Source organism: Pelobates fuscus, chromosome 9 (genome assembly GCF_036172605.1).
Source record: "Pelobates fuscus isolate aPelFus1 chromosome 9, aPelFus1.pri, whole genome shotgun sequence".
NCBI lineage: Eukaryota > Metazoa > Chordata > Amphibia > Anura > Pelobatidae > Pelobates > Pelobates fuscus.
Window position 1 is genome coordinate 134086696 of NC_086325.1, and position 136445 is coordinate 134223140.

General features: G+C 43.0%; 1 protein-coding gene across 1 annotated transcript; it reads left to right on the top strand.

Moving 5' to 3' along the window:
* Positions 1 to 33820: 33820 nt before the first annotated feature.
* Positions 33821 to 112656, top strand: AIF1L (allograft inflammatory factor 1 like). The gene is made up of 6 exons (XM_063432467.1): positions 33821 to 33934; positions 34212 to 34273; positions 61401 to 61467; positions 68278 to 68319; positions 70676 to 70838; positions 111999 to 112656. The coding sequence occupies exons 1-6, from the start codon at positions 33910 to 33912 to the stop codon at positions 112084 to 112086; spliced, it is 447 nt and encodes a 148-aa protein (XP_063288537.1). The 5' UTR covers positions 33821 to 33909; the 3' UTR covers positions 112087 to 112656.
* The last annotated feature ends 23789 nt before the right edge of the window (positions 112657 to 136445 follow it).

Sequence of the window (136445 nt, forward strand, 5' to 3'; positions counted from 1 at the left end):
GGATCTGCATTTGGATAATGGGCTGTGGCCCATGCTGCCGGGTTGGCCTGATTTTGAGTGCGGGACACTTCTTCAAGCGCTTTAATTGCCGCCTGATTTATCCGTGTTCTTTCCTCGTTATTGAACAATGTCATAAGCAATTGCTGGCAATCAGCCCAAGTGGGATTATGTGTCTGGATTATGGAGGTAATCAAATCTGTCATGGCTTGAGGTTTATCGGTGTAGGAGGAGTTATGGGTCTTCCAGTTGAATAAATCAGTTGTGGTAAAGGGAACGTAAACAAATACGGGATCAGTATGTTGTAACTGGCCATCACCGTTAATATGTGTCGGGCCCGGTGTCAGTCGGAGAGGCATTTGATAATGTCGGGGTTGGAGGGTACCGGTCAGTTGTCGGGTTAGTATGGGGCTTTGTTGAGGGATGTCAGTTATGGGTTCCGGTCGAGGGGTAGTAAGACGAGGGGAAGGGGACACTTTTTCTTTACTGAAGGGAAGATCAGTAAGTAGAATATTCCGGGCCGGGCTGGGAGGAGCCTGACCAGGAACTAGAAATTACCAGGAACTATCAAATCCGGATAGGTGGGGTTAATAGGGGTAGGTACCGGAAGGGGAGGATTTAAAACAAGTGGGCTAGACTCTGAGCTAGAGGAGGGGGTAGGTGGAGACAACGGGGCAAGGGGAGTAGTGTTACCAACAGCACCTCCTCTTCCTCTTTCTGTAGAGGAGGAGTAAGGGGGCGGCATGGGGATCTCTGACTTAGGGGGCGTGTCCAGAATGGGCGTGATCACGGCCTTAGTGGACAACCGAATTCTGGCCACCATGAGGCGACATTGCTCCTCGTGGCATACCCTGATCCATTTTGGCAAGTCATTTACGGCCCGCTTCCATCAATCAATATATGGAAACTGGCCGTAAAGTTCAGGCCTACCCGATACAGCCACGTGTACGCGCTGCACCAGATTAGGATCAAAGCTACCACGTGGTGGCCATGCAGCCACCAAAGTAGGCCACTCCCTACTACATAAAGTAGTCAGGCGTGTTGGAGACATCTTTACTCCAAAGTCATATACATTATATCCCTTCTTAAAGTTTTTTAACATACATTCTAAGGGATCAATAATCTTTGAATCCGACGCACCCATACTTAACAATGGAGCGTCGTCTCCAACAGAAGCAAACAAACACACTTCCAACAGTCACACTCGTTCCCCTTGGCAACAGCAACACGTGGTACAGTTACTAGGCCAAACGCACACAACAAAACATACAGGGAATTCCCGTACACACACAGCTGGTACACCAGTCACTAAATAACTAATACTGTACCTTTTGGCAAAACTATACAATCACCCACGTTATAATTCTCAATATTTAAATTTAATTCAATATTTAAATATAATTCTCAATATTTAAACCCATCTATAACACACCCTAGTAACATCGTCTTTACAAACAGTAGTTATAGTACGGTTAGCATTGGTTAGAGTACAATTTTAAAGTCACAGTTCAGTTAGTAGTGGTTATGGTGTTAACATACAACATAAACGACAGTTATTGGTAGTTATTTACAGTATCAGTAATTATAATACATGGTTATGGTACCGTGCGCTATGATACAGTTACACACTATTCACACTCTCGCTAGACGGCAGAGCTCACGCTATCTAGCAAGATATACACTCTACTACAATAATCTTTAACACATTTACAATTTCCCAACTAATCTATTGGCCAGTACCTCGATGGACTACCTAAAACTATTTACATCCGTTTTGGTTAGCCGTCGCTGCCCAAGCACCCCATATAGCGAACTAGAGTGCGGAATTTACAACAAAACCCTCTTAGTCTATCTACTCTATCAATAGTCTAGTGGGTTCCAAATTTACACACCTTCCCACTTAGCCAAGATAGGTTGAGATCTAGTGGACTGAATTTACACCAGGCGGCGCTTAGTCTCCCGGTCCCTCCGACCTAGCAAACAAAATATACACCCTAGATACGCTAGTCTAGACAAGACACCGGTGTCCGGCTTGGGCTATTTACACAGGACCCAGCCTGACTCCAAACCAAAATTAAACGGGCTGACTACAGGGCGTTTAATTACGAGCGGTGCACCTTCGCTCCTTCCCTCCACTGGAGGGGGCCAATTCCATACACAATACAAACCCCTTATGGGCCTACCGCACAATCGGTATCCAATACCCCTAGTGGGTCCACCGTCTAAAACAGTAGTCGTCTTACCTCCTCGTTCCTGAACCTGAGTTCACACTCATCGACGGGGACACCCCAGCACTTACTACGTAGAGGCCGATGATCTCCTGGACAACAGACCAGTGGCGCCGAGACGAAAGGAGGTCCACGCAAAAGTTCAGGGGTGCAGCCGTAGGGAGCATGGGCAAAGATAGACCGTCTCACGCCTCTGCTTCTCAGCTACCGTTGAACGATGAGCTTCCCGGCCAATGCACCAAATGATACCGGAGAAACTGACGGAAGCCGAGCACAGAGAGATGGACACAGGTTTCTTCAGGAAGGAAGAGATCTTTATTCGATTCACCGACCGGGACTCAGAGGGACTAATGTCACCAAAAAACAGCAAAGCCCTGATCATACAGTGTAGGTCCCTTATATAGGTATATAGCTCCTCCCATAATCAGCTCCACCCACACGTACTCTTACCCAATCAACAGAACAAAGACTAACTTCCTGTTTGACCACATGGCTTGCCCAGCACAATGGAGGAGGGGAAATACTCTATATCCTGTATTTCTGCACATGCTCCGTACACTACTGATTGTATCGTTGCCACGTGCAACCAACCGACCGATACATCAGTATATGCACGTGCACATACCACGTGGCAATCTCGGCCTACTAAATTTATTTTTACCGAGATTCCACCACAGTCTTATACACAGAATGTCACTGCAGGGGTTTAAAAAAAACAAAAACACATGCACGCAGGGCCTAAGCCAAGATGGGGCCTGCCACATTTCCGTGTGCCACATCCCCACACATACGTGGCCTCCCCCGGCCGATCTACTTCTGAATGCTGTAGCAAGAAGAAAGAGGTTCTTATATGCGAGGGAGCTGCAGCAGATATCAGCACTTACCACCAACTGAGCTCAAAAGACATGCCACTCCACAAAAAGGAGCAGCCATATTAAAGGAACACCATAGTCACCTAAATTACTTTAGCTAAATAAAGCAGTTTTAGTGTATAGATCATTCCCCTGCAGTTTCACTGCTCAATTCACTGTCATTTAGGAGTTAAATCACTTTGTTTCTGTTTATGCAGCCCTAGCCACACCTCCCCTGGCTATGATTGACAGAGCCTGCATGGAAAAAAAAAACTGGTTTCACTTTCAAACAGATGTAATTTACCTTAAATAATTGTATCTCAATCTCTAAATTGAACTTTAATCACATACAGGAGGATCTTGCAGAGTCTAGCAAGCTATTAACATAGCAGGGGATAAGAAAATCTTAATTAAAGAGAACTTGAAATAAAGAAAGCCTAAATAGGGCTCTCTTTACAGGAAGTGTTTATGGAAGGCTGTGCAAGTCACATGCAGGGAGGTGTGACTAGGGTTCATAAACAAAGGGATTTAACTCCTAAATGGCAGAGGATTGAGCAGTGAAGCTGCAGGGGCATGTTCTATACACCACAACTGCTTCATTAAGCTAAAGTTGTTCAGGTGACTATAGTGTCCCTTTAAGGTATTCTCCACCTCAGGTAAGTCTTGCTTTCTGATTTATATTTATTGGGGAGGAAATGGGGATCAGGGAGCAGAGGGAATACTACTGTGAGGTCCCAGCATGCCCTCACACCACCTGCTGTATTGTGGGAGCGGTAGTCTCCCAGCATGCACTGTAGAGCCATTAACTTTACAGAGTACCGTAGCACGGGGAGGTATGAGAATCTGAAGTGTGTTGTTCTCCTCAGAAGTCACCTCTAAAATATCAAAGCTGTTCTATTTGATGTTTAAAATATTAGTTTTTACATTTTGGGCTCAAAAAATAGGGATCGTCTTATACATGGGGGCGTCTTGTACATGGAAAAATACGGTATATTTTTTATCAATAGGGAGCTACTGATTGGCTTAGAGCATCAGCTGACTGTTCAAAGACAATCAGTGGCGTCCCTGCCCGGCGGCACTCCGCGCTTCCTGCAACAGAGGTCCAGAAGCTGAAAGTCGCCAGGGGGGCCTGAGGGGGGTAAGAGTGAATTTATTGTAGATTAGAGACACATTTCTGTTAGAATTATTGCTGTGGAGCTCGGTTAAACACTCAGACACACCAACAATATGGATCTCCTAGAAAAGAGGGACATTAGGATAAAAAAGAAACACAGAGGGATTTGAGCCCAAAATAGGGACTGTCCATCCTAAATAGGGACACGTGGGAGGTATGCTTGTGGTATTATATAGCATTCTAAAAACTGACAAATACTTTCAATATATATTTATTTATTTATTTTTCATTGTGTAGCATTTATAATATAGCATGCCTGTGCAGTGGTAAAAGGGTTAAATGTGTGTTTATTACATTAGGTCTATAGAGATTAATCTGTCTTGGCATCACTCTTCCCTAAGGATAATATGAGTAAAATGCAGACTATAGAACAGGTGGCAATGTTTATCCTCCCCCCTGCCATCTCGGAGGTGTCTGTATCAGCCACACAAGAGCTCATGAGAACTGACACTAAATCTTAAATCAGGTTAATGTCCACGCAGCCCAGCTCGCAATGCTGCTTTAATGGGTTTAGAGACCAAGGAATAGGCACACACTGTTTAGGAGCAGAGACATCAGTCAGTTATGCAAAATAAGTCCTAATGGTTGTTCTATACACTGTCATAATATGCAATAATATAATTATTGTATAAAGTATATAAGACATGAGAACAGCAACACGGTACGGTTTTCTTTTAGAATACTGGTATTTAAAGGAGGTATCATTTTAAAAAACTGTGCTGGAGTGTTTTTTTATGGGGCCATGAACATCCGGGCACCTGGAAGCCTCATCAGACTAAGCCCAGAGCAGGGCCTAACTCAGGAGAGCTAATGGAAGCTCCTACGCAGGAGCTTCCGGTTCTCTGTCGGAAGTAGTAGAGGTGGGGAGCAGTGCCTGGCAGACCCCAGGTAAGAAGTCAAATGATGTGACCTCTTAAAATGAAAGTGCAATCCTGACACTATAATCACTGCAAAATACTTTTTTTTTTAACCTTTTTATCCACACTATTTTTTCACTTTTACATTAATTGTGTGTAAGGTGGTCCCAGGTCCCCTATTAACTGTACATTTTAGTTTAGTTTAGTTTACTCTGGCACAGGGGTAGGCAACCTGTGGCACTCCAGATGTGATAGACTACATCTCTCATAATGAGTTTACAGACATAATGTTAGCAAAGCATCAGGGGAGATATAGCCCACAACATCTGCAGTGAGGAAGACTGAATGCCTTGGACTAACACAAACTCCAGGTGAGTAACGTATAAGATTTCAACATCAACTGTTATAGACTTTATTTATTAGTTAACTCAGTCATCAGAAACTACTTAGATCTTCCCATAATTTTAATATGGTGAATTTACTCAATAAACAAAAGTAATTTAGAGAACTCGGGTTACATCATAAAATAATTTTCAATAAAATTTATATAATCTATGACAGCTGATCTGGCCATGTTGACCTCTGTATCGCACATCTGAGACGCTGGGACCCTGAAGCAGGTTTACAAAGATCTGCAAGTAGCAGTTAATGCCTTAATGGAAAAAAAATAATAGTGTCTGGAAAAGAGAAAAATGGATGAAATCTTAGGTCATTTCTCAGTGACCTTCTTAGAAATCACTTTATCATCCAACCATCACAGGCATCAAAGAGAGATTGCAATCTCAATGTGACAGCCCGCGTTCTGAATCATTCAATGGTATAGAGCTAAGAGAAATGTTAAATATCTCATTTTTTTCCCTATAATTTAACATTCATTGAGATTTTAAGAAATATAACAATGCCAGGATGTGTAAATACTGGCCAGAACGGTGCATTAGCCGGATCAGCACATTTCATTAGAGTGCTCACCTAGGGATTTTTTTTTATATTTTTAAGATGTATTGAATGCATGTATTGAATTAGAAGATGTAGAGAACATTTATTTGAATTTAACATGCAAACGAAGCCTTCATTACCGACTTACAATGCATCAACGTTTGTTCTAGTGATATGTTCCATTTCTGCATGACCGGTGTATAGTCGCCATATGGGTAGTCTAGGACGAAACACCCCCCACATACCTACTCCCAATAACACTCTGACACTAAGGTATATGGGTTAAATTGTCCACAGCTTTATTAAACAATCTCAAATAATAACAATTAGAATAATTATAATAATATAATATAACCATAATAACTTAACATGTAAACATGGGTCATTGCCCCCCATGCTCTGCCCTCACATCCGTATCCTTCTTTTAATATACAAGGCAATGACCCCACATAAATAACACATATATATCTATATATATATATATATAACATTTTCAACTTTACTCCAACATAAATGACTTAAAGTGCCAAACATAATTAACCATGGCAGGGGTATACCCGGATACCCCTACCCCACCAGGTTCTGAGCCACCTCCAGGACTCGAAACCTACCAACCACCAATGACCACAATGTTTCCTGTCCATCACGTTCTTCCTGGGGAGCCTCTTTCCTCTTCTTAGGCTCCCTATCCCGCCACAAGCTCAGACCTTGACCCCTTAAGCTGTCTGAGCTCCGCCACCCCGAAGAAACAACGCCTTCTGCATCACCTCTTGCCAACCCAGGTTCAGTAGGTCCCAACCCACATCAGAGAGATGAACGCTATCCACATGGTAGTAACAAGACAATCCGCCTTCTAACTCCCCGTGCCGTACCACAACGCCCCCCAATTTTCTCACGAAGCTCGCCATCAAGCTGTTAACCTTTCCCCTGCACCTGTCAATGGCCACCGGGTCCCTTGCATGTCGCCAACGCCGTCTTGGCACCATCTCTGACCACACTATCATAACCCTGGGAAGCAGATCCATCAGTTTATTGAGGTCCTGCTTCATCCATTTTACCAATCTTCGCTGCGGTATGAGGCCCAGATCATTGCCACCCGCATGAAGGACCAGTAGGTTTGCCCCCCCCCCACCCGCTATCATTCCGAATATTGCCCTGCATACGTCCCCCCAACAAAATCCCCTATACCCGAACCATCTCACAGTCAACTGGTCCTTCGGAAAGCCCAGCTGCTGGCCCCGAGCTCGAGCTGCAGCCCTCCTTGCGGCCCAGAAGACAAAGGAATGGCCCACGATCCATGCGACTTGGCCTGGGGAAGAAGGAGACAAAAGTGTCAATACCCAGTCTCCCCACCGCAGTCCCCCCGGCCTGCCTTATAAATCCAATAAACCCAAACGAACATAGGATCTGAACCGCGTTGATTCCCACCTACCGATCCGTTTCACCAGATCGTCCCCTAGCCCCAGGTGCGTCGCCTCCGTGGTCGTCCCGATGCGGAAGGAGTGTGTCCCGAAGCTAGTAGCCCGCAGCCCCAACCTGCCCAGGCCCAAGCGGAAGACCTTAGTGAACTGAAAACGAGAGAGGGAGGAGCCGTCCGCGTGCACCAACAACGGCCCCCCAATTGTCGGTCTCAGAGCCAAATACCGCGTCACCACGGCCACCGGGCACAATGCCGAGCCCGGTAGGGCACCCAAAGGCACGTCGCGGCCCACACCCTTAACGTCTGTCTTTGACTTGGCCAGGTGTACCACCAGCCTCCCCTCCAGTACGCAAACTCCCGACACCTGTAGGCCACCCGGATCCGTCAGCGTAGCACTCACCAGTTCCCCTATGCGGAAAGCCCCAAAGAACGCCAACAGGAACGCTGTCTGAAACAAGGCCACCTCGTAAACATCAAAACAGATGTCGGGCAGCACCGTTATTAGGTCGCCCAACACCCGCACCGACACGGGGCGCCTGCCATCAGGCGTCCTACGACCCTTCCTAATGACAAAAGCCTTAGTAAAATCCTCTTTCCCGCGCAGCTTGAACCAAAAGGCCATCGCCGCCATGGTCCTGTCAACCACCGCCGGGGACGCACCACCCGCCAGAAGTTTAAAGGTGAACCATAGGAAAGCGTCCACGGGCGGTTCGCCCGACGACCCAAGGGTCAACCCTCCCCAAGAACGTTCCCATGCACTCCAGACCTTATTGTAGGCGGCCCAAGTGGCTGGTGCCAGCGAAGCCTTCACGAGTCCTCCAAGCAGGACGCTCCCAGTCGCCATATCTCTTCCGGGCACGCCTGGCCCACGTCCTGTGCCTCCGGAGCCACCATCCGAAATCGGGACCACTGAAAACGAGAGAGAGCGTCAGCCACTTCGTTCAAGTACCCGGGCACATGGCGCGCGCGAAATACAATATTACGAGACATGCACAGCAGGATGAAGCGCCGTAGGAGCCTCACCACCGATTTAGATGCCGCCGACTGATTTTGACGGCATGTACCACTGCCATATTGTCAGAGAAAAAGACCACCTTGCGGTCCCGGAGCCCTTCACCCCACAGGGCCAACGCTACCACCAACGGGAACAATTCCAGGAAGGCCAGGTTACGCATGAGGGGGCTCTGCCCCCACCCTTCCGGCCACCTTTCCACGCACCACCTCCCTCCGAAGTATGCCCCAAAACCCACGCTACCTGACGCGTCGGTGAACAGCTCCAGTTCCGATACCGACACGCCCCCTTGTCGGAAGAACACCGTCCCGTTGAAGTCCCGGAGAAAGGCATCCTATATCCCCAAATCAGCCCGCATGTTTGACGACACCCGTATGAAGTGGTGCGGGGCTGCCAGGCTGCGGCTGAACACCCTGCCCATAGGTATGACCCTGCAGGCAAAATTAAGCATCCCGATTAGCGACTGTAACTGCCGTAGCGTCACCTTGCGCGTCCGAGCCACCGTGGCCACTGCGCCCCTCAGCCCCTCCAACTGAGCCAGCGGAAGCCGACACTCCCCGAGCACCGAGTCTATTGCCAAACCCAGGAAGCTAAGACATTCGGTCATGGCCCTCGGTCTTGTCCGCTGCAAGCGGCACCCCAAAGTGGCCCGCCACCCATTCCATAGTCCGCAACAAGTGCGAGCACTCGGGGGAGTCCGCCGGTCCCACACAGAGGAAGTCCTCCAGGTAGTGCACTACTGCTTTGGACCCCGCCTCTAACCGGACCACCCATTCGAGAAACAAACAAAATTTCTCAAAGTAGGAGCACGAAATGGAACAGCCCATCGGGAGACACAGGTCCACGAAATACCGACCCTCAAAGTAACAACCCAGTAAATGGTGACACGCTGGGTGCACCGGTCGCAGCCGAAAGGCAGCCTCGATGTCCAACTTAGCCATCAGCGCCCCACGCCTCGCCCGTCTCACCAGTTCGACTGCCTGGTCGAAAGATGCATAGGAGACCGAGCACAAGTCTTTGTCGATGTCGTCATTCACCGATGTTCCCTTGGGGTAGGAGAGGTGGTGAATAAGCCGAAACTTCCCCGGTTCCTTCTTAGGTACTACCACGAGTGGCGAAACCCGAAGGTCCTCCAGCGGAGGTGGCTGTAATGGGCCCGCCATCCTGCCCAGCATCACTTCTTTAGCAAGCTTGTCCTGTACCACCCGGGGAATTCCGCCACCGATTTCAGATTGCGCAAGTCCCGTGTGCCGCCCCTGTCCCGAAAGGGGATGAAGAACCCTCACCCAAACCCATCCCGGAGTAACTCGGCATCCGCCCTGTTACCGTAGAGGCTTAGCCAAGGTTCCATCGCGTCTAATTTCACCGGGGTTAGACCCCCGGGGCAGGAGAAGCCCCCCCCACCCCCGCTCGCGGAAGGGGCCGTGGCTCCCCCCGACTTACCCTTTTTGAAACAGTGCTGCAGTCCATCTGCACCTCCGCAACCCGAGCACTCGTGCTTGAAGCGGCAGGACGCACCCCACTTGCACCCCAGCATAAGCCCTTTTGTAAGGCGGCCGACGAGGCGGACTGACCCTTTGCGCCAGCCGCGTGCTGAAAGGGCTGCGCCTTCTGGGCCATCATCAGCTTCATCCAGAGAGGCAGGTCCATTTGGTCCCACCTCATACCCGGATTGGCCGCTAGCCATTGCCTGAACTGCTCATCATACCGCCACCAGGCCAGCCCCCCGTAGGTGCGGTACGCTTCCCAAATCCCGTCTAAATAACAGAACAGGGAGGAGCAAGATCCAGGTGATTTTTCGCATATTACGCTGGCCAAAACGCAGAACGCCCTTGTAACGGATCACCTGGCACCCCGACTTGGTACCTCCGTTAATGGATGCTCCTAGTGCTTCCTGAGGACTCCAAGCACTCTGGCAGACACCATAATCACCGAATCCGAGAAACCTTTAAATTCTCCCAAGCGTATGAATGCTGTAGACCATTGAATAGGAACCATACGAATAGGCTTGTACTCCTAGCAGTCAACTGGAACAGCATGCAAGAAATCCTTCCCCCCAATAATGAGACGACACATCACTTTGAGGGTAAAACAGGAACTCTGGACTGGCTCATCCAGCCTGGCTTTTATTACACTAATCCACATACAGGCCACACCCAGGGGGAGGCATAAAATAACCAATCACATACATGGTTCAGCCCACACATCCCCTCCCCTCAGATAACATTAAACTCAATTATCCGGTACACTTTTTCAGCCAAGTTCTGGATGTACCCCAAAACCCGGGGGTACACCTTTAAATCCAGCATCGCTGGATAGCCCTTATTCAGGGGGACAACATATCCAAAATTCAAGTAATTCGGATGAATGGTTCGTGAGATATGGGGTTCCAAAGATTTGACCGACCGCATGGGTAAAGTATCCGAAAACAGTTCCATGCATTTTGGCCCTGCGGTCGGTCACAAACAAGGGAATGAAAACAGGCGAATTGCCTGTGTTATAGAGCCTGGAGAGGGTTTGAATGAATTCCCTTGTTTATGGGGCTCTTTCTACCGAACGGCGGGTCATTCGGTAGTTTCCATACGAATTTCTGGAAGTATGGAGGTCTCAGCGGTGTTTGCCTAGTCAAGTGTCCGATTTTAGTTCCAGACACTCGACGGCAAAACACCGCTGTTCGGTAGTTTAAGATGGCCGCCGCCACGTGTTTGTTTCCCGAATGGCGGCCACCCAGAGGACAAAGACCACACTGCACTGATTGCCAATTACCTGTTTGCAACATTGTTGCAAACGGTAATTGGAGGCACACTCATTCCTGGGTGGTCTGGTTGTTCGGTAGTTTCACTCAATATACTGAATGGAGTGATTCTACCGAACAATCAGATGAATGTTGCATACAAATCACCCAGGATACACTTAACACATCTATAAATACATATATAATATTACAGGCAGTACACTCGAATATGCTTCACAGTCTTAAAGGGACAGTAGTCCCAAAAGTCCCAATATGTCCATAGATGCTGTTAAAAGGGCCAGTAGCAGCAATATACAGTACAATATGCCCCAAATAACCCAGGGGCCATAGTCAGTAGGTAGGAGGCTAGCAAACAGGCTTCTCCAGGGCCCAGTGGCGAGGTTGGTTTCGCCACAGCCCTCTTTCAGTATCCGAAGGACTTCGGGATCTTGCGATAACGCTTCCGCTTTTCCTCCTCCTCCTTCTTTTTGTCCTTCTTATCCTCTTCCTTGAGGTCAATATAGTCCCCCAGCGGACCCGCGAACGACACGTAGGTATGCTGCCGTGCAGCATCTGGCACCCCACCAGTTAGCTCGGCCCGCTCGGACCCCGTGTCCACTGTGCTGGTCGAAACCCCGGGATCTCCGCTGACGCCCGACGCAGCTGAGACCCGTTTGCTCGCTCCCGCGACCGCCGCCCCCTGCGCCCAAACCTGACCCACGCTGTCCCCCGTGGCACCCCCCGCTCCCAATGAGTGGAGTAGTGATTGCAGTGCGTGTACTAAAGCGTTGGGATGCATAGATCCGTTGGACTCACCGACCAAGCCCCTCGATCCAGAGGTACCCGGGGCTGCAATGCCATCCTTCGGGTGTCCTGGATACGTGACATCTGCCCGCTTCCCGCCAACCGGGGAGCCTGCCCGGTGCCTCGAAAATACTGATGAGGAGCGGCTCCGAGACCTGAAACGAGGAGAAGAAGTCCTGGGCAAGGTGTACCGTTCCCGTGTCACCCGCCCGTCCCGCCCCAGGGAGCGCCTGCCCGCCATCAAGGCCTCCCGCCGCGTCCTGCCCTGCCGCTGTGCACCCAAGGCCTGGACCTTCCCCGCTCGGGGACTGCGACTCCTGGATTCCCTCCTCGATGTCCGCCCCCGTGAGCCATTCCTGGGGGTCCCGACCCCCTCCCCTGCCAAGCTCCCTGACAGGGACCTGCACCGCGGCCCCCCACGCTCACCCTCACTCCTGACTGACATGGGGCTAACACTGCTGGACCCCGAACAAGACCTAACTCTCGACCTACGCCCCCCGCCCCCACCCCTATCATCACGGGACCTAACCCTACCCTCCCTGGACCGGGCCCCTGGGCTACCAGGGCCCCCCCGACGATCACCCTTCCCCAGGATGGAACCCCCTTGCCCCCCAGGTATAGGTCTCCCCGCCGCTCCGCCGTCCCTCCCCACCCCGGCCTTACCCCTGACTACACCATCCAGCTCCCTACCCCTTCCTGCTGATACCAAGGACCCTACAGCCGCCCCTCGCATGCTTATCCCGGCATCCTGGCCTACAGAAGTGGCACTATTCCCCTCCCCTGCCCCCCTAGGGCTGCCCGGGCCCACCCTCGACCCCTTGTTCCTCACTACTCGTGACCCAGGGGAACACCGCTTACCCCCCACCCCCCGAGCCCGCTCTCTTGACCCTGGCTGCCCCACACTCCCATGCTGCTCACCAAGGGGGGCCTGGGAAGGACCCCCTGCACTTGCTTGATGACCTCGGGGTCTGCTCCGTGCAGGCCTGCCGACATCCTCGCTGGGCATGGCCTCCGACGCCGGGGGCGCCCTCCTGGGCCACAACCCCTTCCCGCCCGGCCCTCCAGGGGGCCGTCCTGCCACGTCCGCGACCTCCGAACCCGGCGGGGCCCTGTCAGATCCGGGGGCCATGCCACTGTCGTCCTGGGCAACCGCCTGTCGTCCTGCACCCCGCCGAGGTCTCGGCTGCACACGGGGAGGTGGAGCATCAACCACGCGGTCACCGGGCCTGCCGCGGCTACCACCAGCCGCCTCACATCCGCCAAACAGGCCGTCTCCGGGTCCTGCACCTGGGTTTAGACGCCTCGGTGGACTCCTGGCTCGCGCCGGGCGCCCTCCGCTGCCGTCTTTATCCGCTGCTGCCGCCAGGACTGGCCTGAGCTGGGCCCTCACCCAGTCCGCACCCTGCTGCCGCGCTGTTGACCGGATCCCCTCCAGGAGTCTTCCCACATCCTCCATGACCCTGCAAAACAGAAAAGAGAGCCCTACCCAGCCAAATCTGCAAGCACAGGAGTGCACACAAACTTAACCAGGTAGGAGATTAAAAGTGATACTTACAAAATGGCTACCTATTTAAATAGCCAAACCCCACCAGTCCTGGCCGCTTCCTCCTAAGCCCACCTCCTAACCCCTGTCAAGGCCCTTTTCCACTAAGCTGTGCTTTGGCTACATGGGGCTACATTAATACTATTTATTCCATTCAAATTTGGGTGGCATTGATTGGCTAAGAGTGGCAATCCAAGAACCTTACCGGTGTTTTGTACGTAAGTAAGGATTAATTAAGATGCCCCCTAATCTAAAATGGCCCCTATATATACCCCTCTAGCCAAAACTCCACCTCTAATTTCACTTAACCAATCACAAACAATACCCACATTCTATGCCTGTCTCCTAGCAATGTCAAGGCCCATTCCCCTTAGCTTTGCTGCTCCATGGGCTACATTTATCCTGAGTGATTTTTTACTAATTCTCCGTAGTTTTGTTTTTCTTCTCAATAATAGTTTTGTTCTGTAAGGAAAACATTTCTGCCCCTTCCTCTCAACTTTGAGTGTTTTGATTTTTGCTCTATATCCACTGCATGACTTCTGCCCCCCATTATCCTGCGCAATAACACACGTGACACCTATGTTTTGTTGGAATATAAATCTCTACTGGTAAATCAAAATCGCCCCCATCAAGGCTAGAAATAAATAGTGTGTGAAAAGGATACTAGATCCTGAACGTACCAGGAAGTAAATGATGAGACACCAGCTAAAAAAAAAACAATATAAATGTATACTTTTAAAGGGAATTACTGGAATGGTGTTGCCCAGATAGGGAAACTCACTAAACAGTGAACTTGATAAAGAATAAATGAAAACTATAAAAATCTGAAATTGAAATTAAATCAAAGTATAGACTAAAATCCACATATAAATGTTAATAATATTGGTACAATAGTTAAACTAAACTCCACATGCAATGCAAATATTATTGATGCAATAGTTGATATCCAGAAATAAATGTATAAATGAGTGATAAATGTCAGTCTGATAGAGACTTTATACCTATTCTGCATTGTGCTATATAGGTTATAGTGTATCAGCCTAAAATTACTCAGCTCCTGTTATCTAGTAGCAGGATTCTGTTTTTTAGAGATCTGACACATTTTTTGTTACAAGACTGTCATTTTCACTGCTACAAACTTTCACTATTCAGACTGACATTTATCACTCATAGCCCAGAGATCCCGACGCATCTGCGAAGAGATCCAGCTCCGCATTGCTCATGGTTGCCCACAGCCAACAAGAACAGTCATTGTACGTTCCCAAAAACAAACTCCACACCTGCAGATCACTGTGTAACTGACGCATAACCCAAATGTAGTGAAAGGGTTCACAAACTCCTACTGTCGACAACGAGAGACGCCTACAGAACGGGCCATATTAGCCCAGCAACACCAAGAGTCACGTGAACCTGGGAGGCACCGCCGGCACCAACGGCTGCGCCAGACGCTGCAGGAAAGCGTACTTAAACATATGATACATACTGAAAATGAAAAAGGGGGCGTGGGGGGGAAGCGCCGTCCATCTCCCAAATAATCTTTGTTTATCATCTTTCTGTTTCTTGTTTTCAATTTTTTTTTTTATTTGCTTCGAGTAGTCATCACCATGTACTCGACATAGTATTAAGGGTTTTTTTTTGTTCTTTGTAATTCATGCCATGTGGTAATTTACACAATAAATTACTGTTCTGTAATTTTTTTTTTTTTTTTTTTAATTGATTATATTTTCTGCGCTAAGAGGACTAGACTGAATAAGGAAGGAACAACGTAAGCACGTGAAGCGCTAAAAAAGAAGTGGAAAAGTACTCACCGTTCGCAGCATGGCGATCCAAGCCCGGCACTGCGCTCACAGAAGGCTGAGGAAACATCAGTACCAGCATCCACAGAAGACATCAGCTGTGATCCAGGCGCCACCTGCTGGACGGGTCCAGGAACTGCAGCAGAGTCCTGAGAAGAGAGCAGTGGAGAAGAGGAGAACCCACGCCCCAGAGGAGACGGCCGAGGTAAGTGACCTTGAGGGGGGGGCTTTGGGGGTCCTAGCTAGGTAGAGGGGGGAGGGGGGGACATAGGGGTTCAGACAGAAAGAGATGGAAACCCAGGGGGGGAAAGAAAAACAGGAGGGGGAAAGAGAAGGGGAGAGGGGGGGGCAGGCCCACAGAGGGGGAGGGGGGGGGGCAGAAACCAGGCAGGAGGAGGGGGGACCAGGGGGCCCAGGAAAGGGAAAGCTGGCCCCCCAGGAAAGAAAAGGAAGAACAAATAGGGGGTGGAGGGGGGACAGTAAGTATGGAGCCCTGGGAGCCTTCCTCACTGGCAGAGGAGGCTCCCGCCGGGCAAGGGACCCCCCCAGACACCCAATGGCGGTACCAAGGTACCCCACGCGGCCCGCGGGGTCCTACTCACCTCCCTACCTCCCCGCGGGGGGACCTGGACTGGATAGCAGCATCCGCCGCCCCCGGCCCGCAATCCACCGCTGGCGGCCGGGGCGGATGGTGATTCACGGGTAGGCCGCGCGGCAGCCGCACCTGGAGGCCGCGCGGCGGTACCAGGCCGCATCCCCGGCCTTGGAGTAACCTGCCGCGTGGTTGTGGAACCAGCAGGCTGCGCGGCGGTAGTAGGCTGCTGTCCTACCAGGCCGGGCGGCAAAGAAGTCGGCAGGCCGCGCGGCAGTGGCAGGCCTCATGGCAGAAGGCCGTGCCACGCGCGGCCGCAAACCACGTCCACTAGTGGCAGGCCATGTGTCTGGAGCCCCAGACACGCGGTCCTGAGGATGCCTCGGGCCCGGGCTCCCAGACCTCAACCGGGCCCGAGGAGTAGGAGCTGGGAAGAGCCTGGAGCGGCCCCCAGGGATAGGGGCCGCAGGGGAGGCAGCAGGGGAGACCGCAGGGGGTGCTCCAGGGGGAGGTAGGCCGTGGTGGGGGGCCCACACCGCTAGCCATACCTCCCTTAATGCTTGCAGATTGCTCCCACAGGTGCCGGCCACCATCCACGCTGCAGCAGCCCTGAGGGAAGCCAGAAAGCCTCAACCATCAAGCTGTGTAAACCTGCAGGCCCAGGCAAACAGGAGCAGGAGGACAGGAAGCTGTTTGCTGGCCTGAATCCCAAGTGGCACTGAGGTAAGACCTCCCCCACACTAATTTACACAGAACATAATCCCACCCACAGACTCTTTCCCACCCAATCCCATGCATCTATCCCCACACTCCTACATGTGCCCGTGTCCGCTTAGCTGCGCTATCTCCCCAGGGCCTTGACATGGCACAGCCCATAGGCAGGGACATGTCATAATAGAAAGAACCCTGAAATTGACATCCCAACAAATGAAAACAGTCTGGGTGCACCGGAAACAAGTGGTCCGATTTCGCCAACAGCGCCCCAGATCCGGTGCCTGGACTAATTCAAGGCCCTGTTGAACGATGCATACCGAACCCTACAGACCTCATTATTGATATCGTCCTTGACTGACCCACCCAAAGGGTAGGACAGATAGTGAATCAATCGATATGACCCTACCTCCCTTCTTGGGGACCAAACCCATTGGGAAAAGGGGAAAAATCAAACGGCGCCTCCCATATATCCCCGATGGACCTCCCCTTCCAATTTTTCTAGGAGGATGTGCTCCTTAGCCCTTACCGAGTGGAGATTGTCTGCAATCTGTGGCTCAACTGAAGCCACAAACGGAATCCAAAACCCCAAAGAAAAAACGTCAAACAGAGTTCTGGCATCTTCCTGCAGTGGCTCTCATTAAAGAGCCAACAACTTTTTTGTGACTCGGCAAGGTGCCGGCAGCCCCTGGAAAGGGAGATGGACAACTGGGGGTCATAAGTAGCAACCACAAGCTATCGTCCTGGACCCCAAAATCCATCCCCGGGCACACTGCCATCTTCTGGTGAAATTGCTGGTCGTATCAAAACCAGCATTGCCCACCGTATACCTTATAGGATGCCCACACTTCTTATGATGGACTGGTGAGTCCCCTCCCACCTTTTTATACCTTCTCCATAACTGCTACAATTGTATCCCCTTTGGTGGCAACCCCTTAGCCTGGCGTCAGTCAGGTCCTCCCTTCCTTGGCAGTCCAGGGATGTACAGTACGTGAGTCCAATGCTAGTTTTCTGCTTGAAAGTTACAGGAACACTCCAGGGACCATAACCACTGCTTCATGCTGTAGTTGTTATGGTACCAATAATGTCTTGGAGCCCCCCCCCCCCCGATGTGAGTAGTCAAGACACTATGATAAGGTTTTGACAACTTTGCTAGGGTCCACAGAGCGCTATTACCATTTCTGTGAGAGCAGGAAGCTCTATGATCTGAGCCAAGCCTGTTGGTGTTGCTCTCAGAGCTCTGTAGTGGTTATGGTGCTTGTAGTGTTCCTTTGAGTGATGTGAATCTGTTCCTGAGAGCAACAACAAATGCAGGTAATTCATATACAAGTATCTTTTTCTTTTTCTTTATTAATTAGAATATAGAAACCTAGAATGTGAAAGCAGGTAAGAACCATGTCCTCTTGTTGTGGTAGTTTTTTGTCTTTTAAATATAGTCTCCTCCTTTACTGTGTTGATTCCCTTTATGTATTTAAATGTTTCTATCATATCCCCCCCCCACCCCCGTCTCGTCTTTCCTCCAAGCTACAGTATTGCTTTCAGATTTGTCACATTGATTATCTATATCATGCTTTAAAAATGGATCCAGTGAAGCCTAGATTATCCGTTTATACTGGAAATGTCCACTTTTTTCGACATTCTATAGGGTAGTTTTATCAGAATAGAGCACCGCCTAAAAGGCAGCAAAGGCTCTAAGTGTTTCTTGAAGGAAATAACAGAGGAATATCTAGGTTTCTTGGCAGAAATATATGTTGGCACAAGCCCTCCCCCCCCCCCCCCCCCACACACACACACCATTTATTTAGGAAAGTTACACGAACGCAAGCACATACACACATTTCTACATAGATAAACACATATCCATATACACACACTCATTCATACACACTCTCACATTCATAAACACGCGCACATTCATGTGCACACGTATACTCATATTCACACACTCATACTTGGTTGTTATTCATTAGAAATTATTAACCATATATCATCATCCCTGATTGCACAGCTCCCCAGCACTGAGCTGATACCTGTCTGGGGTAGCTTGCCACTGCGTAATAATGAAGGTCTTTCTCTCAGAGCCCATTCATACTCCGCATGTTATCATACTGGCATCCCAGGATGCAGATATTTTGCGCTCAGCCCTGCAGTTTATATAAAGGGTAGCAGAGGATTAATGCACATATAACCACCCAAGGACCTTTCCTATGGGGAATATATCACTGCTCCTTGGTCTTAAAAAAATTAATGTCACATGGCCATCTACAGGAGTACATATGGCAGTCACAAAATACATTTACAGAGTTATTCGTTAAAGTGTAAAATATCAGGAATTTAAAGTGAATTTTAGGACAAAGTAGCCAAAGTTTAAAAAAAATAAAAAATTCTCCAAGTCAGTTTTGTTTTTAGTTTGGCTATTTTAGTCTAATAATTAAAATTCAATTAGAATTCCTGCCACTTCACACTTTAGTGAATAACCCAGATTGAATCCGTTAATTTTATGCAAATTTTATGAGTATGACATTGCGGTAACTTGTGTGTAATATGCCTCACCGCATAAAAAAAAATACAAAACCAAAACAACATGCAGACTATTTAAATGAGAAATAGTTTCAAGACGTCTAAATGAAATTGTGGAAATATGATTCAATATCCCAAAGGAGTATGTCATTCAGGACGAATCTAAAAGTCTGGTTTGATTGACATCCTAGTCCTATATTCTACCTGCAGGGAGTCCATGATTCAAGGATACTATGTGTTTACAGCCAGCATGAGATGTTTTCCCCAAAAACTATTGTATATGTTTGTTGTGCATTTCACACTTTTTCCCCCACATTTCTTTTCCTTTTCACATCACATCCTAATCCCCAATCTGAGATCATTTATTTTTCTTGCGCGAGAAGCCTTCAGGGGCCGAAATGAATAGCTGAAGGCAGTATTTCTGTTTGGGACGTGTTAGCTTGTTTTACACTAAAATCACGTTGCCATTTTAACATCTGTTGGGTGGGGAGACTGTGCATCAAGTCAGCCTCTTGAGTCATAGCCTCACTTTCTGGACCATTGCCTTATCCAAATTGCTGTCCCGCAGTCTTAAATCTGTTTACATATCAGACACAAAAAAAATGCGCAATGATATTCTGTTAACCTTTAGAGTGACAAAATAGTACCAAGCTAACTTCCGGTCTCTTTTTACAAAGAAAAGATTTTAACTTTCAACTACATATGCGGATTAATTGTAGTCATTGCTCAGTATTTTTTTTTTGTATTCAGTTTGCCACTTCTACTGGGCAGATTCATAAAACTACAATATTTTCTTTAAAGAACTGTAAATATATACTCAGCTAGACTGGATCCTTTCATTCCAAATAGCTCCTTAGGGGCCATGCCATGGACATATATCTTTATATCATCACAAGCCTGGCATGTCAATGGTAAAGTGTAGGCACACAGACCACTTCATCTCATTGAAGTGGTCTGGGTGCAGTGTTCCTGTCTCCCTTAGTCCTGCAATGTCGAACATTGCAGTTTTTAAGCACATTGCAGTACTAATATTGCCTCTAGTGGCTGTCTTTTATACAGACACTAGAGGCGCTTCCTGTAGTTTCACAGAGTTTGACTCCATGAAACGATGCTGGATGACCTTCTGCTCTGCATGAGGACATCCAGCTTCAGAGAAAACCCTACAGGAAAGCATTGAGTGAATAAAGGATTTTTTAATCCTTCATGTGCCGGTGTGGGGACACCGCGAGGGAGGGGGACCAGAAGGCATTATAATGTTAGGTCTGCAACTTTGTATTTCTAACACTATATAATTTTCCTTTAAATATTTAAGTAGAATCAACATTTTGGCTGACTTCCAAAAATAGTGACTCCCTAGTTCATAGTGTTTGGAAAGAATGGCTTAATAAATCATCCCCTAAAGTTATAGTTACCAGATAGATCATTTAGGAAATGCAACCTTACTTCCAGGGTTTAACAATCGGCGAACCTGGGAGCCATAACCGCTAACGAATGTTATTGGCGTCTCAAATGTCTTCTAATTAGAAAGGAACTCTATGGGTGTGCCTCAATTTTGGTTTCAAGAATATAAGTTTTGATCCAAAATATATCTTTCTTGCACTTGAATGATTTAAAAAGTATGTCATTTTTTTAAATCATTTTTTTTCTAAATGACCTAAGTCAATGCTATTGAACCCCTTAGTGACCAGTCCGTTTTTTAAATTTTATTACTGTTGAGAACCAGGGCTATTTTTACATTTCTGCGGTGTTTGTGTTTAGCTGTAATTTTCCTCTTAGTAATTTATTATACCCACACTTATTATATACCGTTTTCCTCGCCATTAAATGGTCTTTCTAAAGATACCATTACTTTCATCATATAATATAATTTACTATAATTTTTTTTTTTTTTTTTTAAACACACCTTTTCTTACTTTGACCCCCAAAATCTGTTACGCATGTACAACCGCCAAAAAACACCCGTGCTAAATAGTTTCAAAATGTTGTCCTGAGTTTAGAAATGCCCAATGTTAACATGCTCTTAGCTTTATTTGGAAAGTTATAGGGATAAAAGTACAAGTAGCACTTTGCTATTTCCAAACCATTTTCTTTCAAAATTAACCAAACTTACATTGTAACTGATATTTGTCAGGCAGTGGTGTATCCCGGTTTTGTGCTGCCCTAGGCAGGACAAATCTCAGACACCCCCCTCACTCCCCCACCCAACCCTTCCTCCACCCGCCTTCTAAATACACACACACACAGATTCATTGACAGATACGCATACATTAGCTAACAGAAACACACACACAGAGTCAGACACACACACACTAACAGACACACTCACACTCACTAACAGACACACTCACTCACTAGCAGACACACTCACACTCACTAACAGACACACTCACTCACTAACAGACACACACACTAACATACACACACACACACACACACTAACAGACACTCACTCACTAATAGACACTCACTAACAGACACACAGTCAGACACACACACTAACATGCACTCACACACAGTGAGACACACACACACACACTAACAGACACACTCACTAACAGACACACTCACACTCACTAACAGACACACAAACACACACTAACACACACACACACACACTAACAGACATGCACACAATAACAGACACACACAGTAACATACACTCACTCACTAACAGACACACACACTAACATACACACACACACACACTAACAGACACACACAGTCAGACACACAATCAGACACACACAGTAACAGACACACACACACTGTCAGACACACACACGCTGTCAGACACACACACACTAACAGACACACACACTAACAGACACACACTAACAGACACACACTCCCACACAGTCAGACACACACACACACACACACACTAACCGGCACACTCACTAACAGACACACTCACACTCACTAACAGACACACACACACTAACAGACACACACACACACTAACAGACACACACAGTAACATACACTCACTAACAGACACACACACTAACATACACACACACACACACACACACAGTCAGACACACACAGTCAGACACACACACTAACAGACACACACTCACACACAGTCAGACACACACACACACACACTAACAGACACACTCACACACAGACTAACAGACAAACACACACTAACAGACACACACACTAACATACACTCACACACTAACAGACACACACACACACACTAACAAACACACACAGTAACATACACTCACTAACAGACACACACTAAGATACACACACACACACACACACACACACTAACAGACACACACAGTCAGACACACACACAGTCAGACACACACACTAACAGACACACACTCACACACAGTCAGACACACACACACACACTAACAGACACACTCACACACAGACTAACAGACAAACACAGACTAACAGACACACACACTAACATACACTCACTCACTAACAGACACACACATTAAGATACACACACACACACTAACAGACACACACAGTCAGACACACACACAGTCAGACACACACACACACACACTAACAGACACACACCCACTCACTAGCAGACATACATACACACACACACTCACATGAACACTTTTTTATTTTTTTTATTTACCCCCCCCCCCCTCCCCCAGCCTCCTTACCTTTGGGAATACTGGGGGGGTTCCCTATCTCCCTGGGGTCTAGTGGGGCTGCCGGTCGGGCTGCTGGGCTGGTTGCTGGGCGGGCGGCTGGCGAGGGAGCACTTCCTCTGAGCTGTCTGCTCAGCTCCCTCGCGCGGCGCAGAGTGAGGCTGGGAGCCGGAACATGACGTCATATTCCAGCTCCCAGCCTCACTCTGTGGTGCGCGAGGGAGCTGAGCAGAGTGCTCAGAGGAAGTGCTCCCTCACCGGCCGCCAGCCCAGCATGTCAGTTAGCCGTAAGGCTAACAAGGCATTTGCCCTGGGCATCTGGGGGCTGCGTTTTTTGCCGCCCCCTGGAAAATGCCACCCAAGGCAAATGCCTTGTTTGCCTCGCGGCTAAAACATCCCTGCTGTCAGGAATCCCTGAATAACCCTTTACGTGTATCTATATTTTTTTAAAAGAAGACAACCTAAGGTATTAAACTTGGGGTATTTTGACTCTTTTCATGCAACCATTTTACCACCAATCTATGCCAAATTAAAAAAGAATGGGTGATTCATTTGACAAACATAGCAATTTAAGAATACATGTACTGAGAACTGAGGACTCCAAGCACTGCAGCAGACCCTCAACACTCAAGCATATGAATGCTGTAAACCGCTGAACAGGAAAAGCATACAATCAGCTTACACTCCTGGCAATCAGCATACAATCCAATTCCCCCAATAACGAGACGACACTTCGTTTTGAGGTCAAGCAGAACTGACTGTACTGGCACATACAGCCTCTTTTATTCACAATCCACAAACATAGTACTGCCCACAGGGTTTTGAAATACAACCAATCAATCGGCACAATACACACAGACACTCCCACACAAAATCCTCCCCTCTGCCTGTGATATGATTACTGAACACAATGGGTAATATAATTACCACATGCAGAGAAATACAGTTTTTACAAAATATTAATAACTTCCAAAATATACATGCCATTCACAGAAAACACACATTTTCAGAATCAGCATGCTTGAAATATACACATACTCAAAAATCAGGGCAATCGGTTCAGGGGTTAAAAAGTTAAGGGAAAGTCCTATTTGACCAAATGAAGCATGGCTTTTCTGCCCAAAACCATTTCCACAGAGTCTTCTATCCTGGAGATAATTGGGAAGTAATCCAATTATCTCCAAGGACAGAGGCAAAACTCCATTAGCCACACGGTAGCAAAATACAATAAAATACATAAAAATATATAACTGTGCAGCTATTGCATAAAACAGGTACACCCAACACATCCCTAGATAGCCCAGATCCGAGCGCACACCATGACCGAATGGCGCCCAGATCACACACATACAGTCCAATTGCAACGGAGCCAAAGTCTTTCACATAGTCCTCGTTATACGATGGGCTCCATGGCACAGCCATCTGGGGCAACACTGCCCACACAGGGAAAGTACAGAACGACCCGGCCTTCGGGTCTTTGCAGGGGAAAATCAAGCATTTTAACATGGGGCCATAGTCACAGGGCAGGAGGCTGGCAATCAGTCTTCTCCAATGCCCAGTGGTGAGGCTGGTTCCGCCACAGGTTGCTTTCAATTTGAAATCCAACCAATCAGAGTGCTCTGTCATTTTACACAGCGTGGGAAAATTCCAAAGAACTTTCCCATGCTGTGTAAAATGACACAAGCACTCTGATATATTGGATTTCCAGCCATTCTAAGGTCCGGTTATATGTTATCCTTAGTCCTAGGTGTGACACAGTACTGCGTGCTGGATCAACTGGTAATCCTGACACCAATCAGAGCGTTCTGAGCCTAATTACAGTTCCTGGGAAGGCTTTATAAGCCTTTCCCCGCCCTGCAGAGCTCAGTGTGCGCCGTGCCTTCCATGGGTGAAGATGGAATTTTTTTGGCCAGGCATAGGAAACTTCTATAAGACACATAGTTCCTACTTTGTCTTATGTTTTAAAGAAAACTAGAGCAGACAAAAGAGCTTATAATCAAACTTACCCTCCCTACCTCCTAATCAATATCTGCTGCATGCTGGTGGGAACAGAGACTACTGGACTCTGGGTAAACAACAAATGCGTAAGCGCTCAGTAACAACTAGGGCAGCAACCCTATAAGGGAATCCCTCAAAAAATCCTTAGAATACAACAAGAATAATAAAAGAAAGACAAGGGCTGCGCCTTGTAACATTCAATAATCAGTATTTGAGGGTAATCCAAATAAGAGTCTTAACTGGAATGATCTTACTCAGATCAGATAGTCTATAAAGTGCTTGGTCAGGAACAATGTCCTCGCTGTCCTTGTCCGGGCAGATCCATTCATATGAAAAGATAAAGCATATAGAGAACCAAATAGTGTAATATGTCCAGTCTAATATAAAAGAAGAAAAGATGGTAATAAACTCACATATATTGGAGCTATTGCTAACTCTAGTGTGAAGAGCGTACAGCTAAACAATCCCCGCTTATGGGATATGGAGTAGGGTTCCTCCGTCAAGTATATGTTCAACACTCAAAGAGAAGGGTAAAAGGAGACAACCAATAGTGCTCACTGGATAAAACAATGGAATTTAAAATATATAAAATGGTACTCACAAGAGAGGAGCAAGCAAACTGCTCCTTGATAATAGCGTTGGTGGTATGTTCACCACCTAGGATTACTCGGAGTCCAGGATGATAAAATGCCAGGTAAAAGGTAAAATCAATATAAAGTGTATAAAAAGATGATTGGCACAAGTAAAGTGACCAAAAAAATCTTTAATGGGCTAAAATACAGAATATAAAATATCCCCATGCGTTTCGCCTTACAGGACTTCTTTAAAATGGAATAGAACATAATACCTGGCAGTGTAGGTTTAAATAAGAATACAGGTGATTAAAAACTAAGGTCAGCCAATCAGAATGCATATAACAAACAGATAGCTTTGATAACTAACTCCCACTCAGACTGAACGCAATAATCTGTGCATGACCCCACCCCATCAGATTGAACACGGTGACATGTCCATGGCCCGGGTTAATGGGTTAATGAAGTGGTCTGGGTGCCTGGTCCAGCTAGGTTTAACCCTTTTTTCTATAAACATAGCAGTTTCAGAGAAACTGCTATGTTTACATTAGGGTTACTCCAGCCTCTAGTGGCTGTCTCATTAACAGCCGCTAGAGGCGCTTCCGCGCTTCTCACTGTGATTTTCACAGTGAGAAGATGCCAGCGTCCATAGGAAAGCATTGTGAATGATTTCCTATGGACTGGCTGAATGCGCGCGGCTCCTGCCGCGCATGCGCATTCAGCCGAGGAGGAGGAGAGGTCCCCGTCCGGCGCTGGAGAAAGAGGTAAGTTTAACCCCTTCCTCACCCTAGAGCCCGGCGAGAGGGGGACCCTTTGCAGCCACACCAGCGGTTATTCTGTCGCCAGTGCACATATATAGAGATAATCACTATATATATGTGTGCACATTGGGAATGAATCGCCCGGATGCCGGAACCCCCCAAGATCGCCGGGTCAGTGACAAACATCACGGTTGTCACCCTGCTACTCACAGATACTCACACTGTTACCCACACACACTGCTACACAAACACCACTGCACATACTGCTACTACTACTCACACTGTTACACATGCTGCTTCCCATACTATTGCATGCACACAAATACACATACTGCTACCCACACTGACACAGGCACCGATACACACATACTAACACACATGCTGTTACCAACACTGTTGCATGCACACACTGCTACACACACACACATTACACAAACACTGAATAAATACACAGAAATACATACACAAACATTCATTGACAAACACTGCTACACATGGGCACACACTACACAAACACACTATATGTGTGCGTATAATCAACTTGTTTTTATTATATTTAAATTGTCTTTTTTTATTAGTTTGGGTGGTTGTGAGAATTGTGTGCTGGCAGACACTCATGTTGTAAATTATGTGAAGTAGACTATGGGAATTAAGGAAGTGTGAAAAGCAATTATAATGAGATAAGAGGCTACAAGCAAGATGGTAGAGACGTACTGGATACCGCACTCACCAAGTAACCCAGGTGCTCTGAAACCAGGGCTGGCCTGACCTCCCTTCCAAGATATGCAGAATAAATATTGGTTCAGTCACTCCGGGATAACAGAAATAGCTGCTTTATTGGGGCAAACACAGCAACTTTTCGACCCTACCGGGTCTTTATTAAGATAGATAAAGACCCGGTAGGGTCAAAACATTGCTGTTTTTGCCAAAATAAAGCTGTTGTTTTTTGCTATCCCGGAGTGCCTGAACCGTTATTTCTTCTGCATAACAAGGAAGATGGTAGCTTTCCTAAAGAGCTGTATTTTCAGTGACTTTTAAATGTACTGGAGTCTTATCCCTAATTTTCTCATTAATGACTACCGAAATATTATGAGGGGTTTTAACAAGAGATGTTAATCCTGATTTTCAATCTATCATTGTGTTTTTTGGTCTTAATCACATGTATGTTCTGTTCTCATATTGTTCTGTGCTTAACACATTATAAAACCTTAAAGGAACACTATAGGCACCCAGACCACTTCAGCTCATTGAAGCGGTCTGGGTGCCTATAGTGTCCCTGTCCCACTTAGCCCTGCAATGTGTTTTTGTGAAACTGCAATAATTGTTTACCCTTTTTCTGCCTGAGGGGAAGGGGAAACCAGAGGGCTCTATAGTGTTAGGAATACATATGTGTTTTGCTAACAATATAGAATCCCTTTAAATAAGATTTTGAAAAAGAAGAAGAAAAATTAAACAATTTTTCTAACCCTCCTCTTCATTTGCAAGTTGAGCCTGGACTGTGCCAGGAGTTAACCAGGTTTTGCTAAATCTTTAATTTACATTTCAAAAGAAAATTGAGCATTGCATGAAAAAGGTTGGCACGGGTTATATGTGATTTCTGTTCCAGAATTCACTTTTATAAATAAGATCATCATTCTAAATAATAATAAGATGCTTGCGCCATAAAAGTTATTACACTGTGTCCTACTCTGTAATCTTGGATTACAAGACTATGGAGTGCTGCATTGTATTCTGTAATCGTCAAAGACACTGTAGCTGTTGTGGACTGTAACTTACATCCCTCTTAGCCAGGCTATAACTGACTGAAAAATATTAAGTTATAGGTCACAAAATCAGGACACCTACTAATCCTAAATTACCCTGTTATATAACCCCCAACATTAAGAGTTATGATATTGGGATAGGGCTTGGGAAAGTCAGTAAGGGGAGTGTCAGTGACGCCACAAGGGCTGGGACCACCATGACTAGCCATCCCAGGCCTCCCAACTGTCCTGATTTTGGTGGCATAGTCCTGATTTTGATGTTGTGCCTTACATCTCACATCACACTAGGACAATGCAGTTATGCAGAGAGCGCTTCAACTGCAGTCTCTTCATGGTCTGCCTGGCATAAGGCCAGCCGGTAGGTTGTCAGACAGCTTGGCATACACCTTCATTTAAACTTTAAAAAACAATTATTCACACACGGCATCAGTGCCACTCATATAGTCCTGTTAAAACGTGCTTTTTTGGCATCAGCATTTTTATGCTACACCACTGTATATAGCACTGGGGAGTCTGTGACTCACCCGGTATCCCCTCTGACCTCTGGTCTTCTCTATGGCAAATTCTTATGACCAGCTTGAAGCTTGTTATTGGGTGAGTATATTATGCAGAAGATTTTGAGATTCCTGCATTGTAATTACATTGTAATTATATGTGACTCTTGAACCCCCACAGTGCACAACATTATTCCATTTGCAAAATTAAGTACATCTAATTGTACTGTTTTTTTTTTCTCACTTTTTCGTACCAGTTCCCCCCTCCCCTTACAGTTTCTTTTATTTGATGTTCTGGAAATCTGAAGTTGCCTTAAATCAGAGGTCACATTCTATGCGCATCTACAGTAATGTCTTTGTTCTGGGTGCTGACGGAGAAGCGATTTTAACATCCATAATATATTGTCAATTAAAAAGAAAGCCAGCATGCAATATACAGTCTTCTGTAATCCATTCTCCAAAAAGGAGTTTTGGACTTCACCCAAATTTATGGAAACAGATGCTCTCTAATCCCAAATTTGTCCGATTAAACATGCTGTCATGACGCCTCTAGCTCATTGTCATGTTTAGTACAGATGAGAAGTCAGCTGTTAGGGAGTCTATGATGGAAATCTGACTCACACCTGATTCATAGATATCTTCCTTCCGGGTGCCAAGGGAATTTAGATGAGCAAGCTCGAAGACACTTTGTCTTTCAATTGTTTATTCACAACTTGGCAAAATTAAGTAAGTTTGGGCCTCTAGTCTGTTGTTTCTCCGCCACAAAGGAAAGGGAACCCAGAGAAAATTACCGGCTAAAATGTTACTGAAAAAAAATGCTTTTTAAAAAAAAAAAAAAAAATGAACTACAATATGCAAATCTTTGCTTTAGTGATAACTAAGCATTTACAGAGATAGTCGTGATTTTTCTTGAACAACATAATATGCTAAATAAAACTAGAAATTTAAACAAGGGACAGGAAGGAGAATTTTGCCCTGCAGTATGGCATGACTGCGTACACCTGGCACACCCCTTGCAAAAAGTCTGCCATTACAATGTGCATCACACATGCCAACTACCCCAGGTTTATCAGTGCAGTCACTAGTGGGTTTTTTTTTTCCACTGAATTGTGCAGTCCTGATATGTCTTGTGTTTTTAATCTGGTGTAGCGCATGGCTGGATTGCTGGTGATTAAATTATTATATTCCCGTTACTCTATTTTTGTCAAAATACATTTTTTTTTTGTATTCTAAGTGAGATCAAAATGTAGTACGCAATCCAGCAAAGAAATGAAAACCTATATACATATAAAGGCACTTAAAAAAAATAAATTAGGTATCCATTCTTCAAAACATTAGAATTGGTTAGAAAATCAGGAGGATAGGGGAGTATGACGTGGTGTCACTCACTGTCTGGGAAGTTGTTATTAGATTTGAATAGGGTACTGGGCCTCTAATCCACCAATTGTGCTGAAACTTTATAAGAACATTAAAGGGTATAGTGAGCCATGACTGATAACTTTATTTCCATACTATCGGAACCCAAAGCCATGACCATATATACATTAAGGCTCTACAGACCGCAAATGTTATTCTGTATATGAGATTCTTTTCTCTTTTATTGAACCATACATTTGCCCAACAGTCGACAAGGAGCGTTTTCGGAAAAATTCTTTACAAAAGGTTTCCAACCCTTTTCCAATAAGATTGGACCACCAGCCAAGCTACCACATATGGACATATGTGCCCGTTGCCTCTCAGTGCTCAAAGTAGTTTCAATTAGTATTGGTGGTACAGTTCTAATATTCACCCCCTGCCTATCCATGCTTGCTGTTTTCTTTTTCTTTTCTTTTTTTATTTATTCTTTTATTAAGTTTTACATGAGGATTAAAGTAGAAGTAGAAGAGACTCACAGGTCTAAAATATCCAAAAGTGGTGAACGGTCACGCATGACCAATTGCATTGGTATGGTATGTAAGGTAAAAAGAGAAACATAATGTAAAAGACAAGCATTTCACATGCGTGACTCGCAAGTCACTATATTGAATACTCTTTTAATACTCAAACATTTATGCATATCTTACCCTACCCACCAAGCACCTCGGACGCAGACTTCTGGAGGTTGTCACTATCTCTAGGCTGGAGAGATGTAAGTTAATTTAAAGTAGTTGGAGTTTAGTTAGACTATAATTTATGTAATTGTAGGAGTTGGGGACTCAGCACTTGTGGAGTAGCCACCTCTGAACTGTCAGGTAAGCTCAGCTCATCCAAAACCTGCTATAGAGCATCTAGCTAGGTATGTAAACTAACCTTACAGCCGAGAGCTTTGCATGCTACTTTACTGAAAAGATTGGACAGCTAATTAAAGAATTCTCCCCACCTTGCCTTTCTCTTTCTCAACCACACTTAGATCATGCCTTTCCTACCCTGATCCTCTTCTTTAGCTTTCCCTTTAAGTCAGTGGTGTCCACACAGTCCATCCTTGCAAGTGCGCTGTCTTGGTGTCATATTTGATTCTAGCCTCACCTTTGAGCATCCAGCATGTTACCAAATCCTGTAGATTCCACCTTAAAAAAATAGCCCGCATCCGCCCCTTTCTTACGCAAGATGGTACCAAAGAGCTTGTCCATGCTCTAGTAATTTCCCGCATGGATTGTAACCCTCTCTTAATTGGTCTTCCCAAAACCCCCGCTACAGTCTGTAATGAATGCTGCTGCCAGACTGATTTTCCTCTCTAGTCGGTCCTCTCACACCTCACCTCTTTGTCAGTCCTTACATTGGCTTCCTTTATCCTATAGGAGTCATTTTAAAATGCATGCCGCTCTGCCCATGACCATCTCCTGTCCGCTACTCGCACCCGTACAGCCAACTCACGCTTGCAGGACTTCTCGCGGGCGGCTCCCTTCCTATGGAACAGCCTGCCTACCGCCATCAGACTCTCCCCTAGTCTTCAATCGTTTAAGTGGTGCCTTCAGGGGCGGTCTGACCACTCGGGCAGATCGGTCATGGACCGAGGGCCCGAGGCAGTCAGGGGGCCCGGCTGCATTCACCTTTCTGAAGTGGAGATCAGAGATTGCAGGGGCCCAGGATGATACAAGGGGGCTCTGCAACATATCACTCAGCAAATTAATTCCCCCACTCAGTGTGAGACCTGGCAGCTTACCTGCTCTCACTGCCAGGTCTCCTCTCTCTCTCCCTGCAGCTAGTGCTCAGTGCTCAGTGTGAGGATGGGAGGGGGCAGGAAGTGACATCACACCCCCTGCTCCCCTCTCACACGGAGCACTCACAGCATAGATGGAGAGTGAGAACAGGTGCCTGGCACAGCAGATCCTCCCAAGCTGGTGCAGGTAAGCAAGCTATGGGTTAAAAGTGCAGAAACATATCATGTAGGGGTGAGACAGGGCAGAGGCACACAGGAGTTTATAGAGGTGTGGGTAAGATGCTGGTGAGACACTTCAGGGTTTATTTTGTTTGTTTATTTATTTTGTTGTTGTTTTTCTTGATGTTTTCGTATTTTTTGTGCTGTGTGTGTTTTTATCATAAATTTGCGCGTTTTCCACTTATAGGGGATTTTTTTTTTATTATTTAACTAAGGTGTCGTTACCCGATATTGATTGCTTGCCTGCTTACAGAATATTTTTTGTACAAGCCTTTATATAATGCGTATTTTGCTGTTTGTGTATTCCCTATGCTTATGAATTTTTAAATGTGTCATGTATAAAATTTAATCAAGATGAAATAAAAAAAATTAATGGGGTGGGTTAAAAATCTAAAGGGAAACTTTAGTGCCAGGTTTCCAACCCTGTAATTTCCTGATTCCAGCACCTATGTCACTCGACGCTAGTTCAGGCTCCGCCTCCACTCTTGAGACCTAAGGCACATGTGCAGCAATGGCTGCGCTCGCATTAGTACTTTCCCCATAGGAAAGCATGTATAATGCTTTTCTATAGGGTTTTACATGTTGCTGGATGTCCTCATGCATAGAGTAAGGACGTCCAGTGTCAGGCGACCAAAAGACTCCTAGCAACCCGGAAGTCCCTCTAGTGGCTGTCTAGTAGACAGACACTACAGGTGGAGTTAACCCTCAAAGGTTATTATTGCAGTTTCCTAAATACTGCAATAATTACCTTTACAGGTTTAAAGGGACACTGTAGGCACCAAGACCACTATAGCTCATTAAAGTGGTCTGGGTGCTGTCTCCCTATTGCACTTAGTGCTGCAATGTAAAACATTGCAGTTCCATAGAACTGTAATATTTACATTGCAGCTCTAAGTCTGCCCTCAGTGGCTGTCTACCAGCCACTAGAGGGCTTCCGGAATCCAAACTGACTTTTGGTCCATTATCTGACGCTGGACATCCTCACAGACCTCCAGTGTCAGATTTTCCCCATAGAAAAGCATTGAATGTTTTCCTGAGGGGAGGTTTAATGCGCTTGCGACCATGCACATTAAACCTCCCCTCAGGAAAACATTCAATGCTTTTCTATGGGGAAAATCTGACCTAACCTAATAATAATAATAATAATTAAAATAATAATAAAGTGTGTTCTTAATTATTTGAAGTAAAACGACAACTTCTCATCCAATCGGTAATAAATATATATATATATATATATATATAAATATAAATTAGGGGGGAGGGGAGGGGAGGTCTTAGAAGTGTCATCCTATGAGCCTGCAGCCTATTTAATGGTATTTTCTCTCTTTTTTTCTGGGGACATAAAATGTGCAGCAGAAGTGCATGTCTGAATGAACTTGCACTGAACATGGCAAGAATTCTAATGCTAGAGGATTGAGTCAAATTAGGTAGTTCGATATAGCTCTATCCTAGAACTGAGCGCTTCCTTCTTCACTTCCTGTCAATCATTCTTATAAGCTCCACCCTTTACACCTGTCAGTCAGTATAGAGATCGATGGATGTTTCAAATTCTCCCCTTCCAATGCAATATGGATTGCACTGGTCTATGATATAAATTGTCAGATCTTTACTGTAATTTTTTTTTTTTTTTTTTTAAATGTAGCTTCATACAAAACAATGTAACATAACTTAGGTAGGTAACATAGGTAATTTAAATGTTTTGTTCAATGATATAATTTAATGAGAAGTGATATTCTCCTTCCAGCAACTATATAAGCTGAAAAAAAAGTATTCTGCAATCTCTCTAGCAGTCTAACCATATAACTGTTTAATCTAAAAGTATTAAATCTGCATATGTATAATTATAAATATGGTTGAAAACAATAATTGGTCAGGCACTGTCACCACTTTGGAATATCATTTAATTGTCAATCACTTGCATTCTCTTGTGTGTCAGCAGGGGGCGGTGTGTTATAGCCAAGAGAGTAAAATGATGGTTATTAAGATTTAAAATGAGGGTTGTTCTTGCTGAGCTGGGCTGGGCTGCATAAGACAGCCAATGAGCTTTTTAACCATCTGCTCAGTAGTGAGAAGACTGCTAAAACTCGTCTGTATCTCACAGCTCAGGGGCTAATCTCTTGAAGCCACTCTCAGACACACACAGAGCTCTCAGCATGACTTCTAACAACAGAATCCAAGGTAAAACAAAAACAAATAGATTTGCAAAATTATCCCACTACTTCTAACCACTAAAACCTACAACTCAGATGGGTTTTAACAAGTTTGAGATTTATTGCACAGAATCACCATCCTGTTAGACCCTATGATGACTTTCCATGCATTGCTTGATCTGTCAGTGTTTAAAGTAGTACACAACCAAAAGAAACAGAATGCATTATTTATAGAGGAAATGTTTTATTTGCTACAAAGTATTTAAGCAACATTTTCACTGATTTTTTTTTTTTTTTTGCCCTAGGTGGAAAAGCATTTGGAATTCTAAAGGCACAACAGGAGATCAGATTGGAGGAAGTAAACCAGGTGAGTTGGTGGCATTCTAATGCCATGCTTTATGCCCAGTTATAGAATACCATTACACTGGCATACATCATAGCGCAGGTCTAAAGGCTCTAAATCTTTACTGAATCTCTTAAAAAAAAAAAGGTCTGTCATTTTCTTATAACTGTGTATAAAGCAAACTGCATCATAGCGTTTAATTCAAACTGATTTTATTTATTTTATGTTTCTTATTTTAATTTGTACAACAGAACACTACTTTATTTTTTTTTTTAATTCCATTTGTCGTTTAACAACATATCGCACCCCTGCACAATGTACCAATATCCCCCCTTTTGCAAATTAAGTTTTTTTTTTGTTTGTTATTTTGTAGAATTCGCTGGAATAATTTTTTTAGATTTCTAAATTGTCCTATAACTTTATAAACTTTATTAGTTGATTGCTGTGATAAGGTTTATAAACAGCCTGGAAGTTTAAACTTTTTAATTTTTTCTTTCATAAAAGGGAAATCACTGATATTATCTATTATAGAATCCTGCGGTAAAGATTAAAATCCTTTATCTAGCGGTGCTTCTAGATATTATGAGACATTGGTATGTTTGACTTTCATTTATGCTTGGTTTAACTAGTGTTATTATCTATGGGAACAAATGAAGAACAAGGAGCACTGCCTGTAGTGTATATATATGGATATATATCGTTATATAAAAAAAGAAATGAAAATAAAAAATATATTTATTAGTGAACAAGATACAAGGTGATTACTTCATACATCTACTCCTAAGCCTTCTGTATAGATGCATACAGGGGCCTACAGAGATACTATGCAGAAATAAAAGGTTTAAAAAGGACAGTTGACAGCACCTAAATCACAGCTGTTCTCAGATTTTACACTATCTTTGCGGAGATAGTGTAAAATCTGAGAACAGCTGTGATTTAGGTGCTGTCAACTGTCCTTTTTAAACCTTTTATTTCTGCATAGTATCTCTGTAGGCCCCTGTATGCATCTATACAGAAGGCTTAGGAGTAGATGTATGAAGTAATCACCTTGTATCTTGTTCACTAATAAATATATTTTTTATTTTCATTTCTTTTTTTATATAACGATATATATCCATATATATACACTACAGGCAGTGCTCCTTGTTCTTCATTTGTTCACTAACTTTCACGTAGGGTTAACCCCTTCACTGCCTCGATACCTTTACACCAGGCTTTCATTTCATGTTTATTATCTATGGGCTTAAATCTGTAAGTTCCACTCTTGTGGGTTACCTTTGGCTCACTGATATAACATATAATTAGAAGTGTTTGCCAACTGCAGTGTGTAACTTCCTCTTTCGCTATGTGATCATGGTGTAGAAACCCGAGGTTTTCTTTTCTGTTTGGGAAATAAGAATGAGGTCACAGGTTTGCTGAGTACATGAATACATTTGTGAACTTAAAAGTAAATTTTTGCTGTAGCACAGTTGATGGAGACGTAAAAGCGGAACGTTCACCTTCAGGATTTTTAATATTATGTTTATGTATCCCTAAATTTAAAAGAGCAAAAGGAATACAAACATATATTTCTATCGCTATAGTGCATTTCTAACTATTTGGATGTCTGGCCTCCCTGGTGTATTTAAAATAAATAAATAGATTAACTTACCTTGCCCCTTTAAAATGTTTACCTTTCTGCTACCACACCTCCCTGGCTGTGATCATCAATATTGATGATCTAAGCCAAGCCAATGTTTTCCCATAAGGAAGCATTAAGAGGCTTATGCGCATGCGCAGCATTTGCCACACTGTGCTAATCAAATGCTTGACCAGTGTATAGTCGCCATATGGGCAGTCGGAACCTTGGACAAACCCCCCACATACCTATCCCAATAAAACACGGACACTATGGTATATGGGTCAAATTGTCCACAGCTTTTATTAAATAGTAATAACTTAACATAGAAAAAACAGGTCATTGCCCCATACCCCACCTTAACATATCCTTCTGGTATATATAAATGGCAATGACCCCAATATAAATAACATATATATATATATATATATATATAACATTATTCCAACATGAACATAACTTAAAGTGCCAACATTTTATTATAAATTAACCATGGTACCCCATACCCCACCAGGTTCTGAGCCACGTTCTGGCTCAGAACCTGGTGGGGTTCTGAGCCAAGTGTCACTTTAACAAATATGTGATTGTGAGGTGTGAAAATTAAAATTAAATGTGGAAATCCACACCTCTTGGAAATGGTGCCTTCACCTGGGTCCCTGTCAATCATTGTTATAATCTCTGTTCATTAAACCTGGGAGTCAGCATAGTGGAAACATACAGAGAAGAAGAAATATCCCCCTCCTCATTTGAATTTTGTGCCATGGCTGTGCCTGGACTGAGCTGGATTGTGATGTCACTTGCTAAATCTTTGACATGGACCTGTCATAGTAAACACAAGTTAGATTAATTCTAAAAAGCATTAAATTCCATCTTTACATTGTGCTAATTACATTTTAATTTAAAGCTTTGTAAGGTTTTGGCAACCTGTCAATCAACCTGTCAATCAATCTGCAGCATTAGAACTGTGTGCCGGCAGCGCAGTGGGTGTGTTGCTGTGATTTGAGCGACAGAGAGAGCAAGATAATCCTCCCAAAGGTGCAATGCAGTCAACAGAAAGTTTCCCAGAGGGGAGCAAAGCCACAAATTGTACAGGCATTGTCAATGTAAGGCCTCATTTAAATCAGTGGAGAGTTAAATTCCTTGGGGGGCACTTGCCTCTTCTTGGCCTAAGCTGCAGACTCTGATGCCCAAATGGTTCTCCCTCTACAGGTGTTTCTCATGCTTGCTCTCTGTATGGAGTATGGGATGCACCAAGGTTGATGCAATGACACTTGCATATCAGCATCCGCAGTGGGCATTAATATGATTAGATAAGTGTCACCCAAGCAGGACCAATCACACGAGAGAGTGTCAGCAACACACACAGACACTTCAGGATGGCGATGCTGGAGCGAGGGGCAGTAGCATTCCAAAGCAATCAAATATGTAATTTATCAATTATCTATTTACTAACTTGTGATCTTTTATCCGTTAAAGTGGACCAGCCAGAACCAGTTCGGTTTAATACAATTTTATTTAAAAAAATGGAGCATCTGACAAAAAAGGGTTAACCTCTTAAGGACACAACTTTTGAAATAAAATGGAATCATGACGGAATATTTCCGTCATGTGTCCTTAAGGGGTTAAGAAAAGGTATAGGTGATTTTCAGTGTTCTCATTATTCATAATTCATGGTTCCACTTTAAAAAGAAAGATACATATTGCTGTAGTCTTCCTCTTTCCAATTGTTGGCTCTATGATGCAGACAGTGGCATACTGCAGACTAAATTGATATCTCTTTTTTTGTTCTGAGCATTAAATTGAGTGCTATTTCCTTTTTTGTAACTTCTCTTCCATATCCGTGTCATAGGACTTTGGAAAAAGAGGAAGCTGGTGTTGTTCTTAAAGGGGAACTGTTACTTGTCAGGATTTTTAGTATCATAATTATTTAACCCTATATGTGATTGCAAAGTCTGAGAAATACAACTAAATGTATCCAACCACTGTACGGAGCTCTATCCCTGACTTAGATGTCTCCATTGGCTTTCTGTCAGTTATTCAATCTCAGCGTTTTGCAGCTGTCAGTCAGCATAGAAAGAGCGAGGAGAGAGAAGGAGACCTCAAAACAATGTTTCTTCTCCTCCAATGCAACGTGTGCCCTGACTGTGCCAGGATTGAACTACACCATGATGTAATTTGCTGAATCGTATACCTTTAAAAGAAAACTGAGCAAATTGTGAAAACATTAGCACAAGTTGTAGGGGATTCTCAGTGCTATCAATGTGCACCCCATACTATAAATACTATGAGTCCCTTTAACATTGTGAACACTGGAAATTATCTTAATGGTAACCCCCATGTGATGAAGTCTGCAGCATCTTGTAGGCATGTCTCCACTAAAAGCTTATAAATTGTCATTGAACCCAGAAGTGATATTTAAAATGGCGCAACAGTGGTGCTAAAATGCAGCGTTATGAATGGTGTTCTAAATAGGCCCACTCTTTTGAACATGCTGTTGTTTTTTTTGTTTTTTTTAGCAGACGAGGCAAGCAAAAAACAAACAAACACACTTTATTTAAATTTGTTTATATGCTGCTGTTATTACCTCTAGAGACAGGTTTCTTATCTCCTGGTCGCACACAAATAGATTTGGGGTAAAGCTAAATTATACTCAACAATAGGTATTGTTAGTTGTAGGCTTTTGGGACTTAACCCCCGGGTTGTGGGACTGTTTGGCCCCAGTTCTTTACAAGTAGTGGTGGGGCAAGAAGATATTAGTGTTGGGGTTTTTATTTTATTCTTTTAGGTTTATGCCACGCATTGTTTCTCAAAGCAGCCACCTGATGTAAAAAGAAAGATCACTATTATAAAGCTACACAAAGCTACTAAAGGGCAGGCGATGGTTCCCCCAGGTGACTGTTGGGAAGAGGTTCTGGGAACAAAATGTTACTGTACACCCTTTTTTTAGTGTGGTAGTGTGGTGGCATTGGACTGAATACCTAGGTGTCCAGAATGTACTTCTTCCTGACTATACTTTGATTGAGACTCTAGATGGGATTGGAAGCACACAGCTCATGGGTATAAAGGAGTGGACATAGAGAGGTGAGGAAATGTCATGACATGAAAATACAGATCCAAGTTCCAGGATTCAAATAATTGCGTTAAAATACAACTTTTATTAAGAAAACATAAAATATCACCAGGGAAAAAAAAATTCACCTTAGGCGTTTCATGTGTAGCTACCATACTTAATCATAGGCATGGTGTTAATGTTATGATGTTACCCCCTTCTTTGTTAGTGTAGGGGTCAGCAAGATTTGCTTTGTGCCTAAAGGAAAACTATAGTGTTAGGCATACAAAACTGGTCATGAAAGAGTTAAAAACCCTTCCTTTCACTTACCTGATTCCAATGCCGGGCACCCTCGGCGCTGGCCCAGTGTCCTCCTCCTGCGCTATCATAGCGATGGTGCAACCTTCGAATCAATGCTTTCCTATGGAATTTTCAAGACTCTGGACGTCCTCACGCAAAGTGTTAGGACGTCCAGCATAGTTTCCCGGAGTTAAACTCCATGTGAATCAAGGAAGCGCCTCTAGTAGCTGTCTGGGAGAAACAAGAACTGACTAAGCATTGTGGTAGTTGTAGTTGTACACCATCTAGGGTTCTAGCTTCGCAACATACTTGCTTTATACGCTGCCTGAAACTAATGGGTATTATAGTCGGACCGCAGCTCAGGAGACACCATTTTCCTTTTTTCGTATCCCCTGTGGTTACATTCTAAACGAACAACAGAGCAAATCGACTTCACTGCAAAAATAGCAATAATATAAAAAATAGAGGTTTATGTTATCTTTTAAGCCTTTCCAGTGCCCAGCGGAGATAATGAGATTTAAACGGTGCCTTCCGTATCCCTCCTCAGGTTTATTTGGGTGAGAGAGGGCCAAGTCCCATTCTCACAGTGACAGAAATAGAAATCGATGCTTGATATCTCTACTGTCAGCTTAGTATAGAGATACAGGGGTAATAATCACACTGATTATAGCGTGCAGCAGTAATTATACCGTACCACTAATGAGCTGCTCACACTGTGGACTTCAACAGACAGCGACTCACACTTGTAATTGCAGTTTCCGTCATTGGCTTTTGAATATATTTTTTTTGAATATTGACATAGAAGGAGTAGGGGTCCTGAGATAAGTCACATCCAATTGTTTGTGCTACACTGAAAGAAAATGTCACATTTGTTACTGCTGTACAGACAGAAGAAGGGTCTCTTGTGTAACAGAGCATTTCAGCATGCATTAGTATCCTACCATTCAATAGGACTTCACATAAAAACCTGAAAGACTTTCTCCAGCATTCTCTGACGTACTTTTATGGCAGCACAAATTGCATTTGATATGCGAAAATTACATAGTATCGCTATATACATGAGAGCATTTGTATCTATACATTCTGCTAGTCAAATTGCTTTAGCCTTCATTGCGTCAACAAAAACAGCAAATATTGCAAATATGGCGGTTGAATGGCGGCACTCTGTAATCCAGAGTCCTGTAGTCTGCAGTTTTTTGTAGTATGTAGTCACATTGAGTATTGGCTTGGCCAATGTGATCAGTACTGCCCCATACATTGCCATCTTGGAGGAGGTAGAAATAACTACATTTGCACTACGCCATTTGTGGACGACTGTTTAGCATAAAAAGTCCACAGATTTTTGCCATTGCTCTGTGTTGAATTTATATACATAAATCCCACTGGTTTGTTTGTGTCAAACCATTTTTGAGTGTTTTGGCAAATAAAATGAAGCTCTCTTGCTGCCTACATCCCAGCACCTCGCCTGTCATTTGGCCAGTGTTTTGATGTAAACATCAGCATTAGCCCATCTAAATGTAGGCTGTGAGAGCTGGTAGGTTAGCTGGAGTGGGCTAGCCCAGCACACTCATTGCCTCGTTAGTTGGACAAGCTAAAGAGGTCATCCAATTTTACCTTAGAAATGCCGCATTGCAATGGTTAGGTTGTAGGAATTGGTAAGCCCAATTTTTTGTCAAGCCATTTGAAAATGGTTTGACGCATACCGGAGGAGGTGAAATCTACAGACTCTTTGTCCTATAACAACTAAAATGAGAGCTTTGGGTGCCTCTGCAGTATGGCTGTATGAAAGTCATTGTGGGAAATATATAATATTATATTTAGTATTTTTCCATCTTATATTCCTCTGACCAATGTGACATGCACTTGTCGGAAGGAAAATCACAGCAACTACAGTGTATGCATTGTAGTTGGTGTTCTGAACACCTGAAAAACCACCAGTAGGAGGGTTCTGCTGCTCTGTGCTGTCACTCAATTCTCAGCGTAGGGGTTTATGTTATCAGAATATCTGTATGCTGATAATTGATTGACAGGTGAGGGGAGGGACATGTCTTTAAATGGATTTGTTATAAAATCCAGAATCTTTTGGGGAAACATGATCCATCCATAATTATAATGTGTCTTTTGTGCTTGTCCACTGTCCTCACAAATTATAGATAAGGTATTGGGTTGCTTTTTACAGTCAGTTGCTTTTTATACGGTCATGGCACACACAAGTTATGCTCAAATTAAAGAGCATATAATGGAAGCTATTTATTGTGTTTGCAGAATTGCTAACAAGTATACTGATTACAAAGTTTATTTAAAACTTGGTCCTTACCTAACCTGTCAATCAGATGCTGTAGTTGCAGTGATTATAGGGAGTGCATCTTCCTGTTTGCCAGAGCCATATATTAACAAGGTGACTAGCTGATTCACTGCCAATAAAGCCAGAATGTTGGCATTGTAAAGGGGATCCCCCGTGATCGAGGACGTATTTCTGTGGCCACTCAGGGAGTGGGGTGGCAGAAGGTAGTTGGAAATTGAAGTAGCTGCTACACTCTGGAACACCTACACATCCAAAATGTTACTGAGCATGTGTAAGGCCTCATTACAGCTCAGTCGCTGATGCTCAATCGCTGTTATGCCATCTTTTACTATAGTAGTCCCTGAACATGCGTGGCTGTAATTTTGGGATAGCTACCAAACATCAGCCCATTTAATATGTTACTGTTACCACAGGGGGGAAAAGGGGGGGGGGAGGTTGCAGCCAGTTAATGTGTTGCCCGTTACCCTCACCTGACATTCTAACCATTGCCTACTACATGCTATGCTTTTCCCAGGTGTCTGGCATCAGGATTCTTAACTATGTTATACCGCTTTCTTATAGTGCAGGCATCCAGATCTTTAGCTATGTTGTACCTATTTTCATTTTTTTGTCCATCACTTTACTAGTTTTTGTCACGTATTCATCCGCTTATAGAAATGTGGTTAATGACATTTACTGTCCACACAGGAAAAGTTGTGCCGAGCAGCAACCTAATCCACAGAAGGGTTAATGCTGAGCAGCAATTATGCAAATGAAGCCTGGTAACTGACTTTGGGGTCAAAGGCCGGTTACAGCCTATCAGAACTAAAGGAGGGGTATTTAGGCCCAGTTCTCATCCTGCTCAGTGCCCTGTCGTGCTTTCTCTTGTGGTTGTCTGAGAGCGCGTTCCTGTTATTAGTTTTCTAGCTGGTTTTTGACTTTGGCTTTGTTTATTGACTTCTCTATATTCTGGTATCCTGACTCCTGGCTTTCCTCATCACTGCGTCCCTTTCTGTGTTCCCTGACCTCGGCTAGTATCTTGACTATTCTATGTATGTTAAATCCGGCCATTCTAAGGACCGGTAATACGTTACTTATTTGTCATCCGTGCTATACAGTTCTATGTGCTGGATCAAACAGTAATCTTGACAGTTTTTCATTTTGTCTTAGGATTTCACTATCCAGTATTCCACCTTTTGGAAGTCCTAAGCCCGTACCTCCGAAGTGTCCCTATTTAGTAGGGACAGTCCCTACTTTGGGCCCAAATCTCTCTGTCCCTCTTTTCTATCATAATATCTTACTATTCTAGGAGCTCCTTATTGTTGATGTGTCTGAGTGTATAACAGAGCTCCACAGCAATAATACTCCTAATAATGCTTTTTTTTTTTTTTTTATTCTTTATTTAGTTGTGCATTTAGGGTACAAGTAGGCAAGCAATGCCCCAACAGCGATTGCTAGCTTAGCAGTCAACAATAGTAAACATTTGATGGCATTTAAAGACATAGCACATTTTATATTTTTATTTTTTTATTTCAACACAGATAATATGCATCATGTTGAACAATATACAATAAGTCACATGTAAAATAAGGCGAAACAGTAGACAGGTCTGATAGATAATGTAAACATACAAAGCTATAATTAACAAGTACTGTCCTGGAACCAGCTTAGCTGAAAAGAGACTATAGATTGCCGTATCTAATGCAAACTCGCTGCACATGTTAGTTAACGTAGATGCTTCTTAGGGCTTTATCATGTCAAAACTATGTAAGATGCCCATGTTCTCAGTAGTATACAATGCATTTAACCCCTTAAGGACACATGACGTGTGTGACACGTCATTATTCCATTTTATTCCAGAAGTTTGGTCCTTAAGGGGTTAAGCTAGCTTTTCAGGTTACTCTAGTCTATCTTGTTGTCGGGTACAACACATATAACAGTTGTCTCAGTTGGTACAAAGTTAATCAAATAACATGCAGAAATGAAATAAAACACGAGAGGCAGGATAGTGTTCATTTTCTTGTGTATGTTGTGCCATATTCCCCAAATTTCAGTGGGTAGGGTGGGTGGCCGATAAGTCCTTGTGCTAAGGGCAGCTTACCCGACGCCTGTCCGAAGGCATACAGAGTCCCGTATCCAGGCTGGGTGTTGCAGGTTGTCCCGGTGTGCTGAGGGTCGGCAGGTAAGAACTGTCACTGGGGGGGGGGTCCCTTGAAACTTCCATTGAAGTGAGCTTTCCGGTCTGGACCTGCTGCTGTTGTGGCTTTCTATTATGGGGGTTCTCGTGCCTTGCTCTGCGTGGTTGAGTTGAGTCGGGAACCGGCTGGAGGTGTTGCTTTCTCCTGCGCCCTTTGCCAGCTCTTTTCGGCTTGGGGGTTGCTTGCTTGTGGCTGGGGTTGTGTGATGGCACTTCAGGTGATTTCACTGCTGCCTCCTGGGGCTGGGCTTGCTTCATCCTGTCGGCTAGCTGTATCCAGAAGGCCGCAAAGGTACGTTCTAGCCGTGCCAATATATCGGGCGCTTCTTCCCTCTTGTTTGCTCTACACGTGGCGTCCGCCATTTTGTCCTGCTCTGATGCTGCAGGCTTACTGTGTGGGTTCGTCGCTTGTCTCCTGGGTAGCCGGGCTTTCTCCCAGGGTTGGACCGGGATAACCCCCACCGGTCCGGGGGGGAGACCTTCTTGCCTCCCAGGCCGCTAGCGAGAGGACGGGGAAAGCGGCCGTCTCTCCCCAAGTCCGGCGCCCGCAGGCCGCAGTCATGCATCTCTGGGCTCTGTGCTCTTATTTTCTTCCGAGTGGTATCGGGAGGTTCGGTGGGGCACACTGAGCTCAGGCAGGGTAGTCTCGTATATGTAAGTGCTTGTATTGCCGTTTATTGCGCGCTTAATTGAGTTTAGCTGCAGGAGCTCTGGGACCATGCGTCTAGTCAGGAAGCTGGTAAGGCTCCACCCCCACATTTTATATTTTAAGTACATTATACAAGTCAAAGTTAGGTGAGATCGATTGTGAGACCCCTTGTGGGTGTGGTAAAAGTGGAAGTCATCTTGATGGTACCTACGGTGAATTTGTACCTCCTTCCACTAGACTATGTGTATGGCATTTAAGAGTTGGTTCCCCGGAAGGAGGGGTTAGTAGTAATTTGTGAGCGGCGGTGGTTACTCGGCCATGCGGTATGCAGGGCGCTAGTTAACAAGTGTCAGTGCGTCCTCTCTATGTGTGTGCTCATTTCTCGCTTATGGTACAGTTTGGCTGATCACCTATAAGGCTATTGGGCTTTGCTAATTTGGTACTGGATGCGCAATAGAAAGGAAAAGAAAAATAAAATAAAGAAAAGAAACACATATAAAGGAGAACAGCAATGCATATAAAACGAAAAACATTCTCTAACTGTGGTAGGCATGATGGTTAGTAATGGTGGAACACAAAAGTCCCCTTGGGTGATTTCAGCTTCTGCTCCCTCAGGTGAGTGAGCCATTTGGTGGGGCACCTCGTTGCCCTCTCGGGGTAAAGTCCCGAATAGTGGCTGGGTTCAGCTGGGACAATCCCGTTCCACTCGGCGGTGATGTCTGCCAGATGCCTGTTGATTGTAGGTGTGCTTCTAGCTCCTTATACCCCTGTGCTCTGTGGGTAGTCCCGTTTTGTGTAAACATGACAGCTTGTGGTGTACTCCATCTATAGGGGATATCTTTGGCGCGAAGGTGTTGCAGTAGAGGTTGTAACGATTTCCTCCACGTAAGTGTGCTCCTGGTGAGGTCTGGGAAAACTGTAATTGAGGAGCCCTCGAATGGAATGGGAGTTTTATTTCGCAAGGCCGTTAGGAGTGTAGCCTTGTCTGAGAGTGCTTGGAATCTGAGGATGAGGTCGGCCATCGCTGTCGCCGGCGCTCTGGCCGGTTTAGGCAGCCGGAACATACCATCAAACTTCAGGGATTTTGCTTGCTTAGGTGGGAGCAATCCTCCGATGAAGCGCCGCATGTAGTGGGGTAAGTCAGCAATGTCGACCGAGTCTGGTATCCCCCATGACTTTTAGATTGTACCGCCGCCTCTGATCCTCAATAGCTTCTAGCCTGTCTGATGTAGCTAGTTGTTGCCGTGCCAAGTCTGCTACTTGCTTTTCCACTTCAGTGATCCTGGTGTCTTGGGTGGCAGAGTGGGTCTCCAGCTGGGAGATTTTAGATGTGGCCCCTGCTATGGCCTCTTTATATCCAGCCATATCAGTTGCTAGGTCCTTGCGGAGATCCGCCAGCATCTTTTTAATTTGGTCTGCAGTGACCGGATCCCCGGTCCTCTGTGGTGCCGTTTTGCGGTCTGGCATGGTACCATAAGGTGGTCCATCCAGGAGGTCTGGTGTGAAGTCCTCCGAGGAATAGAAGGTGAGTTCGTCGGCCGGTGCCATTTTGGACCACGCGGCCTGCTGCGAGTTCCGCAGCATGTCTCCGATGTCTCTCCCTTGGGAGCTTTTGTACGCTTTTGCCCTTTTCGTTTTGCGGCCCATAACTCTTCAGCCGGTTGTAGGCAAGGTTTGAGGGGTCTTTGAGCTTTGGGTTCCACCATAAAAGCTTTGTTAGGGTGAGTTAGAGCTGGAGCTCCAAGAGTTGCGACCGCTCCTTTGCCTTGCTGGCTCCGCCCCCCCGAATAATGTGTCTTTTAACGACAATAAATGTGCTTAGAAATTAGTCTGTGTAAGTAAGATACATTGTTATTGTTATAAATCACCTTTAAGTTACATCATTTATTAGTAAATTACCTAGCATTTCTCATAATAACCCTACCCCTGGCCACCACCTAACTCACATGCTAAAAATAAAGTGTCCATCTTTGTCCATTTGAAATATTGGGAGGTATGTTACGCTGGACCATACTAAGGACAAACTCCTACATTTATTTATTTTTATTTTTTTACACTTCCTTAGACTTAATTTGTAGTCGTGATTGGTTTATTCTTGATCCTGACACCATGACGGCTCTAGAGAGGATTAAGTATTTTATTATTAACCTTTAAATGAGATCGGTGGAGGGGAAGGGGTTAATTGCAGCACGTTCCGTGGGATGTCTTTTCTATCAGTCACATAAAGGAAGAATAATGAATGTTTGGTTCAGTACGCCTTAAGAAAATATGTCATTTAATTTAATTATAGTGAGCAATGCTTAATTACAGCAATAAAGCCTCATTGACATATTCACATCAAAAGAAACAGATGCGGTTTTCTATACTGAATCCTGTGTCATTTATCTACAGTGTATGTTTAATTTATAAAAGAACAGTTAGGTGTTTAAGTAGATTCTGAGCCATTGTTTTCATTGGCCTACGTATGGCCATTTTATATTTGTTGGGAAGAGGGGACAGGGTATTAACTGGGGACATTAAAATGGCTCAGGAGGTCAACGTTAGTATTGGGAACATGGAATTATATGGAGGGACTGCTACGGCAGTGTGTTTTTCTCAAGGCAAATTGAGAGTTATATACATTTATTGCATACAATAAACAGATGCTGATGAAGTTTATTTTATACTAATGTTCACTGTTTATGTTAGTATATCACAGAGCTCCATAGCAATAAAACTCACAGCACTGTGATTGAATGTATCACAGAGCTCCATAGAGATACAATTAAAAGAGCGTGCATTGGGTAAGCGGGTATCACAGAGCTTCACAGTAGTAAAACTCAAATTAACAATCTGCATGTGGGCATCCAGCGTTATTGAGTCAATGCTTTCCTATGAGGAGGGCCTAATGCGGTTGTGGCAGTCGACTGCGCATGCAAATTAGGTCCCCTCATCGGATGAAGTTGGAGTAGGCAGAGTACCGACCCAGCGCCGAGGAACATCAGCACTGGAAACAGGTAAGTAAATAGAGTTTTGTTACACTTTGTGAGCTGCTAAGGGGGGACATGAGGGAGGGGAGGGCCAGATGACTCTATAGTGTTAGGAATACAACGCGATATTCCTAACACTATAGAATCCCTTTAACCACAATATTAGGCCATCACAAAGATTGCATGCTATAGTGGCAGGGGGTGTGTATCTCATAATGCAATCATCACATTACTAAGACATTTTGAAGATTATCTTTGGTAAAAGAGGGAGACAAAGAATCCTATAGTCTGCATATTTGGCATGCCGGCAGATCTGGAACTCAGGAGGGCAAACTACATTAAGAACCTTATATGGAAACTCCTGCGCTGGCTATCAACAGAGGAGGAGAAGAGAGCAGCCTCAACTTTATGTTATAACACCTGCGATGAGAGGGACCTGTCAGGAAGTCATCTGTCTCCTTCATCTCAGATCATAGCAGTCATCTTTTTCCCAGTAATTACAGTGCACAGATCTAATGGCTTATCACATAACACATAATATTCCCTTACAACAGGGTTGCCGAGATAGGATATTATTCTTATCTTGGGAGAGTTATTTTCCCCTGCAAACTGCCTAATAGTATGGAGTCTTCAATAAGTGTAGCTAATCTTAAAAAACACAAAACGGCTTCAATCTTCCACTTATAAGGAAAGATGGGCTAAATTCTATTAATAACGCAGTTAATGCAGGGCTCACTCATTCCAGTCCTGGCCGGCTAGCTGGAAGCTGGGTTATTTTTAGACATTTTGAGGTTTTTGTGGATTTCTAAAATTTTAACATCATTACACTTGCTGTTCCACAGCTATGTTTTAAATACAGCATTGCATAACATGTATAGGAACGGAGCTACAGGGCTTCAATCTTTCCTATCAATCCTTAAAGCTGTAGGTGGTACCCACACTGGCAGTCAGAATGTATGTAGACGTAACTGAATACCCCTTATTAATGGCTGTTAGAATTGCCTAAAGGCTTACTTTAAGCATCTTAACCACTACTGCCCGCTGTAATAGTTATGATGCTAGGAGTTTGTAGGCCCCTTTTTTCCTGGTAAAGGGATACATTTTGCAATGGTTTGCCTTCTTACCTGGTCCTGCCAGATACCAGGCTTCCTCTATGGATGGCATGGAGTAACCCTTTAATACAGTGATCCTCATTTTATCAGACCTACAAATATAAAAGACTGAATTCTCACTGCAGGGAATAGAACCTGTGACCATGAAATGTGAACATTTACTACAGCTGGTGCTTTAAAACAAACCTTTCACAAACCTTACACAAACACACTCTGCATCACACACACACACACACACACTGCATTCATACACACACTGCACTCATACACACACACTGCACTCATACACACACACTGCATTCATACACACACACTGCATTCATACACACACACTGCATTCATACACACACACTGCACTCATACACACACACTGCACTCATACACACACACTGCACTCATACACACACACACACTGCATTCATACACACACACACTGAATTCATGCACACACACACTGCACTCATGCGCACACACACTGCATTCATTATATACACACACTGTAAATAAATATTCAATTAATGTAATTTTTTGGGGGATCTAATTTTATTTAGAAATTTACCAGTAGCTGCTGCATTTCCCACCCTAGTCTTATACTCGAGTCAATAATATTTTCCCAGTTTTGGGGGGTAAAATTAGGGGTCTCGACTTATATTTGGGTCGACTTATACTCGAGTATATACGGGTAAATGTAAAAAATGTATTCTTAAGTACCCATCTTTAACAATACTTTCTGTAGCGCCATCGTCTTCCTGCTACCATTGTGTTCCTTGCGTGTGCCAGAATATAAAAAGATTGTTTACCGGAGATTTGCAAGGTATGGAAGTGTCACGGTACCTGTTAGGACTCCACTGGGTATGCATCACTCTGCTACATGTTCAGTGACATGCATTATTCTGACATCATTTTGGATGCTGGTTTCTGCAAACCTGCATCCCTACATGGTGCTCGAGCTCCATACGTCCTTTCTGACACACACCTGCGTCAATTCGGTGACATTGTTCTTGCACCATCTGACATCTTAAAAATTACGCCGGCCAATCACTGGTTTCTTAAGCCTACTGAAATACTCTCTGCACTCTTCGCTTTACCTTGTTTTTTCAGTGTCTCTTGTGGTGATCTCTAGAATATAACCTCGTTTGAGCAGGGCCCTCAACACCATGTGTTCCTGTGTGTCCAGCCTATTGTACAGAGCTACAAAATAGTAATATTAATAAATCCAAGAGTCCGTTTATATTTTTTAGCTTTTCCTGGTATTCTGATTTCAGTTTGTGTTTGACCGCTCTCTATTTTTGCTTCTTGACCCTGGCTTTCTTATTCGTATTTATACCTGCTGTTGCCTTGCACCTCGGTTTGTTGCTAGATTCTACTTTTACCTGTTCTTCAGGCTATCTATCTCAGCGCTAAACCCGTCCAACTCTAAGGACCTCTGTCACTCCCTGTATCCCTACCTTAGTTAGTGCGTGTTGGGCCTGGAAGTAAGACAGTTATACATTATTATCATTGCCTTTCATTTCTGTTTATTAAGCCCAAGAAGTGATGTCCGATGTCAAAGACTGAGGACTATTGATAATGTATGAGCTTGTTTCACAGGCTCTAAAAAAAGGAAAAAAGAAAAAAACTTAGTATGCTCTACTTAATAAGAAAACTGCTAAATAAACAGTGCATAGTAAAATACAATGTAGGTTCCGTATAATAAATCATTTTACTGTATGGCTATCCCACAGGTAGCGGGTACTCTCAGGTGACAATCCTAAGGCTTAGCCTGAATGGTAATTAGCCCTCAGTGCTTTATGACATCCAAATTTTCTTACAATTAGTAAACCTTTCGAATTTTAACACGTCTTGTGTCATGGGGTGTGACCAAGGGAGTCTTCAGGCAACTTCTTGATCTATTGATTTATGCATTTGAGTCATTTAGAACAAAGTGTTTTAATTGCACAAATTCCATAAGAGATTAGCTACAATTGAAACACCCATTCCTTAAAAAAAAATTATGTGACGTTCTGTGATGTAAACATATTTTTGTTGAACATTTGAGGTGCAGGTGGCTTTGGTTCGCAATGATAGCCTTGTCTTATTAAAAATAAAATGTTGACTTAGAGTATACAACAATGCGTAACTTGACTGCTGATTCATTTCAACCATCAAGGGAAAAAGAACTCGGTAAAAATTCTAGTAGTGCTACCATAATAACCAAATAATAACGTTAAAATGGGACACATTCTGTAAAGACAAAAAATACAAAATATAGCCAGATTTGGATAAAGAATGTTAAGATACTAAAACAAAAAATAAAACGACAGATTAGCTTTAAATTAATATCTTATGTGTCCAGTGACACTGAGTGCATACTAAAATGTGGATTACATTTATGAAAAGGTGGCTCGCTACAGTGGGTAGAATAGTTTGGAAGGTGACAAAAAATGCAGAAATTGAGATTAAATTAACCTATTCAGGGCCAATGCAGTGAACAAAGCTTTGAGCTACCCCATGACATTGATAAAACATTTTTAGGAAACTTCTGAAATGAGTCATCATGTTATGATCTATTTCAGTATAATCGCAAAATCACATGTTCATCTTATTATGCTAGCTCCAAAGCATTCAACTTAATAAATCTGTTTTTATTCTTAAATATTTTTCTATTCGTTGTTTATTGAAAAAAAATAAAAAAAAAAAAATATATATATATATATATATATATATATATATATATATATATAAAAAGGTAGAAATCAGGAGCACTCGCTTGGATTTTCCAAATGTAGATAAACTATTTAATCACACCTTCAACATCAACGTTTCGACCCTTCAGGGTCTTTATCAAGATCTTGATAAAGACCCTGAAGGGTCGAAACTTTGATGTTGAAGGTGTGATTAAATAGTTTATTTACATTTGGAAAATCCAAGCGAGTGCTCCTGATTTCTACCTTTTTATCCATTGGCCTGGAGGCACCCTGGTAATATACAGCTGATATACATTTTTTCGTTGAGGTTGAGTGCCAGAGTCTGGGACATTGATATATATATAATCAGACACAAGAAACGTATGGAAACACCCTAGAATTAGGTACAAAATATTCCAAAGATGTTTGCATATTTGTTTCCATTAATGTATACAAATCATCCATGACAAAGTTTTGTAAAGATTAAAAGAAATATTTGAAGGTCGTTTCCTCCACATACAGTGTGGTTTAAGTGTGCGCGGGTGCTCTCTAAGAGTTACGGCCGGGATGCCGTTACATCACCTGAGGGCAGTTCTAATAGACTTCGTTTTTATTGTCATTTATTGCTCTGTTGGGAATGCCAAGAGTATAGCAGCAAACCACAGGAACATCAAGCAGTATATATCATAGCTCCCAAGTGTCCCTATTTAGGAGGGAGACCGTTTCTATTTTGGGCCCAAATCCCTCTGTCCCGCTTTTCTATCCTAATGTCCCTCTTTCCTAGAAGTGCCATATTGTTGGTGTGACTGAGTTTATAACAGAGCTCCACAGCAATAATACGGACATTAATGTGTCATTAAACTACATTAAGTGTGGTTAGAAATAAGGCTGTGTAAATAAGATACATTGTCCTTCTTCTAAATGACATTACATTTTAGTTTGTATAAATTGTTATTCGTAAGTCACCTACAATTTATCTGAAATCGGCCCACCACCTACTCACACCGCTAAAATGAAAGAGTCCTTCTTATTTCACTTGAAATGTTGGTAGGATATATAAGTGTACATTTAACACCTTATTTACTCTATAACATGGCACCGAGTCATGTCACGTCAGTGCATTTTCAACATCTACCAATGTATTCATAAACGGATATTTATACATTAGGGACTCCTCTAGATCTTGGGGTGTATATTGTCAATTTAAATGCAAGCCTGACCCAGCATTCATTACATTGCTCCCCAGAATGCATTGCTCTTGGAGCACATTGTATCGGATGCTGTGTCAGGCATTTACACAGGGATTGTCCCAGAGTCTAACTGTGCAACCAGAGCAGGAAGTGACAGGAAAATGTTACTATTTAAACATTTAATTAACAGAACACTGTAGGCATCATAACTTCAACTGATTTAGTAGTGATGCAAGCCTGACCTCCATGGACTCCAGGTACCATAACCACTTCAATTCATTGAAGTGGTGATGGTGCCTACAGTGTTCCTTTAATCAAAACATTTTATAACCGTTTGGCAAGCATAATATAGAAATAAAATATGCGAAACAAAGTGATTGTGTATGATAGTACCTGTCCATTAACTTGCAAATATACTTATTCTATCCGCTATTGGAGGATGTTAATTAGAGTTGTTACAGGCGTTCCATCAGACATGTGCTTTATAGAACTTTAATACAAAAATAGGATTAAAGAAAGCATAATACAAATAATTTTTTATTTTTTTTTTATGGAGAAACCATATTGATTGAGACAGATCTGCATTAAATACTGCTGGCTTGCTGGTTTCACAGATCCTCTTTCTATCACTGTTTTGCAATAGTTAAAGTGCTAAGATGGCATAACATTCTCCTTCACATTAGACACACATTGATAAATTCTTTCCGGTAATCATTTCTTGTGGAATAATAATTGTGGTTTGAAGAGGAACTATCACCCTTGGTATATTGCACAACTAATATGTAAAATTATCTGTAAGTTGCACGGCTTATAGTTTTAATTTCCTGTTTCCGTTTTTTTTTTTTTTTTTAAGAAATAAAATGGTGTTGCTTAATTTACAAGGCTAGCAAGGCATAGTACGGCATTTAATGTGTAGGCAGCTTTAATAGGGTTACCACCTTTTTTGGCTAAAAATATGTGACACTGGACACACCATCAATTGATGTTACGTAACATCTCAGGGAATGACATAAGAGAAAAAAGGCTTTTGCAAAGGGAACATTTCCTAAATCACATGTGTACCATGTCTGACCTCGCATTAGCATTCTGTTTTTGTAGTAGTGTGTGTATGTAATCTGAATGAGTTTGTGTATAGTAGTGTGTCTATTGCAGTGTGTCAATGTCTAAGTGTGTGTATAACTGTGTGTGCATATAGTTGTCTGACTGTGTGTGTCATTGCGTGTTTACTATGTTTAAGTGTGTAATAGTGTTTGCATACTGTGTCTGAGTGTGTGTGTCAGTGTGTGTCTTTGTCATTGTGTATTTATTACAATGTGTGTATAAAAGAGGTGGATATTCTGGCTGCAGTTCACTCACCATTCTCCCATAGTCCCGTCAGAGAAAAATACCGACCTTAGCATTGCCAGCAGTTTTACAATAAGACACCGGCCACACATGTTAAAATACTGTCTATGCCGGTAAAATACTGGCCCGGTGGCAACCCCACTGCAGCAATTATGGACACACACTATGTTATTATGGGGGGAATATATTCAGGGTAAGTGAGAATTCACAGTGAACTTCACCATTAAGGTCAATATAGCCACACAGCAGAAATTCTCTAACTCAACAATATTTCAGTTCGGGTACTGTGGCCTTAAATTTGAAATCCGCTCTGAAGTCACACTTTATTAAATAAGCCCAACTGTGTGCTTGCACACGTGTAAATTTACATAAAGCAGGTATCTGTGAGCGCTTGCCTCCTCGTTCTCTGCATCAAGGACACCTAGACGTTTAAATACCTAGATGTGCAGTGGAGGTGAGTGTATTTCCTACTCACATCCAGTGCTTCTGGAGCATAAATTGGAGTGAGGAGAATAGAATTGTCACCAAGCCAAATGTCGCATTTTTTCCTTGTTATTCTTTTAGGAGTTTCTGGGTAGCGAGGCAAAGGAGAGTTCCTTCAATAGAGTTGGGGGCAATTTCACAGCAGTTTGCTCTCTGTGGTAACTGTAGATGATGTAAATGCAATGTATATGTCACCTTAAATTATACTTAGCTTGTTCATAACCACAAGGCCTCTGATAACAGAAGAGTTAATTTAAACTGACCAAGTATCACCTGGAACTCCAAGGTGCACAGACATACAACATGTGGATATTCAGTCTGTTTAACACCATACCACCCAAATTTGGCGTCCTGTGAAGAGGACCGTCAATGAGCGGGTTAAAAGGGGGTGGCGGGCAAGAGATGTGATTTTCTTCACTGGCTCGGCCCAGGTGTCTGCCCATAGAATTGACAGGTCAGCCTGGCAGGAATGTATGCCAGTCTGCCTGTCAAACAAATAAGCCGACCTACCAAAGGCAAACCATGCACTTTCTGTAGAGTCCTAAAGATGCTCTTGCGCTATGCTTTTTGGAGACAGTTCCCCCGTGTCCTTAAAAGTGGGACACCAGAGATTAGAGTTAGGACTGCAGGAGAGGGTCCATAAATTGGGACTGTCCAGCCACAAATTTTGAGAGGCCTGGAAGAGATATACAGAGACAAAACAGAGACAAAGTAGGTACTACTCTGTCTCTGTATGTCTCCACCGTCTGACTTTCTTTAACACAAGGCAGAGCCTAAGTGTCAATCCCTGCAGCAGTCATCAGTGACAGCTGCAGGAAATTAGCTGTGTCTGTGGAGGATCCTGCAGTCTCACGGGATCCCCATAGACCTCGATGCTGCACGAGAATACAGCAGTGACATCCGCGCAGAGAAGGACCACGTAACTTGGAGGCGCCCTCTAGGGACAGGTTCAGGTAAACTCACCTTTACCTGCCCCCCTCGGCCACCGGACCCTTGAGACTATGTCACCAGTATGAGACTGTGCAAATTCGTCAAAGTCACCAAACGGTCACAGTGCCACTTTAAGAATAAATAAAAAAAAAAATTTAATGTTAGGATGTTCCTTACTTGGCATATATACGCCCGCTCCCCCCTTTTTAAAGTAAAATAATCGCTGTTAATCCAGCATGGGCACACTTAACAGATAAATGTAAACGCTGCCATTTCTAATAACTCGCGCCTTTTACATTTGTCTGGCTACAGGAACTGGGTCTACACACCAAAATCACTACAATAATATATGGTGTGGTTTTGGTGTTTAGGGTATCCCTTTAAGTTATCTATTCTCGGTAGACTTACCAAAACTGAGTGTCACATAGTGGTGGGCATAGAATGATAGCCATATACGTTGATTGAATAGCTAAATTGTTACCTTTAATAGTTTGTGGATATTCTCTCTTTCTTTTTTAACAGCGTTTAAAAGATATCCATTGTTTTTGTAATGTGGAGGCACACTGATATGTTGCATAATGTAAGAACTATTTTCTGTCATCCTGGATCAATTATTTATAAGTGGCCACAGTCAATATACAGGTTCACTCACTGTCTTGTAACTAGCAATAAACTCATCGGCCTCATAGACTCATACAGCAATCGTTGTCTAAAGCTCCCATAATCCTTTTAATTCTTTAGAAATTCCATGTCTGTATACTAACGTCCTTTAAAACATTACAGTTAGATTCCTTGTATCTTTAATGCAATATCTCATCTTGCTTTTAATCTTAAGTCCTCATTGCCAGAAGAGCGAGCACGAAGTTGGAAGCAAAGAGCTGGTAGTGTATACCTTGGCAAAAGCTGTTGGCATGTCTCTAGGGAGAGGTTGGCATTCCCACAACCTCATTGTACCCCCTGCCAGGGTCGCTCTTTTGCTGAAGCAAGAAATCAAGACGTAGCTTGCTGTGAATGGCTGAAGGGTACAATGAACTCAGCAGTGTCAATGGGAGAGCACTGTGTGTGTAAATGTATGCAGGCAGAATAGAGACAATGTATAATCCCTTTCAGCGACATAGCTATGGATGACAAAATGCTTAACCACTTCACAACCAGGCATTGCAGCAAAATAGACCTGTATCCCTTGAAGCACTTACACTGCCTGGCCAAAAAAAAAGTCGCCACCTGGATTTAACTAAGCAAATGGGTAAGAGCCTCCTATTCAATAGTTACTGCAGGGGTGATTATCTTTCAACTGGCAACAAGTTATTTAACCCCTTAAGGACACATGACGTGTGACATGTCATGATTCCCTTTTATTCCAGAAGTTTGGTCCTTAAGGGGTTAACTCCAACTGATGCAATGAGCAGCTTCTTATTCCTTAAACAACCATGTTGAAAGACACATCCCGTGGTCGTGGAAAAGATGTTAGTCTGTTTGAGAAGGGTCAAATCATTGGCATGCATCAAGCAGAGAAAACCTCTAAGGAGTTTGCAGAAACGATTAAAATTGGGTTAAGAACTGTCCAACGCATTATTAAAAACTGGAAGGATAGTGGGGAACCACCAGTGATGGCCGCATCACGTTAAGAAGAGAGGCAGATAAAGTGATGCACCCATCATGCCTAGTGCCTACTGTGCAAGCCTGTGGGGGCAGTGCTATGATCTGGGGTTGCTGCAGTTGGTCAGGTCTAGGTTTCAGCAACATCGTGTCCAAAGACGGAATGACCAGGTTATTCCATCAATATATTTTTTTCTTCCCTGATGGCACGGGCATATTCCAAGTTGACAATGTCAGGATTCATTGGGCTCAAATAGTGAAAGAGTGGTTCAGGAAGCATGAGACATGATTTTCACACATGGATTGGCCACCACAAAGTCAAGACCTTAACCCCATTGAGAATCTTTGGGATGTGCTGGAGAAGGCTTTGCGCAGTGGTCCGAGTCTCCAATCATCAATACAAGATCTTGGTGAAAAATGAATGCAACACTGGACGGAAAGAAATCTTGTTACATTGCAGAAGCTTATTGAAACAATGCCACAGCAAATGTGTGCCTTAATCAAAGCTAAAGGCGGTCCAACTAAATATTAGAGTTTGTGACCTTTTTTTTTTTTTTGTGGTGCCTTTTTTTTTTGCCAGGCAGTGTATATCCGTATTGTAGCGATGTGAAAGGCCAGCAGACGTCGGTCTCATCAAGCTAACAGCAAATTCTTTATTTATTTATTTTTTTATTAGTTGAGTTACTCTGAGTGTCAAATTTCCTTTTTTTTGTTTTTCCTCTTTAATTAAAAGACAGTTTTGTTTTGTTTTCCTCAAATCTGATCTCAGCAAGTTCTTAAAACTTAGACAAATGTGACCATCTGTTGCAAGAGTTGATTTATGCTTTTTTTTTTATCATGATGTAACACATTCCTTTGCTTTTAATTTTCTAATTCTTTTTTTCTGTCTGTGAGGATCATTAACTGAAATTGGACATAAAAAACACCTGACATAAAGCTTCATTAGCTGGTTGTTATTTAGCAAAAAAAAAAAGCTAGCAAAGTGAAAAAAAGGTGATTAAAAAAAACCTGCCACAGAAATTGCCATAAATCCCACAGAAAATGGTATGCATTTCATTGGCCCAGGATGTTGCTCAAATAAACCTCCTTTAATTCCTGAATACTACAGGTCCCCAGGCCAAGCCAAGATATTGGGCAAAGCCTTCAATGCAAAACACTATAGTAAAAAAACAATGGAAAATAAGCCTTCTTATAATGTGTTTAGTTAATACACCATCCTTCCTCCTCCAAAATATATGCCTCTATTGGATTTTGTGTATTAAAAACCTTTCATTAGCTGCTTAACTGACTTTTGCAGCTAATGAAGATACAAACCCTTTATGGCTGGGCGGCATGAATGTCCTTGTCTGTGCTAGACATTGTCCAGTCAAATTCATAGAGAAATTATGAAGACAAATTACACACGTGATACTATCTGTGCAATTACCCAATACAGTGCTTTGAACAAAATCGGTACACTGAGCCAGGAAGAACAAATTGAGACTCTCTTATTGACAATCAGGAAGGTGGAGCTATATAAAAAAAAAAGTGAATATATCGGAAAATACTTTGAATTCAAAAGTAACACTGCAGGAACAAGTTTTTTGTAGAATAATCAGAATGTTAACGTGCTTAGACTGACACTTTAACAGTACGCAAACCATGCTATGTATGTGTCCTTGAGCAAACTGCCCGGTTTCATTAAATAACTAAGTGCCAGAATTCCTTAAATTGAATTGATCGGTTCTGTCTTTGTCACCAATCTGATGAACAATGCATGCGTTTTCTGTAGAAATTGAGCTATGACTACTAAATAATCAGAGGTGAAGGTCACAGACTCCCCCATTTATCTCAAACCTTGTGCTAGTTTCTATGAGTGGTGCATTATAAATAATAATTACTGGTGAATTTATTAGGATATAGGATATGGATATAAATAACGAAAAATGTTTGTGTTATACGTAAATAGAAATTTGACAGCTCTGCTCCCCGTAGTAGAGATTAATGGAGCATAGCACAGATTTTTAACTCGGCATCATTCTTCTCGGGGATTCTGGGACGATTAGAAATTAACATCTTAAACTGTGCATAATAGCAAATACATTATCACCTAAAATCAACGCGCTGAGTATGTGCATTGGGCAATGGCTGTCTGGCATGTATGGCTGTAATAGTTGCAACTCTGTGGTTGGGACTGCGAATGTTATGATGCACCTCATCCTGACTAATCAAGTGCAGCTTTCTGATCCCGCCCCTCCACTTCAGGCCACACATCTAGGATCCCCCTATTGCACAAAAGTCTATTTCAGCTCATCATTAGTATATTGCACATGCTATTTAGATAGTTTAACCAGTTCATTGAATTCCTTTGATACTCAGAGTCCACTTGTTTCTAAAATGTACCATTCTGCTTTCAACTTGCATAGATCTGTGCATATATATATATATATATATATATATATATATTTATGTATTTTTATTTTACCAGTGCTACAGCATTTGTTAACGCTTTATAAATAATAATAATTAAATAATAAGTATATATATATATATATATACAAGTATGTATGTATATATATATATATATATATATATACCAGTGTTCTAGAGGATTTGCCACCATTCTGGTTTAGAAATGTGTTTTTCCTATGTGCTATTCTGTTTTTATAGTCTAGAGGTGGGGGTCATTGTTTTGGGCTTACAGTTTTCTCTCTGTCAGTGATAATGCCACCGATCTCATGAGCTGATGCAGTGGAAGTGGTTTCACACCCACTCTTGGGGAGGGATAGGCATTGGACCTTGGGCACAGCACAGCTACTGTAATGTCTGTGGTTATCACTTAGATATTTAATGTTACTGTCTGTGAACAACTGTCATGCTCTGGTTTATCACACTGCTTTATATGTACTATTATAGTGTTAAATTATTATTATTATTTTTTTTATTGTTTTGTCGCCTTAGGGTACATTCAAATCTCAATTATACACTTTAGCCTTACTATTGCTTATGTGCTTTTTGTAACATTTTAGCACAATGCACTTTATATTTGTGTAATGGAGTCTCTTCTTAAAGGTGGAATATGTTCTATCTTCACCAAGATCTAATGCTGGCTTAGATTTATGCCATAAGTAATATGCGTCTGGCGATAGTCTTTGGGACCTCACTTTCCATGATATTTTTTTTTTTTCTTCCGTATTCCCTTATAGGAAGCCAAATATTTCAGACCTGGGTAATTTTCATTTACGTTCGCTTCTGTGCGGATCACGCAGATTACTGCTATGGCTAGTTAAGGGCATTGCAGCTCCTCTCTATAGAGATCCAATTTTTTGGCTATGTTTGGTTGCTAGTATGGTGTCCCTTAGACTATAGTGGTCATTACTCGTTCTATTGCCAGGTCCCAGCTTTTATATTTGCCATGAGGGACAAATTGTCAATAGTGGGCAGTTATTAGCCCACTTGTGTTTTTATTTTGATAACTGTCCCATTTACATGTAGCCAATAGGAGCGGTCATGTTTTTAGTGAGTACACGTCTGTGACTTTGGTTTGGTTTTCACGCTAAAGATGGCGTCCACGAGTTCTGTCTTGATTATGCCTTTGCTGATGAAACTGAAACATTGATATTTTTAACTGAGCAAATAAAAGCTACCGTATGTCTTATCCAATTAGTTAGAAATGTCCTGGGAGTGCTATCTGTATGCTGACGCTTTTTTGTTTTTTGCTGACAAGTACCAGACACTAAACAGCGTTTTTTGCAGGAGAACAGCATTATTTGGTTGTTTATATTTATATATATATATATGCTATATTGCAGTATGTAATGATCCTTTTTTATTATTATACACACACATATATGCACATATGTACATACATACACAAAACAGTTTGCTGTGTGTACCATGTGATATACTGATAATGTCATGTCCTTGAAAATGTCAGTGTGCGTCAATCATCGGAACCTCAAACAGAAAAATCCTGAAAATAGAGTAAAGGTGATCTCTTTATTAGCTTACTAAGTAGATTTAGACTATAGTGAAAGCAGTCAAGATCACTGCAGGAATAGATTGACATGAACTGAGTGGCCTTAAAAGCTCACACTCTAAATCGACTTAACTAATAAAGGGATCATGACTGCTCTTCTTGTTTCTGGTGTTTCTAGACGGTATCTATTTTTATAGAAAACCATAGTTTTGTTTTACTGCGGTGAAATATAACAATGAATAATGGGGATTGTTTGTCTGACTGGGAACTGTCAAGAAGTTTCAAGGGAATTGCAAATTGTGTGTCAAAATTATTTCTAACTGGCTATTTTTGTAAATTGGCAGATTTACCAAAAATTTGCAGAACATGGATTTGAAGGTTAAAAAAAAACAAAACTTTAAAAAAAAAATTAATTTTAATTTTACTCCAAGCCTGTAAACCCTTCCCAATTTACAAGCAGAAAACACCCCAACCTATTGTGTTGGGTAGCCCCATCCATTAACAACGTTGCATTATGATGCCACATAACATAGACCTTTTTTTTTTGGTATGGTTCAGTGTTCTAATTTAGAACACAGTGCAGCCAGTGAGAAACAAGCAGAACATTAAGCCTCCCACTGGCTGCATATACTTTTCCAAAATAAAGTTGCCACTCTCTTCTCCAGTCTGTCTGATGCATATCTAGTGCAACCACCTTGACAGTCTACGTTTTTTAACTTTGCTTCTATATCGTTTGTACTGTAAATACATAATAACTATATATTTTCCTAATGATAAATTTTTGAATGTCATTACTTCTGTAGGAATTCCTTACAGATGAAAAGTACAAGGATGATGAGGATCTGGAAGAAAAACTCATGTGTTTTAAAAGTAAGTTGGTTCCACATCCATAACTACCTCGGGTTAGTGTGAGACTCTCTCAATATAATAGTACCACGCTTTTTTTTTTTTTCCCTCTATGTTCCTTTGAAATAGCATACAGTATTGTAAGGGAGAGTTCCACCTTCAAAAGGCACTGAAGGTCAACCTATTTAATCAGTATATTAATATGTTTCACGTAACTCCTTTCCTACGTGTGAGGAGTTGGCGGGGAGTTTTAGTATTGATGTCGACTGTCAAAACTTCAGGGGATATCTCAGAATTTAGCTTATGAATTTAGCCCAAGGTCGTCATGCAAACGATAATGATCAGTGGATCTTGGGTCTTTTCTGGAAATCTTTAGATATGCTGGATAAACTCCAATATCTATAGAGCTACACCAGATTTAGTATTAACGAGACAGGATGTGGAACACATATGTTAAGTGTCTAGGAAAGGGATGTAACGGGAATTTAATGAGACCCAGGGTACCATGTTACTTTTTCCCCTTACCCTCCCTTTTATTCACATGCTAACATACTACGAGATTTTATTGCCAACATTATTGAGCGTTTTTGTGAATTTTGCTTATTTTCTAAACCACAGAGGCTTGATACAAAACCCATTTTATACGAGAAACTATTTAAGAAGGCCAAGTCTTTTGGATTATGGAATTGGGATTTTGAGGATATGGAACTCCAACAGCTAAAGGGCCAGTTTTAAATGCACCCTGGGAACTCTTTTAGCCGTATCTGTATGTAGCGCATTTATATGGCTGCAAGCCTTGTCAAAATTAAACTGAAAATGTATGTACCGAGCACTTGGAGAATTGACCAAGTCCCGTGACTGGATAGTGAATGAAGTTCTTCGTCCTAAACCATAAGCCTCCGCTGGTTTGGTTTGTGCATTCGTCTTTCAATTAACATTTTGACTGTAGGTGGAAAGATATGCACTGTTACACAGTAAAGTCCTTGAAAGTTATCCCCCTCATTTTTCTACCATCTAGCATTTGTCTAAATTGCGGCTTCCCTGGTGACGCCCCACAAGCCTCAATGCCTTCCAACAGAGTTCTCTTTGTGCAAAGTCCAAGATTCCTCTCCGCAACAGAAATACTCAGCTGTTCTATGTGATAAGGAAACATCTCAGTGTCAAGGCTCGTGGGTTAACGAAAGGAAGATTTTATTGGAACCCTAGAAAAAAAGAGGATGTGTCCGACCCAAGTGACTTTCTGGTGTCCCATGTTCAAACAGGATAAACAGGAGGAAACAGAATGTTGTATATTGCTGGGAAACGTCACCAGCAGAACGTTGTTGCAGCTGCAGGGTTCACATCTGTTTAATATGCTCGCCGTTTTTTGCCTTTAGTTATGGGATTTGTACGTAGTAGAGCAGATTATTTACAGATCACGATGAGTGTTTAGGCTGCGGAAGTGTACGCGCTGCAATCACACAGAGATTTGTACATCTGCTGGAAACAACCTAAATTATATTTTTTCAGTGAGGCAGAACTGCTACAGGTGTTTGTTTTTTAGTACGCGGTAGATTGGATAAGAAGTTGCCTCTTGGCCTGTCACTATTGGGGGAGGAGGAGAGTTATTGATTTACAGACCAGTGAAGTATGACCCAATTTACTGCAGAACCTCTTGGGAAGCTATGTCAGTTACGTTTAATACTTCTACTTAGAGTGTAGAAAAGCAAAATAAAGATCACCTATTGTGTTTCTAAAATAGGTGCTAACGTGGCTGGAATCTAGATCCTCAAATTTGTAGAACTGTGTCTCCCATGATGCTTTGCCACACTAGGAGTTGCCTAAGCACAATAACCACTACAGTGTAGTGGTAATATTGCTAATTGTCTTGGGTCACTGTCCAATGCTTTTTTTGCCAAACTGATTTTGAGTGGTTTGAATAAAACCCTTTCTCACAGCCAAAACCCTCTTAAGTCATTTTAAAAATGAAATATTTACACTTCCACCTGACCAGTATCAATTCTGTCCAAATTAAATGAAGTTGTTATGGTGCCAGAAAGATCCTGGAGTCACTCTTACCTGCAGGGGTTAAACCATTTTCAGATGGTTTAACCCCAAAGTTGACTGCCTATTCATTAAACTGTCTTGACAACGGTACGTTTCTTTCCAAGCCCGTTTAGCGAAAGGGGAGTCACTGATTGGATGAGAGTGTCAGCTGACCGCTCTCAGCCAATCAGTGGTGTCCCTGCCTGGCGGCACTCCGCGCTTCCTGTAAGTGAAAATTCAGAAGCCGGGGGACAGTAGAGCCCGGCGCTGGCGGCAACTTCGGAGTTAAACCGTTCAAAAACAGTTTATCCCCTAAAAGAAAGATTTCTCCAGGGGGACTCCTAGCAACATAAGACATCATAACAACTTAATTAAGAAGTTATGATGCCAATACTGTCCCTTTAACTGAGAGAGCCGGGGCAGGTGAGACTACTACTCTTAGCCTAAAACTGCTGCCCAGTGCAGTTTAGGTGATTATGGTGCCTGTCCCTCTAAAGTTGGCAAACCAGTTTGTAAATAAGTTTATAGTTTGCAGTTTATAGTTTGTAAATAAGAATACATGTAAAGTGCTTGCAGATCTGTACTATAAAAAAATTATAACTGTATGTAACATGTTGCAAAAGGAACATATTAAAGGGACATGCCTAACACTTAAAGCACTTTAGCTTGTTAAAATGCTGTAAAGAATGTGCGGATTTCAATAGAAATTGGTACTTTCATAATTTAAAGGGACACTATATAGTCACCTGAACAACTACAGCTTAATGTAGTTGTTCAGTGAGATCTATAGCTCCTTGCAGGCAATCTAATGTAAACACTGTATTTTCAGAGTGTCCCTTTAACCTTGTTCAATCAGACAACAGATCCTGTTACTTCCTGGTTGTTTAGCTCTGTGGAGCTAGACTCAAGAGGCAGCATCTGCTCAGAGCACCTGCCTTACAAAGACTTCTCATCGAGCTGCTTTGGGACAACCACAGAAAGTCTGGATGGGGTTAGAAGGAGAGAGATTGCAAAGTGTTAGACAAAAGATCTGCAGGTTTTGCAAGTTATTTTTAATTGTATACATATCCCTAATGAAAAAAAGGGATAAACTACCACAACAAGAGGACATAGCCTTAAATTAGAGGTGCAAAGGTTTCAAAATAATATCAAGAAGTATTGTTTTACTGAGAGGGTAGTGGATGCATGGAATAGCCTTCCAGCTGAAGTGGTAGAGGTTAACACAGTGAGAGAGTTTAAGCATGCGTGGGATAGGCATACGGCTGTCCTAGGCTTAAGATAATGTCAGGGACTAATGCAAGTATTTAGAAAATTGGGCAGACTAGATGGGCCGACTAGATGGGCCGATTGGCTCTAATCTGCTGACACATCCTATGTTTCTAAATTCACCGTCTATGTTTTGATATGAGAGACCTCTAAAAGCTAGATTCTTAGGACAGGGAGCCCACCTTTCTAATATGCTCATGTCTGCAGCTGTTAAAGTGGTCCGTCACTCCCCCACATTTTTTATATTATGTTTACTAATCCCATATTATGTGTTGGTAAGGTTTGAAAAGTAAAATTAATTTTAATAATCGAGAGAGCTGTATTTACCTCTATCCTGAAACCAGTTGCCTCCATCTTGGTTCCCTGTCAGTTATTAGTTATAAACTTTAATATTTCCTACTTAATTTAAACACACAGCCTTTACACTTGTCAGTCAGCATAGAGAGAAGGCTGCTTCTCCACCAATGTGTGCCTTAACTGGGCCAGGACCTAACTGACTTCTTAATACAAGAACGAAAATGAAGCGTCATACAAAAAAATAGTTCCTCACAAGTTGAAGGTCATTTTCAATGTTTTATTCAGTAGTATAATTTCTGTAAAATTAATGGCTTCCTTTAATCTCTCCCTGCACTGATTTGTAGCTCTTATTTTAATTTCTCCTACAATGAACTTCTTTACAAGATCACGCATTGTCTACCATAATCAAATTGTGTAGAGGGACTTTCTCCAGGGACTTCCACAATTTTTTTTATTGCCAAATCTCTTGTAGCTTTTCTCTGATTCCTGAAAAATTGTGTAACTTGCGGCCTGAGCCAACAACGGATAATACTAACGGCTTGCTCGCAAAATATATTGCCCAAAGGGGAAATCCCAGTGCTCCCTTCATATAGTGAAACCTATTTGTTGGCTTTTTAAATTTCTATTATTCAAGAGCAGGAAGAATTAATGTCAAATGAAATTACCTTGGCAGCTTTGTTAACTATCAAACCAATTGCCCAAAACCATCTGTCTGTTCTGTCCTTTATAAATAATGTGTGCGGCCGCAGATACATTTCACGCTGAGCCAGAAGACACCGAGTATTCTTAAAGAAGAAGGTGTTATCTTACAATACATTTTCCCAGGTGTGGTAGACCACAAGTATCAATTTAATGAACACTGGTACATTGAAAGTGCTTGTGCGATTCAGAAGATGTCCCAACAGGCTTTTCTCTATTTAACTATTTCATACCTCCCAAGTGTCCCTACTTAGGAGGGACAGTCCCTATTTTGGGTCCAAATCCCTTTGTCTATCTTTTCTATCCTAATGTTCCTCTTTTCTAGGAGCTCTACATTGTTGGTGTTGCTGAGTGTATCACAGAGCTCCACAGCAAAAGTAGACATTAGATGGAGATATTTTTTTTTGTAATTAGTACAGATGTTTTCACATATGAGCAAGCCGCCTTGGTAGTACATTATTCAGATGACTCATTTTTGTATTATTGGATTGGTACCCTTACATAGTTAGTCACTAAATTCTGAATTGTAGGGATTGGAATGTGAATGGCAAAAATGGCTAAATTTTGCTACAGTTTAGTGTTTTAGTTAATAAATTGTATAGATTTTTTTTTATTTATTGTGTTACTCCTAAAGTATAATTGATTGCAAGCTGAATCAAAATTTGCATCTATGAATTGAGTTAAAACATTATTGGCTTAACAGAATTCTGGAGTATGTTTCAGTAGATCCTCCATTTATCAAGTCTTTAAAGCATTTCTGAAAATCTCCTGAAAGTTTTTTGTTGTTGTTTTTTCTAACAAGTTATGTTAATCCAGTAAATTAAGTATCAAAAGATACATAAGAGTTTACCCCAGGGAATGAGAGGCTTTGGCTTAGCCAGGTATCGGGGCACTTCTGGAGATTAAAATTTGGGAAAGCTAATAACATAGTCATCTCATTATCCTTAATGTCTGGCTACAAATAGTAATATATTTAGTTATCGATACCTAAAGAGTATGAGATTTTAAATGTATCCAAATGCTGGCTGTTCGTAGTGGGAGTTGAAATTCAACAGTATCTTGCAGCACTAACCTTTTCTTGCCCTCTGCCCTATATATAGGAGAGATAGTTGGGAATCACTTGCAAGTCAATGGCTTTGCTTCTGCCAGGAATGTATCTAGAAGCTACAGGGTCCCCGGTGCAAGAAATAATGAAGGGCCCTTTCCTTGCCTCAAGTGTTTTGTGTGTGCGTGTGTGTGTGTGTAGGGGCAAGGGGGGCTTTGCAAAGTGTAATGTATGTGTATGGCTGGCTGAGTGAAGTATGTGTGAATAGAACTGGCTGAGTGAGATGTGTGTAAGATTGACTAAGTGTGATATGCATGAGTGGGGTTTGGCTGAGTGGGATGTGTATGGGGTTAAATATGTGTCTGTGGGAAGATGTATTGAAAGCTTTCCCATATTTTTATCCAATTATTAAATCCCCCCCCCCCCCCTTTTTTTTTTATCCTCCCCCTCTTGTTTACCTTTTTACAAGGTGGGAGGTATAATCCGTTAAACCCTGGTGATCTCACATGGTATCCCTGGTAGTCCAGTGGCAGGTGCAAACCACATTAAACGCACTTCCACTCGATACTCAGTGAATGAGTCAGAGTGCTAGAGTTTTGAGCTAGCTAATGTCAGTCCTGTACAAATTTGTCAGAGTCGTCAGCTAAATGGCAACTGCATTGGCTCCGACACATGTCACCAAACCACCAGGAGCATCTGAGCCCAGCAACGACCCAAACGAGAGGGCAAATTCCCTATTACCAGGAGACCTGGCCAGGGTACTCTTCACATCATAACCACTACAGCATGCATAGAGTAACCCTTTCATGTAACTTTTTTAGGGCTGAATAGAAAGCAAAGCTGACTTAGAGAAGATTTTTCAGTTTGGCTACTTTGACCTTAAATTTTAAATTCACTTTGCATTCACCTTAAATTCTCAGTTCAGTGAATAACCTGTATGTGAATCTCACATTTCAGGCCAAGGTAGCCAAACAGGAAAATGTATCCAAATCATCTACCTGGTTGGTTGTAGATTGGCTGCTTTGGCCTACAGTTTGAAATGTACTTTAAATTCCAAGCACTTTAGTAACAAAACCCGGTCAGCTTGCAAGAAAATCTGATATGAGAAATTAAAAAAAAAAATTACAATAGCAAGCAAGTCAGAATATTCAGTCTAATGCTGAAGGTAGGAATTGTGAGATTGTAAATTGCTAGATTCCATAGAAAAAAAAAATGAAATAAAGTGGGCATTTGTAGGTCAGGGACAGTTATATTGGTGATAAATATACGGGAAACACTGGCTGGTATTCAAGGAAGAGAAAAAACCCTGAAATATTATATAAAAAGTTCACACTTCGCCCTTGAAGCGTGTGACACGGATGGAAAGAGAGCTGTTTGAAGGACTAACTTTGAAATGTCAGAGCATGCATTCCAATCAGTATATATAGATAACTAATAGATTTAAAAAAAAAACTGCGGTGGAAATCATATTAATGGCATCTTTGTTTTCTATTGTTTTTCAGAAAAATACATGGATTTTGATCTAAATGATCAAGGAGAGATCGGTGAGTAAAACTTTGTGTAATTTGAAATAATAAATAAGATAAATTAGAAATATGCATAGTCAGTGTAAGTGTATAATTGAGAGCAATAGCTCGTCTCTACATTACAATTAAAAGTTTTCACTAAATGTACTTTGGCAGCAGAGGCATAGCTAGGTTACATGGCACCCCGGGCAGAAATGTATTTTAGGCAACCTACTAAAAACCATAGAATTTTTTTTTGTGTTTCATTATGCACCATCCACAGTCTCCTTTTTTTTTTTTTTTTAAGGAAAATTATACACACATACTCACATTCATATACACATTCTCATACACAGACATCCATATTCACACATACGTACATTCATGTACACACATACATTCATATAGAAATATGGACGGAGACACACACATTGATATATAAACACACAGACTGATACACATATACACACACACACACATAGACTCAATCAGTACACAGAGATCCCAGCAGGCCCCTTGCCAGCTGCTTCCCATTTCCAGGACAGAGCAGGTACCAGTAATGCGACGGTGCCTTCTCTGGTGAGAAAGGGTGCGCTATGCAGCCCGTTAAGGGTCACTTGTCTCTTTTTATAACTTTCTTCTATATGAAAGAGCAAACCAACACATTTTCAGATGTGTGTGTAAATGTTATGGCATTATACTGGTTACAGTTGGTAACTCCCTGCCGCAACTGGCAGTCGGTAAGGAACCGCTACTCGCTAAATGCATTTTACCAAATAGCAACAAGATTGTAAACTAGCCTTTACACTGCTGGCTTCCCATACATTTTGCATTACAGTGCTAGTGGTATCACAAGAAGCCATCCCTGTATATACAGTATCTACAGGCGTGAACAGAACATCTGATTAGGAGTTTTTTTTTTTTTATAAAAAAGAGAAAATGTTATCTAAACTATGATCTAGTGGTAAACATACAGTGTTATTTACCAAAAAATTAAAAGTGAATGTTTAGTTCAAAATAGCTGAATTGGAAAGATTGCCTGAATTCCTCGCAATTCACCCTTTAATGAATGACCTTAATAATTTACAAACATAAATTATAATCTTCAACCAGCAATAGAGCTAGTAAAATGTGCAGGTAGGACCTAAATGGGGGCAGTTTGGAAAATTGAGCCCTCTGTTTGGGTATTAGTGGGCACGCCTGGCACACTACTTGCACCTACCTATTACAGTAGATTTAGAATTCTGTAAAAATGCTTATTCACAAACATGCTTTCAAACCTAGAGGAGCACTAAAGTGTTATGAGTACACGCATGGATTCCTATTTAGGTGCCCCTATCAGCTGTGTGAGGATTTGAAAGGTGAATATTACTTACATTTCACACCTCACCGTGCTGCTCTCTTCGCTGCCGCTATGCCTCTTTTGCTGAGATCATTAGTGTTCCCCATAGTGAAGCATTGAGAAGCATGTGTGCATGCACTGCGGAACATGTTTTATTCAAACAGGGAGGTGTATTCCAGGGGAAAGAGGGTAAGTAAATCACGTTTTTAAATTTCAGTGTGGGCGATCATCTAACTAGTTACTAAAACATAATAGCAAATACAAGTTTGTATAACTAATGTATTCCTTTAACAATGAACCTGCCATGATATTCTAATTTCAGTTTACAATTTCAAGATCTATGTCTTTATATGTCATGTCAATATTTCGATTTTTATTGGTGGATATTTTAATGCTCATGTTAAAAAATAAGATCGTCTGTCCACTATTACCACTTCCTTTAGTGCAGTCACACTTGTTTTTGTTTTGGTTGTTTTTTTTTTTTTTAACACTTTAGCCACCAATAACATATTTTCTTCTACATTCTGGCCTCTAAAGACTATACACAAGCAAGGAACAGTTCTGCCTATAATACTCACAGTTCTGCTGAAAGTTAGTCATTTTAAATCCGTGGAATAGTGTAAGGTTTTTACCGATTTCTTAGAAAGGCTTAGACTATTAAAGAGTTAACATGTCTCTCAATTTCCATTTATTGAAGAAGAGGCTTTTAAAGGCTCTACCATGCAAAAAAAATGGATTTCAAAATTCTAAAATATTATGCAAACGGGTGTTTAGATGATACAGTAAATAACGCTGTATAATTCTGTGGATAAGCATAAATGTATAAGTACACTACATTTGTTTTGATAGATTTCCTTTATGTAGATGTTTTGGTCTAGATATGCAAACCCCGAGGTCTGTTTGCAATCATAGATTTTCTTATGAGCCATTTAAATGTCTGTAGAGGTAGCAGAATGTAACCATTCCATCTGTATATATTTCCTTGCTTCTTTCTAACGTGTTTAGCAGTAAACGGAATAAATGTACCTATTTGGTGTGTTATAACCCCTGCAGACATGATGGGATTGAAAATGATGATGGAAAAATTAGGGGTTCCAAAAACCCATTTGGAAGTAAAGAAGATGATCGCAGAAGTAACAGGAGGTATCAGTGACACTATCTGCTACCGAGACTTCGTAAAAATGATGCTGGGGAAGAAATCAGCTGTACTGAAACTGTAAGTGTATTAATAAGGGTGGGCTATACAATTTAACACTTTTTACAGTACAAGGTTGTGTCATTGACTGAAGTTTAGTGTTTCCAAAAGCGGTTTTACAAAAGCAGGTGTGGTGACAGACTTAAAGGGATCATTTAAGAACCAAAACAACTTTAGTTTAATGAAGTAGTTTTGGTGTATAGATCATGGCCACTCGACTGGAAGGTGAGGTCCTCCGTGGAATGTAGTTCTTCCCTCTTTACAGGATGTTTGTAGGAAGGCTGTATGAGTCACAGCCAGGGAAGGTTAGATCCAAACACCAAAACCAGTCCATTACACCAACGTTGTTTTGGTGCTTTGAGTGTCGTTTTAATGTTCCAGGAAAGTCCAAAATGTGTTAGTCAACTCAACTGTCCTCAAAGAATCTCACAAAACAAGAAATTGCAGGGAATCCACAATGGATTTGAAATATGTCAGCTGTAACAGCTGTTCTGGAAAATAGCTGCACTCAAGATATTTTCCATTTCACCTATTTTGGGCTAAAATTCAGATTTCATCTGTCAGAACATCGTAATTCATGGTTTAATAAATGCCCACCTTTCCCAAAATTATAGACTTCGTGGTCCATAACCATCTCTACCTATAACCTTTAGCTAATTCGTATGCCAAAAATCTCATTATAAATGCTTCTGCTGCAGATGTGTAGGCATATATGAATAGGCATTTGACCTCTGGTGCTCCCACCGTTTGCAGTAAATCATTTGATGCAGTGTGTAATAACTGAGGCAATCCTAGCATAATGATATGCTGTCAGGCCAGATACACAGTGATTATCTTGATCTGGATCACCTAGTGGTCCTCCTGTGACTTTGGGTTTGTTCACTAAACAGTGAGCGAAGGTGATCTCTGACTGAGGAATTTAAGGTCTCTGGCTAATCTGTTTATGGAAAACACAGATCATGGTCTAAAAGTTTCAATTCATCCTGTCAATCGATTTCACTGTTTATTGAATAAATGCAAAATACAGCACACTGCTGGGTGTATAATACTTTCGGTCCTGAAAAAAAGGAAGCTATTACAACGAGGTTCCAAAAATTGACCTCTCTACTTCCTAAAATGAATATATTTAAATATTTTGAAATTACATTTTTACAATTTTAAAAAGTGTATGTATTAAATAGAAAAGAGAGACGCGTTTATTAGCTGGGCATTAGTCATAAACCTCATTGCCATAGGGTTTCTATTCTAATCTAGTTAAGGTATTTGGGAATATATATACATATCCTCTGACTGTGGTGAAATAGAGATATTCCTTACATAATGAGGCGTTTGTACCCCGCTACTGACAACTGCCTGCATCTGTTGTTTACATTACCACAAGATCATATGGCTTCCTCTGCTGCAAAAGGGGAAAGGATTACAGGAGCTCTCAAAAATCGAGCTCTGTAGTTCTTAGACTGATCCCTTACAAATGTGATTTTAATTTTTAGCAAAAAATAATGTTGCTTTAAAAAAAGCTTAAATGTGCCTAAATGGCCACTCCACATGCATAAAACATTTCAGCTTGCCGAAGGGCTTTGTGTGTCTGGAGTCGGTCTTATTTGTGACAGGTTGTAAAAAATGCTGATTTCAAAAGAAATTTTGAACTTTTATCATTGAGAGCATAAACAGCCCCCTACCTGTCACTCAGACAGCTAGGGAGGTTTACTTTTTTGTTTATTACCTCCACAGAGAATTGGCATGTGCCACGGACAAGTTTGTGCCGGCCTTCCCCATTCTCAATGAGAGTACTCCTTGGCACAGATTTTCAGTTTGAGAAAGAGTGCAGGGCTTGCAAAGGCTGCAGACAACAGTTCTGCTGTTTTTAGGTAATCCCGCCCTCTTCCTGCCCCCCTCCCACCATAAAAATGTCTGATTCTTTAGGGGAGTTATCTACTAAATTGTGATATATTTGTTGAGTGTTTCTTTAAATAGAACTGGGCTTATGGGCGTATTTGCTAAACAGTGGATTTAAACCTTAAATTAAAATTGTAGGCTAAAAGTGGCCTCAATTTTGCAATTGTCTACTCAATTCGCCACAATCAACTGCTTAGTGAATAAACCTCTTAGTGCATTTTGGGCTAACTTTGGCACTCCTGATGTCTCTGAACATTATTTTCCCATGGTGTTGAGCTAGCCGTAAGGCTGACTGAGCATGATGTGAAATGTAGTTCAGTGCAAATTGCAGTGCTAAGCCATCACAGACCAAGTGTGTCAGTTTAAAATCTCACAGGATTGCTCTAATTGAGCAATGCGTTGAGTAGATGTATTCCTTAGGTCCCTCACTAAATAAATTACGCCAGTTCCCTTCACAATGAACCTTTTGTACCCATCCAACAACTGCATGAATCTGTTATTTACATTACCACTTGCAATAACTCTCCCTGGTTCATCAAAGGCCAACCACGATGAGCTGCCGTGCCTGTGGACCTCAATGTGATAATCTCTGGTGACAAACATAGCAATATAGCACCTGTCAGTCTCCATTATACCACTTACAAATGCATATACAGACTACCCAGTCTGGCTTGATTATGATAAATGGTTAAATGATACATTTATATAGTAATTATGCAGAGCAAAAACTGTTGGGGATTAAAGATTGATATCAATTCAATGTATTGGTCGATAGAAATATCAGAATTCCGCCATACTGGATATCAAAATGGAAAAAATAAATAAAATTATATTTTTTACTGACGTAAGCAACCTAAACAGCTAGCGGGGGCTCTTGGGGGCATTTATCAGCATGGGAGGCAAAAGTTCTTCATAATAAAGGCACAGATTTATCATAATGTCCTATCTCTCTATTTTTTTTTTTATAAAAACACTTAAACGTGTATATTACATTTCTTCATTTATGTACACTTACAGTTGAAGTGAAAAGCATTGACTATATTGTTATAATTGCACTTGTGAATAGGTGGGATATAGTAGGCAGCAAGTAAACAGTCAATTCTTGAATGTCATGTTTTGGAAGCAGAAAAAATGGGCAAGCAAAAAAATGTGAGTGACTTTGACAAGGGCCAAACAGTGATGGCTAGAAGACTTGGTCAGAGCAAGTCTTGTGGGGCCTTCCAAGCATGCCGTGGTTAGTACCTACCTAAAGTGCTGCAATGAAGGACAACCAGTAAACCAGTGTCAGGGTCATGGGCGCCCAAGGCTCATTGATGTACGTGAGCAACGAAGGTAAGCCTATCTGGTCCAATCACACAGAGGAGCAATTGTAGCCCAAATTGCTGAAAAACGTAATACCTGGCCATCATAGAAAGGTGTCCGACCACACAGTGCATCACAGTTTGCTGCATATGGATCTGCATAGCTGCAGATCGGTCAGAGTGCCCTTGATGACACCGTCCACCGTCGAAAGCACCTTCAATGGGGACGTGAATGTCAGAACTGGACCATGGGGCAATAAAGGATAGTTTTCTGGTTTGATAAATCACATTTTCTTTTAGATCAGGTGGATGGGGAGTGCAAGTGTGTTTCTTACCAGGGGAAGATATGGCAGCAAGATGCATTATAGGCATAAGGCAGGTTAGTCCTGGATTCATGTGGATATTACTTTGACACGTACCACCTACTTAGAGATTGTTGCAGGCCAAGTGGACCCCGCCATGGTAATGATGTTCCCTGATGGCAGTGGCCTCTCTCAGCATGAAAATCCACACAGTCACACTGCAAAATATGTTCAGGAATGATTTGTGTAAAAGAGTTTAAGGTGTTGCCTTGGCTTCCAAATTCCACAGATCTCAATATGATTGAGCATCTGTGGGATGTGCTGGAACAACAAATCTGACCCGTGGAGGCCCCAACTCGCTACTTGTAGGACTTAAATGATCTGCTGCTAATATCTTGTTGTTAAATACCACAGGGCACATTTAGAGGTCTTATGGAGACCATGGCTTGACGCATCAGATCTATTTTGGCAGCACTAGGTGGAACTATGAATTATATTAGGCAGGTGGTATTAAATTTGTGGCTGATCAGTGTATATAAAAATCTAAATGCTATACTTTAAACGATATTATAAGATATTTTCTTCATAAGGTGTTTTCTGAATGATAGATGTTATTAAAAAAACAAAGGACTGTGCTCACTGATGTGCAAAAGAGATTTCATAGTTGATGGACTTGTGGATGGATGGACAGATTGATGACTAGATGCACGGATGGATGGTACAAGCTTGGTATAAGCAAATTTGTGTTTAGATACAATCGTACACTCAAGATCTTCAAGCAGTGGACATTTAATTATAAGTTCAGGAATACATTCATAAATTTTCTCTCAGTGAACATTTATTATTATTATTATTATTATTATGGTATTTATATAGCGCCATCAAATTCTGCAGCGCTTTACAATGGGTGGACGAACAGACATGTAGTTGTAACTAGACAAGTTGGACACACAGGAACAGAGGGGTTGAGGGCCCTGCTCAATGAGCTTACATGCTAGAGGGAGTGGGGTAAAGTGACACAAAAAGGTAAGAATAGTATTAGACTAGTGACAGTTGCAGAAGAGGAATCAGTCGGGAGCTATTAACAGTTTAATTGATATGCTTTTATGAAGAAGTGGGTTTTTAACGATTTTTTTGAAGGAGTGGAGATTGGGTGAGCATCTAACGGAGGAGGGAAGCGAGTTCCTCAGGAACTGTGCAGCCCTCGAGAAATCTTGAAGGCGAGCATCAGAGGTGGGAGTACGGACAGAAGATAGTCTTAAGTCTTCAGCAGATCGTTAGGGCCTAGACGGGACATTCCTGTGTATAAGGGAGGATAGATAGGTGGGAGCAGCATTATGTAGAGATTTATTAACAAATACAAAAAAATATTGTATTTATTGCAGGGTGCAAGGGTTCATGTGTTTTGTTTTTTTCTTATAAAACTAACCGTAAGAATGTGGGCAGTAGATGAGTGCACTGCAATAAGTCTCTGTAATACAAAAGCTATATATATTGATTTATCAATTAGATAAACATAGAACAAAAAGGACTGGGATACATCCACATACCTTCTCTTAAATCATATATATTTAATAAATAAATGTGTGTGTGTATATATATATATATATATATATATATATATATATATATATTTATTAAATATATATGTTTTTAAGAGAAGGTCTGTGGTTGTATCACAATCCTTTTTGTTCTGTACGTCTGTCAATGTATTGATCAGTTTATCTGTCAACTGATCGATCTAGATACCTGCCGATTGATCTGTCTGTCTATACACCAATCTGTTCATTATTCGTCACTCAATCAATCTATTTGCTTAATGAATACAATCTACACTTGATGCCTATATTCACTCGATTCAATTCTATTCTTATTTTAAAGGTGAACTGTTACTATGCTGGATTCTCAATATAATACTTGCTTCGCCTTATATTTAACAACTAGGTGTATATGTGTAAAATTATGTTAAAAGTAGAAATGCACACTTCTTCATTTTGCAGCTGCCTCCTCCATTAGTCATTGCTATAAGCTTGGATCTTTGCAACTGACAATCAGCATAGAGAAAGCACACAGATATGAGCCACCCAGGAAACGAGAGAAATCTCAATGTATCTTTCCTGGTAAAATATTTTACTGGAACAAACTGGAACAAATCTCTAACTCCGCTATGCTTTCAGTACAGCTTTAGAGGGTTTCTCCAAGCACCATAACCACTTACATATTTACATAGTTACATAGCTGAAAAGAGACTTGCGTCCATCAAGTTCAGCCTTCCTCACATTTGTTTTTTGCTGTTCATCCAAAAGAAGGCAAAAAAAAAAAAAAACAGTTTGAAGCACTTCCAATTTTGCAACAAGCTAGGCAAAAAATTCCTTCTTGACCCCAGAATGGCAGTCAGATTTATCCTTGGATCAAGCAGTTATTACCCTACATTGAAAGATTATATCCTTGAATATTCTGTTTTTGCAAGTATGCATCTAGTAGCTGTTTGAACATCTGTATGGACTCTGACAAAACCACTTCTTCAGGCAAGAATTCCACGTCCTTATTGTTCTTACAGTAAAAAAACATTTCCTTTGCCTTAGACGAAATCTTCTTTCTTCCAGTCTAAACTCATGACCTCGTGTCCTATGTAAAGTCCGGTTTGTGAATAGATTTCCACACAATGGTTTGTATTGGCCCCGAATATATTTGTATAATGTTATCATATCCCCTCTCAGGCAACGTTTTTCTAAACTAAATAGGTTTAAATTTGTTAACCTTTCTTCATAGCAGATATGTTTCATTCCTTTTATTAATTTTGTAGCCCGCCTCTGGACTTTTTCTAGTGCCATAATATCCTTCTTTAGAACAGGTGCCCAAAATTGCACAGCATATTCGATATGTGGTCTTACCAGTGATTTATAAAGAGGCAAAATTATATTCTCGTCCCGATAATGAATGCCCTTTTTCATGCATGACAATACCTTACTGGCCTTGGCCACTGCTGATTGACATTGCACATTGTTGCATAGTTTGTTGTCTATAACAATTCCCAAGTCCTTTTCGTTTGTTGTTATCCCTAATTTGCTTCCATTAAGGGTATACGTTGCTTGTGTATTCTTTACGCGGAAGTGCATAACTTTGCATTTTTCAACATTAAATTTCATCTGCCATTTGAGTGCCCAGTCCCCCAGTCTATCTAAATCCCTCTGCAGCAAAGTAATATCTTGCTCACATTGTATTATTTTACAGAGTTTTGTGTCAGCGGCAAACACTGAAACATGACTTTCAATGCTTTCTTCAAGATCATTTATAAACATGTTAAATAGAAGGGGTCCCAGAACAGACCCTTGAGGGACACCACTTGCCACCTCTGTCCAGCTTGAAAATTTACCATTAACGACAACTATTTGTGCTCTATTTTTAAGCCAATGTTCTACCCAAGAACAAGCGTTTTTATCTAGACCGATTTCCTTGAGTTTGAACACTAATCTATTGTGAGGAACTGTATCAAATGCCTTGGCAAAATCCAAATAGATCACATCCACTGCAACACCCTTATCTATACTTCTACTTACTTCTTCATAGAACGCAATCAAGTTAGTTTGACATGACCGGTGCTTCATAAAACCATGCTGATTTTTGCTGACAACCATGTTCTTCTCAAGGAATTCTTGAATATTATCCTTTAGTAATCTTTCAAATATTTTCCCAGCCACAGAAGTTAAGCTCACAGGTCTATAATTTACAGGCATGAACCTTTTTTGAATATAGGAACCACATCTGCCTTCCTCCAATCCTCCAGAACACATCCTGAAAGAAAATAATCTTCAAAGATTAAAAACAGAGGTTCACTTATTTCTACACTTAGTTCCTTAAGTACTCGTGGATGGATACAGCCCCCTGTAGTGGTTTTGATGCAAGGAGTACCCTGGCCCAGTTTAGGAACGCTTATCTGGGTCCCCACTGGGCTCCAATACACCCTAGTGGTCCAGTGAAGCTCTTACAGCTTCCAAGGAGCTGCACAAGACGTAAGACATGGTGGCCGCCATTCATTGGCTGAGAGTGTCACCTGACCATTCTCAGTTAATGGCTGACATTCTGTGCAATTAAACATGCACACTGTAACATTAACTAGGTGGGACCTTCAGCTCCAAACTGGCTCATAACACCCCTATGACACTGTTGGAGGTGCAGTCACACCGACAGCAGCTAAGGAGTTAAGCTCTACGTGTGCAGCGTTTCAAAACAAAACGCTGCACATACAGACCCAGACACCATGACCACTTCAAATCAATGAAGTTATCATGTTGTTTGGAGTAACCCTTTAAGTTTGCAATTTTACTTTGCGTTTTCACTTTAGTAAATAACCCTGCCGATGTTTTATTCAGTCATATAAATTCCAGAGAATTTTCCAGTTCCACTTTAAAAAGATCCGTTTAGAAGATGATGGAAGTTCAGTTAATGCATGCTGGGAATTGTAGTCTACTTTTGCCCAGGTTGCTGAAGATGCCCCCTGCAGCTTGCTAAAGATGCAAATGACTGGCTGGATTTAAGGTTTAATTACATTCTGTGTTGCTCTGTTCTGCCTGGCACATTGAACACAGTGCTTATGGGCATCTCACTCCCCTGCAGAGTGAGGGACAAGTGAATACATACTTAGAATTTGATGAGATGTGGGCCTGTCGTGTTAGAGAACAGCTGTCTGCAGATGGGGTCTTGCTGCTAACTCTCTGTTACAATACTGAGCGAAGCAGCAGCCTGGTGCCAGGCAGCGCCTAGGACGTGACTTGTGACACCCAGCTGCGAAAAAAGGGAACATCAGTAACCAAAGGCTTTTTCCTGCCACATTGTAATCAGAACACAAATCATACAGAGCCAGGAAGCATACATAGTTATGTTAAAAAGAACTTTTTGTATCTAGAAATAACAAAGTTGAGCAATAACTGTAGTTAACCAAATATGTGGCTCTCAGTCAAATAAATGTCCCTAGAGAAGGGAATTCTTTAAATCTTCAGGCACATAGCAATATGTTTTTATAATATGTATTCTGACAATCTGTCGTTATCCTAAATTTTCTGGTGAGGTTGCAAATAGCGAATAACACCCCCCAGGCATAAAAGTATTTTAAGGAGTATGCGTTTAAAACAATGTTGTCAAAACAATGCATAATGCAGACTCTCCTTTGGGCTTTCCTGTAATACAGCAACAATCATAAGAATCGTTGCAACACCATTTATAAGGGAGCCTTTTTAAATGGCCCTAGGGCTGGGGGTCTTTGAGTAAGGCAAGACTCGAAGGTTAGCTGGGTGAGAGTCATCTGTGTTAAAATCTTTAGGAAGTCCAGTGTCTATAAGGGTATGGTGGTGCTCAGCTATACCCCACTCAGGTTTAAGGTGGGGGTGAGGGGGTGGGGGGGGAGGGGGAGGGGGAGGAGAGAAGGATTAAAGGAACACTATAGTCACCTAAATTACTTTACTAGGAGTTAAATCACATTGTTTCTGTATATGCAGCCCTAGCCACACCTCCCCCGGCTATGATTGACAGAGCCTGCATGAAAAAAAAAAACAGTTTTCACTTTCAAACAGATGTAAATTACCTTAAATAATTCCCAGATTTTACTAGTAACATGACGTAAAGTCATGATTTTATTAAAGACACGGAGGCGAGTATTATGCATATCTCTTTCTTTATTTCCTCAGCAGCAAAGATAGAGGAATATAAATATTGTCAAAATGAAAGAAAAAACTGTACAGGCATAACAGGCAGCCAATCACATAACAGAGGAAGTAGCTATATAAGTCCTGTGTCTCCCACAATCCCCCTCTTTCTTGCGAAAACCGAAGACCAGGTAAAATAAACTATGTCCCACTTGATCCAAACAGGAAACGGGAAACAATGCGAAAACTTCAAGCTAAAAAAAGATAGAAAATTATGGTAATTTCCAAACTCAAAACTGTAGACTTACCAAACATAACCGTGAGGAGCCATACATAAAAAAACTGGATTCTGAAATAGAAAATATATAAAAATTAGAAACCAGCATAAAACGTTCAAGATCATCCAAAACATGATAAAAATACATGATATAAATACAGACCTAATTGAAAAAACATACCTGAATAGCACCGAAGCATCTCCTTTCCCAAATCCACACCGGGAGGGTGGGCGGGAATAATACTCGCCTCCGTGTCTTTAATAAAATCATGACTTTACGTCATGTTACTAGTAAAATCTGGGAATTTTATTAAAGACACGGAGGCTCATATTATGCAAGTTCAAAGCTGTGCTATCACCTGAGATGCGATGTGTTCAATTGGTCTGAAATAGAAATTGCGGAAGGTCGATTCACGGAACCAATCCGCTGCTCGCATAATGTCCTCCAAACGACATCCAACTGCATACGCTTTCGAAGCCATAGCTCCCCGAACTGAATGAGGCGTGAAGACAGAGGTGTCTATACCTGCCATAGACAGGAGCCATCGCACCCAACGTGCCAGCGTTGGCATGGAACAGGTTGGTGAGGTGCATGAAAAGAAATGAACAAGGGATGCGAATCTGATGAACGCAGAGACTGCGTAGCATCCAGATAGGCCCTGAGGCAATCCACCGGACAAAGTGCAGGATTCCCTGAGAATCTTGGATACACAAATGACTTAGAAGTCTATTTCGTCCTCCTGGATATGTTGAAACAACTAACACCCTCTGGGGTGAAAACAATGGTGTCCCAGTCAAGGGCCCTGACGTCGGAAACCCTCTTACATGAGATCAAACAGAGTAACATAACCAACTTGGAAGACAATTGTTTGAGGGTCAATTCCTGGCTAGGGTACCATGCAGAGAGAAAGTGCAACATCACATTGACGTCCCAGAAGGCAGAAAAACGAGACCTAGGAGGACGGGCGAGGCGGATACCTTTGAGGAGGCGACATACAAAAGGGTGTCTGCCGCCGGGGGAACTATCCAAACCACTATGACCCGCTGAGATAGCGGAGCGGCAAAGGTTGATAGTGCGGTATGCCTAGCCCGAGTCAAACAGGAACGTGAGGAACTCCAAGATCAGATGGAGAGCGGCAGATATGGGATCCACTGCTCGTACCATGCACCAATGAGACCATGAGTTCCATGAGCTACGGTAAGCCGATCTTGTGCCTGGAGCCCATGCGTTATCGAGGAGCAGGAGAGTTGATCGCGGAACGTTTGAGACAATCCAAGATCCCCTGAAAGGAGCCACGCTACTAGAGGCAATTGGTGGTGTAACACCAGCCCGCGCGAGTTCCCGTCTGGATCCAGAAGAAGATCCTGGAAGCTCGGGATCAGACGAGGGTAATCTATCGACAACTCCATCAGGCGTGGAAACCACGGTCGGGATCTCCAAAGGGTGTGATCAACGCCAGGTAACAGCCGTGACGGACCAATTTCGATATCGTGCGGGCAATCATGTTGAATGGTGGAAAGGCATACAGACGGCCTGATGGCCATTCTTGGAGAAAGGCGTCCGTCGCCACCGCAGCCGGATCCGGTCTCCAACTGTAAAACTTCGGGAGTAGCGTGTTCAGACGAGAAGCGAACAGATCCATCGTGAACTGTCCCCATAGACTGTCTAGGCTTTGGAAAACCGAAACGTGCAAGTGCCAATCTCCCGAGTCACTTAAACGTCTGGAATTCTAATCCGCTCCCGAATTGTCCAGACCCGAAATGTGTTCAGCCGTCACAGAGACGTTGTAGTAGAGGTAAAAATTGCCAAAAATCTTTCGCTAACAGAGTCAGCATCCTTGACTTGGTACCTTCCAGGTGATTAATATATCGGACAGCTGACACGTTGTCCATCTTGAGTAGAACACAGCAGTTCGCCCGACCCGGGGTAAGGCTGTGAATCGCAAAAGTCCCTGTCAAGAGCTCCAGGCAGTTGATGTGCAACGGTTTCTCGATTTCGGACCATCCGCCTCTTGTGGAAACATCGCCACAACGAGCACCCCAGCCGTGTAAGCTGGCATCGGACACTATCACCACGTCCGGAACGGAACCGAAAATGGCTCTTCCGTTCCAGGCCTTCATGTGTGCCAACCACCAGACCAGTTCGTCCCTAGATTCTTCGTCCATTCGTATCCTGGATTCGTAAGAACGGCCCGAACGGAGGTGCGAACCTTTGAGGCGTTGGAGGGCTCTGTAATGTAGCGGGCCCGGGAATATTGCCTGGATGGAGGCAGCGAGCAGGCCTATTAGCCTGGGCCGGCTGATGGACAACTCCGGCACCCGGCGCGCCCGCCGAAGTTCCTTCTGGATGGTCTTCATCTTGGATTCCGGTAAGTACAGGAATCGCTAGATGGGATCCACTCGGAAAACCCAAGAATTCCAAGGACTGAGTGGGGGTCAGGGCCGACTTTTCCCAGATGATCAAGAAAACCAAGTTCTGTAATAGCCTAGTTGTCCAGTCCAAATGTAGTAGTAGCTAGTCTCTGGACTGTGACCTGATTAGAATGTCGTCCAGGTAAATAATCAGGCGTACTCCACTCGTACGAAGGAACGTTACCACCGGTTTCATGACCTTGGTGAAGCACCAAGGAGCTGAGGACAGACCGAAAGGCAGGCAGGTAAAACGCCAGCGCCTCCCGTGCCAGGTGAAGTGGAGGTAATCCCTGTGGTCCTTTGCGATGGGAACTGTAAAGTACGCGTCCTTCAGATCTAATTTGGCCAACCAATCCAACTGCCGGAGGAGATCTCTGAGGCAATGTATGCCTTCCATCTGAAAATGTTGGTAACGTAGGAATGCATTGAGAGGACGGAGATTTAATACAGGGCAGACTCCGCCCCCTTTCTTTGGCACCAGAGAGAGATTGCTCGTAAAGCCCGGAGTGGCGAGAGGCAACTCTTCTATAGCGCCTTTGGACAACATCTCCTCGACTTCTGTCGAAATCATTCCGTCCCGATCCGGCGGGAGGGACAGTTCTCTGGGGATGGAACAGGCAGAGAAAACAACTCCAGGCGGTAACCCGTACGCATTGCAGTACCCAAGCATCTGAGGTTATAGCCGCCCACCCCCGGTAAAATGATTCTAGCCTTCCCGCCACCCGGACATGAGTGAGATGGGAAGAAGGGGTACTCACCATAAGGACGCCTGCCCGAAGTGGCACCACGGGGGTAACTGGAGCCCCAAGATCTCCCTCTGGCAGGGAAACATGCGCTTCATGTTTGCCTGCTCCTTGTCTATGGCCGTAAAGGTCTTAACGTATGAGCCCAGGTCCTTCACAAAGGAAGTGCCGAACAACGTCCCCCTCATCAGTCGACCTGGTTCCGCCACCGTCATGGCAGCCAATTTGGGATCGATCTTAAGAAGGATCGCCTTACGCCTCTCAGAGGACATAGCAGTATTGGCATTGCCCAATAGGCAGATAGCCCTCTGGACTCAACCTATGGCAACGTCAACGTCCAGCACTGAATTGCCCGCTCTAGCGGTGTCCAGGAGCTCATATAATTTAGACAGGGGGCCCAGGGTATCCAAGATCTTGTCCTGGCACCCCTTAAGGGAGTAGTCCAAGCCCTTCTTGGGCTTCCAACCTGACTTGTTCAGGAATTGAACAGGGGATCAATGTCAGGGGTCATGCAGGCCGAGCCCGGTAGAGAGGGCCTGGGGCATTCTGCCCGTAACTTATTGCGACCCTCCTTGGAAAGGGGGTACGCATACGTCGTGCCACGTAATGAGCGATATGGTCCGGGGAAACCCACTCTGCAGACCTAGGGTGACGGAGATCGTCAGGGTCAAATAGAGGGTTGCCCTGAGGGTCAAACAGCGCCTTGGCGTCCCCAGTGGGGCCAAGCACGTGACTATGGGCAGCGGCGGAGGTCCCAGAAGGGGTCACACCCGTAAGGGGCAAAAACCTCACCCGACTCGCCCTCATCATAGGAGTCATACTCCATAACGTCGGACTCATTCTCCACACTCCGGTCTGTATCCGACCCATCATCCAGGGCTTTAGCCCAATTCCATAATCTAGCCTTTTTAGCCCGGCCAGGGGCTCTATTGCGCGTGGGAGGCGCGCTGTCATTGACCGCCTCTAGCGTGTCATTCATGGCAGGTAGAACCTGCATCGAGGAGTGGGAGTCGACATGTTTAGACTTTGCCTAAGCCTTACGGGCCCCAGGCACAGTCGGGGTAGGTGAGGAGGTCCCCACGCCCAGGAGGGCGGGGGCCGCCAGGAAGGCAAAAAGTAAGGAGTGCAGGGAATGGGAAAAAAAAAAAGGAGGAGGACACAGCACCCATGGCTGAAGCAAAAGCCTCTGCAAGGAAGAAGCCATAGTGGCATCCAGCAGGGTTTGAAATTCCTGGGAAGCATTAGCCCCTACAGGATTGTCTGAGTTAAAATCAGTGGTGAGGCCCTCAGGCCCTTCCTCCCTGTCCTGCATAGTGGCAACTTAAAGCATAAGTAAAATCCCAGCAGTATAAGCTAACAACAAAGTGACAGAACAAGGGTTGATTAACCCACAGAAAAATAGTATAGAGAAAACAGAAGAAAACCTTTGCACTGGTGTACCCCAGGGACCCAGAGGCAGAGCAGAGCGCACGGCAGCAGAGGGATCGACCGACACGGAGAAGGACCGTCCCCAAGATGGCCGCCGCACGTGCAGAGAGCGCTCGCGGACTGAAACCCGGCGGGGAAGGGGCTTTCACCTACCCGCGCGGGCAGCCCGCGAGCGAGCTGCGAGATACTGACAGCCGCGGCAGGTGTTAGAAATAACCGCGGCTGAAAGCTGGATCCGGGTCCCGCGCGGCACCGCCGGCAAGCAGGGCGGGCGCGGGGGGGGGGAAGCAGAAGGTTGTGAGCAATCAGGGAGAAATACACCAGCGCAAGGGGTAGTTGAGAGAAAACAGTAAATAACTGCTGCACAGAAGCAGGCAGTAGCAATAATAACACAAGATAAATCATAAAATATCAGTAAATTAGCAATAAAAGAGCAAACAATACACAATGAATAAGGAGCACAAAGCAAGGTACTTAGCTGTCTGAGGAAGCAGCAAAGAAAGAGGGGGATTGTGGGAGACACAGGACTTATATAGCTACTTCCTCTGTTATGTGATTGGCTGCCTGTTATGCCTGTACAGTTTTTTCTTTCATTTTGACAATATTTATATTCCTCTATCTTTGCTGCTGAGGAAATAAAGAAAGAGATATGCATAATATGAGCCTCCGTGTCTTTAATAAAATTGTATCTCAATCTCTAAATTGAACTTTAATCACATACAGGAGGCTCTTGCAGGGTCTAGCAAGCTATTAACATAGCAGGGGATAAGAAAATCTTAATTAAACAGAACTTGCAATAAATAAAGCCTAAATAGGGCTCTCTTTACAGGAAGTGTTTATGGAAGGCTGTGCAAGTCACATGCAGGGAGGTGTGACTAGGGTTAATAAACAAAGGGATTTAACTCCTAAATGGCAGAGGATTGAGCAGTGAGGCTGCAGGGGCATGTTCTATACACCAAAACGGCTTCATTAAGCTAAAGTTGTTCAGGTGACTATAGTGTCCCTTTAAGCCTGGATGTAAACATGTTCAAGACATGAAGTCGATGTACTGTGTATCTGTATACCTGTACATGTGGGGCAAAATTCTAAATAAAAACAGTTGGAGATATCACCATGGAGGCTAGTGGACTATTCCTGCAGTTTCCATGGTAATTGCTCCATATTTAGAATCTTGACGTATTATTGCACTACTTTCTGGGGGGTATTATTAACTTTAATAAACTTTTAGAAATTGCCCCCTCTTAGTCCATTCTATGGAGGAAGTTATTGACAAGGGCCCATATATTTCCTGGAAAATGCTACAGGAATCTATCACTTTGAATGCCATCATTATCATCTGTATTTGATGTTCTGGACCGGGTTAATCACCTGCATAGCTCATATTACTAATGACATTTGCCCCACATTCCAAGAGGAATTATTGTAAGTGAATGGTAAATTCAATGTTCAGTTTGCCTCTGACTGGATGTTAAACCATCCATGGAATGCCAAGGACAGATACTGAACTTATTGTAGCTAAGTCACATTTTCTTAGCAGATAATACGCGCCTGGCTCATGCTTCACTCTGACTCCCTGTTCCGTATCATTACAGAATAAAACCTGTTTAGTAACTTAGTGTCTTACTGTGTTTTTAGTCACGGAGAGGAGCTTCAAGTTTGTCTGGATTTTTAATAATGAGAAACAGTGATTGAAGCAGGAAACAAACGTGAGGAATTCATTAAGAACTATTAATAGTATGCAGGGTTGGGTGCAGTTGAAATAATACAATCTTGACCTACATTTGTCATTGAGCAGTCATTTAAGTTAGCATCTCTCACCTTAGGCTCAAGGAGAGATGCTATGACATCATGACATTCATGTCACATGACCTGTCCAGAGCTTAATTAAAGTGGCATAGTTCTTCACCTGTTCTGAAACACACAAATTCCCTTATACGCACTTGTCACAATGTCACTTATCCCATTTTAGAGTATCAAGGGCTACATTTAGCTTTTAAATGTATCTAACCAGTCCTGCACTGGTTCAAATACACGGCATCTGTCCAGCCCCCATATTCATAGTGAAGTTGAGAGTAATGAGTAGATATGAAGAGATAAAAAAAATAGCATGGGTTAAGAGACAGACAAAAGGAAACTGGAGGTGTAAAGATAGGACTCAACTTGGCCTCCAATAATTATACTCCACCATTCTTCGGCATGTTATAAGTGTAGGGTGCCTTAAAGCATTAAGATGGGCAAAAAAAAAACGAGCAACTTGCCAGGATGTAGAGTTCATGTGCATGTTCATTAAGAAATAGGTAGAGCTCTAAGTATAAGTGAAGCTACAATTTTAAGTTTGATGTCAGTCAAGGTTTTGTGTCAATGAATGTTCCCCTATAAAAACACTGTCAATCGATTTTATTTATTGAGTGGGTTTAATACATTACAAAAATATCACATGGAACAATTGCTGTGTATGTGATAACACAGGAAAATAAAGTTATTGTTTAACCATGTTAGTAAAGAACCACTGTTAACTATTTAGCTTTCTTTCAGGTAGTATTTTGTATGTGACACCTCCAATCTTCTGTTGTCATGTCTTCCCATTGGCCAAACAATGTTCTTAGGCAAAGACTAAAAGTACTAAAAGGTACCTTGACAAGCAAAAACGATTCCATCACGTGTATTTCTTAAACCATAGAGAAGATAAGCAACAAATTATTGTATGAAAAAAATGGGTTCTATATTGTTTTATTGGTTTATGAATGTATGTAATGCAGTTGATGAGCATACAAGAGATCCTACCTTTACCAAATCTGAAGCTTGAAATGGCATTGATTCCCCTAATACATATATTACTGTTGTGTATCTTTTATACTGCATCATTTTTATGTGCTAGGGTTAATGGCAGGGATAGTGCTAAAGACCAAACACGCACTTTCGCTTGCTGATATGTGAAGAGCGAGTTGACTTTATTTCATTTTACAAAAAGTGCAGTTTTCAATAGAAACCGGCTCTTTGCAATTTATAGAAGGCACTTTAATTGATCATAGATTCCCATGGTGGCTTTGCCACTGGGGTGTCTTACTTTGTCCCAGTATATCATTTGACTACGTTGGAATTTTAGTGAAAGTCTATGTGAGTATTTCATAAAGATTTTTTCTTTATAAAATACTTATCTCGGAGGGAGGGTGACAGAGCCACTTTAACCCTAGGACTTTCAATCAGACAACAGGGCCTGTTACTTCCTGGTTTGGTTAGCTCAGTGGAGCTAAACTCAAGAGGCAGCAATTGCCCAGAGCACCTGCCTTGCAAAGACTTCTCATTGATCTGCACTGGAAGTCTGTGATTGGACAGCCACAGAAAGACTGGGCTGGGGAAGAAGGAGAGGACTTGCAGTCCTGCAGGCAGGAGATCTGCAGCTATTGCAAGCTGTTTTTTACATATGCCCCAATGGAAAAAAAAATGCATAATTAAATACATGTAAGTTTTAATTGGAGGAATATTTCCTAAATAGTGATTTTTGTTTTTGTTTTTGGACAGTGTCATAGGGCAGCACTGGGATATACATGTCCCTTTCAGTGAGATTAGATTGAGCTTCACTCTTGGACAGCTGAAGCTATTTGCTGTCGCTATCATTAATTCAGCCCAGGATCTATAACACCAACTGATTGTGAGCAGACCAGAATATGTATGTCCCAGCGCCACCTTGAGTTACAGAGACCGTGCTGCTTGGTGGCAGAAAAACTGCATTTTGGAGATTTCTGCATGGATCACATTAACCACAATGCAGTACAGGGTTTGAAAACATCTGCCCATCTACATATCAGGCAGATCATATAGGCAGACATTTAGATAGAATTACAAAGTTTGTCGTGTGAAGGTATAACATCATTTACGAGTATGGAATAAATTGTTATAATGTTAAAATAGACATGTCAATTTTTTGAGAAATGTCAGAGCTAGAACTTTGTCACCAAACAGCTCTGACTTGGTGGGAGAGTAATATAAAAAAAAAAAACATAGAAATTTGATATTGAGAGGTATCTATTTAATTTGTGTCTCGGCTAAAGAGCTTTTTGACATTTTAGACTGTGCATAACAATTCTGTAAACTAACAATTTTACATAAAACCACTCTTTATAATCACTGAATCCCAAAGAAAAATAAAAAAATAAACTAAGACACTAGAAATAGGATACACAAGTACAAATGTATACAAATATCTCCCCAATCATCTAATCCTCAAACTCTGTGCCTCCATATGTTGCTGAACTACAATTCCCATGATTCTATTAATGAAATAAATAGGCTGAGAATCATGGGAGTTGTAGTTCAGCAACATCTGGAGGGCCGGAGTTTGGGGAAGCCTGCTCTAAGAGATCATTAGATCAGCTAATTTATCCTCAATTTTTTTACATTTTCTCTTAAATTTTTTTTAATTCATTACAAGTCCATGTTAAGTGAATAACATCGATATAATTTTCTTAGAACGTTTTTTGCTTAATAAATTGTTTTTTTAAAAAAAATTAATTACACAAATCGACACATTTAAGTTTTCAAGCTAGGTTTATTTTCCATCAAGAACTAAATTAAACTACTAAGCAAGCGGATAAACTCAACACGTATACACTTAAGACGTTTCCTGACTGGGTGTCCCCCAGACTGCAACACACCGCGTTCTTTCCCTTACAGTGATTTTCTCATGCGTCCAGCTTTAATATCGTCTTTTAGATGATCAAAACTATATATATATATATATACTTGTGTTAAAAAAAATATATATCGTTTTATCGTTTTTAGGCATTTATCCTTGGATGTTAATTCTGCTCAAAGCTCTGGAAAGGCGTTTTATGCAAATTCACATACTGGATTTCAACTGTTTTGTAACCAAGGCAGGAAAAAGGCCAGAGAGTAATTTGCATAGAGTCTTTGTGAAGTCTCAAACAGTACTGCCGGTCATGAATAGTGACAATGACTACATTTTTTAATTTTAATGCAGTGATTCTGAATTTTGTCGTTCTGGGATTGATCTACCTGCATGGTGAAAAGATTGACATAGATGTCTCAGAAAGTATAAAAAACCCATAACTGATGCCATCAGCTTCCGACCCGGGCCTAGTCAGCTTTAAGGAGCACAGATACCAGTAGCAAGAGTATTGCAAAGCTAAGGCCATTGGCGATGGCCATAAAGAGAGCGCCTGGCAAGAAAAGGGGTACGTTCACCTACTGAAGGGGCCTGGTTGTCCAGCCCCCAACCTGCAGGACCTTGCAGAGTGAGAGTGTGTCTACTGATGTGCTTGTGATGCCCAAGGACAGTTTCCTGTGGTCACCAGGTGCGGGACACCAGGATACTAAATCAGGAAGACGGGACAGAACCCCAAAATCAGGACGGTTGGGGCCTTGCAATGTGACACAATCTGTATTTCTAACACTATTTGCTGCCGTGCTGGAAATAACCCTTACTTCCATCAAAGATCCATTGGCGCTGGCTCCATCTTCACCATGTGCAGCGAGTGCCACCAATGTTTTGAAACTATGCCTTCCTATGGGGTTTTTCAAGACACCGGACGTCTTTCATAGAGTTAAACACCGTGAAACTTCAGGAAGCACCTCTAGTGGCTGTCTGGTAGACAACTACTAGAAGCAGTCTTAACCATGCAGTGTAAACATTTCTCTAAAACTGCAAATTTTTACATTGCAGGGTAAAGGGAACAGGGACACTGCATTTAGACCAATGCATTGAGATGAATTAGTCTGAGTGCCTATAGTGTCCCTTTAAGTGAAGAACATCAACTCTTTTATTCTCTGCAACAAAAAGAAGGAATATGAGAACTCTGAGAACAGACAAAAGCTTAGAGAAATTCAGTAGCTTGTCCTTCGGTAAATACCCGCTCAGGTCTCAAAATACTTTTTGCTCACTTGTGCCATTACAGAGAGAACATATCTGAAGCATATCAGACTAATCCCACCCGTATGGGCAGTCCGGAACTGAAACTCCCTCTCTCTCTCTCCCACATGATCTCACTACATTTTCTCTAAATTGTTAGGAATTCCATGTGAATTTAAAATTTTAGACCAAAACAGCTAACTTAGAAAATTAAAATGTCCAAAAAAAACCTTATGAGAATAAAAGATTGAATATTGTTGGAGGCCCGGTCCACAAAGCTAGAGTGCCAAAGGTTCCGTCTCTCTGCTCTGTGTGCTCCGGGCCCCAAATGTTTCTCCTGGTTTTATAATAGTAGCACTGTATTCAAGAATAGGGTTAAATCTCGAGACACAATAGCTTCTTGTTTATAGGAATTTCACCTCCTCTCAGTTTTCCTCAAACTGAAGAGCAAAAGAATGGATATCAACATTTCCGAGTCGCGAAAAACGCCTTGTGTCATCATATTGCCAATTTAGAGAGTGGATAAGAGAGGCTTTTAGATAATGTTTATTTTAGACCCTTATTCCATCTAGCGAAGCCTTTTCATTTCAAAGGAGATTCAAGCTTTCCCTGTGTAGAGCAGTAGCTTCTCTGCATATCAAACAGGCCCCATGCTTGTAATGTGCTTTTGTGCTAATTTTAAATCCAACAGGCAACTGCAATCATGGGGCCAAATACAAGGAGCACTGTAAGATGTATTGTCATAAATCCTTTTACTGACAGAGTGTGAGGCTTAACCATAATCCCACTTCAAAAGTCTGTGTATGAATAAATCATGCAAGAGCACTACCTTAAAGCAGGTTGGTTTCAGAAGTGTCCTGGTGGGAAAAGGCAACCTCTTGGATCCTAGGTGTGGTGGACCATATCATTTCTCCTCTTGGTTCTCGCTGCACCACACCTCTTCCCTTGGCCGACGTTGCACCTCCAAGACCAGTCCCTCTTCATTTGGCTAAAGCTGAATCTTCACCTGCCGCGTTCCGGCATTTAGGTGCATGTGCTAGGGGCCGTGCATGCTGACGTCAAGTAACTATGACGTGCAACACCTCATTCCACTCTATTTTAAAGACAAAGCGCAACCCAAAATGTTTGTATTTAAACACATTTATTCTATCATTGCTAATTATCATAATTGTTCCCCAACCAATCACTACACACTTGAGCCTATTTTAATGCTTCTCTGACATCACTTTCTTGCCCTGTCATGGCCTTAGTAACCCAAGAGTACATTACTGTATAGTATTCAGTGTGTTTTTCTGTTTTTTTTTAGTTATTAAGGCTTTTATTGTGACATGTGTAATTGCATACATAGGTTATCTGGATTTCCGATTTCTCGTAGTTTATCTTTAAATTAGAGAGATGATGGTAAGTGTCGAATTCCTGCAAGACCAATCTTAAGGATGTGCGTGGGTTCTTCACGGAAAACAAGAGATCGTCCGCATATGCAGATATTTTACATTCTCCCCAGGTCCCCCTGATCCCCCTCACTCCGTCGCTTCCCCTTATCGCGTTGAGAAATGGCTCGAGGCTGATGACAAGGAGTAGAGGCGATAAGGGGCACCCCTGCCTAGTCCCGTTGCATATGTCGAATGGTTGTGATAGGATTCCGTTCACACACACCCGGGCTGCCAGCTTACTATAGAGTGCCTGCACCCATGCCAACATGTGGGGCCCAAGGCCCACCTGTCGGAGCGTCATCATGAGGAAGGACCAATCCACCCTGTCGAACGCCTTTTCCGCATCTGTCGATAGCAGCAGTGACCGGAGGGACTGTTTCTGAGCCGCATGTATCAAGTTAATAACCTTTACCGTGTTGTCTTGGGCTTACCTCCCTTTGATGAATCCCACTTGATCTGGTATTATAAGCCCCGGTAAAAAGGGTTGGATGCGGAGAGCCAATATCTTCGTAAAGAGTTTCAGGTCGGCGTTCAACAGGGAGATCGGTAGCGCATTCCATTGGGTCTTTCCCTTCTTTTGGCAGTACCACTACGTGGGCCATGAGCATGTTGGGCTCCAGTGTGCCCCCCTCTCTGATCGAGTTGAAGACATTCACCAGATGTGGCGCCAGGTCCTTGGCGAATGTTTTATAATAATTTGCGGTGAACCCATCTGGTCCTCGGCTTTTCTCCGTCTTTGCTAGCTTCACTGCCTGAAGCAGATCCTCCGTAGTGATGGGTTCTTCCAAGGCTTCTCTCTCTTCCTCGCTCAGCGTAGAGGTGAGATGACGGGCCACGTATTCCTGTCTACTGTTTTGTAAAGCCATTGTGTCCGACTCCAAGCCCCCCGTCGTGGATGGCAGGTTATAGAGTGATGCATAGTAGGATTTGAAGGCATCCGCTATTGTTTTTGGGGTTCTATGGCACTCCCCTCCGTAGTTTATTTTTTGGATAAAGCATTTCTGTCGTTTGGCACGTAGGGCCCTAGCAAGTAGTTTGCCACACTTATTGCCATGTTCGTAGAATGCTTTCCGGACTAGCCGGAATTGAAATTGGATCTTGTACGTGAGACAGGACTGCAGCCTTGACCTAGCCGCCGTCAGGCGTTTGTATACTTCCTCATCAAGGGTGTCTTTGTGTAGCGTCTCCATAGCTGCTATTTGGGTCGTCAGGTCCGAAATTTCTTGGGTGCGATGTTTTTTTTGTTGCGCTCCATGCTTAATCAAGAGCCCCCTAATTGTACATTTATGGGATTCCCATACTACGAATGGGTTAGCTTCCGGTGTAGCGTTTGCTAGAAAAAAATGTTCCAAAGCCTTGGTGAGGTCCGCGCGTATCGTTGGATTTTCCAGTAGTGCCTCATTCAGTCTCCATATTCATTGCTTTTGGGTAGGGCTGGGGTGTTTAATGGACATGAGGACCGGCGCGTGGTCTGACCACGTCATCGGGGCGATATGCGCCGACATAAGGTTGTCTAGGTGTCGGTGTTGCAGAAATAGATAATCCAGTCTGGAGTAGGATTTGTGGGCAGTTGAATAAAAGGTATAATCTTTGGTCGCGTGGTTGACCGCTCGCCAGCAGTCTATGAGCATGTGGTCTTGTAGCAGGACCTTGGTACCCCGTATTACGTGGTCCGGTAGCGTTGTCTTGCCAGAGGACGTGTCCATGCCGGGGTCCATGGGGACGTTGAAATCCCCTCCCAGCACGACTGTACCCTCTCCAAATGTTTCCAAGGCCTCAAGGGTAGCCTTTAGGAAGGCTTTCTGCCCCTTGTTCGGGAGGTATACGTTGGCAAAGGTAAACTGTTCATGGTGAATTGTGCCCTTCAGAAAGAGGTACCTCCCTTGTGGGTCTGATTGTTCCGCCACCTTTTGGAAGGGTACGTCCATCGCGAAGAGGATCGCCACTCCCTTTGATTTAGCGTTGGGGTTGTTTGCAAAAAATCACATCTGGTAGTACTTGTTGGAGAATCTTGGTACCTGGGTTGAGAGAAAGTGGGTTTCCTGGAAGAACGCCACGGAGACCTTCAGCGCCCTGAGTTTTTCGTAGCGCCCGAGCCCTTTTCTGTGGGGAGTTAAGACCCCTCGTGTTGAGTGTGTATACCACCAGCCCCCTTCCGTACCTCCCTCCCCCAGGGGGAAGGGGTATCCAGCTCGACGGCATCGGGCGGCCCCTGAGGGGTGGGGCCCAGGGGGCGGCACGGCGGCTCCAGGAATAGCGGGGAAGCAGGGAAGGGAGGACAGGGGGGGAGACAATGAGACAGGAGGCGAGCGTGACAACAGTCAGGGGGGGAGACAGGGGAGGAGGGTCGGCTATGGATCGGAGAACCGGCTAGCCGGCTGGTTGTGTTTGTTTTACCGCTGAAGGCGGTTAAGATATGGGCAATGTGCCTCTGGACTCGATTTTGGGGATCTCATATCCGCCCCTTACTCCTCGAGTCTCAGTATCTCGGCAGTACACCCGTGGGGTGTTGTCTGTGCCTCTAAGAAGTCCACCAGAACTGTCCGTCCCCAATGCCCTAGGTCGGTGTCTTCAGGGCCCCCCCAAAAAAAATCCTATAAAAGGGGGCCCCTCTGGTCTTCCATGGGAGTAGTGGTGTGGGTAGTCCCGTCCGGGCTACCCATTCTATGTGTTGTATTTGCTGTCGGTGAAGTCGTCAGGGCTTCGTGTTACCCCTCTATGTTTGTTCCCCCTATGTGTCTTTGCATGTGGCCATAACTTTCCCCAACGTTATAGCCTCCCAGGGTTCGTTGCCCCTTTTAGATTGTGCCCGCAGTCGCTCAGATGTTGTTTGTCAGTATTGGTGTTCCGTAGCACCCTCTTCTGCTTCCGCAGGGAGGCCTAGGCATGAGGTGTCCTCAAGGTGTAGTGAGCTTGTGGCGGGTCCTTCTGGGGGCCTCTGTGCTTACTTCCAACTATGATTATGTTAACCATCGGTAATGTAACCTGGGTCTGTGAGGTTAGCTTTAGTGCTGGTGAGCCCTGGTGTCAGCGTGTGGGTGGGGTTGTGGGCATTGCTCGTGGCTAGCCGGGAAGGTCCGCCGGGTCAGAGGGGGCCCGTGGGATCAGTAGGTCCACTATACGCTGGAGCTCCTAAGCCCTCCCAGATACAGATCCTATATCCCTCCATCCCTACCTCCGGTTCCAGCGCCTCCTGGGTCCGGGCCTGCTGCGCGGGAGTCTCTTTCTTCCAGGGAGCTGACTCTTTCTTCCAGCGAAGTCATCGTAGCGCGGACCGATGCAATTTCGGTCTGCAACGCGCCCTTCACCTCGTCTACCAGCTTTTGGAAGTCTTCTTTCTTGGGCAGGGAGGCAAAGAGCGCGTACCAGTCCGGGATCTGAGGAGTCAGCCTCCCATCCTGGTCCGGTGTAGATTCTGCTTCCGATATTGTGGATCCTGGCGAGGCCGGCGCCATGTTGGAGGCCTCGAGGCGAGCCGCCAAGACCGCTGGCGTTTGGAGGTACCCCCTGATAGACTCTGAGAGGGCCTCCCCCTGGGTTCTAGGGGTTGAGGGTGTCATCTGGGTGCGTTTCGTGCGACCCATGGAAGCCATACACTACGTCTTGTAGCTGATTTAGGGCATCAAGGGACTGAGCCACAGAATTAGGCAGCCATCTCAGACCATGCCCCTGTGTTTTTCTGGTTTGAATTGACTCTGTTTGTCAACTATGCTTACCTCTGGAATCCCTGACCTTGGCTTTGTGTACTCATTTATTTATTATTATTATTGTATTATTTATATAGCGCCATCACATTCCGTAGCGCTGTACAATGGGTGAACTAACAGACATGTAATTGTAATCAGACAATTGCACATACAGGAACAGAGAGGTGGAGGGCTCTGCTCAATGCACTTTCATGCTAGGGGTAGTGGGGTATAGTGACACAAAGGGTAAAAGTAGGAGTATGAAGTAGGTTGGTAGAAAAGTATTCATTGAGGGCTTAGTAAGTAATTTTTGACCGTTGCAGGAGATGAGTCATGGGGGATAAAAACCTGCTAACAGCTTTCTTGAAGAAGTGAGTTTTCAATGTTTTTTGAATGAGTGGAGACTGGGTGAAAGTCTTACGGAGAAGGGAGTTACACAGAAGAGGTGCAGCCCTGGAGAAATCTTGGAGGCGAGCGTTAGAGGTGGGAGTACGGACAGAGGATATACGGAGGTCTTTGGCAGAGCGTAGGGGCCTCGACAGGACATACTTGTGTATTAGGGAGGGTAGGTAGGTTGGAGAAGCATTATGTAGGGACTTGTTAGCAAGCACCAGAATTTTAAATTGAGCCCTATTTCTAACTGGAAGCCAATTCTCCTATCCTCGACCTTGGCCTTAGTTCTGTGTGCTTCTTGTGTGACTTCTTTTGTCATTGACTTTTTGATATGTTCATATTCTGTCTTGATTTACAGCAACCCCTTGTTTTCAAATGCTCTTTTCAAACCCCATCCTATGAGATTGTATCTAAAAACGACACAATGCTTTCCTATGGACGCTGGCGTCTTCTCACTGTGAAAATCACAGTGAGAAGCGCGGAAGCGCCTTTAGCGGCTGTCAATGAGCCACTAGAGGCTGGCTTAAGCCATAGGTAAACATAGCAGTTTCAGAGCTAGTAGCGTCCACGAAAGAGCTAGTAGCGTCCACGAAGAGATAGTAGCGTCCACGATAACATTGGCGCAAGTACCCCCCCCCCCCCCAAGATAGTTCCGTTAAACGACTCTGATGAAACCTTGGAGGGGGCCACCCCTGATCCCTGGGACACCTCAACCCATGGACTGTCTCTTAAGTAAACCACATGTAGGTGCCAAGGGGTCATACTGATGGTTAAATACTTTGTTGACTAACATGCTCCCGTTTAAAAACAAAAACCCACTCAGCAGGACACCATGTCTCAGCCAGGGACAATGCTTTTGTTAATGTATGTGACCCCTATGGGCAACAGCCCACATACTGTATTGTTTTCTCTTTATCGCCTGCTGAGTGAATAAAATAAAGAATTAAAAAAAAAAAAGTTTCTCTGAAACTGCTATGTTTACAGCAGGCAGGGTTAAACCTAGCTGGACCTGGCACCCAGACCACTTCATTAAGCTGAAGTGGTCTGGGTGCCTATAGTGGTCCTTTAACCCTGGTGGCTTTGATCTGTGTGCATTGTTGGGTTTAACAGTTTGGTCATGCAACAACCATGTTTTTTTTTTTATATCCTGAACCCTAAAACATGAAAAAATACCGCTTTAATAAAGTGTCCTCCCTATTTATGTTCACCCGAAGCTAAGAGCTGGACGTTTTGTCAACAACAGAAGTATCAGTACAAACACAGAGCTTTGTAAGTTTCTTTTTAGGAAAATGTTGTGAAAGATTCTAAGGAATTGGAACCGCAAACGCTTATACCCAGATATTATCATGTTAATCACAAAACTGTTGTCATATGATATTCTCTTTCTTATCTCATACTTTTACATATAGCAACACACATTTAGATATATCTAATGTTTCGTAATTTGTATCCTATTCACATCAAACCATAAGTAATATTTAACTAAATTAATATTTGCCCTATCTATATAAATAGTTTTCCAAAGAATCTTGGGAATGGTTAATCTGCCAACAGAGCCAGATATAAACAGCTTTTTATGTTCCTCTGCTCCGTACAGTACGAGGAGTGTAGCAAACTACACTCTCATTGTACTTATTTGGCAAGAAAAATGTGCTTAGGGAATATGTACAAAACATATCAGTCCCACACTTAACAACTAAACTGAAATCAGGGCAAGACTATTTTGCGCCAAGACCAGCAACTTGCTTCCCCAAAAAACAAAAATTGTAGACAAAATTAAGTGCATAAAACTTGAAAATACTTGTAACGGAGATCCCTGTACCCCTGGCTGGGTACCTCTGCCAAGGACCACTTCCTAGCTGGAACAGGGGACAAACCGCAGTCACCGTGGCTTGACTGGGGTCCTGGAACCACTCTCTCCTGGAGCCGAATGGGGAATTTGCGCTAGACACTCCCAGGCACTCAACGACACTCCTGGGACTCTAGTCCTTACAAGGACTTTCCCCGTTGAATCCTCCACACTGGAACAGTGATTAAAGAGTAGCCCTTTTCCCTCCCAGTAGCCAGACAACACATAGTTCTGGGAGTACAAGCTAAAATACCTTTAATCTGGCTAGATGGCCTGCTTTTATACAGTTTCAAATACAGTTGAGCACGCCCATGACACTTCCACAGAAAACAGGATAATCCCTCCGCTATGCCTGGGAGATAATTGAGTCAGGAACTGTACAAAACTCAATTATCTCCAGGCACAACAAACACACATTTCACAAAACCCCAAAAGTACCTTAAAAATACACCAAAACCCTACAGTTACATCCCCTGATAGCCCCGATCTGGGTGACCAACATATCAAAAAATCACCAAGATTGGTTCAGGGTTTCAGGAATTTCCTGGAAGTCATAATTTGACCGACCGCACGCATGGTCAGGGCCGGACTGGCCCACCGGGATACCGGGAAATTTCCTGGCGGGCCATCGGCACTTGGGGCCGGGCAGACAGCTAGGAGTGCAGATGGTCGCAGGGGGAGCAGTGCTGGCGGCTGCAGGGGGTTCTGTGCACACAATGAGATTAAGTGGTCTGGGTGCCTATAGTGCCCCTTTAATTTCCAACAATTTTTATGAAAGAGGCATGAATAAGTAAACTATAAAAATTGTGCAAATATATATAATTTTACATTTTTAAGTGTGTCTGCAAAGCAATCTACAAATAAAATTGTTGTGTTATGATATGTTTATATGCTAGCTAGGTATACCTTGCTTCAGACAAATGTTTTGCTAATATTTTTTCAATCAATCAATGTTCTGTAGTGAAATGGTTCAAAGCACAATGGAGTAACGTCCATGGGCAAGAAACTAGAAGCAATCCATCTATTTTTACTGCAAGATTAAAAGGCAGTACAATTGATGTATGTGTAAAATTTGTTCCCTGAGGATGAAGATACATGTGTATTGACACTGTTTTGTTGCAATAATATGTTTGTTGTGCAAAACAGGGTGGTCCCTATTCATTGCCAGTGGTGTATTTTGGATCTGTGCTGCCCTAGGCATGACGGAACTTGGGCACCCCCTAATTTACATTTGCCCTAGCCCTTCCTGTCAAGTCCACACCTCTTCATGTTAAAGACTAACACACACTTTGACTGACAGAAACACACTCTCAGATACACTGACATACAAACACACACTCACTGATTTGACACAATCTGACAGACCAACACAATCACTGACTCACTCACAGACACACTGACATACACACACAATCACTGACAGGCATACACAATCACTCAAAACACACACACACACACACAATCACTCAGACACATAGGCTCCCTCATAGAGACACACACACACTCTCACAGACACACAAACACACATTCCCTGACATACACATACTCACTCACTCACTTACAGACACACACTGACAGACACACACACTCATAGACACTTACTAGCAGACATACATACTCACAGACACACACTGACATATTTACACACACAGACTCACTGACATACACACACACACAAAAAGACAGACATACATACACGCACACACACAGACATACATACACACACATACATACACATTTCTCTCCCCCCACCCTCCAACACTCACAGATTTTTTATTTTTTTTATTTAAATCCAGCCAACCTCCCTCCCTTTGGAGATCTGTGTGGATTTTTTACCTGGGGTCTAGTGGAGCCGGGCTGTTTGGGCAGGCAGGCGGTCAGTTGAGATCCAGGCGGGCAGCCAGGGAGCGCTGATTTGTGAGCTCTCCCTGCTCTGCTCGCCGTAGAGTAATGCCGGAAGTCGGAATGTGACGTCATATTCTGGCTCCCAGCATTACTCTGTGGCGAGCTGAGCAGGGAGAGCTCACAAATCAGCGCTCCCTCGCCACCCGCCTGGATCTCCGCTAGCCCTGCCCTGAGGCTAAAAGGCATTTGTCTGGGCATTTGGAAAGTTCCGCCCAAGGTAAATGCCTTGTTTGCCTCGCGGCAAATACAGCACTGTTCATTGCTGTGTGATATATTGCCCCCTAAAGTACAGAAGACATAAACATGATTATTAAAGCTCAAAAATCAAGCAGTTCGGGATGCTAGAAGAATATTCATTATTATGCAACCCGGTGACATTGATACCGTAATAAAAAAGCATATAATTGTACTAAATCCAGAAACCTGAATATTAATTTTTAAAGGCCAAACAGTTGTGGAAAGCTGAAAAAATATTCGATATTTTGCAAATCTGCAACATGCATATCATAAGGAAAAAAAGTAGATTTCTCTCCTTACACTATACAATTAACTCCTTAAGGACCAATGGCCAGGTTATGGCCAAATGTGATATAAATATCACTCTAGCCTTTGTTCCTTAAAGGGTTAAAGGCATTCACAAAAATGGGCAGTAATGACTCATGGCTATGGTACTGATTAGCGAAAGAATGGTAGGGTTAGAAAACATTGGTTTGAGATTATCTGCATTATTTATCATAGCATTCAGTGTGAAGCTGCATTTTAAAACATATGGGTTTCACTAAATGGGAAAATAACAGGGGAATTGCAAATTTTGCAAAAAATCTTACTAGTTACAACTGTAAAAAAACACAAACTCAGCTATTTATAACTTAAAATGTACATTTTCTTTTTTTTTAGCTATCCTTTCTCAGCTCTTCTCTTGGAGAACATCTGGGTGACCAACTCATTGCACCCTGGCACCCTGCACCCATACTTGGGAAATGGACACATATTACTGTCAGCCTCTCTAGATCTTTACAACAACACTCTTCTCTACTTTAACCCCTTAAGGACACATGACATGTGTGACACGTCATGATTCCTTTTTATTCCAGAAGTTTGGTCCTTAAGGGGTTAAGTATACAACACTCTAAGTATTGCAGAACGTTTAGGATACAACACTCTAAGTATTGCAGGACATTTAGAATACAGCACTCTAAAATGTTCTGGACGTTTAGAATACAGCATTCTAAGTATTGCAGAACGTTTAGGATACAACACTAAGTATTGCAGGACATTTATAATACAGCACTCTAAATTGTTCTGGACGTTTAGAATACAGCATTCTAAGTATTGCAGGACGTTTAGAATACAGCACTCTAAATTGTTCTGGACGTTTAGATTACAGCATTCTAAGTATTGCAGGACATTTAGAATACAGCACTCTAAATTGTTCTGGACGTTTAGAATACAGCATTCTAAGTATTACAGGACATTTAGAATATAGCACTCTAAGTATTGCAGGACATTTAGAATACAGCACTCTAAGTATTGCAGGACGTTTAGAATACAGCACTCTAAGTATTGCAGGACGTTTAGAATACAGCACTCTAAGTATTGCAGGACATTTAGAATACAGCACTCTAAGTATTGCAGGACGTTTAGAATACAGCACTCTAAGTATTGCAGGACGTTTAGAATATAGCACTCTAAGTATTGCAGGACATTTAGAATACAGCACTCTAAGTATTGCAGGATGTTTAGGATACAGCACTCTAAGTATTGCAGGACGTTTAGAATACAGCACTCTAAGTATTGCAGGACATTTAGAATACAGCACTCTAAGTATTGCAGGACGTTTAGAATACAGCACTCTAAGTATTGCAGGACGTTTAGAATATAGCACTCTAAGTATTGCAGGACGTTTAGAATACAGCACTCTAAGTATTGCAGGACGTTTAGAATACAGCACTCTAAGTATTGCAGGACGTTTAGAATACAGCACTCTAAGTATTGCAGGACGTTTAGAATACAGCACTCTAAGTATTGCAGGACGTTTAGAATATAGCACTCTAAGTATTGCAGGACGTTTAGAATACAGCACTCTAAGTATTGCAGGACATTTAGAATACAGCACTCTAAGTATTGCAGGACGTTTAGAATACAGCACTCTAAGTATTGCAGGACGTTTAGAATATAGCACTCTAAGTATTGCAGGACGTTTAGAATACAGCACTCTAAGTATTGCAGGACGTTTAGGATACAGCACTCTAAGTATTGCAGGACGTTTAGAATACAGCACTCTAAGTATTGCAGGACGTTTAGAATACAGCACTCTAAGTATTGCAGGACGTTTAGAATACAGCACTCTAAGTATTGCAGGACGTTTAGAATACAGCACTCTAAGTATTGCAGGACGTTTAGAATATAGCACTCTAAGTATTGCAGGACGTTTAGAATACAGCACTCTAAGTATTGCAGGACGTTTAGAATACAGCACTCTAAGTATTGCAGGACGTTTAGAATACAGCACTCTAAGTATTGCAGGACGTTTAGAATATAGCACTCTAAGTATTGCAGGACGTTTAGAATACAGCACTCTAAGTATTGCAGGACGTTTAGAATACAGCACTCTAAGTATTGCAGGACGTTTAGAATACAGCACTCTAAGTATTGCAGGACGTTTAGAATACAGCCCTCTAAGTATTGCAGGACGTTTAGAATATAGCACTCTAAGTATTGCAGGACGTTTAAAATAGATCTCTCTAAGCTTTGCTGGGCTTTAGAACACTGTACTAAAACTCCATAAAATACTGATCCTGACTGCGCTGGAATTTTACTGAAATCCCAACACAATCCCAAAATACCATGAGACAAAGTGATTACTAATCTAAGGTTGACAAAAGGAGGAGCTTCCTCTGTCAACTTTTGTGCTATCCCAGCAGCCATGGTAACTCACGGCTGTGGGATTTAGACATCAATCGATGGAGGCTTGCGTGTTCTCTAGGTATCCTCAATAGATCTCACTGGTGTACTCTTGCACATGCGCGAAAGAACACTGCTGACGCGGCTCCAGGCAGATGAAGCCAGGAACTGAAGAGGATGTGCAGAGTAAAGATAGGGAAATCTGCAGGTAAGTACACCTACCTTCCGCAACACCCCGCGGCCACCACACCATCAACGGATTTTTTTTTTCTGGGGGTCTTTGCAAAATATGCAAATACTCCTGAAAATAACAACAGGTCCACTTGAAGAATTAAGTCACATGATTTTTAAACCTCAGATAAGTCCCCTGACAGAGTGGGGCAAAATGCAGCACATATTTGTTGTTCTATTAAAACTGCCTGCGGCACGACTACCTTGAGGGCCTGGAGAATTTCTTGTGTTGCTTTATCGTTGTGGGATTGCTGGTCCTGCTCCGGAGCTCCTGGTGGCTGCTGGGATTGAGTGCGGCTCCGATGATCAGTTTTGCAATATTTTGCACACTGTCTGAAATATTGGAATAAAGACTTGTTATCCCCACTCCAATATATCTGTAAAGAATGACCAAATATAGGAAACTGTGCAATTGTATACATTTTGGTAATTTATGTAATTTTTTTATTCCGCTTCCTTTTAATGTAGCCGTCTGTGTGCTATTTCCCATTTTAACCCTGCAATGCAAAACATTGGCGTTTTGCAGGAATGGCAATGTTTACATTGCACAGTTTAAAAGCCTCTAGTGGCTGTCACTTTGACAAAGGCACTTCCTCCGAAATGGCTGATAGAACTGATTGACACTGTACGCTAACCTACCATTGCTTTCCTATGAGAAAGCATTGGATTGGCTCAGATCATCAGTCTTGATGATCTCAGCCATGGCGCTGGGAAGGCAGTGCGAAAACTGGTGCTGTTAGAGAGAAAAGGTTAGTAAAACATATTTTTTCCCTTGGACCCGGGGAAAGGGTGACAGGCACCCAAACGGCTAACAGGGCATTATAGTTTTAGGAATACACATTTGTATAAATGATGTTAGTGTTCCTTCAATAGCAATCTATTCATTGACTTGTTGTTTGATCATACATGTACATTTAATTCCATCTTTCAAATAAACATCATGGTTTTTTTTTATAAATGAAAAGAATGTTGGAATGAAATAGATTAATGTCATCGCTGCATCAATTCTTATCAATACCTATATAATGATAATTTCTTGGAGAGAGAATGTTTATAAAGTATACTCTGTATCGCTCTACGAAGCGGTACGATGTGAAGGGAACTCCTTGGCATTGAAATGCTGCCTTGTGAAAGCGAATAAATCGGGGTCTTTGTGATCAGGTAATACGTTACCTTGCTTCTCAGTCACAAGAAAAGTACACAGCTATTTCTATGTGCTTTGAGCCTCTTCTGTGCTCACAATTACATCACCCAAGCCTGGGGAACACTGTCTGTCTTTGTCACATTGCCTCCCCCCCACCGAAGTTCTTCATTCATCCCTTCACCTCCACGTTATCAGCTATTATCAATCAGTACATTAGCCCCGGATTGAATGTACGGGATGGCTTTCCTTGTTGCCTTGGGTATGTGTTTTGCCGAATAAGATGTGGCAGGCTGCCGAGGTTCTCAACAATTCTTTTTCTGTGTGCTTTCTATCCCCCCCCCCCCGCTGTGAGATCAGGAACAGGCTATTTCAATTCATTCCCATGGGGAGCCCTTATGGGAGCTCTGTGTATTCCATTCCCTGAGAAGGGGATTGGGGGGACGAGGGGGAGGGTCCGACCAGGCTGCTTAGCTTCCTGCCAGGTTAAAGACACTTTTCAGAGAATCATGAAAAGAAACAATTCTCTGTGGCCTGTCTATCACTATTCTATACAAAAAGTGACATAAAAAAAAAAAAAATAAAGAAAAATCTGTTCCCACGTGATATGCTCAGCTTTGACTATAAATTGGTAAGAAAATCATCCCAATTTTGGAATTATATATCAGGGTTTTTTCAGAGCTTAAAGGGACAGGCTCTATTTTCATTAAAAATATAAACATCTGCCAGCGCAATGCATATAAAGAAATTTATGGATTTTAACCCCTTAAGAATGGAGGCAATTTTCCAAGTTTTGAACAAAAACAAAACCTCGAATTTGAGTTATATGTTGTAGTGCACCCACACTTATTATATATCAATTTGTTCAGGAGAAATATGGCTTTCATTTCACATCACATATTTATAAATGAAACATAATGCAATGTTAATAAAATCTTTAAAAAGTGTTAGAGATGAAATGTTAAGTTCTGCATGGCATTTTAACTGTGAATGTCATAATTCTGTTTTACTACAATAAAATACACATATTTGTAGGCTCCCATATGTATGCTCCTCGTTGATGTCCCATGAGTACAATGATGCTCCCTAAGTACAGATTTCACGGTGTTTTGTACCAAATAAAGAGCTTTTCCATTTCAGTTTTTACACATTGAAATTCACCACATTCATTTGCTGGGCCTATGTTTCCCCTGAGACCATATGGCAGCCCAGGATTGAGAATAAAAGTTCCAGGCTACCAAATAGAATTACTCCCATCGTGGCATACCATTTGCAAAAGTAGACAAAACAGAATATTCAAAATTGGGTATGTTCAGTCTTTTTTTTTTAGTAGCCATTTAGTCACAAACCCTGGCCAAAGTTACTGTTTATATTTGTTCCTTGCATTATTTATACAAAAACTGCACATTCACTGAGAGTATCATCATCACGGTGTTTTACTGCTCTAAAACACACATTACTTTGGTTATTTCCAAGCAGAAACACTGCACAACCAGATTCCTTCCTACATGACCACTTTAAAAAGCAGAAGTGGTAATGGACGTTGGAGTAACCCTTTACATTAACTTTTCTCTCTACCCTCATGAAAGCACCTGACTGGTTGTATCCCTGACTCAGTTAATGATATGATTGTAACAGACCATGTAAATGTGAGGCAAAGACCTTCTCAACAGGTCGTGCTGTGATATTAAAGGATCACTATATTGTCAGGAAAACAAACTCGTTTGTCTGACACTGTATAATTCTTAAAGGACCACTATAGGCACACAAACCACTTCAGCTCAATGAAGTGGTCTGGGTGCCAGCTCCATCTAGGGTTAACTCGCCTGCTGTTACAAATGGGCCCATAGAAAAACAATTTCTCAATGCTTTCCTATGGACGTTCTGCTTGCTCAATGCGATTTTCGCATTGAGCGTTGGGGAAGCGCCTCTAGCGGCTGGATTAACCCTGCAATGTAAACATAGCAGTTTCTCTGAAGGGTTAAAACCTGGGGGACCTGGCACCCAGACCACTTCATTGAGCTGAAGTGGTCTGGGTGACTATAGTGGTCCTTTAATGTTAATTTTCGTTTCAGACCTGGTGATTTAAATCCCTGCTGTAGGAAGAACTTTGTTCCAGTCATACAGCAGTTATAAACTTTTTTGAATTTTACGGAACCTTTACAATGTACACAGAATACAGTTCCTAGTAAAGCCATAATCCAAAGATCAAAGGCTTTTTAAAACATTTATACAGTTTACAAGTGATGGTTCCCTGCAAATGTCTACATCAGAAGTTATTTAGGTGTGAATCCATTTCTTCTTAACCCCTTAATGCCGTTACGGCGTTCTATGCCGTTGCGGCTTTAAAGGGCTTTAAAGCCGTTGCGGCGGCATAGAACGCCGTAACGGCTTGCAGCCCAGGAGGTCCGGCGGTACTCACCTCCACCGCGATCCTCTTCTGGGGGGCTGCCTCAGAGCCCAGGCAGCCCCCCCACGGCAAATCAGGCCCCCGGGGGCCATGTGATCGCTCTCAAAGAGCGATCACATGGCCCCCTATAGCTGGCTGTGGATCTGCCAGCAGGGGGGCTGTCTGAAATATCAGACAGTCCCCCTGCTGGTGGGAAGAATTAAAAAAAATAATTAGACATGTGTAAAATTAAAATAAATGCATTTTTATATATATAATATATGTATATATAATATATATACATATTATATATATGTAATGTCATGCGTAATGTATTTTAATAGTAATATTAGTATATATATTAGTATTAAAATACACTTAGAGTGACGTTACATATATATAATATGTATATATATTCTATATATAATAGATATATACACATATATTATATATATAAGTATAATTACAATAATAAATGAATAAAATTATTCAATAAATAAATAAAATATTGAAACAAAATTTAAAATAAATTATATATTCATATGTAATTTTATTCTAACTGTATTTTGTTATTAAAAAATATATATTGGTAACAAAATACACTTAGAATGACATTCTATATATACCGTATTTATTCGAGTATAACGCGCACACGTGTATAACGCGCACCCCTAATTTTCGATTAAAAATCGGTATAAATTTTATACCGATTTTTAATCTAAAATTAGGGTGCTTGTTATACTCGAATAAATAATAACGACCGCCGGGCTCATTACAAGCCCGGCGGTCCTGGGGGGGTGGGCAGCAAGCGTTTACTCACCTCCGTGCAGCTCCTCCAGCTTCCCAGTGTAAATCTCGTGAGACCCGCGGCCAGCTCTGACGACGTCAGAGCGTCAGAGCTGGCCGCGGGTCTCGCGAGATTTACACTGGGAAGCTGGAGGAGCTGCATGGAGGTGAGTAAACGCTTGCTGCCCACCCCCCCAGGACCGCCGGGCTTGTAATGAGCCCGGCGGTCCTGGAAGGTATATTTATTCGAGTATAAGGCGCACCCTTAATTTTAAATTAAAAATCGGTTAAAAAAAATGCGCGTTATACTCGAATAAATACGGTATCTATCTATATATAAAATACAAATAACCGCAAATATATATAGAGAGATAAATACATATAATTACATAATAGATTACATTAGTATACACATAGAATTTAAATACCTATAAATGCATATATATTAAAATTTGACGTGTATATTTAAGTAATCTTTTAACATAATTATGTCATTTGATTAATTAAAATTTGATTGACATGCCTGACAACACAGGGAGAAAGTGCAGAGAATTTAATTCGCAAGCACTATATTTGACCCTGTAACTCTCCAAGACATCATAAAACCTGTACATAGGGGGCACTGTTTTACTCAGGAGACTTCGCTGAACTCAAATATTACTGTTTAAAACTGGTAAATTATATTACAACGATGATATTTTAAGTCAAAGTGAAGTTTTTTGCATTTTTTACAAACAAACGGCACTTTTATGGACTATATTATTGTTGTAATATGTTTTACTGTTTTAAAACACTAATATTTGTGTTTAGTGAAGTCTCCCGAGAATAACAGTACCCCCCATGTACAGGTTTTATGGTGTTTTGGAAAGTTAGAGAGTCACATATAAGGCTTGCATTTCATTTTTTTCACATTGAAATTTGCCAGATTAGTTATGTTGCCTTTGAGACCGTATGGTAGCCCAGGAATAAGAATTACCCCATGATGGCATACCATTTGCAAAAGTAGACAACCCAAGGTACTGCAAATGGGGTATGTCCAGTCATTTTTAGTAGCCACTTAGTCACAAACACTGGCCAAATATTAGTTTTTTGCTTTTTTCACACAAAAACAAATATGAACGCTAACTTTGGCCAGTGTTTGTGACTAAGTGGCTACTAACAAAGACTAAACATACCCCACGTTCAATACCTTGGGTTGTCTACTTTTTCACATGGTATGCCATTATGGGGGTAATTCTCATTCCTGGGCTACCACACCGTCTCAAAGGTAACATTACTAATCTGGCAAATTTCAATTTAAAAATGGAACGTTCTATATTTGACCCTGTAACTTTCCAAAACACCATAAAACCTGTTAATGGGGGGTACTGTTGTACTCGTGAGACATCGCTGATTACAAATATGTGCATTTTTTTGCAGTAAAACCTAACAGTATTATGACATTTACAGCTAAAATGTGAGGCGGAACTACAAATTTTTAAAAAAAAATTACATTTCTCACAGTTTTTTAAATTTTATTCATAATAAATTAGGTTTCATATATAAATATTTGATATGGAATGAAAGCCCTGTTTCTCCTGAACAAAATGATATATAATAAGTGTGGGTGCATTTAATATGAAAGATGGGAACTACAGGTGAACAGACATATAGCGCAAATACCAGTTTTTGTTTACGTTTTGTTTTGATCAGAACGTGCACTATTGACTCCGTCCTGAAGGGGTTAATTAACAAGAGGTAGATTTTGAATTTGTATCTCATGCAGATTCAATGTTCACTGAGTGAATTATGAGTTGTCGAGCAATGCATTGTGGGTGCACACTCTGAAGTATGTGACATTTATACATTTACAATGCATGTAAATCCCTTCAGACATAGGGTTGAGAATGGAAACCTGAAAATCAAGGCCAAAGTAGTCAATCTGTGAATTGTCTGTACTTAAAAAAATAAAATCTTAATTTTTAGTTTCAGTTTAGCAAATACCTTCTGTAAAGTCACAGAAAGATGTACGATGCAAGTTATATTGATGCTAATTCTCTAGTCTTCCCATGATTATGTGCAATTTGATGCAAACTTTACCCACAAGAAACTTCTTCCAGTTTGGTACAATGTGTCAGTGCTTGCAGAATCACTGGCAGTTTTTGATTCCTCTGATATTTTATCACGCAGTAAATATTTCAGTAGTGTTTAATGTGATAGATAAACCATACAAATGAGGAACATGACAGATCCTCTTTATTGAATAATATTACATCTATATTTTTTCTGTGGATAAGTAGATAGTACCTGACATGTCAGATGACAGATTAAAACAAACAAGCTTATTCACTGAAATAAATTTTACCATAGATTTTCAATTTTTAGGCCAAAATAGTCAATTCTGAAAATTTCTCCATCTTAATCTAAGCTATTTTTCCAGCTCTGCATGTTTCGTCTGCTTGTTTTAAAATTCCCTGGTCAGTGAATAACTAATAGTTTTATTCACTAAACCATAAATTGGGGTTGAATTGAAAATTACAAATTGCAGGCAAACAATATCCAATCTGTGGCTACAGCTGAGTTAGGGAATTTTTCCAAATCAATTACATTAGTATAAATTTAGCAATTTAATTTTTTGTTTACTACAGTACACTGTTTAGTGAATAAGGCCTGTCAAGATTATTAAATTGTCAATGTGGGGAATGTAAAGTGAATGAATTTAGCTATGTTTCCAATTTGGCTATTTTAGCATAAAATTTGACATTTACTTTGAATTCCTGACACTTTAGCATGCTTGTACCTATCTCAGCGTAAATCTTCTTTTATAATACATTTCTATGCATGATTACGGTTATAAATTATTCTGGCTCAGTAATCTCAAATGTAACCTTAAAGGGACACTATAGTCACCAAAACAGCTACAGGTTAATGGAATTGTTCTGCTGAGTATAGTCAGTCCCTGCAGGCTTTTTGCAGTAAACACTATCTTTTCAGAGAAAACGCAGTGTTTACATTACAGCCTAGGGACACCTCCGCTCGCCATTCCTCAGATGGCTACTAAAGCTGCTTCCTGGGGCAGTGTTGCACAGTGTGACTGACATGCAATTAGCATGCAGACACTGATGCTGATTGGCCAGGGTGTTTGGCCTCGCCTCAACCCTCCTCCTTGGCAATCTAATGCTTTTCGATGGCCAATCCAATGCTTTCCTAAGGGAAAATCGTGGTATCTAGTGTCTCACTTATAGGAGACCAAATCCACAGAAATGATCATTTAGAAAAACTCAGAGAGCCATTGGTTAGCTCATCCTTTCACAGCTAATGAGTCACTGTTGTCCCTGTCCAGCTGTATATTATACATTTTAAAGGAACACTCCAGACATATATAACAGTTCAGCTTGCTAAAGTGCTTTAGGTATCTGGAGTCTGTCATATTTGAGTCATTTTATAAAAGTGACAATTTCAATGATATATTTGCAAGCTGACAGCCAGGAAGCTTTTTTTCTGCTTCCGTTAGCGCCGCAGATCTAACAGAAGCTGCAGGTGTAGTGCCTTCCGCCTTTTCAATTAGCTGCAGTACATACGCTCATGGATCCAGCACAGAGGCTTCTCAGTTAGAAGCTTATGATTAATGTATGTCCTGGGGAAAAAGGGGAATGCTTGCAAAGACTTCAGACAGCATGTCTGCAGGTCATGTAAACAGTTTTTTTTTCCATATACCCCCAAAGAAAACATGCAGAAAAAAAGTGCATGTATGTTTTCTTTGGGTATATATCTATTAAATTGTTTTTTAAAAAATAGCATTTTCAGTGGAGTGTTCCTTTAATTTTCAGACCTGCCCCTGATGTTTCTCAATCATTTGCAATCACATTTACAGATAAAAGCACTTCTATGCCATTTGCTGATTCTGTTGTTTTTCAGCTACAGGGCATGACTTCTTGATATATATATATCTACATATCATTACTTACACTTCTCTCTTTTTTCTATGTACTTCCTTCTTGTACATTGTTAAATCCATGTTGTCATAGAAAATTAGGAATTGTGTGCACTGGCAAAGGTTAACAGAGGTTTTAAAGAGGCATCCTGAGCCATGGCACAAAATGACACATCCTATGCTGCTATATTACAATCCCAGCAGCCACCCGGTGCTCCGGAGCAGGACCAGCAATCCCACAAACAAAAGAAATTCCCCAGGCACTCAAGGTGTTAAAGCCGCAGGCAGATTTAATGAAACAAAAGGAACAGCAACGTTTCGACCTCCTAAGAGGTCTTTTTCAAAATTGGGGGGAAAAAAAAACGCTTAGGAGGTTGAAACGTTGCTGTTCCTTTGGTTTCATTAAATCTGCCTGCGGCTTTAACACTTTGAGTGCCTGGGGAATTTCTTTTGCTTGCCTACGCTGCTAGACAAACCTGTAGAGTCCATGGCACACTCACTAGTGGTGAATTTCTACTTGCCAGGGTTGAATTTTCACTTGCCAATAGCTATCGGGCAAATAGAAATTTTGAGGTCTGCTCTAAGCATCATAACCATTACATCTCATTGTATCTGCTGGGACTGTCCACCTCTGAACCTAAAATATATATTCTAACTTCCTTTTTCCTTTTTTATTCTCAGTATCATGATGTTTGAAGGACGAGCCAATGAAGCATGCCCAAAGCCAACAGGCCCACCACCAAAGAGAGACATCACCAGCCTCCCCTGAAGGAGCTATTCATAGTCAGGACCTCTGTCTTACGTCTCTGCGTCCAAAGCCAAGTATTATGGTGTACTGCTACACAGAACAATTTCCAGCCAGCCATGTGCCTTAGGAGAGGGCATGTGAGGCCCTTTCCAAACTTGCCTCTTCTTTTTATCTCACAGCCAATATTTCCTTTGTTAAATCTTCTAGAACGTCTGTTTTATTTATTAGAGGGTGTAAATTGCAGGAAGTGTCAGCTTTTGGACTGTAGAGGACATTGGGGGAAATCGTCATACCTCGGATATGGTCCAATTCTTTACGGCCGATCTGCTGTGAATTTAGGTGAAATGCGTTATCTCCTAGTGCCTCAGCTTAGCTAACAAAATTTGATGTACGTTTGGCATTCCCAATCAGAATAATATAAGCTCCTTCGAGCATTGATTTGCATAGCACATTTTTAAAGCTTTGTAAAGATGACCTGTATTCTATACATTGCACTGCAGGCCTTTCTAGACAGCAAACGTGTTGTGGCCTAATGCCCTTATCTGATTATTTTAACTATGTATATTTTGTAAAGAGTTGTGTATACTACCAGTAGACCTTGTCTTCATTTTGTTACCCCAAAAAATCTGTGACTTGCCTATTGCGATGCAATTAACCGCGTTGAACAAAAAGTTCAAAAAGAACATCTCAGGTTACTACATTAAAAAAGGAAAATAATGTATATGAAGAAAAAAATTTTTTAGGCAAAGGTAAAATGCACATTTGCACTCCAATAGAGGCCTCTATTTAATATGTTTGGATAAACGTTTTATTTTGAAAGATTAAATTTTTTGGTGCTTTAGACATTGTAATAAAGCGATACAGATGGGTAATCTAAAGACAAATGAATACTATAGTAATAATCGATTACAGGTTAGGTATAGTATAATAGTGTGTACAACGCTATTCCATCAAGATGTTAGCTTTTACTTGTGGGCACCTGGATAAACGTAAAATCATTTATTCAAAATATTAAAATGTCAAAAGAATATATATATAAATTGATATATCAAAATATTACAATATTTTTCTAAATATTAAATCATTTTAAAAGTTTAGCCAAAAATATCAAAAATCATTCAAAAAAATGTATCTCAAAAAATGTAAATTTTAAATTGAGCCTGAGCATATAGAAAAGGCAGCTTTTCTTTGTATTTTTTATATATACTTCGTATATTTTTTTTTTATTTTAAATCATTTTATTAACTACAAAGAATTCATTCTTAAGCAGATCATGTAACAAAGATAACTATAATATATATACACTGCTCAAAAAAATAAAGGGAACACATAAACAACACAATGTAACTCCAAGTCAATCACACTTCTGTGAAATCAAACTGTCCACTTAGTCAACACTGAGTGACAATCAATTTCACATGCTGTTGTGCAAATGGGATAGACAACAGGTGGAAATTATAGGCAATTAGCAAGACACCCCCAATAAAGGAGTGGTTCTGCAGGTGGTGATCACAGACCACTTCTCAGTTCCTATGCTTCCTGGCTGATGTTTTGGTCACTTTTGAATGCTGGGGGTGCTTTCACTGTAGTGGTAGCGTAAGAACGAGTGGCTCAGGTAGTGCAGCTCATCCAGGATGGCACATTAATGCGAGCTGTGGCAAGAAGGCTTGCTGTGTCTGTCAGCGTAGTGTCCAGAGCATGGAGGCGCTACCAGGAGACAGGCCAGTACATCAGGAGACGTGGAGGAGGCCGTAGGAGGGGAACAAGCCAGCAGCAGGACCGCTACCTCCGCCTTTGTGCAAGGAGGAACAGGAGGAGCACTGCCAGAGCCCTTCAAAATGACCTACAGCAGGCCACACATGTGCATGTGTCTGCTCAAACGGTCAGAAACAGACTCCATGAGGGTGGTATGACGCCCGACGTCCACAGGTGGGGGTTGTGCTTACAGCCCAACACCGTGCAGGACGTTTGGCATTTGCCAGAGAACAAGATTGCCAAATTCGCCACTGGTACCCTGTGCTCTTCACAGATGAAAGCAGGTTCACACTGAGCACATGTGACAGACGTGACAGAGTCTGGAGATGCCGTGGAGAACGTTCTGCTGTCTGCAACATGACCGGTTTGATAGTGGGTCAGTAATGGTGTGGGGTGGCATTTCTTTGGGGGGCCGCACAGCCATCTAGGTGCTCGCCAGAAGTAGCCTGACTGCCATTAGGTACCGAGATGAGATCCTCAGACCCCTTGTGAGACTATATGCTGGTGCAGTTGGCCCTGGGTTCCTCTAATGCAAGACAATGCTAGACCTCATGTGGAGTGTGTCAGCAGTTCATGCAAGACGAAGGCATTGATGTTATGGACTGGCCCACCCGTTCCCCAGACCTGAATCCAATTGAGCACATCTGGGACATCATGTCTTGCTCCATCCACCAACGTCACGTTGCACCACAGACTGTCCAGGAGTTGGCAGATGCCTTAGTCCAGGTCTGGGAGGAGATCCCTCAGAAGACCATCCGCCACCTCATCAGGAGCATGCACAGGCGTTGTAGGGAGGTCATACAGGCACGTGGAGGCCACACACACTAATGAGCCTCATTTTGACTTGTTTTAAGGACATTACATCAAAGTTGGATTAGCCTGTAGTGTGTTTTTCCACTTTAATTTTGAGTGTGACTCCAAATCCAGACCTCCATGGGTTGAAACATTTGATTTCCATTTTTTTTAATTTTTGTGTGATTTTGTTGTCAGCACATTCATGTAAAGAACAAAGTATTTCAGAAGAATATTTAATTCATTCAGATCTAGGATGTGATAGTTTTGTGTTCCCTTTATTTTTTTGAGCAGTGTATATATTTATTTGTATAATAAAGTAGCCAAGATTTAGCATATAAGGTGGAATAAGACAATAGGTTGATGTCATATTAAATCCATGAGCAATCATACTAGGAATCTTGGTGTAGCACCCAAACTACAAAACATTCAAGGCCATATTCCAAGTTTGCCTAAAACATTGCAATTCTCATTACAATTAGACCTATTTCAGGTATTGCATAATAATCAAATTATATTTAAGGGGAGGGGGGAACGAACAAAACAAATGCTAAACAAAAATCACTACTGCTGCCCTTTTTGCCACTCTAACAACCAACTCCCACTATCGTCTGAAGATAACTCCAGATTATCACTACCTTTCAGTTCTAAATGTTCTACCCATTTACAAAAGTTTTATGCATTACGACATATTCTAGATCTACCTGTTGATTTTTAGACAAGCGAAAGTGGCTGGCTTGTTTTAGATTTTAAACATTCCTGCCGTTATACAACATTGGGATTCAAAAAGATCACAAATTTGGGAATTCCAGAGCCCTACATTTTGGCAAACTATTTACACATTCAAGAAAGTATTACTGATCTCTGGTTATGTAAGAGTTGGGCACTACGGAGCAGTATCCGGTCTGTCTTTATGAATGGACGGTAAGTTAAAATTGGACTGAGACAAACTCTGGATAGCCTTTAGTAACCTTTAACAAGGTATTAATAAACAGTGAATCTATGTGAAGCTATAATTGTAACAAATATTTTGTGAAATAAGTGTACAATAGATTGGTCCAGGCTGGACAAGTTTCATGAAACATGAAATTTTTTATGCCTCTGCATATTTTTTTAGGTAACTTCCAAAAGTCCCAATGTTGGACCCGTGCCTCGAAGCCCAAGTTTTTTTCTTTTTTGCCCTGCGTCTAGAGAAATTAGAAAAATATATCCAGAAAGCAAAGTGTGAGAGTCATTGTTAAAGTGTTGACAGCTACTTTTGCAGTACACTTCACATGTACAGTTCCATTTGACTGACTGGCAAGTGTGTGTGACAAATCAGGCTCATACGAGGGAAGTCAGGCTCACATGAGGTGGCCCGTTGTGTTGTTGCATATAAATTGCATCACTGAAACCCACCTCTTTGTGGTTACTGACATGTCCCCCTTAGCAGTCATGCCCCCTCCCTTCTCGATTTCATACCTCCCAGTATAGTTTTTTCTTTTGTTAGATTCTATATATTAATCATTGAGGACGTATTGTAGTTATGCCCCTGGTGGGTAAGAATCTTTAATAAGCCATAGCTGCTGTATAGGCGTCCCAGTAATTGATAATAATTTTCGTGTCATTAAACACTTTTAAAGATGCTGTCACATTTCAGATAGGGTACAGAAGCAAAACGAAAAATGTGAAATGTCAGGCCTATTTCACAAGGCATTTCCAGTATGAATAGTGTTAAAACATAGATTTAAATTTGTGTTGCTATCACTGGTTTTAGAACACTGCAATGATTCTGTCCCCGAAATGTTCTAACCACAGGGAATATTGCCATTTATTTAGAGATCTCAAGTGAAAATGGCAGCCATTGGACTGGATGCGCATCGATTGAGCCCAGTTCCACTTGTGTATTCACAGATGTTAAATGGATTCTTTGAAAATTTACCGCTGTACACACATTTGCAGCTAAAAGCAAATGAAAAATGTATCCACAATAAACTTGCCCCTGACGACAGTGTGTTGACACGCCAAAACGCACGTTGGGTTTTTGCTCCCTATCAGTTTTTGCAAATTTGGGTAGCACCCTTTCTTTTTTCATTTTTGCTTTGATGTAGTTCAAGCATGTCAAACTCAAAGTCTAACTGGGGCCCAAAACAAACTAAAATTACTTGTATCTTTTTCATGCAAACAATATGTAATCCTGGGTACATATATATAATTCACTCAAAAGCTTCACCTAAAGTTACGTACTATCTCAGTAATAATGCCACCGTCTGGGGTGTCCGCTCCCTCAGTCCCTCTGCAAACTGCTGTCTTAGTCTGCTCCGCTCACTTCCTAGTCCCTCTGCAATCTCCAGGCAGAGTAAGGTGTGGCTACACACTCCGCTAGTTTCTACCCCCCTTCCATGCATGTCTCTTCTTCCCCCCTTCCATCTATGTATCTTCTTCCCCTCCCTTCCATCCATGTCCCTCCCCCACCTTTCATCCATGTCTCCCCCCCTTGCACCCATGTCTCTCCCCCCTTCCAGCCATGTCCCTCCCCACCTTTCATCCATGTCTCTCTCCCCACTTCCATCCATGTCTCTCCCCCCTTCCATCCATGTCTCTCCCCATGTCCCTCTCCCCCTTTCATCCATGTCTTTATTATTATTATTATTGCAATTTATATAGCGCCAACAGATTCCGTAGCGCTTTACAATATTATGAGAAGGGATTTAACTATAGATAGGACAATTACAAATAAACTTACAGGAACAATAGGTTGAAGAGGACCCTGCTCGATCGAGCTTACATTCTATAGGAGGTGGGTGTAAAACACATTAGGACAGGAATTTGCAATCAAATAAGGTGGACTGCCCTTTAGGAGAGGGCAAGAGACAGGTATGTGAGGTAAGGGTTAGTCTTGGAGGCCATATGCTTTCCTAAAGAGATGAGTTTTAAGGCACTTCTTAAAAGATGCAAGACTAGGGGAGAGTCTGATGGCGGTAGGCAGGCTATTCCATAGGAAGGGAGCCGCCCGCGAGAAGTCCTGCAAGCGCGAGTTGGCCGTACGAGTGCGGACAACGGACAGGAGGTGGTCACGGGCAGAACGGAGAGACCGAGAAGGGACATACCTATGGATCTGTGAGGAGATATAAGAGGGGCTAGAGTTGTTCAGTGCTTTATAGGTGTGAGTTAGTACCTTGAATTGACTCCTATAGCATACAGGAAGCCAATGTAAGGACTGGCAGAGGGGTGAGGTGTGAGAGAAACGACTAGAGAGGAAAATCAGTCTAGCAGCAGCGTTCATTACGGACTGTAGGGGTGCAGTACGGCTTTTGGGAAGACCAATCAGGAGAGGGTTACAGTAATCCATGCGGGAGATTACCAGAGCATGGACAAGCTCCTTGGTAGTATCTGGTGCAAGAAAGGGGCGGATGCGGGCTATGTTTTTAAGATGGAATCTACAGGATTTGGCAACATGCTGGATGTGAGGCTCAAAGGTGAGACCAGAGTCAAGTATGACGCCAAGACAGCGCGCTTGCAAGGATGGACTGATGTTGGTACCACAAACTTGAAGGGAGAGTGAAAGAGGAGGATCAGTATTAGGAGGAGGAAAGACAAGGAGCTCAGTTTTTGAGAGATTGAGTTTCAGAAAGCGGGAGGACATCCAGTCAGAGATGGAAGAAAGGCAAGCAGTGACACGTTGCAGGATGGCAGGGGAGAGGTCCGGGGAGGAGAGATATAGCTGGGTGTCATCAGCATACAGGTGGTAGTGGAATCCAAAAGAGGTAATAAGTTTGCCAAGAGAGGCAGTATAAAGAGAAAATAGAAGTGGACCAAGGACGGAGCCTTGGGGAACTCCAACCGAGACAGGGCGAGGGGAGGAGGTATCATTAGAAAAGGAGACACTGAATGAGCGTTGGGAGAGATAAGAGGAAAACCACGAGAGGACAGAGTCACAGAGACCAAGTGATTGAAGAGTTTGAAGAAGGAGAGCATGATCAACGGTGTCAAAGGCCGCTGAGAGGTCAAGAAGAATTAGTATGGAGTAGTGGCCTTTGGATTTAGCTGCGATTAGGTCGTTAGTGACTTTGATAAGGGCAGTCTCTGTAGAGTGGAGAGGGCGGAAGCCAGATTGAAGGGGGTCAAGGAGAGAGTTGGAATTGAGGAAATGAGACACACGGGTAAAGACAAGCCTTTCCAGAAGCTTTGAGGAAAAAGGGAGCAGGGATATGGGACGGTAATTAGAGAGGGTGGATGAGTCGAGGGATGGTTTTTTTTAGTAAAAAAAAAGTCTCTCCCACTATGTCTCTCCCCCCCTCCATCGATGTCTCTCCCCCCTTTCCATCCATGTCTCACTCCCCCCTTCCATCCATGTCTCACTCCCCCCTTCCATCAATGTCTCTCCCCCCTTTCCATCCATGTCTCTCCCCCCTTCCATCCATGTCTCACCCCCTATGACTCTCTCCCCCCTTCCATCCATGTCTCACTCCCCCTTCCATCCATGTCTCACTCCCCCTCTTCCAACCATGTCGGTTTCCCTCCATGGGTCTCCTACCATGTCTCCATCATCTCCCCCTCACCCGTTACATAATTCCCCCCCCCACGCTTTCCATTCTTATCTACCTCCCTTCCCACCCCTTCCATTCCTATCTCCACCACCCATGTCTCCCTTCCTACCCCTTCTATTCATATCTCCCTTCTCCTGCTCTGGCAGGCAGCTGTTTCTCTCACAGAGTCAGCGCCTGAGGTGATGGTAGCGCCGGCTCTGCCCTATCGATAGTTGGCCTCCCTCCCTGCTATTTCTCACCTGACATAGAAGGGGAGGGGGGCGTCTCACTCTCCAGCAGCACACTGTTCCAGACTGATTGCCGGGTGATCACGTGACAAGCGGCGCGCCTACACAGAGCAGAAGGGGGAGTCGCTCCCCCTCCCAGTGTACTGTGCATGCGGTTCTCATATGGAGCTGCACGCAGCCTGGGTGCGCAGGGAGCACAGGCCAAGGCAGGTGCAAAAATCACTTGTCTGTCTGGCAAGTAATTTGTGCCCCCCTCGACCGCTGCCTGTGATTGGCTGGGCCACAAAGAAATTCATTGTAGGCCGCGAGTTTGACATACTTGATGTAGATCATCCCAGCAATTAGGGCTAATAGTTTTGGTAGGTACTAGTGGTGTTACTACGGTGCTGAGGTAATTTAGGGATAATTGAGAGTTTTAAATGGGTTTTTACTTTTCTTTTCTACCCCTGTTTTAACTGGAGTACCTAGAGATCTTATCTTTGCGCAGGATTGAGCTATATTTGTGCCTTTTTTGGGGGGGTAGTATGCATATATCTCTCCCTGTCCCTTTCTACATTTTTCTCAGTACCTGTGTCTTCCTGTTGTATTTTTTGTTCATTATGATTGGGGCTTTGGTTTAATTTAGTGATTAGAATCTATCTTAGTGTCATTACCAGACTAGCATGTTTCTGCCTGTTTGGTCTCTGTTAGTATTATGGTAAATTCAATAAGGGATAGGGTTCCCTTTTCTTTCATACATGTTCTCCCTTCCCTTTGCCCCTTGTTTCCTATTTTTTTAAATTTATTTTGAGGGACACTGATTAGGTTTTAGAAGAATGTATACACTAAACAGTGTGTAGCAGTGAAATTCAGGAGACATTATCAGAGTTGGAGAAAATCCCCAACGCAAAACATTCTGTTCAGTAAACAGAACTCCAAGTAAGTGTTTGTTGCATTCTATCTGAAAAAAATTGAGCCAAACTAAAACTCATGCTAAAATAACCAATCTGTGATTAAATCTGACTTGGTGAATTTTCCCAAATAATCTATTTAGTCCTCAATTCTAACGTTCAGATTTCAATTCACTACAATTCAAAGTTCAATGAATAAACCCTTACACATACAGCACCAGAAACTAGACTTTCCTTCTCTACTGAAAGTGACCTGTTACCTATATATATTTCCCAGCATGCAGTTGCCGCCCTCTTTCTGACTGGCTGTTAATGAGTTACTTTGACCACCATGACCACTTCTAACTAATATGGCATCGTAAGTAAAAAAAATAAATAGCTTAGGAAGGGTCGAAGTAACCCTTTAATTCTGTAGTTTTTAACACTTAGCATTGTGTTTTATAACTGGTGCAGGAATCAGGGGATAATGTATACGTGTCCAACATCATATATGTGTTATTAAAGGGACACTATAGTCACCTGAACAACTTTAGCTTAATGAAGCAGTTTTGGTGTATAGAACATACCCCTGCAGCCTCACTGCTCAATCCTCTGCCATTTCGGAGTTAAATCCCTTTGTTTATGAACCCTAGTCACACCTCCCTGCATGTGACTTGCACAGCCTTCCATAAACACTTCCTGTAAAGAGAGCCCTATTTAGGCTTTCTTTATTGCAAGTTCTGTTTAATTAAGATTTTCTTATCCCCTGCTATGTTAATAGCTTGCTAGACCCTGCAAGAGCCTCCTGTATGTGATTAAAGTTCAATTTAGAGATTGATTGAGATACAATTATTTAAGGTAAATTACATCTGTTTGAAAGTGAAACCAGTTTTTTTTTCATGCAGGCTCTGTCAATCATAGCCAGGGGAGGTGTGGCTAGGGCTGCATAAACAGAAACAAAGTGATTTAACTCCTAAATGACAGTGAATTGAGCAGTGAAATTGCAGGGGAATGATCTATACACTAAAACGACTTTATTTAGCTAAAGTAATTTAGGTGACTATAGTGTTCCTTTAAAACTATAAATACTGCTGAGCAATTTCAAACATGTTTTGGAAAAAATAGAGACTGTTTATTAACCAATACAGTTCTATTTAGTAAACCAGGGACTGTGCAAAATTGGCAATGGCACTGCTGATTTTAGGAGATAACAGTCAAACTGGAAAAGTAGTGAACTTGGAAAATGTGTGTAGCTGACTATATTGACCTTAAATTCTCCCCAATTATTACCAGTTTAATGAATAAAGACATACTGTTTTTCGATTTAACAATTTGTATTGACATGTTAGAATACAAGAAGGGTTAATCAGCCACATACATACAATTGTGATCTCATGGATCATACAAGACAGATCGATCAGCTGCCAGAATTTAAATACAGACTTTTTTTTTTTTTACTTTATTTTGGAAAGTCATAGGACAATACATAGAATGTTGTAACACATAAAGGAAAAGTATACTATCTCGAGTGTTACCAAAAGAGAAACTTTTTTTTTTTTTTTTTTAAATGAAAGGCACAATTTAAAGGTGACGTCTTGCTATCTTAAAAGACCACTATAGAGGCAGGAAAACATACTAATTTTCCTGGCACTATAGAGTCTCTAGGTCCCCCCCACCCTTAGGGTCCCCTCCCGCCGGGTTGAAGGGGGAGGAAGGGGTTCATACCTTACCTTTTCTCCACCGCCAGGCTCCCACGGAGGTGGGGACTCTCCGCCTCCTTTCCCCGTCATCGGCTGAATGCGGAAGCGCAGCAAGAGCCGCGCGCGCCTTCAGCCAGTCTCATAGGAAAGCATTCTCAATGCTTTCCTATGGACGCTGGCGTCTTCTCACTGTGAAAATCACAGTGAGAAGCGCGGAAGCACCTCTAGCGGCTGTCAAAGAGACAGCCACTAGAGGCTGGATTAACCCATAGGTAAATATAGCAGTTTCTCTGAAACTGCTATGTTTACAGCAGAAAGGGTTAATCCTAGATGGACCTGGCACCCAGACCACTTCATTAAGCTGAAGTGGTCTGGGTGCCTATAGTGGTCCTTTAACTCTTAAAGAAACACGCCAAATGTTCTGCAGCCTACTACTGGTATTTATGAAAGGTGGACCAAGTGCCTGTGGATACCTGACTACAGGGTACCCCGTATCTGATGATTCCATGTCATCACTCGCCAATGCTTCCAGGTACCAGGAAACAAGATCAAAAGGAATTGCCCCACCATGGGGGAAAGCAGACCAGCTGAGTGAAGAAAAAAATGAACAAAATCTCCATGTAAAGGTGGAATAGAAACAAAATAAAAGCCCAAACCATGCGATAAAAAAATGTAAATGGAAAAGGGAGCATACCAATGAATGGACAAGGCTGAAATTTAATATTTGGAGAGGTCCCACAAACAGCATTGTGGCAAAACTAGCCACTTCTGAACTACATACAGTACCGGTTGTCCGTAGGCTGAAAATATAATGTATAACGTTAAATGTATGTGTATTGCTCTATGGCCGTTCGCATGCTGGCAGCCGTATGCTGCCAGCATACAAAGCATTCATACGACGAATCACGGCTATCCTGGCCGTTCGCCGTACGAATGTGGACTCCCCAGGTAGACCACACATTCACAGGTCGTGTGGCACCAATTAACCGATTGCAACATTGTTGCAATCGGTAATTAAGGGCTCTCCTAGGTGGCCGTCGTTCGACTACCGACCATGCGGCGGTCGGCCATCTTGGATCCCTTGTCTCTGCAGCGGTGTTCGGTCGTCGAGAGCCTGGAATGGAAAACGGCTACTCAATGATTCGAACACCGCTGGACTTTCAGGGCGTTCGGGAGTCCCGCGTTCGGTACATTATATGTCCCGTACTTATTCGGTACTTTTAAACCCTCTTTAATGTTTTACTGTATTATGTGCGGCGTTCGGTCAATTCAGCTGGGATCGGAGCGGTATTCTCCCAAAGTGTGCGCTCCGACCCCAGCTATCTACCGAACGTTCAATTATTATAAAGTACCGAATATTGTGTGAATTGTGTATTTTAATGTCAATTGTCTTGCTGCACGAGGAGATAATCCACTTAAGCGTCCATTTTAGTGGGAGTATCTGTCTCGTGCAGCAAGGCCTGTTGCGAAAGTCACAGTGCATGTTGGGAGAAATCCCCTGGAATTACTGTCTGGAAACCCCTTGCATGGGGAACTGTATAAATATGCTGCCTGTGAATAAACCGAGTTAGTTGACTCCCAAACTGTGTTTCGTCCGGTTATTGGGAGGATTGGGAACATTGCCTTGCTCTCTACTCTGACTGTGGATTTCCTAGATGTACCAACGGATATCGTATGCTGTTACACTGCATTCCGTTACAATTGGTGGCAGCGGTGGGATCCGAACCTTACAGCCGAAAAAGCAGCGTTCGTGTAAACTGGAACTACCGAACAAGGAAAGCAAGGGCAATTCGTATGGAGATTGATTATACCATACTAAAACGACAAACTTTAAAAGAGCTACTGGAAGCCAGGGGTAAGATAGCCAGCAACAAATCTAAGGCTGTGCTGATCGCTGAACTGATGGAGGGAGACAGAGCCCGCAGCGCTACACCCCCACCAGCCAAGGAAGAGACCCCATTCCAAAAAGAGCTACGAACCAGGTTGGAGTTCCTACCGCAACCAGTACCGCTGGAAATACTGACCGTGATGGTATCGGATGTACAGGATTATCTGATGGCGACCAGCACACCAGCGACCCCGCCTAGGGCAGAGTCGGTTACTGCCTCCACCTGCGGACAGGTAAAGCCCAAAGTCACACATCACGCATTTAAAGCGTTTTGTGAAGAAAAGGACGAAATCGATGGGTATTTGCAGGACTTTGAGCGGCTGTGCGATTTGCACGATTTGGAACCCGCCACATGGGTGCCGCTGCTGGCAGGCAAATTATCGGGTAGGGCGGCTGAAGCCTACCGTGCTGTACCCCGAGAGGACAGTAAGGATTACCCTAAAGTAAAGAGGGCGATCTTAGAGAGGTATGCTATTACCCCAGAGGCATACCGGCGGAAATTCCGGGGCCTGCGCAAGCCTGAGAAAGATTCTCATGCAGAATGGGCGCACAAGCTGGACCAAGCATCACTAGGCTGGATACAGGCCAGCAACGCTACTAACATGGAGGAGTTGAGGCAGTTAATGCTGCTGGAACAGTTTTTTAATGGTTTGTCTCCAGAAGCACAAGAATGGGTGCGAGACCGGAAACCACTCACCCTACCCGAAGCCGCTAAATTGGCGGATCAGCATTTTGATGCCAGGAGGCATCACGGTGCCCAAAATAAGACTCTCCCTCGGATTACCGGGCCACCCAATAATTTTATCCCTACCGGCCCCACCGCACCCCTGCACAGGCCGGCACTGAATACTCCACCAACCCCCTCCCGATACAACGGCCGGGCTAACATTCAGTGTCACACCTGCAAGCAGTGGGGGCACATTTCTCGAGAGTGCACCCAAAACCGGAGCCGACAAGCTTAGAACCAGGTGCGACAAAATTTGGCACCCAGGGCTGCTGCGCACCATTACCAGGTAGCACCCGCCACCCAAGAATTGCTGAGCGCTCAAATTGAGGAGCCTCTTGGGGTGCTGCACGAAGTAATGTCCGTCCGAGCCACCGACAACCGACAACATCATCGGCAGCTAGTGACCCTGGAGGGGAAGGAGGTGCAAGGGCTCCGGGATTCGGGAGCCACTTTAACTTTGGTTGCACCCCATTTGGTACCAGGCGCAACCCACACTGGCGGCTCCGTGGCAGTACGGGTGGCCGGGGGAGCAGTATACCGGTTACCTACTGCCAAAGTTCATTTGGATTGGGGTGTGGGAGAGGGGACCGTAGAAGTGGGGCTGATGCAGAATTTACCTGCCGATGTTGTACTGGGGAATGACTTGGGCCAAATGACTTCCGCTTTTATTCCCCAGGCCCCGTACCAGGAAGCCCTTCCCGTAACCACCCGGCAACAGGCTCGCACCACGGCTACACCGATGCACTCTGAGGCTCAGGTAAGAGACCATGTTCCCCAACTGACCCCCATGTCCTGGGATACCCCGACTACCTTTGCGACCGAAGTCCAGACCGATCCCACTCTCCAAGTATATAGGGACCGGGCACAAACCGACCAAGCAGGGTTAGAGGGGGAGCGGTTCATCTGGGAAAGAGAGTTGCTATACCGGGTCACGGCAAAAGATGTGGGGGGGTCTGTCACCTTAACTAATAAACAGCTAGTGGTACCCCAGAAGTATAGACAGGAGCTGCTGCGAATTTCTCATGACATCCCCTTGTCAGGACACCTAGGGATGACCCGTACCCGATACCGTTTGACCCATGCCTTCTTCTGGCCCGGGATCTCTCAGGATGTGCGCCAATATTGCACCTCCTGCGACGTCTGCCAGCGTGTAGGTAAACGAGGGGATCGCCACAAAGCCAGGCTATGCCCCCTGCCCATCATAGCAGAAGCCTTCAGCCGAGTAGCAGTGGATATCGTAGGTCCCCTGCCAAAACCCAGTCCCTCTGGCAAAAGGTATATCCTAACTATAGTGGACTACGCCACCCGGTACCCCGAAGCCGTGGCCCTCTCTAATATCCACGCGGAGACCGTAGCAGAAGCCTTACTGAAGGTATTTTCCCGAGTAGGTTTTCCCCAAGAGATAATCTCGGATCGAGGTACCCAATTTACGGCCGAAGTTACCCAACATATGTGGAAGGTGTGTGGCATTAAGCCAATAGTTAATTCCGCCTACCACCCCCAGTCCAACGGGCTATGTGAGAGGTTCAACGGGACGCTGAAGCAGATGCTTCGGACGTTCGGGGAGACCCACAAAGACTGGGAGAGGTTTCTACCTCACCTACTCTTTGCCTATAGAGAGGTCCCCCAGGAGTCGACAGGATTCTCCCCGTTTGAGCTACTGTTTGGGAGGAGGGTGCGAGGACCCTTGAACTTGATTAGGGAACACTGGGAAGGGGAGAGTACCAATAACGAAACCCCTATCGTGTCATACGTCCTTGAGTTCAGGGACCGTCTGGAGGCGCTGACTCAGGCTGTACACACCAACCTCCAGGCGGCCCAGCAACGCCAACGTCGCTGGTACGATAGAGGAGCCAGGGACCGCAGCTTTCAGGTGGGACAGAAGGTTTTGATCTTAAAGCCCGTCCGCACAGATAAGCTGCAGGCCATCTGGCAAGGCCCATACCAGGTAGTGGAGCAACGATGCGACACTACCTATGTGATCGGCCCCTGCTCAGGGGTAGGGAAGAGACGCATGCTCCACGTGAACATGCTCAAGCCCTACCATGAGAGGATAGAGGATGTGACGGCAATATGTGCCTCCTCCGTAGAGGATCAGGAAAATCTACCCTTACCCGACCTACTAGAACCCGAGGAACAGATAGAGCCCTCCCAGGGAGTTCAGCTGGGGGAGCGGCTAAGCCCCCAGGAGCGTGCCCAGGTACAGGCGCTGATTGCAGCAAAGGGGACTACCTTCTCCAATTTACCTGGGTACACTCCGCTAGCCACCCACCGAGTGGAGACCCCGGGACAGCTACCTATGCGCCAGGCTCCATATAGGGTTCCGGAATCCGTCCGTACCCATATGAAAGCCGAACTAGACGAAATGTTGCAGCTAGGGGTTATCGAACCCTCCGATAGCCCCTGGGCATCGCCGGTAGTCCTGGTACCTAAAAAGGATGGCACCACCCGATTCTGTGTTGACTACCGGAGGCTAAATGACAAAACGGTGTCTGATGCCTACCCGATGCCCCGGATAGACGAGCTGTTGGATAAGATGGCACGGGGCCAGTATCTCACTACCATTGATTTGTGTAAGGGGTACTGGCAGATCCCTCTAGCCGATGACGCCATCCCCAAGTCGGCGTTTGTCACCCCGTTTGGCCTGTACCAGTTCAAGGTCATGCCTTTCGGGATGAAAAACGCTCCGGCTACCTTTCAGCGGATGGTAGATCGACTACTGGATGGTTTTCAGGAGTATGCCTGTGCCTATCTAGACGATATAGCCGTTTTTAGCCAGACCTGGGAAGACCACCTACACCACATAGGGGCGATACTAGATCGCATTGGGGAGGCCAGGTTAACGCTAAAACCTAGCAAGTGCCACGTAGGTATGGCCGAGGTGCAGTATCTGGGCCACCGTGTAGGGTGTGGGCAGCAGAGGCCCGAGCCAGCCAAGATTGAGGCCGTAGCCAAGTGGCCTACCCCCAGGACTAAGACCCAGGTGTTGGCGTTCCTAGGAACAGCCGGCTATTACAGAAAGTTTGTCCCTGACTATAGCACCCTGGCCAAACCCCTAACCGACCTGACAAAGAAGAACCTTCCCCGACTGGTTGTCTGGGCCCCAGAGTGTGAGCAGGCATTCCAACAACTCAAGACTGCTCTCACTAATGCTCCTGTGTTAACTGCTCCTGATCCAACTAAAAGATTTCTTGTTCACACAGACGCTTCAATGTTTGGATTGGGGGCAGTACTGAGCCAAGTGGGAGCCGATGGCGGAGAACACCCCGTAGCCTATTTAAGCCGCAAGTTGCTGCCTCGTGAAGTGAGCTACGCCGCCATCGAGAAAGAATGCCTGGCCGTGGTGTGGGCCCTTAAAAAGTTACAGCCATATTTGTAGGGACAACCTTTTTCCTTACTCACAGATCACAACCCGTTAGTGTGGCTAAACCGTGTGTCTGGAGACAATGCCAGGCTGCTGCGCTGGAGCTTGGCGCTGCAGCCCTTTGACTTTACTATCCATTACCGGCCAGGAAAACAAAACGGTAACGCTGACGGGTTATCCAGACAGACTGAACTCGAGAAGTGATCTGTGAGTACTCTCCCGGACATCCCCAAGCCGATCCGTTGGGATCAGACTGTGTATGCCGGCTTGGTTCTGGGGGAGCATTGTGGCAAAACTAGCCACTTCTGAACTACATACAGTACCGGTTGTCCGTAGGCTGAAAATATAATGTATAACGTTAAATGTATGTGTATTGCTCTATGGCCGTTCGCATGCTGGCAGCCGTATGCTGCCAGCATACAAAGCATTCATACGACGAATCACGGCTATCCTGGCCGTTCGCCGTACGAATGTGGACTCCCCAGGTAGACCACACATTCACAGGTCGTGTGGCACCAATTAACCGATTGCAACATTGTTGCAATCGGTAATTAAGGGCTCTCCTAGGTGGCCGTCGTTCGACTACCGACCATGCGGCGGTCGGCCATCTTGGATCCCTTGTCTCTGCAGCGGTGTTCGGTCGTCGAGAGCCTGGAATGGAAAACGGCTACTCAATGATTTGAACACCGCTGGACTTTCAGGGCGTTCGGGAGTCCCGCGTTCGGTACATTATATGTCCCGTACTTATTCGGTACTTTTAAACCCTCTTTAATGTTTTACTGTATTATGTGCGGCGTTCGGTCAATTCAGCTGGGATCGGAGCGGTATTCTCCCAAAGTGTGCGCTCCGACCCCAGCTATCTACCGAACGTTCAATTATTATAAAGTACCGAATATTGTGTGAATTGTGTATTTTAATGTCAATTGTCGGTTTTGCTGCACGAGGAGATAATCCACTTAAGCGTCCATTTTAGTGGGAGTATCTGTCTCGTGCAGCAAGGCCTGTTGGGAAAGTCACAGTGCATGTTGGGAGAAATCCCCTGGAATTACTGTCTGGAAACCCCTTGCATGGGGAACTGTATAAATATGCTGCCTGTGAATAAACCGAGTTAGTTGACTCCCAAACTGTGTTTCGTCCGGTTATTAGGAGGATTGGGAACATTGCCTTGCTCTCTACTCTGACTGTGGATTTCCTAGATGTACCAACGGATATCGTATGCTGTTACACTGCATTCCGTTACAAGCATAGGTGCTTAATTTGCCAAGACAGTCCTGCAGTTTGGGGTACTGTCTCTGCAAGTATAAATCCCGGGGGCCTATCCCACAGCAGCTTAAATCTATCAGGCAGATTTCAGGATGAAGTAGGGAAAATGCATGCCTTCCAACTTTCCAAATTTTGGCGGAACAGTACAGATTTGGTGTCCCTTTGTTCCCTGCTGTCCCTCTTTTGGGGACACCAGGAAACTGTCCCCAACATTCAAAGTGCCAGGCTGACCTGCCATAAACTCAGGCGGATCCCCTTGAGGGTGGAGCTGGTGACAAATCACTGACGTTTCACTGGCCTGCCCCCCTTTACCTCCCTCCCGTCGCTCCGATTATGCACTAGCTGCAGCTGCACACCTTGCATGGTCTGCCTTGATGGGGGTGCAGTCAGTCGGGCCTCACACTTTAGAATCTGCTACTCTGTGCAACATGCCATCTTGTACACAGCAGCTGGGTAGGCTACATTGGCCTCTGTTGGTGTCCTTAGAAGCAGAGCTCCAGTTGGGGCGTGGGGGTAAAAGGGGTGCTTTTTTTTGTCGCAAATAACTTCTTTAATTCTCTGCAATTTTGACCTTCTCAAAGGACAATACAGAACCAGAATAACAAGATTTGACACTACCCAGACAATTCCGACTCAGGTATACAGCATCACGTGCCAATGAGGGAACTTTCTCACTAAATCTCAAACACTGTTTGTGATTTCTTATACACAGTTCCTCTCTGGTGTGCTGCGGTTAACTTCATATTTTTCTTTTTCATTTTGGTTTTCCAGTTTGATTTCATCGTTGGCACTTGTTCCCCTTATAAATGAACAGGAAGCGCAGTTGAAACAGGGCCAGCCGAAGTCATCTTGGCTGACAAAAGAAAGTACAAGTGCGGATCTTTCTTTGCTGTAAATCCAGTGGTTGTCCTTGCTTTATATTGCAAGGACTCTATTGCCTGCATGCGATGGCACAGATTACGCGGCTCATATTTTCAAAACATCGGTTACAATATTTTTCCAACTTGTTTGCAAACATAGAGTTTAACACAGTTCAGAGGAAGAAGGAAAAAGCTGTTAACAAAAAACAACTTGGAGCTCATGCAGTTTAATGCACTTAATTTCCTACCGCTTAAGACAATAAACTGTGCTTAAAGGAGAAAGTGCTCAATGTGTAAATACAGCTTGAAAATTGTGAATACAGTAATTCCTTCTTTATCGAGATTTCAAAAAACAAACAAAAAAAACCCAACTTAATAGTTATTTAAAACTTTACATATGTTAATTCAAAAAGAAAATATTTATGGTAGCAAGGAGTATTGCTGATCTTTCTTATTTCAAATAGAGGGTCTGAAACTAGTGTACAATACAGTATAACACTTTTTTTATACAGTAGGTGTGACCAAGTTAGATAAATAAAATTGGTTAAATAACCTCCTTATGGATATGTGTAAGAAACCTTGGCATTTGCGGGAATGTAACTTCCCATAAATGCCTCCAGATTATAAAAGTATTGTCTGTATGCCATTACAATACTTCCCAAAAAGAGGGATAAAATAGACAGGGTTATTCACTAAAGTGAGAATTCAAGGTGAATTCAAAGGGAAATTCAAATTAAAGGGTAAAGCTATGCTTTCCGTTCGGCTACGCTGGCGTTTAATTTGAAATTCAATCTGAATTCACTTTGAATATTCACTTTAGTAAGTAATCCTGCTAGAAGCAAGATAGGGGAGTCTAGACTGAGGAGGGAGAAAAAAGAAGATATCACAAATTATACCTCCAAATAATCCTCTACAGCTGAAAGGTGTGAAAAAAAATAAAAAAAATTGAATTACACGAAAGGAAGACTACAGGGTGAGGAGCACAAACATGTATTCCCGATCCTATACTGTTAAAATCACTATCTAGCTTCCCTTGCCACCCCCACTAAATATAGTAAAATCTTACCTTTTTTCCAGTCAGGTGGTGCTGGCTCTGCACGTAATCTGCCTTCTTGGCTGACATCATTAGAAGTGATAATCTGAGCTGATCACAATGCTTTCCCATAGGAAAGCATTGGATTGGCTGAGATTGCCAAAAAGGTGGGGTAGGGGCGTACCTAGAGCATGTGGCACCCGGGGCGGGTCCCGGGTTTGGCACCCCCCCCCCCCCCGCCTGCCTCCCCCCCTACAAAAAAACCCCACTACATTTTTAAAATGTGTTTTTTTTTTTTTTTTACATTGAACAAATTTGTAAACTTTTTAAAACCCCTGCCCCCTTCTACAAAATCCCTGCACACCCTCACACACAGTTACAGGCAGACAGTCACACACAGGTACAAACAGACAGTCACAAATAGTCACAGGCAGTCATACACACAGTTACAGGTAGAGAGTTACACACACACACACACACACACAGTCAGTTACACACAGTCACGCACACTGTTACAGGCAGACAGTCACATATACAGTCACAGGCAGACAGTCATACACATAGTTACAGCCACACACACACACAGTTACAGGTAGTTACGCACACACACAGTTACAGGCAGACCGTTACACACACACACTGTTACAGGCAGACAGTTACACACACGTACACACAGTTACAGGCAGACAGTCACACACACATATTTACAGGCAGACAGTTACAGACACACACACACACAAGACAGACAGTCACACACACACAGTTGCAGACAGTCACACACAGTTACAGACAGACACACACACACACACACAGTTATACACACACACAGTTACAGACAGACATTTACACACACAGACACACACTCTTACTTACAGACAGTGTGGGCTGGAGGAGTGGATTCCCTGGCCTGAAGTCCTTCCCTCCCTGGCTGGAACCTGTTGGGTGGAGGAGCAGGGATTTCTTCTTGCTGCAGCAGTAACAGAAGCTTGTAAGGGCCGTGTTTAGCCCCGCCCCTGTGCGTGGTTAGGCTCCACCCCTAATTGGCCGTAGCTCCGCCCCCTTCTTCCTCCCGTGCGCCCAGCTTGCTGGTCTCCGTGTGAGCTGTGCAACACCCTGGCTGCCATGGGGCACAGCTCACACGTCCCTCATTAGTCCTCAGACCAGGGTCATGGCACCCCCTACCAGGTGGCACCCAGGGTGGACCGCCCCCTCCTTAGTCTGCCACTGGGTAGGGGGCAGGGCCAAATGTCACCCTGGCCATTCAGCATCTCCTCATAGAGATGCATTTAATCAATGCATCTCTATGAGGAAAGTTCAGTGTCTCCATGCATAGAGTGCAGCACTGCCACAGGAAGCACCTCTAGCCATCTGAGGAGTGGCCTCTGGAGGTGTCCCTAGGCTGTAATGTAAACACTACCTTTAAAAAAACAAAAGCCTGGAGGGACTGATTCTACTCACCAGAACAACTACAATAAACTGTAGTTGTTCTGGTGACTATAGTGTCCTTTAAAGGGACACTAATTAAACAAAAGTTGTTTTGGTGACAATAAAGGAGCACTATAGTGCCAGGAAAACAAACTAGTTTTCCTGGCACTATGTAGTCATTAGGTCCCCCCACTCTCAGGGTTAAAACCCCTTCAGCCACTTACCTTTCTCCAGCGCCGGACTCCCTCGGCGCTGGTGACTTCTCCTCCTCCTGCCGATGTCAACTCTGAATGCGCATGCGCGGCAAGAGCCACGAGCGCATTCAAACAGCCCATAGGACAGCATTACTCAATGCTTTCCTATGGACGTCAGCGGAACCTATGGACGCCGCGGAACCGGCCTCTAGTGGCTGTCAGTGAGACAGCCACTAGAGTCTGGATTAACCCTTATTGTAAACATAGCAGTTTCTCTGAAACTGCTATGTTTTCAGCTGCAGGGTTAAAACTAGAGTGACCTGGCACCCAGACCACTTCATTGAGATGAACTGGTCTGGGTGCCTATAGTGGTCTTTTAAGCAATTGCTGTGTAGAAATCATTACTGGCAAAGAGTGCATGAACATTTTTTAATTTTCAATCAGATGTTAACTTGCTTTAAATGTTTTTATCTCCTGCTTTGTTAATTGAACTTTAATCACATACAGGAGGCTCCTGCAGGGTCTAGCAAGCTATTAACAGTGCAGAAGATAAGAAATTCTAAATTAAACAGAATGTGCAATAAAAGTTTAAACCTTAGATGACTCTTTACAGGAAGTATTTAGGAAGGCTGTGCAAGTCAAATGCAGGTGTGGCTAGGGCTGTATAAGCAAAAGTGATTTCATTCCTAAATGACAGAGAATTGAGACTACAGTGGGCACGATCGATACACAACAACTGCTTCATGAAGCTAAAGTTGTTTTGGTTACTAGATTGTCCCTTTAACTAATTTACTAAGACTAGAGACCCACAATGCCCTCTTTGGAATTAATCCAGGTAATGTTGTCTGTAGCGACATAGACATGTATATGATCTCTCATTGTCCCTTTACAGGTGTACACAAGTCATCAATCATTATCGATAATAGTTACATAGTAGTCTAGTTTAAATTAAAAAAAAAAGTACAGTTAAACTTTATTCAGAGAACCATTTCTACAGTGTACACATAAAATACTAAGCCCTTGGTTTGGTGATAATAATATGTCCATTGTGATCGGTGCTGATATTATAGTACTTTGGATAGAATTTTTTATGGTACTGGAATTTCATGGGCCTTATGTTAGAGCCTTTCACTGTACCAGTCTCTGTTCCTTTCTCCTCAGTGTCCAAGGGCATTTTACAGAGCACCTATATAGTGAACACACATCTGGTCAATGAGACAGCCATTAGAGGCTGGATTAACCCATTTGTAAACATAGCAGTTTCTCTAAAACGGCTATGTTTACAGCAGAAAGGGTTAAACCTACAGGGACCTGGCACCCAGACCACTTCATTAAGCTGAAGTGGTCTGGGTGCCTATAGTGGTCCTTTAAACATAGTAGCAAAGATTCAAGGGAGATATAGTTCAGCAATAATTAGGGCTGCCTTCAGAAATTTTGGGGTCCCTTACACAGCTCAAGGTCTGGCCCTTTGCCCACAGGGCCCTCTGAATCTGCCCACAAGGATACAGTGTGTGTGTGTGTGTGTGTGTGTGTGTGTGTGAAGTGGGTGTAGTGCATGTGAGTACTGGATCAATGTGTGTAGTGTATGTAGTGGATGAAGTGTGTGTATGTGTGTAGTAGATGCGCTGTGTGTGTATATATGTGGGGTATGATAGGGGTTACATTCTGTGGGCAAAAGGTTTTTTTTTTTTTATGAATTAATTTTATTAATACAAAATATGAATTTTATTTTGCCCTCCTTGTCTCTTACCTGTGGTCAGGGAGGGGGGACATCACACTAGTCCAGTGGTATTGTGCAGGCTTCCACGTGCAGTACTATGAAGAGAGGGATCAGCAAACACAATCTTCAGCTTACAGCAGCTCTTCTCTCCAACTCTCGCAGCTTCGCCTGTGGCCGGGAACTGAAGATCACATTTGTTGAGCCCCCTCATCACTATACAGGCAGCCATGAGCCTGCATTGGCACATATAGAAAGTGATAAACGTTATATATATTTATGTGCACATTGGCTATGTGGGGGCTGGGCCCGGTACAGCTGTCTGTAACCCATCTGATGGAGGCCCTGGCAATAATTGCAGAGCTGCCTACAAACCCCACTTCCCTACCATCCTGGACATTGTCTGCACCCATATCTCCCAATATTTTAAATGGACAAAGAGGGACACTTTAATTTTAGGGGTGTCAGTGGGAGTGTGGCCACAGGTGGGGCTGTTCTGAAAAATTTTAGGTGACTTACTAATAACAATTTACACAACTAAAATGTGATTTAGAACAATAACAATGTATCTTATTTACATAGACTGATTTCTAAACACATTTATTGTAATTTAAAGACACACTACTGGGAGTATTATTTCTGTGGAGCTCTGTGATACACTCAGACACACCAACCATCTGGAGCTTACAAACAAGAGGGACATTAGGATAGAAAAGAGGGACAGAGGGACTGGGCCCCAAAATTCAGACTATCCCTCCTATACAGGGACACCTTGGAGGTATATGTACAGTGGCGTACACACAATCCATGGGGACCCGGTGCAAAATTGATCCATGGGGCACCCCCCCACCGCCTCCCCCCTCTCCCCACACCGCCACCCCATACAGACACACAGAGATACACACACATATACATACAGAGACGCACACATACAGACACACACACACACACACACACATACAGACAGGCACATACATACAGACACACATACACACAGATACATACAGACACACACACATAGACACACATGCACACAGACAGATACAGACACACACATAGACACATACAAACAGAAACACAGACACACATAGACACATACATACAGACACACACAGATACATAGACACACACACACAGATACATACAGACACATACACCAACACACATACACTAACACAAACACACACACAAAATATTTTAGTCACCCTCCTGTTACACAGCTTTTAGGTGCAGGAGGGTGACTTCCCTGGGGTCCAGTGGCTCAGGTTGATGAGAGTCAGAGTTCCCACTCCTTCTTGCCGCCCAGCTCCTGGTGGTTGCTGGGAGGAGTGACCAAGGCAGTCACTTCCTTCCAGTGTCTGACATCATCAGAGGGGCCCCGGTCGCGCTGTTACCGGCCTACTCCGCCCCGGCCAGGCCGTGGCCGCAAAACATGGTGGCGGGCATCCGGTCGCAGGGGTCCGCAGTGACGGGCCCGGTCACAGCTGCAACCTCTGCGACAGCGGTATGTACGCCACTGTATATGTACCTACACGACTGATGGCCAGTAAAAAATTTTTTATTGTTTAATGCTTATATATTTAAAACAAGCTATGCACACAGCACTATTTAGCCATTTGGGGATACTGGATACCAAAAGGTTCAATATTTCACAAGACTGGTCCATGTTGTTCTAGATTTTGAGGAAATTGAAGGAAAGCACCACATTACTCTCTAGATCAGGGGTAGGCAACCTTTTCGCAGCACTGTGCCAAAATAAGATTGTGATGACCCATAGAGTGCCGGTTCTATTTTTTTAAATTGAGGTGTGTATGTTGCCGGATTCTGCTTGTGTTATTTATACTGCAGTTGCTTTGTATCGTTGTATTTGTGCGTATATGAGCTATTATATGAGCTATTATATTGCGCTACCTAGGAATGTAGGCTGTGTGGGGGCTGCTTGTGGAATTGTGTGCGGGATACCGGGAAATCTCCCATAGGGCCGTGGCACTTGGGGCCGCACAGTGCTGCCCACAGTACACACACTCATGTCAGGGC

What these genes read in the sequence shown, in the direction of transcription:
- AIF1L (XM_063432467.1), top strand. Translation starts at nt 33,910, where the DNA reads ATGACTTCTAACAACAGAATCCAAG. An exon ending in AAAACTCATGTGTTTTAAAA is followed by an intron (nt 61,468 to 68,277) that starts GTAAGTTGGTTC and finishes ATTGTTTTTCAG; the next exon opens with AAAAATACATGGATTTTGAT. An exon ending in AAATGATCAAGGAGAGATCG is followed by an intron (nt 68,320 to 70,675) that starts GTGAGTAAAACT and finishes TAACCCCTGCAG; the next exon opens with ACATGATGGGATTGAAAATG.